The sequence below is a fragment of the Hippoglossus hippoglossus genome, chromosome 12 (assembly GCF_009819705.1).
Source record: "Hippoglossus hippoglossus isolate fHipHip1 chromosome 12, fHipHip1.pri, whole genome shotgun sequence".
In the NCBI taxonomy this organism is placed as follows: domain Eukaryota; kingdom Metazoa; phylum Chordata; class Actinopteri; order Pleuronectiformes; family Pleuronectidae; genus Hippoglossus; species Hippoglossus hippoglossus.
In genome coordinates, this window is record NC_047162.1 from 8,376,589 (window position 1) to 8,520,767 (window position 144,179).

The 144,179-nt window shown below is 42.3% G+C and overlaps 3 protein-coding genes across 14 annotated transcripts; 1 reads left to right on the plus strand and 2 right to left on the minus strand.

Annotated features, from left to right (window-relative positions):
* Window positions 1–3,141: 3,141 nt before the first annotated feature.
* Window positions 3,142–68,561, minus strand: arhgap24 (Rho GTPase activating protein 24). Of its 4 annotated transcripts, XM_034603202.1 has the most exons (10): window positions 68,109–68,561; window positions 58,574–58,783; window positions 43,037–43,124; window positions 14,249–14,371; window positions 9,464–9,671; window positions 7,775–7,907; window positions 6,659–6,732; window positions 6,459–6,580; window positions 5,181–6,366; window positions 3,142–4,549 (listed from the first exon to the last, which is right to left on the minus strand). In XM_034603202.1, exons 2-10 carry the CDS (start codon window positions 58,766–58,768, stop codon window positions 4,273–4,275), a joined length of 2,406 nt encoding a protein of 801 aa, XP_034459093.1. In that variant the 5' UTR covers window positions 58,769–58,783; window positions 68,109–68,561; the 3' UTR covers window positions 3,142–4,272. The 4 variants fall into 4 exon arrangements, with proteins under 4 accessions (XP_034459093.1, XP_034459096.1, XP_034459095.1 ...); XM_034603205.1 differs by lacking the exons at window positions 43,037–43,124; window positions 58,574–58,783; window positions 68,109–68,561 and adding an exon at window positions 31,338–31,749; XM_034603204.1 differs by lacking the exons at window positions 43,037–43,124; window positions 58,574–58,783; window positions 68,109–68,561 and adding an exon at window positions 23,364–23,583.
* Window positions 68,562–78,497: 9,936 nt separating this feature from the next.
* esm1 (endothelial cell-specific molecule 1) lies at window positions 78,498–80,285 on the minus strand. Its single transcript, XM_034603054.1, has 3 exons — window positions 79,761–80,285; window positions 79,184–79,327; window positions 78,498–79,018 (listed from the first exon to the last, which is right to left on the minus strand). The coding sequence occupies exons 1-3, from the start codon at window positions 80,182–80,184 to the stop codon at window positions 78,924–78,926; spliced, it is 663 nt and encodes a 220-aa protein (XP_034458945.1). The 5' UTR covers window positions 80,185–80,285; the 3' UTR covers window positions 78,498–78,923.
* Window positions 80,286–82,405: 2,120 nt separating this feature from the next.
* On the plus strand, window positions 82,406–122,746 carry LOC117771523 (probable E3 ubiquitin-protein ligase HERC1). 9 transcript variants are annotated; one of them, XM_034601980.1, is made up of 80 exons: window positions 82,406–82,520; window positions 85,872–86,874; window positions 87,602–87,697; window positions 87,805–87,987; window positions 88,401–88,613; window positions 88,746–88,844; window positions 88,935–89,031; window positions 89,130–89,273; window positions 89,439–89,566; window positions 90,526–90,670; window positions 91,164–91,335; window positions 91,528–91,662; window positions 91,841–92,006; window positions 92,238–92,363; window positions 92,755–92,979; window positions 93,133–93,285; window positions 93,454–93,613; window positions 93,893–94,096; window positions 94,215–94,433; window positions 94,838–95,011; window positions 95,272–95,386; window positions 95,592–95,709; window positions 95,910–96,111; window positions 96,286–96,580; window positions 96,691–96,739; window positions 96,817–96,862; window positions 97,279–97,532; window positions 97,713–97,910; window positions 98,092–98,212; window positions 98,346–98,586; window positions 98,701–98,867; window positions 99,028–99,180; window positions 99,273–99,370; window positions 99,576–99,668; window positions 100,342–100,509; window positions 100,611–100,850; window positions 100,945–101,028; window positions 101,319–101,544; window positions 101,678–101,972; window positions 102,323–103,101; window positions 103,816–104,029; window positions 104,644–104,813; window positions 105,526–105,609; window positions 106,388–106,574; window positions 106,666–106,817; window positions 106,909–107,108; window positions 107,372–107,631; window positions 108,159–108,211; window positions 108,297–108,494; window positions 109,304–109,469; window positions 109,565–109,808; window positions 110,436–110,664; window positions 110,779–111,056; window positions 111,685–111,812; window positions 111,975–112,102; window positions 112,266–112,493; window positions 112,811–112,938; window positions 113,120–113,319; window positions 113,558–113,672; window positions 113,815–113,943; window positions 114,028–114,126; window positions 114,586–114,759; window positions 114,892–115,176; window positions 115,253–115,318; window positions 115,909–116,034; window positions 116,137–116,275; window positions 116,469–116,650; window positions 116,767–116,922; window positions 117,043–117,165; window positions 117,412–117,514; window positions 117,951–118,120; window positions 118,221–118,359; window positions 118,459–118,628; window positions 118,822–118,991; window positions 119,414–119,579; window positions 119,668–119,744; window positions 119,849–120,101; window positions 120,269–120,421; window positions 121,826–122,131; window positions 122,211–122,396. In XM_034601980.1, exons 2-80 carry the CDS (start codon window positions 85,903–85,905, stop codon window positions 122,394–122,396), a joined length of 14,487 nt encoding a protein of 4,828 aa, XP_034457871.1. In that variant the 5' UTR covers window positions 82,406–82,520; window positions 85,872–85,902. The 9 variants fall into 9 exon arrangements, with proteins under 9 accessions (XP_034457871.1, XP_034457870.1, XP_034457877.1 ...); XM_034601979.1 differs by having other exon boundaries at window positions 82,413–82,559; window positions 122,211–122,746; XM_034601986.1 differs by lacking the exon at window positions 104,644–104,813 and adding an exon at window positions 104,152–104,198 and having other exon boundaries at window positions 82,413–82,559.
* Window positions 122,747–144,179: the final 21,433 nt, after the last annotated feature.

Sequence of the window (144,179 nt, forward strand, 5' to 3'; positions counted from 1 at the left end):
AGTCTAACTGTATCTCTGTGATCTCTGGCCGAGCTGCTGCGGCACAGTGCTTCTCTCAAACCCCCCCCCCCAAACAAAGCTGACAGACCCAACTTCAAACAGCTACTTTGTTAACACTCACTCTGCCAGTGGCTCGTGTACAGTGAACCACACACACGCACAGACTCACACGCACCTCCACAGAGCGACGAGTGTAACTGAGGCCGGGCGCCTCCAGGATGAAGCTACGGGCTGTAGCTTGGCTTTGTGGTCAGGGTCTCGGGCCAGGGCAATCACAAAGGGGTCTTTAGTGTTTGAGTCCGGCCCCCCCCCCCTGCCCCCACAGACACTATATACTTCACAGGGCATTTTAAACTGTCCCGACGACACTCTCCTCTTTAGTATCCGTACATGTTCTGGTCAAACAAAAAGTGAAACATATAATGATTTTTTTTCTTCTTTTTTTTTTTCTCTGAATGTGAACTTTCTTACTTTTTGTAAGACTTCCCCTCAGAGGATTCTGTGGTAATAAAAAAGGTGCTTTTGTGCCTGAAGCTGAAACGAGTCAGACACAGAAGCCGCCCGGGTTGTCGAGCACTGAATGTAGAGATGAATACGCTTCACGATGACGCACATCAATGTGTACGTGTGTGTGTGTGTGATTTTAAATTAACCAGCATTCAACTCAAACTGTCTGGATTTTACAGAGACTTTGTTTTCTTTCTAAAGTAAGATCATGACTTGTGTGTGATTGGCTTACAGAATGTTGATCGGTGCAGTCATGTGTTTGAAAAGTCCATGTATGTATTTAGGTTCAGTCACATTAACTTAGAATTAGACACGTGTCAGCTACAGTAGCTGCTCATCGATTTACGTCACAAGGGTCTCACGTGGATTCAGGATCCATTCATTTGTAACGTGGCGATGAGCCGACTCGTCATTCAGACACAATATTAGCGCTGGTGTGAAAAGTTAGGATGCATCGTGTACTCGGTACTCGTGATCCCCAGCTCATTGGATTCCACCTCTTATCTTTTCTTTCCAAGTCACATTGTAAATAACAACGATACAACAAGGCAATAAACACGTTATTGCACTCAAGACAGGGAGGCGAGCTACTGCGAAGGGTCGGGCGATGCAGAAAATGTTATAGTCTTAAATGTGGAACTCTACGACGACGAAACCCTGTATAGCTCATCTGAATCAGGTGATGCTGTTCTTTAAGGATTCCTTCTCTCTCGTTTCTTTTACGCCGTGCTGTTTTAATGAACCATTCTCTTGACATCGTCAGGTTATTGAAATCCAAGAAAAAAAAATTGTATCCGTTTCACGCTGATCTCAAAGCTTCAGGCTAAAGCGTTTCAAATAAAGTCAAAACAAACGCAGAAGAAAAAAAAAAATACTGAAAGCTGTACCTGTAAACACAACATTTTAAAGGAACTGTGTATGTAAAAATAGTATATGTATGTGATGGAAAATAAACAAAAACTTTGATCTTAGAGAACAGAGTACTGTGTTTCTTTTACCTGGGCTTATATTCATCCATTTATCCATCTACCCATCCACTCAGAGCCAGCCTACAGAGGAAGCTGGAGTACGCAGAGAAAACCCACACAGACATGGGGAGGAAATGTAAACTCCACTCAGAACAACCCCTGCAAAGCTGAGATTCAAACCACTCCATTCAGGCCTTCTTATCCATAGAAACCACTTGTCCAATGTGTCCCAGTGACAGATACACAGTCCCACCTGCACAGTCTCTACTCCTGTATCAGACATACAATCTAATATCTGGCATCTAACAATGAAACACATTCCTATGCCATGGACCAACAGTCCCCTGTCACACGTGTCCTTATAGACACCAGTCTTCTTATTATTATTTTAAGATCCATGAATGATTTCCTGTGAAAATGTTGAAAACGTCAAAGTCTCACATGTTAAAGAAAGCAAAGACAAAGGTCAATGAGCAGGAAATCAGATTATTTATTATTATTTATATTTTTTTTAGGTATTTCAAATGATTTCTTAGAAAATGTAGCATTATACCTTACAGTCCATATTGACTGTCTCATTTCTCCAGGTCCTTTGACTTCTGATGGGATTGTCCAGTCACAGAAGATGTTATGGGACCTCATAAATTTAGCATACGTTTTATCCAATAATATTTTTCTGAAAGATGTGTTAAAACAAAAGATAACTATCCCACCTAATCCTGTTTCATGTTTTCATTTTGTGATTTAATTCATAAATTGAGTAATTATTTTGGTTTTGGGTCATTGGTCAGAGAACTGGTCTTGGAACTTGTGATGAGCATTTTAATTTGGAATTGATTAATTGAAAAATAATAGTAAAATATTTATTGAGTGAGGTCGCAACTGTGTGAATGTGGGGCGAGCCAAATTCTTTCATTTCTGCCTGCATTAAATAAAAAAAAATTAAAAGACAGACATATTCAGTAACATGAAAATGCATCTTTATTCATATTAAACCATTTTTCAAAGTTCCTCTGTGTATCAAGTATCATGTCACGAAATCACCCCTCCGGCCCAGTCGTCCTCTCGCTCTCACCGCTCTTTTGTGTGGAATTCACAGAATGAGGTGACACTGTCGGCTTGGCTTAAGCCTATTATTTCCCAGTGAGGGCTGCAGAATGAGAAGAAGCACAGTCGACCCCCCCCCCCCCTCCCCTTCTCTCCCTCATTCAGTTGTTCAGGCACTTTTTCTTCTGTTACTGCTCTATGTGCACATTCCAGATGTCCTGCAATGACCAGCAGCAGGCGTGCGCACGCACACACACACACGCACATACAAACAACTCACAGAAGCCCAACCCTGGTCTGTACTGAGATGTGACCTGTTCTGCATCAGTCAAATCCACGTTTGGTTCGAAGCTGAATAAATGCACTCGCAGGGACTTCATGAAAGATGCAGTCACTTTGCAGACACTGACCCTCGTGCACAGTCATGCGAGAATTTCAAGCTGTAAATGTTGCCAGAGTTGACACACTTGATGCTGAAATCCCCTCCCCCCCCCCTTTTCACAGTCATGATACAAAAGCGCAACTGTGCTGTAGCTCCAGCTTGTTATTCTGAGCAGAGGTGAGGATGGGACGTGTCAGGTGAGAGAAATACTCACAAGTCTACAGGGGAGTATTTCTAACCGACTGTAAGCCGCTATCTGCAAGAGCATCCACATCGACACCATCTCTAACTTGGGAAAGCACATTTTGTCACCTGCATTTATGAATCCGCCCACAGGCATTTTTTATTTCAATCTGGGATTTACACCTATGACCCGTCGCGCAGGTCGTCACCGTGCAAATGTATTTTTTCTTACAAGCGACATCATTCTTCCAATCAGCATCAGTCCATTTAGAATACGTGCCACATCCGTCTGAATACGCGTAAAACCACAGTACAGACTAACAATTAGTGTCTACACTTATAAAATATTTACAGTACAGGCTCGTTTTTTTTTTTTGGTCATGGGGTAGAATAAAATACAACAGCACAGAAGCACAGGCACATGTACAGTATACTGTCCCATTGAAGTGATACAACATTCAGTACCAACTGGAGCGACACTCAACAAAACATGTAAGTGCAAGGAAAAAAATATAAAATATCACACATTGATAACTTTGCTTAAATATCAGATAAACATTTACGCAGTACTTTTCATTTCTCATTTACATACATATGCTGCTGTGGCTTGTCTGCATTGTTTCCCTCTATGTACACGAGCAGATACAGAATTACACGGAACAATAGGATGTTTCTTCTTTTTTTTTTTGGTTAGATTTAAAAAAAAAAAAAATGAATAAAGACAGGGAGGAGATTTGGCATCGTCGTCAGCTCCGTTTTTATTTCCACGTTTTCGCTGATCACAACCTTTTTAAATGTTTATTCTTCCCCTTCTATCCGGCTCTAGGAGCTAATATAAAACAATGGTAGCACTGTAAATCCTCAGGTTTACAGTCCCTTTATTCCACCACCAGGTCAGATGAGCAGGTACCGCGACAGTTTCTAAGAGGGTTGGCGAGTGTTTAAATTAATGTTGTATTTACAATGTCACTCTGACATCACTCCAGGTGACGTCTACATTTCTACAGGTGACCTGCATCAGCCGCACACCAGCTATTTCTTAAATTAAAACATGCCGTTGACGAAACTTCCCACTTTTCCTTCTACAACAAGCATCCAAATCCCGTTTGGAGCCTGGGTAATGTTCACATCACATTATTGAGTCTTACACAGTCTTATCAGCACCATGTTCCCCCCCGGCCTCCCTCACTGTATCCAGATGGCGTTGGCGCGATCTGGCCGGCGTGGGTCAGCGGGCGTGGCCGTGGCCGTGGCGTTGCCGGTCGCAGTGAGGTCGCTGAACGTGGAGAAGAACTGCTCCATCTCTTTCTGCAGCATCTGATTTCGCCGCTCGGCGTCGTCCTTGGCGCGCTCGGCGTTGCGCAGCTTGATCTCGGCCATGGTGTACTTCTTCCTCTCCTGGTCCAGCTCCTCGTGGAGGCTCACCATCTCCGTCTCCAGGTCCAGGTTGCGCTGCTCCAAGCTGCGGAGGAGGTGGAGGTACAGGATTAGGAAAACTGCAACTGAGAGTAGATTTTAATGACCAAACAAGGAGGAAGGCTGCAATTCCGTTTAACCTTCAATAAACTTAATAAATAACATGCCGCAGCTTAAGTAGATGTTTTGTAAAATTCACCCAAGGCTAAAACTGTTTATCAAACCACATCCAGATCTTTCACAGACATATCTGTATCAACGTTTATGTGAAAATTTATATTTTACAGAATAATGCAGAAAGGATGCATTCAAAACTACATTTTAAGTAAACTAATTTTAGGTTTAGTTTATTTTCAAATTCCAAAAATATGGTTGTAGTTTTCTCTTTATTCACAATAAAGTTTATGGTTAAACTTTAAAAAAAATCAAGCCTCATTTACATTTTTTTTTCACAAGAGTTCGATTACAACATCTTGGGAATCATTGCAAAATATAAAAATAAAATATGCATTTATATTGGCCTGTTTACATCTGTATCAGAAATCTTTTACTGTCCAATATTGGTATTGCCCCAAAAATCTATGTCAGTTGGGCTCTAATGCAAAGGGAACATGCAATAAAGTGTCTGGGATTGTGATTGTGGTGCCTTCATTTGTCCGCCCACAGATGGATCATACCTCTTTATCCTGGCCTCATACTCTGTCTTCTGTTTGTGCATCTCCTGTTTGAGACTGGCCACTAAGCTGTGCAGAGCGCTGTGGCTGCCGGCTCCGTTAGCAGCAGGGAAACCGTCACTGTTCTCACTGCTGCTGGTTCCTCGGCTGCTCCTCCCTGCTCCGTCCCCTCCTGCTTCCCTGTTGCTGCCTCGGCCCTCCCCCTCTCCTCCTCCTCCTCCTCCACCAGACTGAGGAGGTTCTGTATCCTGAGCTGGTCCATCCAGGTCCTCGTAGTGACCTCCATAGAAGTCCTGCTCAGGACAGGTGGTGGTGGAGGAACGACAGGAAGTGGAGTTGTCAGGAAGAGAGATTTCACAGGAGGACGTGGACCAGGTGGCGCTGTCCACGCTCTGCTTGTCCTCGCAGCTGCTGTTTAGACACGTGTTGGTGATCTGGTTCTGCAGCTGCAGGTTCTGGTGGTTTAACTGGACATTGTCGTACGTGGACAGACGATTCTGATTGGCGGTTTGTTCCCCGTTGGAGCCGTCGCGCGTTTTGTTGTTCACCCGTAACGTGACGCAGCCGTTTGGGGCCCAGAGGCTGTTGCGGCCGTGTAGGCCCCCTGTGACCACATCAGTGCCTGAAATGCCCATGCGCACAACTCCGTTCCCAACAGTGCTGCTCCCACCCGCCACGCCGCTGGTGCCCATTTTTGTGCCTGAGCCTTTGAGGGCCCCACTGCGCCGCATCGGTAAACTCCCTCCTCCACTCAGAGTCTGGCTCTTCTCTTGATTGGGGTCCGAGGAGGGCGAGGAGCTGAAGGAGCCGTTTGTGACAATCCCGCTGCCTTTACTGTACGCCGGGTTCTTTTTAATAGTCAGTGGGGGGCTGCGGGTGATGTCGAAGCGGCCAGTGACACCGTTGCGAGGGCTTGACGGCCGCGGGGAGCCACTCTTTTCTACGTGTTGGCGGTGCGAAGGAGACTCGGGGGCTTCCCAGACACAGTGGCGGACCACCTGCGTGTTGTTGTTCTCGGCGTTCTGAGACACTGTCGTGACGGCGGAGGTAGTTGTGGTGGCTTGTCGCCGCGGTAGCTCGACGTTGTTGTTGACGAGCTCGAGGGCCGTGGGGCTGTCCTCGCTGTGAGGGAATAGCACGTCCTGGCGGCCGATCAAAATGGCCATGAGCTGCTGGACCAGAACAGTACCTAAACATGGAACCACACATAGTTCTTCTTTAAAATCGTTTTTACATAAGATCAGAAAATGTTTCATATACACGACAGTCTGGAATACTCACCTTCCATAATGGCGACTGGATCCTCGATCTTTGGCCTCAAGATATTTGGCCCAAAGACTGTGGCCAAGTTCTGAACGCTCATTTTGTTCACTCCTGAATACGACTGCACTTCATCTAGAAACCTGTCGGACAGGAAAACATCTTCAATGTGACACCGAACAATAACGATCATTTCATCCACTGTAAGAAATAATCAATACCTGCAGATGTACTTGAGAAGGTTGAAGTTGACTTGAGGTAGACTTTCCACGAGGCGTCTCAAATCATTCATACCCTGCAGATGACAGACACTTTCTTGAGGTTACAGATCAATATTTCACATCAATTCATTGCACAAGTCATGGACAATTTACAGCTTATGAAATATAACAATCGCACCAAAAGGCCAAGGAGAAAGAAAAATGTCTTGAGGTGTATACAAGTTCAAGATCAATGAACAAAGGACAGAAAGAAATAGAAATAGAAGGATATTAACCAGTGTTTGCTGCAGTGAAAGCACATAAAACATGATGCAGGACCTTTTATTGACACGGATAAGTGAACCATGTTTTTCTCAGAGTTTCATCACACAGAACACAGCCGGTCGATCAAAAGATCCATTATCTGTCGTTTAAAAACAATGAGTCAGAGGCAGGTGGTGCACTGTTCTCCAGGGGGCGCTATATCAAAATGAATTAACTTTACCAGAAATCAAGCAAACATGTGTTAAAGTATTACAACAGTGTTCTTTCACTAATGACAAGGAATTCATTTATATTTGTTATTAAATTGTGAAGTAAATATGGTCATGATGTCCGGCTGATCAGATCCAAGATTCTCCTTTTTTCTAACCTCAGGATTTTCAGCAACCAAACAAAAATTTCTCCTTCAATTTGCAAGTTACACTCTCTGTGACTCCAGCCTCCAGCTACGCTCAAGCTCAACAGCTCAAGACTTCTATTCAGGCCCGACAGTAAAAATGTCCACTTGCAATTCTGCTCTGTGTTCCCTTTAAATTTTAAAGAGCTCAGACGTTTTTAAAGGTCAGACAGCTCCAATCCACACTTGAGACATTAAATAACACACAAACATACACACAAAGGCACAAACTCAGGTGACGATGGGGGAGAGACGTTTGAGACACAAACATCACATGACTGAGCAGCAACGGACGAGCTTTAAAGCCTCAAACCAGGACTCTGGAAGATTTCTGCGAGTTTTTTTTTTAGTGCTGACGTCCGTCGATATAAAAATCAAACTTCAACTTGGAGGAATAAAGTGTGTAAAAGTAAATTTCTTGGTCGATATAGGTATAAAATATATTTCTTCTTTCCTACCATTTCATCATCCTTTCCGAGGAGCTTGCCGGATGCCAGGAAGTCATCGTACTTCTGGAAGGGGACGACGGGCTCCGGCAGCTCCCTGAGATAGAGCTTCAGCAGGGAGGCGACAGTGTGCACATCTGTGTTACTGTAGACGGAGAGAGAAGTAAAGGAGGGGGCAGGGAGAGGTTATAATTCATTATGGCAGCATGGCGAGGAGGCGAACATGGATCACTGTGAAGCTTCCTGCAGGGAGAGTGCTGCAGGAAATGGACAGAATCAGAAGATGATGTAAATACCAGAACCAGGAAAGAGATAAACTAAGAACACGAGGGAGACAGGTAATGCACTTCTCTGTCATTCCCAGTGATGGATGGAGGACTGCGCTTTACAAAACAGCTCTCAGTGCTGCCTCCTGTAGGTGGCAGATTAGAATCCAAGTAATGGAGGGTTTGATCCGGTCAGTGCATTTAATTTAAAGCCCTTAAATCATGTTTTTACACAGCCCCTTAAGTAAAGGCTGAGGGTAAATGTCTTGAATAACTTGTGTGCACAAGATCATTTACTAATTTACTCATATGCATCTCACAACTCAAACAAAAAACATCAAGTTTTATTTTTACCTTGGAATGTCATCAAATGAAATTCTTGATGCTCTTAAAAGTTGTAAAAATCAATTCACCTCTTTGGTTTTCAAAGCATAATCCAATCATCCCTTTACTGTTTAGATATTACCTTGTTCCAATCAGGTAATTATTGTGTGCCAACAAGTTAACATTGTGTCCTCAAGTTATTATCTTGGTAAAACGGGTAAATCTGTTGATTGTATTGTGCAAAACTAGACACATGAGAATGATAATTTCAAAAAGCTTGAGAAAAAAATTTGTTCCAATTGAAGTACAATGAGGAACAGGAGGGAACACAAACACCCGATTAATTTCCCATGTTTTCAGCAAGCACAGCATCCTGGAACTAACAGAGCAAAATGCAACGGCATTATCATTATTACTTTGATAATTGTACAGAACCTGGTCTCTCTCTCTCTCTCTCTCTCTCTCTCTCTCTCTCTCCTCTCTCTCTCTCTCTCTCTCTCTCTCTCTCTCTCTCTCTCTCTCTCTCCTCTTTTCCACCCACCTCTCCTCTCTCCACCATTTCTCTCCTCTCACACTCTCACGCCCCCACACTCAGTTTGTTGTTTTGTGTTTGCTTGTTGTGGGAACTGTTTGGTGTCTCTATAATATTGTATGTTCTCTTCTATGAGAGATAATGTACGTTGTGATTTGGCGCTATACAGAATACAAATTATTGAAATATTTGATAAAACCTTTTCCTGCTATATCATGTATCATATCATATTAGCTGTGAAAAAGACATAAGATCCCTGGTCACAATGCTGTGCTGTACAGATGAGGAAAATGTGATAATAACTGTAATAGACAGTTAACCTCAGCACAGCTATTGGAGGTAAAGTGAGAATAAACAGTTGGAGTTGTTGGATATGTCAACACTCCGAGTGCAAGCGTCGGTTCTAAGAAGAGGGCTGTTAGATAATGGTGCCCATTCATCCACTTCTGTTTCTTTGAAAACGTCTTTAAACTTTTGCACCACTGACAGGAGCTCCCACAGTCAACATCTGAATATCAGCTACACATTAAAACCCACTGAGGAAGTCCGACCAGCCAGTAGGCTCACACGTCTCCTCACCAATCAAACGAGGGCTTCTCTCCACAGTCGAAGGCGTCCTGCAGCTCTTTGACCAGGTTGGCCTGTCCAGGCAGCCGGAACAGACCCTCCTCCTGAAGGCCCCACTGCCGGATGAAATCCACACACTGCTCCACCAGCATCGGGGCCAGCTTGTTCCCGAAGCGGCGCTCAAACCGCACCGTCTCCTCCAACTTCTGACCGAAGATCCCTGAAACACAGGAGGGAATATTAAATGACGGGACGAGATTGATACACAACAGAGGAACAACAACAAGCAAATTCCTTTATTTATTCATCACGGCCACGATTTGTTTAACACAAATTGTAAAGCAGCGATTTATAATGTGAGAATAAGGTGTTGACAACAGGGTCAACTTCTCACAGACGATAAGAACAGTGTCTCCATTGTTCAACAGGGTTTTTTTTAAACCACAGATATAAGTATAGAATGTGGTTCTCTCAGCTGCACAATCCTCAAATCACAAAAAATGAAGGTTTATCTTATAAAATATGAATACTGTTTAATATTCCGCACTCTTTAACTTTCACTCTCCAGCTTAAAGCAGTTCAAAGCGAGCAGTTAAATTGATTGAAAAACCTATTTACGATAAGGTCTGACAGACAGCCCAAGCCAGAAAATAAAAAAAATAATAGTACACCCACAAAGCTTTACTCCGATGATCAAAATCTCTAACTTCCTGCTGAGCACCTCTCGCCTTTTGTCTGAGGCAGTCGCCGTAGAAAAAAAGGAAAAAGCAGCAGCAGTCTCATGTGGACGCTACACAAGAGGGGATTAGGGCAGCCTTCCTGAGAGATTTGGATCTGCATACTTTTCCGGTCTCTAGATACAGACAGAGGCTACACACACACACACACACACACACACACACACACACGCACACACGCACACATGCACACACGTGGTACGACGAGGTACGGCACGGCGGCTGAATTCGACCGAGCTTACCCCAGGATCCTCGTGCGCTCGACACGGCGCGCAACAGCTTAACAACAACTGAACCCTCTGAAGTTAAAGTCGACATCAACAGCTTATCGACTGAGAATGCATCAACACGCCTTCACTTTGCGTGTGTCAGCTGTCGTCTCCACTCACCCTTCTTGAAACCGGCAAGCTTCCGGAAGAATCGCCGGTTGATAAACTTGTGATAAGATAACACATCAGAGGTGCAGAGTTTAAAGCGCTTGCACAGCATTCTCCAAGAAGCAGCCTCTGTGTTTGCAGTTGACGACAGAAAGAAGATGTAAAAGAGAGATGCATCGGTTTGACAGCAGGGTCAGTCAAAGCATCTTCATTTCCATCTCAGAGAAAAAAAAAACACTTGAGAACAAGTCGCTCAGAAGTTTAACAGCCGAGTCTTGTGTTGTCTTCTCTCTCCTCCGGATCAGTCACTTAGGGGGATTGTTTGTTCCCCCCCACTTCAGTTGAAGCAGCAATCCAAATAAGCCCAAACAGTCAACAGCCACATGAAGATATTTGAAGCTCTCAGATGGATCAGAGCAGAATACAGAGAATGATGAATATCCCCTCACATCGATGATGAAAACGGCAACATCAGAGAACAAGTGAGAAACAGAAGTGAGTGAGAAAGAGGACATCCCTCCAGACGCTCCCAGTCATGAGTCGAGGAATGTTTTCCCCGGTCACATGTGTGAACCAGCTTATGAACTGTGCATGTGTTTGTATGATGTGTTTTGCTGTTTCCTCACTGGACAAAAGAGGCTCGGACCACGACCGCAGGGGGATTGGGCAAAAAGAGAGGGAGCCTTCGCTCTGAAGGAGCTCAGCAGGAACACACAACACACACTCATGTCTACACTCAAACACACACACACACACACATATATGCAGAGGGAGAGATGTGCAGACACAACACAGGCTATTTTGTCTCCCTCTCCAGGATTACTGATTCCCTTCCTGGTTCTGGTTCTGTCATGTGCTTGGATGAATGTCCTTCAAATATGTGATATGATGCTGATGTTAATGGCGTCCTTACATTACAACGCTGAATATCTCATGTAGGAATAATGATTTCTGCACCAAAGAGAAAAACCTGCTTCTCAAATGCCCACAACACACTGCATCACTTTTGTATGGACTGGACAACTCTTAATATCGAGTTGTAAAAGCATTGGATCATGATGTATTTGACAAAATATGATGTTAGCAGATAGCAGATGTTTTTTGGGGTGAATTTAACAATTCCAGTGATCTCTGTCTGCATGTGACTCGCATACTTCAAGAATCACTGTTCATATTTCTTGGGTTTTTACTTGGAATGTGAATTGTTAAGGACCCAAAAGGTGCAGTGTCCAATTTGGTGCAATTTGGACCCACAATATGTTCAATATTAATACAATTTGAATAAACATGTGACCAGTGCTCTGTAGCAGCAGCTGCTGGGACTCATCAGCGGATGTTACGTTGTCGATCCCTACAACAGCACGTTCACTACAACGACAAATGATTCTCCAGTTCAGGGTTCTGTTGTTCTTCACTGAACTTTGAATAAACAGGTGAACAGCAGTTTGTGCAGCAGCTTCATTGTTCTGTAGTCTTTAATCGCGATGGCTCAATTACTCAGACAGAAAGCTGCAGCCAGCATCACCACAGGCCGAGCACACAGCAGGTTTACCGCACTAGTAACCACTAATTTTAAATTAACCAGGACAAAGCTTTATTCTTGTAAAGCCAACATGTATTTATGAAGTGTAATATTTGCAGGGAGATCATTTTATCATAACATATTCATTGGCGACCACAGGGAATTGAATGAATGACTCACTATCACTTCGACATCTTGATACAGACATAATTAGAAATGGGAATTTCTCAGTTCACTTCAACTTCACACATGTTTGACAAACCTTTAGACACTACAGAACCTTCCTACTTTTTAAGTCTCATCAGTTCTGGTGCAACAAGTCATAGCCGAGGTCATGTCTGGTTTGAACAGGTCCTGTCCATATATAGAAGGCGAGGAAACTGTCATATTTTACTGTCAAGTACTTCAAATTGGGGTGTTATACTTTTTAAAACCATATATAAACTGTACGTGAGGAGAAACATTTACTGAAAATGTAAACTGTCAAATGGTTTGTGTTACAGACTGAAACAGACACAACACATGTCAGAACTATGGAGTGTGTGCAGGAGGAGGTTGGGTTAAAAAGAAATTACTCCAAACCAATACAAGAATGTGTCTTTGGTTGCTTGAACTGATATTTATATATATAAATTACTTTCATGGCCACTGCCATCATTGAATTTCACTGCACCACAAACATGAAATCAACAAAACAGTCTGTAAATTCTCAACACAACTCACTCAGGTGTAACTGCAATACTCATCTCTATCTGTGCAATTGTGTTCACACTGTATATACAGTAAATATATCGCTTCTATCCTATCAGCTGTAAGATGCACGACCCAATAACTGCACCAAACTCAAAGGGAGCACCACATAGTTTGATTTCAAGTTTAAAATCACCTTCTTAACTTTCTACATCGTATTAATCCCTCGGCAACAACAAAGTTCAGAGATTCAATTTCAAACATCAGCTCTTTCCTCTAAACAAGCCGGTCATTACCATGAAACAGATCCCCCAGGATCCAGATGGAGAGGCCACAGCTGCACATGTCTCCCAGGTCTGACTTCCAGCTCTCTCTCTCTCGTCCTCAGCTCATACGAGTCGGGCCGGTGATTAATCCGGCATCATAGTAAATGTTCAGCGCCACATGACAGCAGGACCGTTAGCCGGCTCCAAGTGGTTCTGTGGGTCAGACGCAGGGGGCTTCGTTTTGGGAGCTCCCTCCCTGTCTGTCACTCTCCGAGCACAATCACACGTCGGGGCCACTGACCAGCCAATCAGGGCTCAGTTTGTCTCTGTTGCTACAGCAAAACGTGAAAGGCTGGAATATGAAGTGTGTGTGTGTGTGTGTGCACGCTCTTCATGTGAGGGAGACAGAGGAAGCGGTGGCTCGGCTCCAGCGTGGAGCCACCTTTCCCGTGGCATCTTTGACAAATGGCTCGTCCTTTTGAAGAGCAGTCAACTGCAATAGACGTCAAACTCCCGGCGCTGGAAACAAGAGGGGGCCGGCTTGGCCTCGTCCATTCACCGTGTCACCGGGAGCCGCCTGAACTGCCCGCCCGCGCACAAACGCCGCGCTTGTTGTGCCCTGCTCTCACACAATGTGGGCCAATATCTGCCAGCACAGTCAATAACAGGCCACAGCGGCACAGCGGGACACCCGGTAATCAGCACAGTGATGCCACCAAAGTCAGGGACAACTTCATGAGAAGAATTTCCACACGGTGCAACTGTAAATCCACATCATGGATTTGTTCTTTTAATTAGTATTCAGAAGCCAAAACAAAGATCCATCCAATTATCTATTTTGCTTATACTTTTGAGTATTTTTTGCTCTGAACCCATTGGCCAGCTCACTGCAAATCATTTTTCTTTTTGAAAGGGCCTTTATCCTTTCTAGAGCACCGCTGTTGTAAACTTTCAAAGTCATCCGCATGAACACAAAACCTGCTGTACAGATCTCATAAACAAGCTAGTAGTGCATACTTCCACCAAGGCTAATTCGCCATGTTAAAAACAGTGCAAAAAGTGGGTTATGCCCCAGCTCTCGACAAAATTTTGAAAAGAAGGATCTGTAGTTTTTGAGTAAACCTGCTGACACAGACAGACCAACCCCCCTAAGCTGAGGTCATTAACAAGTTCAACACTGGCTGTGTGTGTAATGTAATACCGACCTCCACCAAAAGGCGCCCAGATGACCCTTCGGATTGTCTTCACCCAATCCTCCATGTCATTCTGGGTGCTGGCCATAAGAAGGTAGGTCTCATGGTTGGCTGTCATCCGCTCTCTGTCTGCCCCTGTGCACAGGAAGGAGGGAGAAATAAGAGATGAATTAAACATCTGTACATTGCCAAGATCTCTCAAGTCAGAGAATCTCATGGGACCTGAGAGAAAAGTCGAAGATTCTTCGCTCATCTGATTTGTTTCATGCAGTTCAAACAGGATTTACAAGAAGTGAACAACTTTCAAAACATTTTGTGCAGGCGCGTTTTCCAGTGACGCTTGGAATAATTTGGGTCTGGTATGTTTTTCCACAAAATTTTACATTTATATGATATTTATCCATATGTGAAATATTGCTCCTTTCAAAAATGTAACAACAGGACGTTTCTTAATTCTATGGAAAGTCTTTTATCGGTGTATAAGTGCAAGTTGCATATTTGGACAATGGCTGGCTTGCAAAAATTATATGGTCACAAAAATCATGCTTGTATGTGCACGTCTGAATCTCAGGTGTGAATGTAAAAAACACCTTCTAGTATCGAACTGCACATTCATCATACTGCACAGTGGAAACCGAACATCAGGGTGGAGTATAAGACTATATATGTCTTTACGTGACGTGATTATTTTACTTGAACCGAACCCTAATACACCCACACACACACCATAATAAATCAAAAGAAAAGTCAATATGTATGCGTATGTCCATAAGTCTCTGCATCCTCATTAGACTCAGTTCTCGGAAGTCATGTGACACAGGACAGATTGACGGGCAGGGTTTGAATCCGGTTTCACATAAGGAATCCAATCCAGCTCTATTAAGACAAAACATATAAACACTGACTGGTGGCATTTCTGCACCTGGTCGAAGAGATGAGCTATTAACAGACTGATGGTGTGTCGCACAGCGGCTGAATTATTCATGACTTTGACCACCAGGGATCCCGAGCCATTGATTTGTATGGGGATGTGATCTGCACGACGCATTCAAAATATTATTTATAGGCTCAAATAGAAAATAACAGGCAGGTTCAGGGCTCAGGTCAATTGAGAAGGACGTGGAATTTACTCTCCTCCGTTTTCTATACAAACCAAAAGGACACTGGTTATTTTAATGTGAAGTTAAAGCTGCAAAAACAGGGATGACTCCACAAACTCTTACATGCACACAATCATCTTATTTCTTATTTTACAGCTAAGCTGCTGGGTTGTACTAATTGATATTTCTCAGTAATGTAACATTTTTAATTGTTTGTTCTCCTCCTCTGCCTCTTCAATCTGCCAGCAAATGATTACATTTTAAGGTCATTATTATTATTATTGAGTGCCACCGATTTGCATTTTCAACTATGTGCAATATAATTGAAATAACCTTTACATTTAATTATCATATATGTAAGCTAACACGAGGTCAATGGTACAATGAAAAGTGTTGGACCAGAGGAAAGGTCGGCTCAGCAGTAAAGGCAAAGTTAGAAAAAATACCCCAAAATTGGAATAAAATTAAATAGAGCTTAATATAAGAAAAAGCAGAAAAGCGTGAGTACTAGTAGATACGTTGTTGCAAATTTAATGACAAGCACAGTTTAGAATAAATATGAATAAGTTGTAAGATGACAGTTGTGTGTTTTGGGTGTGTGTGAGAGGTCGAGTGGTCAGTGTGACAGTGAGATTGATGTTTCCTGTCGGTCTTGATGAGATCTCATTAGCAGGCAGCAGACGTCAGAGTTTGTCCTGTGCGGCGCTCAGTATGTTAGTGTTTATCCACTGTGAGCTCCTTTAGCAAACACAGACGATGCAAACTCCGGCACAACAACGAACCTAAACACGACCACATGTTTCCATCTCACAGAGAAGACGTCGACTCAGTGAACAAGTTTCAGATGAGGAGTCTTTTCTAAGTGGAGATATGTCCACTTGTCTTAGTGGACTTTAATATTCTGATATCAACCGAAAACAGTCAGTCAAAAGACAGAGTCGTGTAAACAGCATTTTCTGATGACCTTAATCTGAATGAGATCACAAGCAACAATCAGATTGGGCCTTGTGGAGTAATCTGACTTTAGTCACACTGTGTAGACATGTTAACATCTTAATCACATAATTGGGCTATTGGACTTTTCATAGCATCAACATAAGACCAACTGCTTGACGACACATGCCCTGAGTTCGAGTGTTAACAAGTGGCATGTTTATATGAATCATAATCAGACTCTTTAACGTGTGAACAGGAATATGAATGGAATTTTCTTTTGGCAACTCATGTAAACATCATTTTTAAAATGTCTTTTGTAAGACAAATAAGGTCAATCCATACTTGGAATATTGCCGGCCATGTAAATTGTCATTGGCTGAGGATGATCATCAATACTGGTACCCTGCGCTAAATTCAAATATGTACTTTTAATGTACATTCTCACTGCTTGAATACATTTAAGTTTACTAAGGAAACAGCAGAACTCGAGATAAAATGATTAATCAGTTTGACAGATAATCAATTTCTGACAGTTCTCAAGCAGAAATGCCACATTTTCTCAGATTCTAGATTTTTAAATGTGACTGCTATAGTTAGTTTTACACTATTGTTGCAAATTGAATTTATTGTGTTTGGGCAAAACAGAACATTTATGGGTGCAGTAAAATTATAAAGAGTAATTTTTTGTAACTATGTTTAGATATTTCGTCAACTATGTAGATAATAAATTGAGACATTATCAGCAGATTATTTGATAATTAAAACAAGCTTTCAAGCTTTGAAATAAGACTAATATTGTATATTATACATTATAGTGTAGCCTCTCTCTCTCTCTCTCTCTCTCTCTCTCTCTCTCCACTTTTAAAACTAATCAACAGAAACTGGTGCATTATCAATATGTTGTCATTTGCTGTTCAGTTCAGTTCATAAATATTTGAAAGTGGAACATGTCACAGTTTAGTGTTGTACAGAGGTCTGACTGGTTTCATCACAGCAACCATTCATTCATGCATTATCCATTAAATCCTCCATGTTGTGCCTGGAGCAACAGTCACAGTGGTTTTTATTAATGCTTCTAATTCGAACACATTACAGAGTTTAAATGTTTTCACCAGCTGATGTGACTGTGACATCCTTCATTCTAACAACAGGCCGCCGCTCTCTGCTCCTGATCCAGTGATTAGCCAGTACCCGATGTGGACTCAGTAATCACCTCCTCACATGGAGATCATCCATTGACTTCACACGCATATCTTTTACACTGCAACGCAAACCTTTCTGTTACAACGCTGTGTCGTCTCTGCTCATATTTGCACGTGCGCCATGTGTCCAGTCACCACCACCACCACAACAACAACAACAACAACAACAACAACAACAACAAGAGGCAGATCCACAGACACCACGTCACTTGATCTCCTCCACAACCTGCAGCGACACGTTCCTGTCTCCAGGTCGATGGAAGCAAACAGCGGTGGAATGAAACGATGCACTAACCGGTGAACGCGTCGATCACTTGCGCTCGAACATGCGAGTGATTCTTCAGCCGGTGCGAAAACAACGTGGCTCCGAAACAGTCCAAACACACATGAGGGAGATTTAGCCACAAGTCCTCCCTGTGACTGACTCCACACATCGGCTGATTGAATAAAGGATTTAACTCTGAGAGGATATCGATGAGCCACTGAGTCCACTGAGAGAGAGAGAGAGAGAGAGAGAAAGAGAGAGAGAGAGACTGAGACCAGCAGGGCCGCTCAGAGCTTTTCCCGGGGCACGCCCCCCTCAAACAGAAAAGGGGTTAGGGTCAGGGAAGCCCCTCCCTCAGAGCAGCAGTAACACAAAGAGGAAGTTGTGACTTTAAAGACTGTGAAGATACTGGCTTCATTTGCCTAACTCTGACAGCTCCAGCCTGAGATGAGCTTCAGCTGAACTTTAGAAGTTGTTTTTTGCGGAGACTGTGGATTCCCCCCCCCCACTACTTGCGTTACAGTGGTGTCAGAAGGAGATCTTGCCGTGGTCAAGATGAACAACATGACAGCTCCCCTGAAGCGAAGACAAATCATCTTGATCGCCCCCTGGTGGCTGGCTGCACGATAGGTCATAAACCGTGCCTCCTCAATGTTGTTGGATGGGGATGGTTTCAGACTTAAAAGTCAAAGTACACATGAAATAGTTCCAAAAATGGTTTCTGTCATTTTATTTAGTTCTTATTGCACTGATGATGTAATTCAGGGTCAAGCATTTGTGTATCGGTATGTGCTCAATACTTTCACTGCTCTGCTTTTGGCTATCAGCCCCAAGTGATCCTACAGAAGGAAAAAAAACATAATGATGACAGGATCCTATTAATTAGGGAAGCCGTCTGTCTCTTTAGCCACATCTAGCCTATCAGGTTACCATGTCACAGCAGGTGCAGGCTATTTTTGCAGTGATTTATTAGGGTCTGTGTCACAAAAACACACTTTGTACTTTGTGCAAAATTTCCAACATGTTTTAAAAACCAGCTCAGGGAATAATCTGTTCCAAACAAGCAGCAACATAATAAGTAACAGACCCTGTTTTCCTCTGCCCCTGAGGTGGGTCAGGTGACCGGGTGTCAGGGCAAAAACTACTGTCAATATCTCGTGACAAGACAAAATAAGCACATTGATTCACTTGTGTAGAGAAAATGACATATTTGGAAATGCTCGTCCCGTTTCCCATGGGCTACCAAGACGTTTTTTCTAGGAAGCTTGATTACACTGTCAGAATGTCATATCACTCAATTTATGATCACCAGATTCTCTGTGTCGACCACTGAAGTGGATCTGTCAGTGGGATTCCACGGTGACACCAATTAGTCACACTGACCTAGTTGGCATGCAACAGTTTTTCAGGCACGGCCATCCCCACCCTCAGCATTGTTCGTGTCGATTGTTATGCAAATTAATTGTGACTCCCCGGTGTCCCTGTGAGTGCTCTTGCCCAAATTTTTAAATGAGTTAGCGTTTAACCCAGAGCCTCTGTTTTCATCACTTGCGTGGACAGGCACCATTTCCTCTCGGAAACAACGGTCGTGAATCTGTTAAACAAGCCTGCAACGGGATTATACAGCATACCACTGCCATTACAACACACTCCTGCTCCTCCTGCCATTTCCTGTTGATGCTCAGTTTTCTTCCACAGTGGCTGAGTTGGCCACTTGGTTTATAAAGACGGCGAGATGTCAAACACACTTAGCTCAAGGACAGCTTCCTGGACAAAACCTTCAAACCCCCAGTGAGACCTTAGAGAGAGCTGTTTCTTAGATTTCTCCATGACTGAGGAGAAATGCATTCTTGAAGCCTTCCCTCGCCTTTTTAAGTATTTTCGTAGTATAAATATTAATGTTATGGCTGCGGACAGAATGCCCTTGGCTGTCATGGAACAAAAACAGGCTCAGTGGTGGGACAGACATCTAGATCCATCCATAGGTGCTGCAGACGGCTACACACATAAATGAATAGTGTTCCATTTGCATTGTAATTCAAGGCGACATCCATACCACTACATTTGAGTTACAAATGTTTTGAAACTAAAATAATTTCTGTCCACATGAAACTGTATCAGGTTCAATCCCCGTCCGCACTAGCGCCCCTGCATATCAAGTGACCAATCATGTACAGTGGGCATGCTGGACAAAGGAAGAACTGCACTGCTCAAATAATAGCTTTTCTCCTACATTGGTAAGCAGTTGTATCATTGTAAAGACAACAGGGTCAGCAATGCTTGTTATTTATTATTCATGTTGTGTTCTACACTAGCAGCCAAGGTTACTGCCAGTTGTTAACCTATCGGAGGGAGGTCATGTGATAGGAGCCTGACGGATTTAAGATGTTTTTGTCTAACCCGATTGGAGCATCTTGGTCATCATTTCTAAACATTTACATTCCTACCCATCCAGACTCGAATGCAGCCCAGGTGTTCTCAACAAAAACAGGACAAGCAGTGTTTCCAAACAAAACTAAAGTTTTAGTGGATCTAAAATTCTGGACTGGTGTGTCCAGCGTTTTCAAGCGAAAGTGTAGTAGTATGGATGTAGCTTAATGCAATAAAAACTTTCTCATGCACAAGTGCCAACACCCAGCGTTTCAGCATTGTCCTCTGACTTCAGACACAAAGGTCAATCAGTGATTTCCCTGTTGGGGTTAAAACCACCATCAAGTAAATGGATTATCAGTTGAAACTAAAACCACATAAATATTAGCTTTTTAAACCCCCCCCGACAAGAGCTTTCACAGCCGTCAAGATTTAGAAAGAAAGATAAAACATTAAGCTCAAATATCATCTTGTCACCTGTGGGTCAATTCTCCTTGTCTGCCCATTAAATGAAATGACTGCAGGCTATCTTTTGACAGATTCTTTACTTGCTGTGGTTAAGCTGCCTTCCAGTATTATTCTCCGCCGCACAGTTCCCGGACTACTTATGCTGTGACTGGCACTGCACCTCAAAGGAGCCCCTCAATCATCGCCTCTTAAATGAGACCAATCCTAGCAGGGGGTTCAGTGGCAGAGACAGACGAGGAGCTTCACTCATTGCGCGACTGTACCTGAGGAGACAACCGTGGCAGCTGTTGCAATTCCCCCCCCCCCCCCCCCGATTCACCACGCTTGAGCACACGGCTCCGAAGTTTTACAAACTCAGTGCTGAACAATTGCCAGCTGCACGGAGGCATGTGGGCTGGTACTTCAGACGACAGCTTGTATTAGAGAAGGAGCGCGGAGCGGGATTCCTTATTCACAATCAGGTTCAGACTTCAAACAAAAAGAAAGTTCAGAAAAGAGAAAAAAATCGACACCGACTCTTTTACTTTTCAAATGTGAGGCTGTATGTCACTGACAATATTATCTACAAGCATGTATTAAAATGACAACGTGGTTTACACAAGCTTTTCTACTTACATACAGGAAATATTCTGCTCCAGCTGCATCATGTCCCAGAAATAACCACAAACAAGTGGTTAATACAGGTCAACAACGTAAATAAATGAACTTTATTCATGATATTTTACAGTATGAAGCATATAATTAACACACCACTTGCGTATGCTTGAAGAAAACTACCATATCACGGACAAACTCTCAGTGACAGCCCTCCCAATATTTATAGTTCCCCTCTGTGTGTCATAATTACCATACGAGTTGTGCAAACAGCTACCACTGTTCATTCCAGTTGTGACCATTGGCCTTAATAAGTGGCCGAACCCAGCTGCACACTAGTCTTTAACTAATGGCTGGAAACAGGTGGGAGACAACAAAGGATCCCACTGTGCTGTAATTGTTCAAATACCTGAAAGCCCTGATACACTCCGCTCTGAGCTGTGCCTCTGTAAGTACGTCCTGTAAAAACAACACTAAGTGCATACATGCACAGAGAGGTACTGGATGATTTGATTTAGTATTTAGTCGCCCTTTTTTGTGTAACAGTCTTAAATAATCTCAATAAAAGAAATATTTTTGGGACATTTTGGGAAATACTACCCCAATCTACGTCTGTCTAATAAATAAAAACAACAGCCAGGTGTATGTCCACATTAATACATTTTAAAATGACATGTTGAAGTCTAGACAAACTTTGTACCAGAAATAATCTCCGTCCAGCGAAACGCACCTAAACACGCATGTCACCTTGTTGCCAACACTATAATGACATAATTCACCTAAGCTTGTTAGGCATCACTCGCTCCTTTAAGGAGCTGGTAATAGCAGGGCCCACAGGGCTTAAAAGTGGAGGTGCTGATGCCACCATTTTGTCAGTTGTTGTGGGTTCAATTATTTGTTAATAAGCAGCCAAAGAAGTGTGCAGCCAAAATGAAAACACTGGCATCTTGTTCTTTTCAGCGACTACTACATTGGTGACCTCGAGTTCTTCTGGATGTTCCAGAGATGGAAATGATAATGTAAATACACAGGTCACTGGCCCAATGGTCGAGTTTTGATTGATAAGACCCATTAAGGAAGAGAATGTCGGTGACTGTGTCAGCAAATGTCTCCATTTCTGCCTGTCCGGGCTGAAACACCAACACAAAGCTTTGAAAAGAAAAGAGGGTCAACAGCCTTTAGAAAAGTCTGTATTTTAAGTGCTCAAAAGGGATGTGGACTTAAGATTTAACATTGAAAAAATCATGCTTATAAGTGTTGATGTAGCTTTAGCTTAGCACAAACACTTCACTTATGTTATCTGGATTTTTGTTCTTTAGGCCAGAGCCAGACTAGCCAGCTAAATGTTAAACTAAGCCATCAGTCTCCTGGCTGTAGCCTTATAATAAACAACAACAGGTATAAAAGTGATATTAATCTTCTTGTCTTGTAACTCTCAGCCAGAATGAACATATTTTCCCAAACTATGTTGTAAAGAATGTCCCGTTACAAGAACAATCTATGATATACAATGCCAATAAAAGACTGTACACAACAGAAGCTTGAAGAAATCGTCGTGCCTTTAAAATCAGTCTAGCAATGTGACAAAATATCATGTGTGGATTTAATTTGTGGAGGACTGAAAAAGTTCAGTTCTTCCAGACTTTGGTTGTGCAGCTTGCCAAGTGGAGGAAACAGCTGCTGCTGCCGACCCTGACAACAATGCAGACGCTGTGACTACCTTGGTTAGCTTTTAAATAACAACTCCATCGGTGTCAGTGCTCCCTCTTGTCTGCAAGAGTCTTCTTGTTTGCATGCAAGCAGGGGCAAGTTGAGATTCAATATTGTGCCTAATGATAGTCTTCTCAGAAGTCCTCACATCATAAATACCTCCAGAGGAACAGGAAGTCGCTCGCTGAGCAAGGCTACAGCGCAAAAGGGTTTCTTAGTTCATTCAGAATGAAGATGAGGATTAAAAGTTGAAGCAAAATGACCCATAATTCCTGCTTTTTTCATCTTTGCAAATGTTGCCCCCCCCCCACCCGCATACACAGTCATGTGTTGATTCATGAGTCATATAACTTCCAGATGATCTAACCCGTCTGCAAAGTGCAGCTGTTAAAACAGATGTCTGGAGAAATACATCTCTGTCGAGACACATTAGATATAAAGGTGTCAACCAGCAGTAGGAAAATAACAGTTATTATCTTTACCTTGATGTGATGATATTAAATCAGATAGTCCATACTGTGGTAAGCTATGAATGGATGGATGCGCCACCTCCATGCCTCCTCCACACTCCTGTCAGTGGCAGTCCAGAAAAAAGAGGCTTCCTGAGTAGGTTACAGAGTCCCGGGCTGCCTGGGTTAACTTGAGGACGGGAGTTCCTCAGTGGAGGAGCCGCTCTGCCACTTTTTTGGCCTTGCTCAGAATGAGTGAGTGAGCACAGCTGAGAGGGTGTGAAAGAGAAAGGGAAGGAGGGGAGGGAGGTGAGGTTTGAAGAGGGGGTTGGGGAGCACGCACACACACACACATACACATATTTCTCTCAAGCACTGTAGCGGGAAACAATGGGCAGATCTCTCTCAAGGCTTCGGTTTAAAAAGGCCACTGGTTTTGACACAGGGCACGACCCCATAAGCAAACATGGAATCCCCCATTCACACTGCAGTGCTTTTTTAACACCTGCAACAAAATAATGATGTAATGACCCTGGCCATTGTGACTTTAGCATGTGAACTCAAATAAGCCTTACCATAACAATACAGATGCATATAAACCAAACTTGTAGCCAATGCTGTATGTTTAACTCCCACCAAGGGAAATGCAACAGGGTAGGTTAGTCCAGAGCAGTGACTATTTTGTCAGAACTGCCTTAAATTCAGTGAACAACATGGATGTGGTCGGAAATCCTATAATGCCACTAGTTTTCTGCCAAAAGCTTTGAAATTTCAGAGGTTGGATTGAAGATTAGAGTGACTAAATGTGTGTGTTTGATGTCCCTGCGATGGTGGTAGATTTTAGTAATTTTCTATAATAAAAAGAATCAAAAGTTGGAATGATGTGGTTTGGTATCATGTGTTTAGTGTGGTCTGGTTTAGGGCCCCCCAGGTGACTTTTGCTGGAGCCTTCAAAGTCCCTTTCAAATGCTCCTGACTCCCACCCACCACCAACAACAACAGAACAAAACAAATAAATAAAAAACACAAGGCAGCTGCAGCTGTTTATAATCTATACAAAACCTTTAAAGGGGGCCTCTACCGATTTCACACTTAAAAGGCTGTAACTTTGAAACAAAGCTGTATAAAGCTTCAGAGGGAACTGCACCAAATCTGATAAATCAGGGTTTTCCTGATTACTTTCATCGAGATCCATGAATTATTAGTTTAGTGGTAATCCATTCAGTAGTTTTGGCAAAATCCTGCTTACAAACAAACGCAAATGAAAACATAACCACCACAACCTTCGTCTTCCTCCAAAACCCTCATTACAACTTGTACACTTGTCCTCCTTCACAAACTGCTGGTCCCTCTCTCTGCAGCTACTGTATATCTTCCCATGTATCTGTCACTGGAGTCCTGTTTCCTCACCCCGACCCCCAGTAAGGTATTGATGTTCTAAATGTCTTCCTGGTCCCTTCCTGTCAATAGACGCGATCTGAAGGCAGCCACCACAACATTAGCCTCCACCTGAGTCCCCAAAGACATAGTCTGGTAGAGAACACAGACTCCATAGAGCTCCTATGGCTATCCATTACCATCTGATGCTGCCTGAGTAACAAAGTGAATAGGAGTAGGGAGGTCAAAGGGGACAAGGATTGCTCGGCTCTTTTGTCCATCTACAGGTGCCCATAGGGAAGAAGGTAATCGTGGCACCAAAAAAATGGAGAATAATGGTCACATCAGCTCGTCTCTGGTGCTGAAAGGCAAACACGATACCTCCATGACTTGGGTTCTGCAGCTATGAGGTTAGCGACAACAATGCTAGATTTCAGCGTAGTGAGCCAATGGTAATAAATCCTTAAGTCGTTACCATAGACCGTATATAAAGATCTACGACATGACGGCGCTCCCAAAGTAAAGCCAAGGCTGTAATATAGGTCATAAACCCTGCCTCCACCAGTGAATGTGACGTGGACCAAATTAAAAAAAGTCAAACGAGGATATGTTTTCATCTTGGTTTGTTTGTTTGCTTGTTACCAAGATTATATGAACACTACTGGACAGATTACGTGAAACTTGACAGGATGCAGTATGGGTCAGGAAAGAACCCTATAAATCTTGGTGTGTATTTGGATCAGGTGGCAGTTGCAGACCTTAGCGGAGGAATCTACTCTACTGAGCGCCTCTAGTTTGATTCTATAAAAACGTGGTGAAACGTCGTGATTGACAGCTGAGGCCGACTTCGGCAGGACTTCGATACTGCAGCTCCATCCCCCAATCGCAGACTCAAATGCCATCATAGCCACAAGATAGCAGCGTTCATATTTTGGCTTCATTTCTGGATAGTGAGAAGAAGTGGAGATGCGCCATCCATTTTTTTACACAGTCTACGATTCTTTCAATATTTACAAAACGTCCCCTCAACAAAAAGTGATTCAGTCAAAACATATTCAGTCCTTTGCTCTCGCACAGGATGAAAGGGGGGAGGGTTTCATTTCACGGGTTGAGTATGACTGGGCAGAGTTGTCATGAGGACAGTCAGGGAAGGTCAGAGAGGGGCTGTCAAAGAGCCAAGTGTCTTCATTCTGATTTTAAGTGATGTCTCTATGTCCGGCCAAGGCTGCTGTAAATATATCATTATACAAGGGGAATTGATTTCAACTTTAGGAAAAGGAAACACGACTCAGACTTGACTTTACGTCCCAAGCGAGCGATGGAAAATAACCTGACATGATAATTAAGAGTAATAGAGGTGCAGTGGAGGGGAGCTGTGCAGCGTTCTATGGTTGGACGGATCCTTTCCAATGTTTTTTCTTTTGTTGCATGTTTTAGCTCTGCAGTCCAGGCATCGTCAAACAAGCCATTCTTCCTCTTCTAATGTAACTGCAGTGTAATGAAAGGATACATCATTTTAATTATGATGGATTAGGCTGTACACAGTTTCTTCAGGCTTAAGGAGGTGTTCATACTCCAGTGAAATGGAAACCAGTGGCTGCTCTTACACAGGAAATGTGAATTATACAACCTTCAATAAACATCTTTTGCTTTGGAAAATGTAAGGAACGTAAAGCAAATGTGATTTATAGGAAAAGTGCAAACACATTTCAAAAAACAAAAAAAAGGACCATCCTTTAACTAAAACCTGCACTGACAATTGTAAATATAAATCACGAATCACAGCCATTCTGTGATGACTTGCAGTATAACATGAGATTAATTCCGTACACGTATAAAGTATGCATGACAACACTTTGAGGTTTGTTCAAATACCGAAAACCTTACGAGTGGACCGTTGAAACGACCGACGGCTTCAGTGACTTTTGACGGGGGGGATTAATGTCCCATTAAAATGTTTGGAGTGTTGCGTGCAAGTGTTGAAGTGACAGCAGCTGCCAGCCCTCACCAAAACTCACCGCCGGGAGACTGGAACATTACTTCAGAGCGGACTGATACTTTCACAGGAAGTTTCTGAAAAGGTGCGATACGTTCAGATCCAAGAGGCTCTGCAGGAGAGATCTTTAAATTCAACCTGACTCACGTTTTAATGGCATCCACACATCATTGTCTGGTTATAATTGTGACCAGTTGGGTGGTTCTGTTTTCATCTTCATCAGTGTGCATACGTTCAGTGTGTCAGTGTGAAACATGCAGGCATCCCTACGGTTACGCAAGCATACCTCCCAATGACAGATCACCAATTTGACCAGTGTATCACACACTCACGGCCGTGTCACTGTAAATCTATATGGCCTGCATGCCATACATCCACACTTGGTGTGCACTCTGCAGCCCGAGACAAGATCTTGCATGATGTTTATCCAATGTTGAAATTGTGTTTCTTTTAGTATAGCAGATGTTGTTGGTGCTAGGCCACATATACACACAATGCAGATAATGATGCGACTGCAGGGAGGATAATGTCTCATTGAGAAAAGTGTGAGATTTAAGTAGACATTTGTGCAGTCATTTGTGCAAGTAATTTTCTGCAGTCTACCTCCTTGTTACCAAGCAGGTTATGCTTTCATTAGTTTATCTGTTAGCAGGATTACGCTAAAACTAGTCAACCGATTTATTTAAAAGTTGGTCAAAGGATACGGACCAAGAGAGAACCCATTAAATCTTGGTACTGAACCGGACAAAGGAGCAGATCCAGGAATTTTTGTGAGACTTTTGCATTTGTCAACATGTTCAGTGATTTCTCCCTTGGAGGAGCTATTACAACTGTTTTCAATACTTTTAATTTTTTTAAAGGAAAGATTAAACTTTTGCAACAGTTATGTAGGGAGGAAAAGACATAGACAGCCTGGTACTTGGAGAGTGGGGGCGAACCTCCCTTTATCCACACCAGAGAATGAAACAAAGAGAGGACTTGACAAAGTGCCTGTTGCTCTGCTCTCTAATACCTTCTAATATCACCTTTCAGCACTGATGAGGGCTTCAGGGCAGATGCACACCTGCACTCCCCAAAGCCAAAATTGGTAGCTTGTTTCAGTCCGGCCTTTGGGAAAAGCCCTTTGAACCTTTCACGAAGGGTTGTAGAAGCCTGACTTCTGCTTTATTGTGACTAATGGGAGCAGCGAAGGCGGAGGCAAGACTGAAATTCAAGTTGGAATTCAGGCAGTTAAGCTCTGAACATGCTTTTGGTTAAGAACTTCAGCCAGGGAGAGGAAATTAAATACAGACCGCAGGGTACTAAGAAAAATGCTTCTCGAGATTTTTACTCACCTGAAGTTATTTCATTATAAAATGAATTCACTCTGGTTACGTGTCATCAAAAGCATTAATCACCCCTTTTTTTTAATTTGCTAGATTGCTTCGGGAGATTGAAGGATCGAAGTGCCTGTCAGGGGTGAACATTCAATCATCACCCTGCACAAGGCTTTACCACCACTTCGCATTTCCACTTAGTGATTGATGAGGTGGAATATGAATAACACAGTTTTTCTGCTCTCACAGCAGAAGGATCGTGGGTTATTTCTGATGCCATTTATAATGCTTGCACACATATCTGCATGAAATCAGCCTAAGAGGGCAGCTATAAAGCCTCCTGTCTCTTCGTCGCCCAATTATTTGAACAGCTAACGGACAGGGACATAAGGCTTCGGCAAGATAAGCGTGTTTTTTAATTTTGACGGGCCTGTCCTGCTTTTACGCTTCCACGTCATTGTTTTCTCTGACAAATCTGGTCAAAGCACTGTGGGCCTGAGAGGGCTGCAGTGCACGGGGTGTAGGGTGGGGGGGGTGGGGGGTGGGGGGTGGGGGGGGGGGGGGGGGGGGGGGGGTGGGGTGGGTGGGGGGGGGGGGGGGGGGGGGGGGGGGGTTGTTGCAGGGAAGCTGGTTGAACGAAAAAAGATTGGTGGTGATCTGAGTGGAGAGACAGGACAGAGAAACGCTGACGATGAGTTTGGCTCTTTGTGTGTTCGAGAACGCAATGTTGGACTTTTGCTGATGCCGTTCGATCGGTTCTCTGGATACAAACCTGTGCGATGAAGCTAAAGTAACCCTGCAGACACTGGTCCTGCTATCCTGAGCTTCCACACGTGCATGTTGTCATTTTGAAAACAGTGTACTGTTGCCCTGCTAGATGGATTTACAGGAGATCTTTCTGTTTCATATATACAATGTTGATGCAAGTCCTTGTCATGTGGTCTTTAGTACTGCTGCAATCATGATTATTCCCATTATCAACTAAATAATTAACAAAGATTATTTTCTCAATCAATCAATGAATAATTTCACAACAAGACAGAAAATAATTGTCGATTACAGTTTCCCAGAGCAGGATCTTAAAGAGGACACCTTCAGATTGGTCCAACTAAAAGTCCAAGGTATTCAGTATACTATAATGTAAGTAATGTAACCTAACATAAGTCAATAAGAATGAGAATTATCAATGACAGTCTTTTATTAAGTTGACCAATTCAGTTGTCATTCAATTCTCAATTGGCTACTCAGTCACAACCCACTGTTCTCACAGGCAAGCAATAACAAAGATGTTGCACTGTTGACCTTTAACTCCAGTAAAAACATTTCTCAGTGTCAAAGTTGTTGCTTGTTCAGACGTATTTCCCATCATAGGCTTGTGCTGTTTTTTCTCCTCACGTCCAACATCACAGCCCAATCCTGCACCCAGTGAAAAGTGTCCACTCAGCTCAGACTGATGCAGTTCACTTTCCCACGCTGTTTAAATAAAAACTGCACCTGCCCCCATCTGAAAGCTGCCCTCATATTAGCAATCCGCTAAGGTTCAAGCGCTTTTAAAAGGAGTGGTAGATGTAAATCTGATTTGTTTAGCGTGTTACACACAAAACACACCCATGACAAATTTAGAGACCAGGAACAGTTATTTTGAACCACGAGTCTGCTGCTTAAACCATTAAACTGTGATTTGGACAAAAAATCATAAGCGCTTTATGTGCTTGGATTGTTAAAACAGAGCCCCAGAATACTGTATAATGTTGAGTCCTCTACCTTCTGTAGGTTCAGATTTTTGCATGAGAACATTTTAACCAGCATTGATGTACAGGTAGGCTTGGGGCTATGAATTCCGGAGTCTGTTCTCTTATCTGCCCGAAGCAGCCAAGCAATGTGAAACTTGATCCAGCTACGAGAAAGCTTTTACAGAGCACCATTTTTCTTTCTCTGGCACGACTGTTTTTAAAGCTACATATTTTGTACAACTACACCTTGGTGGCATTTAGACTACATGTACTTTAAAAACGGATTAAAACAGTTATTCTAATTATCAAATCCTAAACATATTATTACCCTGGTATTAGAATGATTCACAGAAGCAGAGACATTTAAGATTTTAATATGAAAATAGAATAATTTTGTTTTCATTTTTGCAGATGCTCTCTGGATGAGCGTGTCTTGTGGGACAGTACCAGTGTCTTTCATTTCAGTAAAGTTCACAATCTTATTGGACAAAGACATTTTCCCCAAGTATGAACAACTGGGAAAAAAATAACTTGGCGTTGGAATACTTGAAAAGTGTTTAGGCTGATTATGGTCATGTTGCAAGTTTGATACCTGAAATGAATTGGTCATTATGTTGCGTTGAAACTTTTTGACAAGTACTGGCACTGTGAGGCTGTACCGCACTGCAGTGCTTCAAGCTAACTGCTAACATTAGCATGCTAACATGCATAGGTTTAGCTGAAAATAATGTTTGCAAAATTTACTAGCTTAGTTTAGCATGGCAACATGCTAACATTAGCTAATCATCAGAGTACAGCTGAAGCTGATGATAATGTCATTCGTTTTGACTTGATAGGGCTCGATCACCAAAGCTATTAGACTATAATTCATCATGAGTGAATAACTTGTATGGAGATCGATCCCTTGAGCTCTTACTAAAACACACCTAAATCAGTAGACTCAGGACTAATCTTTTTGGGACATGTGTCTAAATAGAATTTTATGACAACCAATCATGTTGCTGAGATATTTCATCTGGGACCAAACTTGTGGATTGACCAACTTGCCATCCCAAGAGCAATGCAGCTAAAAGAGCAATCTGTAAGAGATTGTTCATCCTGTGAATACAACACATCAGAGTTACTTCTTTGGAGAATATAAATATAGGAATAGCTTCACGAAATAGTTTTGTCAGAAATAACAACTCAAGTATTCAGGAACACTGAACATGTGTTTAGCTATTGGAAGACTAACACTGCGGAAGCTGCAGTAATGTCCCCACAGGAAAATCAGGAATGCAACCATCATAAATTACTCATCTGAAATCACAGCTGCGATAACCATAAGCTGTTAACTGTAACGTGTGGAACGCCCGTCTGCTTCCATATTGAATGAGTGGCATACGGAGGACACCCTCACAGAGAACAGAGAGTAACTGCAATTTGTGGGTAGCTTTGTGCCTTCAGTTTAAAACAAACTCTAAGTCCTTCCACGCATTCCTTCAGTCGTAAATGAAACTGTCAAAAGTCCAATAATAGCATCATCATCTAATGAAACCACATGCAACCGTGTTAGTATCCGTTGCGGTTATGTAAAGACACAGACCTGGGTTGGAGTTGAGATCCATGGGGTGCAGAGGAAGACGTGCCCCCTTGTCTGCTGAATGGTGAGGGAGCAAAAGCCACACTGTCGCTGCTGACCGCCGGCCCCGAGTGCCACTTCTTCATCTGTTCTTGTTCTGTACCACAGACAAGTCTATCTCTTTCTGCTAAAACACACACCGCTGCACTCACTACTAACGTCCCAACTCTCCCCCTCCTTCCTTTGTTTCTCCTCCACCTCATATAACACTTTCGCTTAAAAACTTCATTTTTTTCCCTTGAGTCAAAGTCAGGTCAATGTGACACGCCAGTCAGCGGCACTTATAGGCGAGGTCAGGCTAAGGCTAGCCTGTCTGCCTGTCAGTAAACCTTTCCTCTACATGCACTTCTGTCAAAGGAGCTGGAAGAGCGGAGAACACGTATTTCTAAAGACACACGCACGAATGAAGAGCGCGGCCGAACTGAAACTGAGTAGGACTGCAAGCCGAAGGCAAGATGGTGTGTGTGTCTGTGTGTGTGTGTGTGTGTGGCTGAGGGAAGTAGTGTGAGGGGTGGGGTGGGAGACGGCATTGAAGCGGGGGGCGCGAAGGGGGAGGAGGGTGGTCTGGGGTATCGTAAATCAAGCACAGTGGGCACTCGGCCAAATGACTCATCCGCAGCGCTCTATAAATACAGCCGTGCAGGGTCGGAGAGGCTGCTGCTACCGTTGGCCAAGAAAGACACTGGGGTTTCTCCCTCATTGAGGAAGGTCTTCAATAACTCTCCTTATCGTTTTTTCAATCTCACTCCAGACTTATAGGCAAGCCACACATCATTGACTTCCATTAAAAAGGTCTGAAAGCCTGTTTGAACTTAACGTCAGAGGGTGATTCAATTTAAAACCAACACTACCTGTTGGATCTAATTCAGAGGGGGGAAAAGGCCTACTGGGGAGACATCCAAATATTTATCCAGAGACAAATCAGTTTACATAGCATTGGTCTGAACATTCAAGTCAAGTGTCCCTATGAGACGAACAAACTGTGGTCGTCCAACTTCGCTGGGGGCCAACATGTGCCCTCGCTGAGACCTGACCAACATGATACATGTTGGGGGGCAGGGGGTTAAAGTGGGAGGCTCATGGCTGAGACTGGTATGTGACATGTCACATACCGATCCCTTCAATAAGGCTGTTATGTATGCATCTGTGCTTCCTGTCCTGTCCCTCTTTACGTCCTGGGACTCAGCCTGTTCACAGGCCTCAGTGCATTTCCTCCACCGGATCTTTACTGCTGCACACAGGAATAATGACACATGGTTGCAAGAGAGGAAGAAGGCCTGGAATTGCCTCACTAGAGCACGGATGACAATGAGGCAGATATTTCAAACGTCATCGACCACATACAAAAGGTATGCAGCATATTGTTTGGGCATGCTTGAATCCCCAGCCTCCCGCTTTTTGTCACGTACCATCATGAATCTGGAATTGAATTGACACAACAGCAAAGTTATGGCCTGTTCGACTTCATTTTCAATAACCTACGTAACATTTGTTGTCCTTCGCAGCTCAGATACCATTTTCCACAACCAGCTGCTACTTTATCTTCTTTTTATTTTATGACAGCTTTGTTTTGGAGCTAATGGACGATACATCATTAAGTGACACACCTCTTCTCAACAACAGAAAAAGTGAGGCAGGCAACATTGCAAGTCCACTCATCCTACATGTAGTTCTGATGTTGCTGTTGCGGCTACCTTTTCCAATTTAGTACTTGATCAGTCATAGCTCTATGAAAAATGGGTTTTATCATCCATTGTGCAGTTTGAGTGATTATGTCGTCTCCCACAGGCTTTGGTCCCATCACTGAAATACACAGTACTGCCCATACACACAACTGCATTGTTGAGAAACATGAGAGAAATGCAAGAACTGTGACCGATCAAACTGATGTTGAACAAATACTTACGTCATATGAAGCAATCAATCATATTCATGTGCTTTTACAAAGTTGTAACCTCAAAACAAACATGGCTTAGCAGAAATACTAGATGCAACCGAAATAGCCTAAAGGTAACACAAATCTACCTACCAGCATGTCTTAAGCTGGCAAACTAACACATCATTTTCATGTTTGTTTCTCTCAGGGTTAAAGGAGAAATTTGATAGCACTCTAAAGTTAGCTGCCAGCTATTCTAGCCAGCCAGGCTAGCTTAGCAGAAATAAAGAGAAACAGTTTTGGTTTCACACAGGCTATGGGCCAGAATATTTCTTGTCTTGGACCATAGACTATATATAAAGATGGACGATGCGTCTCCACTTCCTCCCACAATCCAGAAATGAAGCCAAAATATCCCGGATACAGACGCTGCGATTTCGCATATTTGGGGCCAGATTCTGCTTAGTAGCAAAAGGGTAGAGTTGAGGGCTCATGGTCCTGCTTATAAACACCTTCAATAGTGAATCTCAGCTGTCAATCACGACATTTTTATAGCATCAAATAACTAAATAAAACAACACTCAACAGGTGGACATGCATCAGTGTGATGAGAACTACCTAAAATGCCAGAAACCATCTTTGAGATGTTTTATTAACATGTACTTTGACCTTAGTTTCGCCCCTGTTCCCTCGGCTAACATGGAGGAGGTTGGGTTTATAACCTGTACTATAGCCAGCCACCGGGGGGCGTTTCAAAACGCTTTGCCTTCACTTCTTGGCAGCCGTCATGTCATCCATCTTTATTTACAGTCTATGCTTCAAATGTACTGTATGAGTGTTTGCTATGACTCACGTGTTTTCATCGCACATTGTTAATAATAATCGTGACAACACTAAAAGGCCAACATTTTCCATTTACTGAACATTCAACCTGTGACTAAATGCTTTCCAGACCTTCTGCCATAATGAGCAGTCTGTGAAAACCCCACACAGAAGGGAGGCATCCTTCAGAGTTCAATGCTCCCTCTAACAAACCTCATCATTATGTGAACACTCTTCTCCGGGTGTATAGTGACCAGACGCCGTGCCTGTGCAAGATACCGTGGGGAGCCTGGTCGCTGAACTTTTCCTAATCCACGAAGCACATTTGGTCAGGATTAGCAATCTCATAGTGTTTCAACAGTCAGTGAGGGGGTAAAAAAGTAATGCCTCTGCTTGGAGAGGCAACAGGAGTCTGCATTGTTACTTTTAAATCTGTTTGACAGTCAGCCAGAGTTTTCTTCCCAGCACCTTGTCAGAGGCTTTCAGCGGATGGGAGTTTGAGATGTCTGCGATCTGTGTGAGTGCCAAAAAATTCTCTGCTGCCAAAACAATGGAGATGCTCCTTAAATGCTGTGTGACATTGAAGTGTGTTTTCAACCATGGCGCTGATTGAACAGATTTCACACAGATTTCATTCATGTCCACAGCCATGAAATTGTCTCAGCAACCTCTGCTAAGCAAAGTTTCTTAGGCTCCAAAATGCTCCTTATTTTCCCCTTGAATAAAAGGTGCGTTCCTCTGGGATTTATTTCTCAAACTGTTCCTCACATTTAACCACCATGTCCTACCTTCTCTTTCTGGGACACTGAATCGTTTTTCCAGAACTTTGTCGACAACATTTTTAATAGTGCCCCGCTTTTATTTTCTGCTCCCCACCCAAGCTTCTGCTTTGGCAACGAGGCAGCGGTGGACTTACTGGCCTGCAAATAACTTTAAGAGTTAGGAGAACAAACTGGATCCTGATCTATGACCTCCTATTTTAAACTGGCAGCTCATTGGCAGCAGGATTTGAAGCTATTGCCACCAACTAGCCTTTGAAAACAACTCTAAATGGTCAAATATTTATCTTCGTTGAGACACATAACTGATCACAGATCAGACAAGTGTTGACCTTAGTGACACCATATGATGATTGCCATTCTACAGCCATGCCAGCAGCTCTGTGATGCACTTACGCACAGAAGAGCTAACATGTGCTCTGACTGAAATCACTACATATGTTCTGCATTAACTGTCCCCCGTTTTATTTGGGTGTTCAAATTCTTTATAGTGCAATATAGTGATTTATATATATACTCAAAAAAAGTGTTGGACCAATCTCAGCTGTCAATCATGATGTTTCACCTCGTTTTCACATCATCCAATAACTAATTAAAACGAAACTTACTTGGACATACGTTGGACCTTTGACCTATGCTCCAGCCAGCCACCAGGGGGCGATCAAGACACTTTGGCTTCACTTATGGGCAGCAGTCATGTTGTCCATCTTTACATACAGTCTATGGAGTATCCATGTACACTCAATTCTGCAAACACGTGTTCATTATACAGGGACACGACAATGTTCTTATGCTAATGTCCCCCAGTTCATGAGAACTCTGTCATATCAGACGTTCTGACACTTCATCCTTTCAGAGGTTGCGTCTCAGCAGTGACCTTCACATGAACTGTCACTATCTCCAACACAAACATCCTCATCTGACGGAGAATGTTACGAATGAAGCCGGTGGGTGTTTCTAAAAAATGTTGCATTTGAGGAGGAAACTGTTCGGTGGAAGATAAAGATTAAAACTGACTGATGTAATCACCTAATTGATTGTGAAAAAATTCTGTTGCATCAGTATGGAATAGAAAGTGCCGTTGTCTTTTCTGAGGGACATAAATATCAGTCAGCAAGCTGTATTTTTTGTTCTGGGTTATATGAAATCCAATATACGATGCAGCCCAGAGATACTACATTTAAAAACCACTTCCTTCTGCCTTAATTGATATTCACTGTGTATGTGTCCATGTGGGATGGCCCTCTGCCACTTTGTAATAAATTCAGATATTAAGAGAACAACCACCAGAGATGTGAATCTGTAAACCTCCATATGATGAATGTCAACAGCAGGAGGCCACAACTCCTCCAGGAGGCCGTACACAGTTATAACACACACTCTGGGGTTATTGACTTTATATTCTCATGCACACTAAGTATGTGCATAAACATGTCCGCTAACAGGCACACAAACACTCCACACGTATGAAAATGTACACAGACGAGGAGGAAACGCCAGAGAAGTTCAGTTATTGACCTTTCTGAAAATGTCACGTCGCAAAGTGAGTTCTTGAGAGAAAAAAGGACGCGGAGACGTCTCACAGGCTCTGAGCAGACAGAGGAGCGGGCAGCGTACGACAACACTTCTTTATATGCAGAACAGAATCCTGTCACTCAAGCTTCTCTGGGCTTCATCGTTTCGCCAGAGCGACGGCCATAAAAATCAGTTTCACTCTAAATGCATGACCTCACGCCGACGCTCATACTGCTCCTGGATTTATGACGCGTAGGAAGTTGTGTGGGCACTTTACATGCAGCTGCTAATTAAATCAGTATATTAAAGATGGGGTTTGAACATGTAGAGGTGCTTGTTCATGTCATGTGTCAGATTCATTTAATGAAACAATGTGTATAGAATAGCATCTATTCTATATCTATATAGTCTACGCAGTGTGTGTGTGTGTGTGTGTGTATAAATATGTATTTATAGTATATTTGACAGTATTTTTATAGTATTGTTTTGTATTATTATATGTATTATTATATTATATATATTATATGTGACCTATTTATTTGATATTGATCATTTGTTTGATTATACACTTGATATGGCTGCACAATCATTAATCTTACACTATTTAAGCTTATCTTGTCATCCATTTTGTTTTTATATTGTCTCATGTTTCTTTCATATCCGTCCCTTGTACCTTTTATGTTCTACCTAAAGCATCTTGAATTGCCTTATTGACAGGTGCCTTACAAATAAACCTGTCTTGATTATATGACACGTTGAAAAGATCATAGACCGTAACACAGCCGAAACGTGCACATTTAGAAAGACAGTAAAGCAGATGTTTGTGCTTCTTCCCCGTTTGTCTTGTAAACGGTCAGGGCGCTGCCTCTCTTGTATATTTGAATTGGAATTGAAGATAAGAAAACACCATTGCAGACTCACATGTGCACAACAGAGCTGCAGATCGGCTGATGCATAAACACGAGATAATAAAAACCAACTGCTCGTCCAACCCTCTGATTAGATTATTTAAGTGAAAACATCATAAAGTTTAAACTGTACCAGGGGTCCCTTTACTTTTGCTTATAGTCACAAACATGCATACACATATATAGTCAGCACCAGGAGTTGTCCGTGAGTGATGTGACATTGGGGCCTATTTGAAAACCACCTCCACACATCCTGACACTGAAATGTCAGCACCGCAGATTAATACGCTCTCTATGACCCCACTGGGGCTTCCTTAACCTTAAAACCTTAGACGCTGATGCCTGTAGAGGGAAATACTCTCATTCTGCCATATTTACTACCAAGTGGAATAATCGTTATTAAAGGCCCGCCTGATTTGAGCCTTTTAAAATTTAAATAATTCATCCATCTATCAATCTTTCCATCATTAACTTAAGGCACTTATAGTCTACATGCCAGCTTTGTCAGCTTCCACGTAACATATGGCTTCCTGATGATGAATAGTTCAGTGGCCTGTGGTCTTAAACCTGCTCGTCTGTCTTCACCCTCCAATAGTCATCAGCAGTATAAGACATTCAGTCATTGCTGTTTAATAAGACGTGTGACTATATACTGCAGCTGTAGGTAGGATTAGCATGTTACCCTGATGAAGCACATTCCTACCTGGATCATACGATGACTGTTTATATTTGATTTTCTCATTAACCTGAATAAGAGCGACGAGAACATTTTCCCATCTGCTGTGTGGGTCTGATTGACTCCCACACCCACCTGCCTACTCATAATTACATAGTAATTACCATAAGTCAATCAAACTAGTCACATTGTGTGAATGAGACCTGCACCTTGGTGACATATGACACCAGTAACTCAATGCAGAGGTCACTACAGGGTCACCTGTCATGCATACATGTCAGAACGTGGCAGGAGCAAGATGGAGCATTAATCACAGATGAAATAAATAAAATAATGAAATCATGCGACACATTTGGAGTTACACTTACTTATAAATCAAATTTGTAATTCTTTTGTACCAAAACCAGAGCAAACATTAAGCAAAAAAATACTTAAAATACTGAATACAATTTCTGCACAATCATGTTGCTATGACTGATTATTGCTACTGTTTCACAGTCTAGTGGGAGAAAACAAAATCCCCAAAAGGCATTAGCTCAAAATGTTACAATCAGTAAAATCATGAAAATTCATTGAGATTTAATCATACAACAGTTGTCTTTTGCAACAATAAACAAAAAGGATTCTTCTTATTCTGCTTAGTTACAAATTCAACTTAAACCTACTACTACCAAATATGAGTCATAATAAGATTAGGATTTCTTTCGCCCAGTAATTCCTCATAAAACCACACGATGGCACTGTCAGCTTGATTTAGATAAACGCTCTGAGGCTTTGCCACATCTGAACCTCAGCACGGCACCAAGTCAAGTTACTTAAACATTTCAGATGCTTTGATGCAAATTTACGTGAGACAGGAGCCAAACAAACAGTTTGATACTTGTTTTCTCTTCACCATGTTCATGGACCCTTTGTTCCGTTAACAGCATTTAAGCTTAAAACCTTAATCCACCTGCTCGTAGCAACACGATCCCACGCCCCTCTCATGAATGAAGGGATGGTAGCCTCTGTGAACAAGCAGAGAAATATTCCCATAATTCAGCAGCAGTGTCCTGCTGTGGCCTGACCAGTAATCATACCAGGACTGAGCCTGAGGCAAAGAGAGAGAAAGAGAGACACACTGAACTCAAGGTCTTGTGTTTATTAGAGCTGGGAGTGAAGAGGAGCGCACAGTTTCACTGTCAAAAAACCCAGCAGGGAGTGTTTCCTGTGTTGATTCTTGTTTTATAGGAACGGGCTGATTAATAACAGTTGGCCCATGAGAATGACATTTAGCTACAGGTATTTACGGAGCTCTGACAGGTGAATAAATGAAGAGTCTGTGCAGTTTTGTGAAAATTCATAATTTGCCAAAGGCAGACTCTGCTTTCTCACTGCATTGAAGTCTGGAAATCCAGTTCCCAGGTGCTCAGAGCTCTGTTGTACCATGCAGCCGTGTTCACATCATACCTGGCATTCTTTGGAGGATTCAGCAGCATCAGACTAAACTGCACACTGATCCTGAGCGGAGATGTTCTGATATGTGTTCCAGATATATGGACTGAGAGAGATCTGGTTTTTAATCTGTCAATGCCACTTTCAATGATCAGTTAGGACATTTTGACGATTTTGAAACGTTTACGGGTTCGTCTATGACTGTCAGAACGTAATCCTCCGGTAATATCCCGGGCAGATTATCTTAAAAATAAACTTCCAATGCCCAAAACATGACATTTTTGACAGCTGTATTCATGCACTTTGTTTGTATTCCTTTCCCCCGCTTTAGCTCGGGCCCATGTGTGCTGGTACATGTTGTAACGTGTCAGTGTGATGGAAGACAACGTCACCGGTGCTTAAAGTCTTGGTTTGGGTGAGCAAAACAAAAGCCCCAGTATGTCTGTACCTGTGCATCTCCGTCAGATGGTTGGAAATGTGACATAACCGTGAATCCAGTCTAAATATTGTTGGCAATGTGGTGAGTCTGCCACAGAAACCCCCCTCCCTCTCTTTGTCTTTCTGCAGATTTAACACAAACGGTGCGTTCAAAGAAAAAACAAAACAAAGACGAGGGAGTAACAAAAGCACAGGAGGGTGCACAGAGCAGGTGAATAAAAGTTTTCCGAGGCGCACCATAACTTTAAGAATTTGTTTTTCCTAAAGCTTAAAATACAGAGTTAATCTGACAGCAGGTTCTGTCCACTGGTCTGAGAGCTGCAATCCAAACCCCCCGGCGGTCACCGTGAATTTAGACCCGTGTCGAGTTCAGATCTCATCGCCGCCCTTTACAAGACAACGGACATCTCTGTACAACCCTTGACTTCCACCCCATTTCCCTTGCAGTTCTCCAACCCCCCCCCATCACTTCCCGTCTGTCCGTCCGACAGAGACTGTGTGTCCATGTGTTGTGTTCAAGCTGCTGGGCCACATTTTTAGACCAGTGGAATATATGTGTTGTGTTTTCCTTTAATTTGCTCTCGCTGCTTCTTAGGCCTCTTTATATGCAGCCTCATAACAAGTCGCGTTCTTGTTTTCCATCAGTACGAGGGCGGAGTACATGATGCAGAACACTTTAGTGGAACTGGTCGGCCGCTGCTGAATGCTTCAACTCTCTTGAGGACTTCTAATATGTCTTAACAACCTTCAATGGGTCTTTTTGTTTCACATTTCAATCCACATGTTTTTATCCGTGTGAACGATTTTTTACAACATCTGAGACAAAAACCATAATGATCTCAGCTTTTGAGGAATAAAGTTTACGACACACTATGGTCATTGGAGTGAAGTACGAGCATGTGTGTTCGGAGAAATTATGGATGTGAATGGACATTGTATACCAACTTGACACCGCACTGTCCTCAGAGGAACATCTTGACAAAATGACCAGAAAATCACATCAGAGTGATAAGAACAACATAAAATGACAAAAACGACCTGTACTTTGACCCTTTAGTTTGGTTCATGCCCCAGCCACTAACATGGAGGACGTCCCAGCTGTTTGGTTGAGTTGAAGCCTGATACTCAAGTTTTGGACGCCATTGCCTCTTTGAAAAATGATTCATCATCGAAGAACAATGAATCCTGAGATAGTTTGGGGCCAGGATCCACCAGTTGGACTCGTCTTTTCTCTGGGATTGAATGAAGCATTTGTCGGCCACATTTGAAGGAGGCCTCTGAAATGGGACGGACTAGACCAAACCTAGATAGTCGCCCAAAGGTTCACAGGGGCAGAATCACGACAGTTACAGTATTGCTGCTATTGCAGGAGGGAAATTGAGGTATTTCACATTTCCTCTCATCTCTTTCCGAACTTTAACAGAAGCTAATACAGCCTGGTCCTACAGGGGGAAAAGGACAAATGGAAACGGTTTTGTCGTCGTAGAGACTGAAACGCACCAACAAGGAGCCTCATAAGTCAACAGAAAATAAATAACTGTTATATCACCTCATATATCCTCCAGGGGGAAGAAATAAGCTGTTGTACAGTGTGTAAACTACATAGTCATCACCTGCCTCTTTAAAAATAACATATAGGCTACCACATCCTAAAATAACAATATATTTCAGAGTCAAACCTGGACTGTAGCAGCTGCAAAGGGGGAAGTGAAAGTGAGACTGAAAGTGGGAGCAGTGAGGCTTGTGATTACATTTTGGTCCCACTATATATTTTAAGTCGTAGCACAAAATATGAATTTAAGGGGCACAAGAGATCCCATTCTCACCAGTAACAGTTGTATCAATCTTAAGGTGGTAGCCTGGCTCCTCCCACTGCCGTGTGTCAACAATCCTCTGATTGCAACATATGTGCTGGTCATGCATTTCTCTAAATAATGTTGGGTCAGTGGGATCATGTGTCACTGACGCTGCCTCCTCAACTTTATACAGCGGTTGAGTCAACAGAAAATAAAAATGCCATTCTTTGATTTAAGGAGCCATTGCCCTGTATTGTGGGTAATTTTGAGCCAAAACAGAGAAGTGAAATTGTCTATCAATAGACAAGAACAATTGCTTTTATCTTGGTGATAAACAGCTCAACAGCTCAACAGCTCAACAGCTCAACTAATGCAAATCATTACCAGAATGCCGAAGTGAACAACTTCGGCAACCATATGGTTTCAGTACGTGAGAAAAAAAGCAGTTATGACTTTGAACACGTCTCCAAATCCACAAATGCATAATCACTGAAATATGACAAACATCAGAAATAGTATTTCATATGGTTATTATTTTGTATGGCTTTGTATTTTTGTTCCTCTGTACTACGTGCTGAAACTTCAAAATGCATCCCACTACATCTAAGGCACAAACATATGGTAAAACTGTGCTTAATCTCATAGTTTTTCTCCAATGACACAGGCACATTCAACTATTCCTGTTCATCATGAACTCCCAGACAAACGCAAAGTCTTGTAAAATGTCCCAGCACGGAACTGTTGATGATATTATGAAAAGGATTATTGACCAGCAGTGTCATAATCCCAAAAATAAAAACAGCATCAGGAAGGATACCTGTCACATCTGGCCACCTGCCCTCATAATGTGTAAGATTTATGCAGTTTATTTTCCCTTTTACTGTAAAACGTTAAAAAGTACTTGCACTATAATCTGCCAGTTTGTGGACAGTGTTTTCCACTGGGAGCCACAAAAGGCGTGAGCAAATATCTCGATGGTTTCCTCTGGGAGGAACTTTAGTGGACACACACCAGGGAAGCAATGAAAACAAACAAGTATGAATGGTCATTGCACACATCCGTAGTATTCTGCAGGGTTTTAGATGGATCCGCTGGTGCCCTCGGCTACTGATAGAAACTTATTTCCCCAGTGCATGTATAACATATTCTCAGCATTGCTTCACCTGACAAAATACCCCCTCTATTTCTTTGTGTCATTCTTATCTCTGTCACTAAAAGTAAAATGTCACAAAAAGATATATCTGTTTAATGATCTTTTGGGGTCTTTTCAGTCCATAATGAGATTTTAAAACATCTTAAAAAAGGTGGCAAACAAACAGAAAGCAGCTTGAATAAAACTTATAGATGCCAAAACTGTTAAAGACTTTATTCAAATTTACTCGCTGTAAGAAAGAATATATAGATTTTATCTCCTCCTACCTGGAATGATCTCAAAAAGAAATTTCCCCCCTTCATCGCCACTGGTTGGATGCTCTGTGACTTTGTTTCCAGGTAAGAAAATGGCTCCCTGTGGGAAAAAAACAAAGAACAGACTGGTGAGAAGAGTGTGGGTAAAAATAGTCTTGGAAGGAAAGTTTATGACAAAGAGAAATCAAAAATACAATATTTTCACTTCATATGAATGTCGTACATTCTGTGGGTTCAAGTTTGTTTGACATCTGATAAAAAGGTTTGTCATTTCTAAAATGTGGATTTCCATGGTTTTAAACTAAAGCGGTACCAGATCTAAGACCACAGTCCACATCAGGTTTACACAAACCATATGTGTAATGTGCATATTATCATTATTCAATGGAGTTCACATTGGCTATGGGAGCTGACACTATACTTTGCAGACTGCACATACGCAGCGTTTCTCTTGAAGCGGCAGCCCTCCTGAGCTCAGCAGCTCTCAGCTGTCTGACATTATTGTTGGAGAAATATGCTCAGAACACTGACGTGTCTGTCGGAGGATTTTTTGCCGTGTCACATGTATCAGCATCTCTGCCGGGCCCGGGAGGTGGTTGCACAGGAACGTGTCTGGATGATGGAGCTGAGTTGTTATGAAATGTGACAAAGTGGCCGCATTATAGAGGATCACCATCTCCGCAGCTCAGCTCTGCCCATAATGATACATCATCTGTGTGACACTGAAGGCCAGAGACTCTCTCCTCCTCTAAATAGCGGGAGCATCAGCATCTTTTCCCAGATTCAACCTCGCGGCGACCTTTGCTGCCGAGACGCAGCGTCTGTCAGAAATGCTGCGGGGCAGATTTGGGAGTCAAAAAGTCACGGAGCACCAGCGTCGCAGCAACAGAGGCTGACTCACTCCATCTGACTGGAGGAGGGACACCATCACCAAAGATGATGCTGGATGTTAATATGTTTTTACTTTGCCTCTAATATTGGTGGACACGGGAGGTCAGGGTGTGTGTCTGCAGAAAGCTACGATTCACTGATAGCAATGGTAGCAGCTGCATTTACTGTGCAAGTACTGCGCTAGAAAATCGGTTTGTAACTACATTTACATATATGTCATGCTGATTATATCTGACCAATAAAACATGATTAGCTATGAAATGGTAAATTGACTATTTATTTGGGGCCTTTCCAGTCATATCCACCACTCAAGCGCTTTAAAGTACAATTAACACTCACACATATTCTTACGGTGCTTCAGTACATGGCACTTTTTTTATTATATCACACAACGTTGTCGGCACAATCTTCAGGGTAATTTGGGTTAGAGCATCGAACCACCGACTTTCTAGTTTAAGGACAGCCCTCTGTCTTCTGAGCCACAGCCATGTCCCGAAATATGCTGCAACTTTAACATATGTTTTATGCTAATTCAGCTAGAATAATACAGTAAAATAGTAATTTAACATTGATTATACTGTAGAGGCCATTTAGCTGCCTAATATTACTTTGGACATCAAGTACATTTAGATGATAATACTTGTACTTGTACTTGTGATAGAGTTAAAATAATAAAGAGAGAAACAGAGAAGGCCATTATCCACTTTTGACATTTCATATGCCAAACTTCAGATTGATTGATGATGCAGATAAGAAAAGCAGCAGCTGTGAGAGAGTACACATTGTAAACACCACACACACTTCACCAAGTACATTATGAAGTAGACTACTTGCTTGTACTAATTCTGAGGATAACAGCGGCTATGACCTGCGGAGTAATTACTGTGTAGGTTTCCCATTCTTCAAACATAATACCTCACCTTCTCCCAATTAGAGTGACTATAAAATAAGGATTGCACCATAACATTTACCGTTTATGCAATCAAACAAAGGCTTTTCACTTGATTAACAACTCTGACCTTAATACCACAACACAGCATCTGACAGTCATTAGGCTGGCCTCTATCTGGGTTACCGCTAATGAAGACAAGATGTGCGCCGGTGACAGCGTCGGCGCTAAGGACCCGCACACATGAACGGGATCTGAGGGGCAGTCGGCTTCCTTCCTGCTGAGAGACAGAGCCCTTTAATGAGCCATAACTGTGACAACCAGGAAGTGGAAACCCTACCTGAGGCCCGAGATGAAGTGCTTTAAAAGGGGGTTGTAAAGATGGGACGTGCTCCACAGTGAGCGAGGGGGGGGGGGGGAATGAGCTCGTTTGATGTGGTTGTCAGACAGAGAATCTGTTTGGCTTCAGCATCTCGGGATTAAAACCACCTTTAAGAACTTTTTTTTTTTTCCTTCAGAGGACACAGTGAACTTTTTGTCATGCACAGAGAAACAGGAGATGACTGAAGTGAATTGTGTCTGGATGAGATACTTATACGTGTGTGTGTGTGTCTCAAAAAAGGCCTGTGTAGTCCCTCCGCACTGTGAAACCACAACACCGTGGATATTCCTCTCCTCCATTCCCAAGCCACAGCCACACTTTCCATACCGACGTCCCCTGGTGGTCTGTTGTTTGCTGCTGCAGACGAACCCGACCACAGACGGAGTAATATTTACCCAGCAGAGAGTACGGCGGCCTGGCCCAACCCAACAGGGCAACAAAACCCAGCCTATTTCAGGGCGGTTCATGCATTTTTATATTGTTGTTAACTAGGATGAGGTCACTTTTGGAAACTGTGTAACGACACAAAAGCCAATTATCCTTTGTTCTACAAGAAAGTCTCACACACACACACACATATGGACACAAGAAGTCTGCGTGAGGAAAGTGACAGCATGAGGCTTGTAAGCAGCAGCACAGCTGGTCAGGGGGCCTGTGTCCAACAGTCCGCTCCAAATGAAATCCAATTTGTTGTTTTCTCAGACTACAAGCAAATACCACAACACTGACTGGGACTCCAGCTCTGTTGATTCAGTGGCCACTATACACGCTCGTCAAACCCTCCAGTAATTAAACCCAAATGTGACTTTTTTTGGGTCATAAACCATATTTTACCTCTATAAACATTCAACTTAGTAATTGGGTAAATGTCTATGCTACTATTTACCGTTCTGTTTTGGGTTTCATTAATAACCAAATAGGTAAAATAGGCTTTCTCATGATTGGAAGACGTGTGGGGCCAACTACACCGTGGCTATCCATTGTAGTTTTAATGAGTTCACACTATTAAAATGGTGTTCTCTCTCAACCATAAAGAACAAGGACTCAGGGGAAATAGCAGCATGGGGCCAGAAAGTTGCCGCAACTGATGTTCACTAAACAAGAAGGCTAGCTGTATCTTCTCCAGACTTAAGAAGGATCATCGTCATTCAAATAACATTCTTATATATCTGTCTCTGTAGAAACTACGTTTTCCATGAACTTCACCTGCACAGTAGATTTTTACAGAGGGTTAGGATAAGGCTAGTGTCTGGTGAAGCACCATAAAACATGCTCAGTCGGGATAAAGTTAGGTTCAAGTTCAGGTACAAACACATGTAAGACATCAGTGGAGAAACAGACTTTTATTTTCCACAATTCATTCATTCATTTCATATAGACATAGTCATGTGATCTATTATCTGTATAAAAATATTAGATATAGCTGCTTTAAGAAGCCTTTGGGATCGTTCCCGGGGACTGTTTCTCTTGCATGTTGCAACAGTTGTTCAACCAAAGTTAAAGAGTTGAGATATCATCAAGTCTGAGGTTCAAGTTAAGACGTAACCTTGGTTTGCTGAATAACGATCTGGTTTGAAGAATCGGTGAAGAAAACAGGGGCACATGTCAAGAAAATAAAATGCAGAGCAATATATTGTGGAGCAGAAATTGATTTCAGATTGGAAACATGAAAAGGTTCACACTCTGGTCGTTAAACCTGAAGTTAATGGTGTCATAGATCATGTAAGTGCTCATTAAACCTGGGCTTGTTGATCAGAAGCCTCTTTTCAATTCAATAATTACTGTTCAGCAACTTCAGTGACCTGCCAGACACAGGAAGTGGAACTCGGCAGGGGGGCCTGGAGATGTTAAGTATATTTATCTGTGCTATATTAAATGTGTGACTGCATTTGTGTGTTGATGTTCTCTATTTTTGTCTATACCTTCTATAAGACCTGTCTGTTCAAGCATCAAACTGATGGTTATTCTGCTCTGATCGCTCCACTGAGTCCATCAATCTAATAAATGTCATCATTATCCCACAGCTATTAAAGAAAAGGTAGCTCTGGTCCTTGACTCTGACGGGCTGAGCCACGTTCAACAGCCACACACCTGCAACTTTCAATAAAATATTAATGTGCCAGTCAACTGCAATAGACTGGAAATATGGAGGTCTTCCCCATTAATTTTTATTCACTTGGATTTGGCTGAGGGTGAATGAAGTGAGAAGTCGATTGATACTGAGACAATGAAATTAAGAAGAGGGGGAATTAAAAAGTTTGTGAAATCTCGAAATAAGTGCCAGGGCCATTAAATGGCAATTGTGAAATACTTGCTAAAAATAGTGAGTGGCAGACAGATATGACATGGAAGATGGTAACCCACGAAAAAGGGAAGAGTCAATTCCAGTTATAAATATCCAAAATAACTAAACACTTAAGCAATCATCAGTGTGGTAAAAACTAACTAAATGACAGAGACCAAATTTGAGAAAATGTGTAATCTGACCACGTTCAATCTGTTAATATGGAAGAAATGGGATTTTCCTATGTTGCAGCCAGCCACTTTTTTAAAAAATTGTTAAAGGTCTAGATGAATCACCACACAGCCTGGCTTAAACACAGGCAGACTTTAAAAAAAAACACACAATCTCTGGCACTAAATACAATCACAAACTGGTCCCTTCTAGCAAAAACTTCTAGCAACAAAATCTGGGACAAAAATGCTACAGCATGGAGGCAGACGACGAGGATGAGAACGGCTTCGAGTGTGTGTTTCTTTGACACGTTGAATCCATCAAGAACCACAAGAACCCCAAAAAAGTGAGAAAGCCGACAGTGATTTGGGTGCAAGCAGCTGGAAAACACACAATGTCCCTGTCACTGTAGGAATACCTGTCACTGCCGCCGCTGCCGCTGCCGCTGCTGCCTGCTGCAAAAATAAAAAGCTTTTATCTCCCTCCAACAAGCACTTGAGTTACATGTATAAAGTTTCATACTGTATCATCTGCCAAAACCAGCGGCAGTAAAGAAAAACACCGACGGCACATCAGCAGAGCCTTTTAGGAAAAACTTCAAAAAGCACAATGATGGATGAATGAATTATTTTCACTGTGGTCTGCTTCTCTTTTTACATGACTATAGATGCCAGAGCAATTACCCTGAAATCTAATAAATATCAAAGGATTGAGATTGACGGGCACTCGTGTCTTGGCATGTGGAGAAAGTAATACCTTAAGAGGGAAAATATTATATTTAAAGAATGTTAATGGCCGGGAGTTTCTACAACCTGCTCCTGACCTTGTGAGAAACGGCCACTCGCTGTCACAATTTGACTTGATTTGAGTCAAAATATCACAACATGCATGTGACAATCAACTTAATATGTTATATACAAGCAAGAGAAGCATCACAAGGTGCACAGAGTCAATAAATGTTTCTCCCCTTAAGTTAAGAAGAGACATTGACACATGCACACACACAAACACACACACACATCTATCTTAGTAAGGACACTCATTGGCATAATGCATTCCATAGCCCCTTACCCTAATAATCCAAACTAAATGTCTAATCCTAACCCAAAGCTTATCCTTACCCTTACCCTTAACCTAATTCTAACCCTAAAACCAAGTCCCCCAAACAGTCAATTAAAGGGGGGTCACAAAGTGAGGACCGGCCAAAAGGTCCTCAACCCTAAAACCCTAAAATGTCTTCACCTTAAAATGTTATGATTCACATTATGGGGATTTCCATTCATTGTGGACAGTCTAACCAAAACCAATTTACATCACTAACCTTAACCAGGAGCTCAGAAATGACATTTTGCCTCATTAGGATCAGGCTTTAGTCCCCATGAGGTCTACTGGTCAATGTTGAGCAGCAAGTGTTGGAAAAACAGTTAAGAAACGAACAGCTTACTGCATTGGGGGGGGGGGGGGGGGGCTGGCAGGTAAAAACAACACAGGTGATCCAAAAAGTGAAAGTCAGGTAAAACAGAACAGGAGCCACCAGAGGAGAGCTGAACTAAACAGAACCATGGGAGCACAGAGACTGAGTACACAGGTAGGGACGACTGGACACAGGAGCACAGGTGCAGCGAGACAATCAGACAAAGACAGGAAGTAAAGTAAGAGGTTTACACAAGGAAAGAAGTTTCAATGTAAAACAGGAAATAAAGCTCAAAGTTTATTCAGCTGAACTCTCGGTTCCTGTGTATCTTCACCTTGTAAAAGTAGAGCACCGCTGCAGGAGACTGCCTAACAGACAGGAGCTATATTATTATAATAATTATTATTATTATGACATGAACCATCTTTTATTCCTCGTGTTCTTAAACTGTTTATAAATTAATTTATTTTTTGGTATTATGTTCTCTGCCCTTGCTTATGATTCAAAAGATATGCATTACTTTATCTTCTTTATTATCATTGTTATTATTAAACAGTTGTTGAATACGTTTTTTTTGTTTTTTTTTTGTTCATGATGATGAGCTCTGTTAGTTTTAATGCTGTTCAGGATTCACAGCTAAAAACTCTCTATGCTGTTGTTTGACAGATTTTAATAAATGAAACCCATTAGAGATTAGAAATGCTGCTTTAATGGCAGCAAGTTTAATCCACTAAGAATGAAATGATCCACAGTCCACATTTGAATCAATGTAACTGTCACTATATGTATTTCTATTAAGCCGGAAAGAGAGAGATGAACAGATGAGCACAGTGAGACGTCTCTCAGCAGACAGTCTGGAGTCTTACATGATAAACATCCCGGAGGCTTAAAGATAACTGGCTGCCAAGAAAGAATGCACCCTACAATATAGCTCTGATGTACAGTGACGCTCCTGAACTCACGATAACATGACTTTTAGCTTGACTGTATCTTTAAACAAGGTTGGTAGGTTGTGTGGATGGAACCTGCTCCCAACATGACATAAAAGTGACGCTTTGAGCAACACGGGCGCCATAAAATAATGAAAGACATAAAGTGCAGTAAATTAAAGCCATAAAACATGAAACGTTGACGTCTCTGATGTGGTCAGAGGTGAAAGGCAGGTACCCAGAAACACACATGAACGTATGAACACACAGGCGTACATGTATGTTCAGTGCATTTCATGACTGGCTGCAACAGCGTGAGCAATTTTCTTTTAAAAATTGAGTTTTATCAAAAGAGAGGAAATAATGAACAAATGATGAAAACCAGAGGTCTTCCTCCGGGGAGCGCTGACACCCAGAATTCAGTGTGGCCATTAATTTTCAAGATAGCTTGTCACGGAGCAGAGTCTTGGTCAAGGGGAATATCTGTGTACTATTGATAGAGGAGCAGTTTTATTACGCTATTTTGCAAAGTACAGAGATTTACAGCTTTAATAAAAACTCATTCTCCACGCTGTGCGCTGTTTGTATCAACAGAGATGGCATAGTACCATGCACCAGTCCATATATCATTACCCTTTTACCCTTGAAATTAATATGGCCAGTTATTGTTCATTGGATATGCAATCCTTCTGCAACAGAGATACCCAAAAATTTCAGATACAGAATACGGGCTCTCTGATAGCGGTGCATTAGTGTGATAAAGTTGTGTTGCACTGAAAACACCGGAAATGTTTTTATTCCTCCACAGCAAGGTCACATGCAGAGTTCCCTTCAAAATATCTTTAGTTCTCTTGATGGCTCATGGTCTCTTTTTATACGTGTAAAATAAGTCTGTGTTTATATACATTGTGTCGCTCGTGATTATTGAAGACCTTACCTTAACCGCTCTGATCTATTAGTCACAGAATGAGATTATTTGTAGATCACAAAGGTTTAGAAATCTAGGTTTGGACATTAGACTTTGGGCGGAAACTTTTAAGTTGTGAGGTATCATGAAAAAATGTACACACACTCAACAAGGGTAAAGATCTTTGTGTATTTCTGAAACCTGATGCTCCTCTCAGACCTCCTTGTAGGGTTTATATGCCATACACTGATACTGGCGATGCACATTTTTGTGTGACATGCCACTTCTATCGCTGACGGGAGCAGAAGCACTTAGCTAGAATATAGGAACGTTAGGTGTTTCTGTCGGACCTTTGCTGCTTTTTAGCCATAATCTGGCACAAACCGGCTGAATGGGGTGGGAGTTCTCTAAATGAGACTACATGATTTGTAGCTCGGTAACTTATTCCAAAAAGAAAAAAGCAATAACAGTTTTTTTGGCCTGTTTGGCCACTTGAGAGCAGTGGAAACGAGCAGTTAACGAAACAAACTTCTGCATCCAGCTGACACAGAGCAACATTTACATTCATTTTTGGCGATCCTGGTGATTTCAAGTCCAACATCCACTCTCCTTTTAGCTCCAGAGACCTTTTTATCTCTCTTCCTGTGACCACTGCCTCCAGCCGACAAACACTGCTGACCATGCTAGTTTCTAACGGGCTGTCTGTAGTTTCGGTACGGACAGATTTGCATTGAGTTTTTTTAAGCTTGAAAATAGCTGGAGCACTGCAAACAGGAGAAGCAAAAACAGTAAAGGCTCATTTATGCTCAGAGAAAGATACGTAGGCTTTACAGAAACGGATGGAGTCTTCTGTCTTCTGTTTATTCAGCTGTATTTGTGCACGTCTTCTGAAATCTTACAGAAAAGGGACAAAACAGCCAAAATGGAGCCTCTGGAAACCAATGGGGGGGCAGTATTGTAGGGATCCATGGGAGGAAGTAGTCGGGAGGATTCTTGTTTGCCTGCACCTCTCGGTGTGGCGATTATTTACAATTTTTTTCGGCCACAGAGAATTTCCGGGTGTCATTAAAACATCCGCTTCTAACCCCTCCCGGTGCCCTTGTTACCATGGTAACCCCACAGCTCCTTACAGGAGTGAGTAATAGTGCAAACCCCATAGTGCAACTCAAATAACAGTGTAAACCCCATCGACAGTCTTTGGTGATTCTGTCTATCACATGTGTGCACTACTTACGTCCCCCCACCAGAATTCCCACACAAAGTCAATAGCTTGAAGCAGATGGCCAAAAGGACACGAGGAAAAACTTTCGACAATGGTTGAGCTTTTTGAGGAATTGTTTGAATTGTTTGAATTGTTGTCGTCAGAAACTCTCGACTCTAGCTGATTTGTTGCCTAACACCCATTGTCAACGTAAAGCTCATATGGAAGAATGTGGGTAATATCGTCTTTTCATACGTAAAAGGGAGATGAGCCTAATATAAACAGAAACAGAACAGTACCACTGGAAATCATGGGGGCCAGTGAAGTCAATAGTTCAAACGAAACTGTTGCTTTTGCCTCTGTCTTAAGAGGCACATTATCACAGTCCCCTCGACCGTCGCCATGTTTGTATTACTTAACAAACCATGCCAACGTACAAGATGCATGGAGTATGTGGGCAGCGGATGGTTGCGTAGTTTTAAACGGACGGATCTCTTTCATATATTATGGCAGCATGAATGAGCCTTAAAGGTGTCGATTGAAAAACTAAAACAATGAGCTAAAAGAGGCTGAAACGCTTCTAGAGCTGCAGGTTTGTCACTGGCAGCATCAACCTTTCACAAGTAACCGTGTAATCCATAGTCACTATATCTACTCGTCTGTGGGACAACACAGGAGCTAATACACATAGCCATTGAAAAGTGAAGTATTCTAAGTCAGACAGGGCCTCTGGGATTCCAGCTGAAACCTCCGCTGTGTGTGAAGAATTCCGATGCGATTCAGGTCCCCGTGCGGCTCCTGCACCGGCTGCTAACTCATTTCTGGTGAGGAAATTTGCTCTGTGTCTCGTATAAAAACCGCTGCACCTGCACATACCTGAATTCATAGCAGGGCCCGGTTACCACCTCAGGTATCATGAGCAGAGAGAAGAGTTCAGAAAACCGTTCTTGCAAGAACTTGTTGGGAGTCCAGTGAGAGTGAACTGGCTTTTCCCTCCATTGATTCAGAGCTTATCAAACATGCAGTAACCACACAGGGATCGAAGTGAAAGTCTCTGAGGTTAATGGGCGTACTATTGGAACACTGACAACCCACAAATGTCTCAATGATTAATTTGTTCCTGCTCTTATGTATTGAGCCTGCTGAGAAAAAAAAAGGTTATTTGCTTAAATATTATTCTTTAACCAGAGTAATAATGACATGATAGGAGAAGAAGGAGTAATGTGACATTTAATTTTGCACTTTAATGTGAAACTCAAGTTTGGTTCTGTATTCAGAATATGACAAATACATTTTTTATGATAATAAATAATAAATGATAGCAATATAATACCCTAACCCCTTACCTTTGTAATTAAAATCCATTAATTTAGAAATCAAATTTACAACAATACATAAAAGTATATTAAATAAATTAGATTAACCCCGAGATGACACCTTCTTTTTTGAAAGACTGTCATTACAGGATTTGGGGGCCCACACATGCAAAAAGCACAATATAGCCTTTCAGTAATCAATTGGGCTCTGAGAAATGACCAGAGGTCGTAGTAAACTCTTGATATACACTTAGCGTTTGGCTTATTCTCACATTATTGTCCACGTTCCTCTGACGTTCTAATACATTGCGAGTCGGATCTCACTGAAACCGTCACACCTCACACTAAGTTTACATTCTGCTGTGATCACTTGGTGCCTTAAAAGCCACAAGTGGAACCGGCGTCTGTTTCCCGTGAGCGAGCTGAGAGGTCAGAAGAACGGCACAATATTAATGTTTCATGAAAGCAGCACTAACACGACACAGTCTCTCTGTGTGAATAATTGAAGAACTGTGATGGCATTTTATTTACTCCTGTTAAATGCCAAGGTCAAGCTGTTCCCAGCCCAGGCAGAGGAAACAGAGAATCTTTAGAGCATTATTGCACTGCTGAATTATTGATTTAATGTGATTTCTCATTATAGCAGCCAACCACTTTTGCTTCAGATCATTTTGTCTGGCCCCCTCATACTATGAATATTAATTAACCGGCTTCGTACGTCTTAGCATTCTAATATCCTCTTCCATTCCTACATTATAATAAAATAGAAATGCTTCGATGTGTTCATTGACAATTCTCCCATTCACTTGCTTCCCTGGCATAGAGATCCAATGCTGAGTGGTTTAAATTACAATAATAATTCCAAGTCCCTCGCTGGACTGAATTCTGTCTTTGTTTATGACTCGGCCACATGAAATCTGAGTGCATGTTATGGTGTGTGTGTGTGTGTGTGTGTGTGTGTGTGTGTGTGTGTGTGTGTGTGTGTGTGTGTGTGTGTGTGTGTGTGTGTGTGTGTAGCACATGCATGCTTGCACACTCATACATCTCCACGGACGAGTGTGGGCAGGCAGATGGCATGTTGACGCTAAGCCCACACGTGCCAAACCCGACGCATGCTTTTCACTGACCCTTCACCCCCAGCTGACTGCCATTCTTCAGATTCCGCACGTTGCTCAGAGAGGTTTGGCCCCTCTGCACGGGACACAGCAGGGTCCCCTGTACTGACAATAATCATACGCCCCGCGGAATAATTCCATCAACCAACATCAGAAGTCCTCTGAGCAGCAGTATGTGAAAAAATCCCTCATATTATATCTGTTTAAATTATTTAATTCCTTGTTAAAGGGAATTTGCATGTTATAATCAGTTGTATCCAACTGTTTTCTGATCTGGTGTCTGCATTAACAGGAATTTATATAGCCGAGACAAAAACAATTCATATCAGCATTTAATGATCTGCCACTAAGGTTAAAGCAGCTCTAATCAATAGTATATAAATATGCACTGACAGGTGTGTTTACGTGCTCCTCTGAAAGTCACATTTCCCGAGTTGTGAAGTCGTTGTTCCGACTTTAGTGTGTTCATGTGCTTTGAGGTTGCAATGTGGAAGAAAGCTGGACTCTGTCAACACAATATTCTGTATTTATGTGTTAAGAGCTTGACACCTCTTTCTAATATCTGCATATCAATAATATAAAACATGTGCACGTCTAGGATGGCTAAAAAGTCCTGTGTTAGGAGCTTGTAGGAGATGAATGTGAAGTTTGCAAGTGACAGACGTGTACATTTACATTTAAAAGCAACTATTTAGAGTAAAATTATGTTGATAGGTTTATGAGTGATGACTTAAGCAACTCTGCAACTCATCAAACCTTTTGCAGAACTTCACTCGAGGTGGCGTTCACATGAATTTTCCAAATCTGGAGCTAATTTTTCTGATTATTCTGACACCACCTCAATGCCCCAGAACTATCAAACTGGGAAATATCTCTGACGCAGCCTTTGTATGTAAAAGTGTGACGTGTCTGAGTTCTGTTGGCGTCTGCGTTCCATGGGCAACGAAGAAGGCCAGATGCCCCTGCTCCCCTGGAGGAGGCAGCACTTAGGCTAATGTGACAGGAGATAAATGGAGACTTCATCGGACGTGAGAGAATTAATTAATCGCTGATCTAAATGTGGCTTCACACCTCTACATCATGTGGTCCATGACGACTCAGGACACGGACGTTTAACTCCAATGTACAGCACGCACACACACACGCACGCACGCACGCACGCACGCACGCACGCACGCACGCACGCACACACACACACACACACACACACACACAGACAAGATTTATTGTGTGAGTGTATATTATTGCCCTGATCTTGAACATCAGTGTTCAAGGCTCAGAACAATTTCCGACGAGGCTGCCTCTCCTCTCTGCCCTTCTTGCGTTCTCTCTCTCAGGGTGTTAGAAAACTCTGGACTATTGTTACCTTGTATATACTGCCGGGTACTGTATCTTGTTTGGGTGTTTTTGTGCTGCTCCACTTCGGAGGTCATGGAGATTTAAGGGCTTTCAATGCACTTCCCTGTGACTGACCTACTTTTATTGAATTCCCCACTCTCTGCAAAAGAAAGTTGCAGGTTAAGGTATCTGAAATTTATGTCTGCTTTATTTCCGAAGAAGGGTAAAAGAATGGAAAGTTGCACAGAAGAGTGGAGTGTTGCTCAGGTAGCTGAATTTATGCAGACATTGATACAGTACAGTATTTCTGGGCGTATAAATATAGATGAGAAGACATTTCAAAGTGAGACTAATTGTTTCTTGTCATGTGATGAAGAATTACTCCTCCGGTGTTTGCATCATTCCCTCAGGATGTTCACGGCACAGAGAAGTGAAACGTAACTTTAAATATGGAGCTGCCCAGAAATAGCAACGAGGAAAAAATCTCCTTTCTCTGAATCTGGCCAGCGGCCCAGCTTCAGGTCTGCTGCTTCAACCTTCAGAGACTGCTGCTGCTGATGTGGCCTGGGCTTGGCGGCAGCTGAGCATGCTGGGAAGACGGCCAGACAAAGAAAAAGTGTGGGTAGTAGATGAGCAGCATGAAGATTTCAATTGTGCTCCAGTATTTTCCCATGGAAAAAAGACAGGATATCGATGGGTTGGAATAGATATTAGAAAAGGAGGTTGTGGATATTTGGGGATTTTTTTTTTCTATGCAAAGAAAAAGAAAAACACCGCTTCTGGTCTGAAACTTCTACAAATGCAAAACATGGCATTTTATGTAACTGAGTTTTTCACCTTTGGAATTGTTTTTATAATTTTGGTGATTTTAAAACCAGCATCATGCTTTTCATCAAAGAACAGTCATATTATTGTGTGTAATATCTCTATCTGGTAGAAGCTATAGAGTGGTTAACGATCTTTTGAAGCACGAGAGCCTTTAAGCATTTTTCCCAAAATGTCAAACCCCTCCTTTAATATCCCCTGTCCTCTGTTTTTCAGCTGTCCTTGACTCCCTGACACTTAATCCGACAGCAAACTGATCCCTGAACAGCCCTTAAACAGAAATAGCATTAATCAATGAGACCAGATTCTATTGCAGTCATCCGTCCAACTTCACCAGAAGAGACAAGTTTGTTAAAAAACATACATCGGCTCATTGAACTCAACTTGTGGAATCAATCATGTGTCTTCCACATGTCTGTGATGGGAAATATGTGTGGCTGCTTCTTTGTTCCCTCCACACATGCTCAGTGAGAGACGCTGCCTGGTTACAGTAACGTTAGCGACGCGGTCTTATTGCCAGAATTACTCATCGTCTCCCTCTTATTTAACTGTAGCTTTTGTGCGTCGGCTTCAGGAGTTCACTTGGAAAACGGTCCAAACAGCGACTCATCGGATTCAGAGTCGGGTCTGTGTCGTTGCCTCTGCTCCGTGGAGCCGCCGTGTTCGTCCGACGTTTCAGGGGCATGATGGTAGCAAAATAACATAATGTGCACGAAATAACATAATAACAGAAAGTGGAGCGAAAGATGACAGACGACCCTTTTGTTTTGCAAAAGTATGATACAGCTGCAAAGTAATTTTATATTCACAGAGGTAGATAATGAAAGTGAACTATAAGTATTTTAGAATGCTCATTAGCCAGCCATGTAAAGATCTACAACACCTTTTGCAATGCTGACAAGTTTTATATTATTTTGTATAATTTGCCATTATCCCCATTGAAAGCTAATATTGATATGATTCTTTGGGCATCAAATAGTTGTCATGTCCAGAGCAAGGAGAGAATGTAGATGGGTTGGTTTCACTGATTGGCAATATTCAATATACTGTGTATATATATATATATATATATATATGTAACTAAAACTTAAACTTAACTTCACCACAAAAAAAAAACCACAACTCAAGCAGAGACATGAATCCAGAAACCAACGCAAGGAAGAAAACGAGGCTAAAGTCCATAAACACAAGACGTCCAACAAAAGATCCACAAAGAAATAAATCAAAAGATCTTTCAGAGTTCAGCCAAACGCAGGCTCCAGACAGCGGCAGGATCACAACAATTGTTATTTAAATGAAACCAAATAGAAAGTTTAAAGGAGACAGCTCTTAAAAAAGACTCGGAAAAAAGGTTGAGAAGAACTGGTTTACAGTCTGATAATGCATTTAGTTATATAAACTCAAGCTTTTATCGGATTTTGTGTCTTTATTTCAAAGCTCAGCCAGGAGCTACTTCTGCAAGATTAATATAGTCGAGTAAACTTTACAGTATTTATCTCCGTAACATAGTGGAGTAGAAGAGCAAAGTAGCATGAAGTGGAAAAACTTAAGTAAACTAGGTAAGTAACGCATGTCAAAATTGTGTTCACAGTTGAGTAAATGTTGAGTAAACGCCGAGTAGATTTCCCAGAGAGTACGTTTCCATCTGTTTGCTCACTTGAACAGCTCAGAAGAGATCAAATGGATTTTTTGGATTTAGCTGACAACTGTTGAAATCTGCTGTGAGTTTTCATTCCAAACTGAGCGATCAGCGCCAGTGATCGTGTGTGTGTGTGTGTGTGTGTGTGTGTGTGTGTGTGTGTGTGTGTGTGTGTGTGTGTGTGTGTGCGGTGCTATGATTTCAAGATTAGTCAGGATTAGACTTTTGGTGTGTGTCCACAGCCTTACCAGGACTTTGGTCTCCTCCTCGTCTTTGTAATAGTACAGCTGGTCCCCTCGCAGCACAAACCAGCGACTGTGCCAAGTCTTGACAAAGCCTCCTTGCTTCCTGAGCCACCCACACCTGATGACATGCGGCCGCCCCTGCCTCTGAACGTCGGCGCCGGCCGGACCTCCGCTGTGCTGGGGACACTGGTCGTCCATTGCAGCAGCTCTGACCTGCAGAGGGACACAAGAGTTTGAATCTCTTTACAGAAACATGAGGTAAACAAGCACATACAGCAACATAGAGGATGCAGAATTCATACTTCCCACAGTATGGGCATTTAGAATGGAAATCATTTAAAACTAGATTTACTGCCCAGTAGCTGCATGCCTTCGCCAACCAGTGCAGTTTCAGTCAGCATGAAAAAACTGTCCAGATTCATATGAGGTCACTGTGGCAACTGGTGAAAATGTGAAGACATCCCCTAAAGGCAGACTTGAGATGCAAGTTCGAGGGGCCAGAAACATGATTTCTGAGGTCACCATGGCCTTTGACCTTTGACCCCCCCCGAATCACATCAGTTGAATGAATGTCTGGACATGAATCCAGACATCCTTGAGTCCATCGTTTGTACCAAATTTGAAGTTCATAGGAAAGGGAGGGACGTACAACCTGAAGTCATAAAGCTCCGGCTTCGGGCTGTCCCCAGCGCAGAGGCATAATAAGACCAGGGAATATTAAGTCCCAACATTATTAAAGATTTTAACCAACAGAGGAATCAGCTTGACACCAACATGTAAAATTCTATCAGCTCATTTTTTAATGATTTTTGTTTTTTCATAACACTACAGTCTTTTGATTATTCTGATTGACTGGAACATCAGTTCTGACAACACACTTTGCTCTTGAGTGTTTCAATTGTCTTTCTTTTATTTCTAACAGAATTCAAGGTGAGTATAAGGGATGTGTTTGGGGTTATTGCTCTTTATTTAGTTTTTATGGTTTAGAAATGTCAACTCTTTAACACAACTTTCCATCCAGACTGCAGTTTGTCTTTCGTGGAGTATTATGAAATCCGGGTCAGACAGATTTGAGTGTTGCAAAGGAGACTTTGACAGTAGGGAAAATGTGGGAGGAGGAATTCATGAGCCAGATAACAAGACCACAGACTAAACCTCGAACGTCTTTTTCCCTTTTTTCTCTTGTGTTGCCCTCCCACATATGTTGCCTCCCCAAAACCCCACCCGCCTGCTTCTTCAAACGTACTGTACCATAACACACATCAACACATTCACCGCGACACTATGCGTGCAATAAACCACCACTGCACATATAGTTTAAACCGCTGCATCATCCATGGACAGACGCTTCTCCTCAGTGAGTGCTGCTGTTGGCTTTAAGCACGGCCTTGTTATCAGTGGCTCAGGCCGAGCTTGGCTTGGTGCACGTCCAAACACCCCCACAGGTCCAGATGAGGTGCAGATGAGGACCAGATGCAGTCCAGCGGTGTTGCAGGCGATGGCGCAGCAAGTGCAGCAGGGACTGTTATGGTGATTTCGAAACTCTGCCTGGTCTCATGCACACACACGCACACACACACACACACACACACACACACACAATCCAAGCAGTGTGTCCTGTATGCATGTGCATGCAGAAACATGCTCGATCCTCTGCATTCCTCTCAGAAAGAAGGGATTTTCTTGGCACTGTGATAGCCACAATCTCTCTACTTCATCTTTGCTTCACCTTCAAAACTAAAGAAAAGAAAGTGTGCAATGCTTATCGTCAACAGTGGAAACTTTTATCATTACTCTCATCATTATTCAGGAAAGTCTTTATATTGGCTCATATAACGCTCTTCAATACTCTTTTTAGCTTGAGCAAAGTTTATTTTCACATATGGACACACACACACACACACACACACACACACACACACACACACACACACACACACACACACACACACACACACACACACACACACACACACACACACACACAGAGAGAGAGTGTAATTCACAGTCTAGGGTTGGTGCACACATTGTTTTGATGGAGTCACCTACTTTGTTGCCAGTCTGGTGCCACAGCCCTTTTCCAATTGCATGCCTCCTGCACTGGGGACTATAGTTAACAGCAGTGCAGGGACCCGGCCTTGTGCTGCCACAAAGTGAAATAGTAAATAACTCTGGGGTTTCTTAATGGGAATTTCTCTGAGGTGGCTGCAGAGTAGAAACACTACTTAAACTTTACATCACACCGTGTTCTAGTCCAGAGGTGATAAATTGCTACACAGGGGCAGAAGGCATAATCATTACTAAGTTATAAATTACCAGACAAGCGGAATAAGATTTATTTTGAAAGGTTAGTGGTTCTCTGGCTCATTCAGTAACACTATGATGAATCGTGGGCATGGGAAAATTATTCATCTTCATTTTAGTGTTCCTGATGAAAAACAATATGTGGGTTCTAGCAAATAAATACAGTGAATCAGCATTAGGTTATGAGTTCTACTGCGAGTCTGCATGCAAGTAAGCATACTGAGACACAGATTTTAATTTAACTCACAACCTGTGTTTTGTAAGGTTTGTTACAACAGGCAGCATGATTTGTGCAGCTTCAACATGAACTGTATTCATGTGAGCAGTGACGGGACCAAATCAAACTGGTAAACATAAAACCCATTGTCCCATGAGCCTTTCCACTCTTACTGTCCAATCAGAGTGACCGGTGCATTGATCCCTACAATGCTAAATCCTACAGATATATATCATTCTTTGATTATTAATTATTCATCTTAATTTGAAAAATTGTATGATTTTTATATTTACCCAAACATATTTACAATATATAGATTACTTTTATGCTTATAGTCGAATGGAAAAACTAATATCTGTTTGTCAAACCATTTCCACTAGTCCAACGGATTCCAAGTTTCCAAGTAGGTTGGATATTGTTTAGTTTTCTAGACTCAGCTTCCTAAACCATTTAATCATTTCACACTACTGAAGTTCAGAGTTAACCCACATGGATTTTCAGCTGCAGTTGCATCAAAAGCTGCTGACTTTTGATTTCGTTGGATCATTTTCTCATTGACTCACTCCTCTGACTTTTTCAGTTTGGTAACTCTCCCAGGCTTCTTATGAGACTGGCACATAATAATAAATCTGAACAGTAGAGGGGCTACAGGGGCTAATGGGCACACCAGCAAAGCAACTGCATTTGTTCGGTTCCCTTAAGGTTAAAGCAACAACCTAACAAGGACTTAAAGGCGAAGATAGCTGACCTGTTTTCAAACCTAGTTGTCAAATTAGCCGTTGTTTTTGCAGACACTTCTCCCCGATGGTCCCAGATGTGGCTGTTTGCACATTTACGAAGCGACTGCAAAGACTCCAGACACATAACTACCCGACTGTTCTGTCCGTTCAGCACATTAAAAACCTGTGTTCCCAACACCTGCAGGTGCAACGCACACTGTGCAGGTGCTGTACGTGCATCTTGTTGCGTGGCAGCGTTGTCTCTCTCCCCTGAGCCTCAGTTTCCAAAATAAGCAGTGGAGCTGGATGCGTAATCGTAATGTAATTCAACAACCTTGACAAAAAGATTAGAAAAGCCGCACTGAAAACAAAGAAATAGGATATGTACTTTACTCAAGGCAGCCTGAAACATGAAAACTTTTATCTATGGTACTTGCAAGAAAATAAATGGGATAAAGACCTAAATTCAAACTTTCTGAAGGGCTAGTTTTGATCAATCTCTGGGTCGGTCGTGACATTGAGTCTGATCTCTGGTGGCAGTATGACGGAGTGGAGGATTTAATTTCCAGTTAATGCAGCAAATTAACACATTACCATCTGCTTACGTACGGTAACACTGATCTGTTTCAACTGTCGAGGAACACTGAAGTTTTCAAGGAAACCCCAGAATTTTTCTCACAGCACGTCTCAGAACTTTCACCATAGTGAGACATCTGTGGGAAGAGACACTCTGACCTTCACTCTAAACAACAACAGCTCAGTATACAGCACACAGACACACACACACACACACCCACACACACACACAAACACACAAACACACACACACACACACACACACACACACACACACACACACACACACACACACACGGTCTGCTCCCTCTAAAGGACAACACGAGTCAGCCCCCTAAGGTTTTGTGGCATGCACTATAATTTCTTAGACGGATGCAACATATCTGCGGCGGTGTGGCAGTCAAAAAAAAGAATGAGCTCAAACCCCACATGTAAAAGTGAAAAGAAGAGAGGAAGGCTACAAATATGTCATGCTGCAATTAGTCTTTGTCTCTTTTTGGACGCATAAGTATATGTGTTCTTTGTCTGCCTACATGCTCATGCAGATGCAATGTTTACCGTGACAGAACCATTTGATGTAAACTGGGCCCTGCATTTTGTGGGGTTCCATTGGGATGATGCACAATAATTCTCCATTATGTAGACTTAAATAAAGCGAGAGCAACTTTATTTAGCAACTGAATTCAGAGACGCCACATGGTGACAACATCCTGGGGACCATTATATCAACACACTGATGAAATAAGGACACCGAGAACTAGAACGGAGGCTTGCAGAGGTCTCTGAAATGTGATACTGAGGTCCCTCATGAGGACCCATCTCACAGCATCGAGGTTGTCTGTGCACACAAGGACTGTTTGCTCCCCATATGGGAAAGTAGTGAAGCTAACGGCACACAAAAGCATGACCTCTCTGAATTGAGCCAGTTTGGAGGGAAGGCGATGAGGCCTGCACTTCGCCGTCTGGCTCATCCTTTTTGGAGAGTAAAGTGGCGCCCGGGGAGACTTGAGGGGGTAAAAATACAACACTCACAAAAAATCATACGTTTGCGCTGCACAGAGAAGAGGAAATTCCCCAAGATTATACAGAGTGTTGCTTGTAACCTGCTGAAAATGTTGGTGTCGGGCAGCGACAGTGGCAGAAAATCCTCTGTGACCACAGGAAGTGGTCGGTCAAAACAGCTGCGAGGGAGCAGTTCAGCAAACTGAACTCCACAAACTTCGGTCGACTGCCTTTCCCATCCTGTGGTTGCTATGAAGGGTGACAGACCGATGGTAAACATAAACCTGTTAAGTGCATTTTTACCAACATCATGTGATGTGAGCTTACAGTTTTCAAACAAATGATAGTTTGCTAAGTTCCTTACATCAAGTTACTGTTGCTACACCTAATCAAAAGTTTTGTCTTGAAAGAAGTCCCCTCGTGGACTTTAAATGGCTTAAACATAATTCTACAACTTCCTGCCTCACATCCTGACTGGGACCCATGAATATACTAATGTGGCCCCACCCCTGCTCCCCGTCTCCCCACCCTCGCAGCGCACCTGCACTTCATGAAATCCAGCTCCTGAGCCCCACCCACAAGTTGACAGGATTGGTTTATTTTATTTGATGAAGTGTTAAAATACTGACTGCTTATCACATCATATCCAAGGCACAAGGGGGACATGTTAACATGATTTTCAGTGGAAGGGGACTGTAAAGAATAAGTATACGGCACAATGCACACCACCAAAACATGATGTCTGCCAAGTATATTTTTTAAGCTAGGATTGGAGAGATGTGTGGAGGGAATAGGTCAATGGTCAACTGTGTAGCTCTTTGGATGATTAACATTTTTCCAAAACATGTTGATGAAAACTCATAGCATCATCTTATTGTGTTCATATATCAGGTTACCACTGGTCAGAGTAATACATATAATCTTGCTTCCTCTTGCTTAAGGGGTTATAATGGCCTACTGGTTAATAGCAGACACAAATTCTTTATTCATGTCCTCTTGCATGTGGCAAACAGTGCTATCACCATCTGTCTGTCTTCAGTCCTCAGCTGCGGCTTTTCTCTACGCTGGCCCTAGTAATGATCCCCCCCATGCCAAGTTTTATTGGATGATCCAAAAGGTCTGTCTATCTATCTATCTATCTATCTATCTATCTATCTATCTATCTATCTATCTATCTATCTATCTATCTATCTATTTATCTATCTATCTATCTATCTATCTATCTATCTATCTATCTATCTATCTATCTATCTATCTATCTATCTATCTGTCTGTCTGTCTGTCTGTCTGTCTGTCTGTCTGTCTATCTATCCGTCTATCTGTCTATCTATCTGACTCACTTGCAAGTCAGCATGTTTGACAGCTAATTTAATCCACTTGAGAATGACTGAAACTCATTCTCTGTTTCAACCATCTCTCAAAGGCTAATTCATTCAAAGCCAATAGTTTACTATTTGGCATAGTCCATTTTCACTTTATATATAACCCATGATTCTCATTTGTATGTGTATATGCTCAAACCTACCCTAGCACCCAGCTCACAGCTAAAAACACAACAAAACATGCAACAGAGGAAACATGACCTCCACATTACCAGTCTGTGCTGTCAACCCTTTAAATATCCCTGTGCAACCTCTCCCCTCCGAGTCTGAACAGTGGGGCCTCCGTGACCCACATGTGTTAAAGACAAATATAACCCTCCGCTACCAAAGCTGCTACCTCGAGAGCCGCATGTTTCTGTTGAGAGTCCTGCTGAAAAAGTCAGAGAGGTGAGAGGAGGGCATGTTCCTCGCTGTGCTAATCGCTGGAGAGGATGTGAAAGAGGAAGGTTTTGAAAGTGGTCACAGATGGAGGTACTCACGCCTCGTGCACACACGCACACACACTTCTGTACTTCTATCGCTGGCATAACACATCCCCTAACCCTTACCCTACTCTTACCCTATAACCCTATCGTAGGTCTTTGCATTGTGGACAGCCTAAACCTTATCCCTAATTAACCACCCTTAACCATTCATGCCTAACCCTAACTTTAACCTAACCACAATTCACATCATATCCCTAACTTTAACTAGAACCTCAGAAAAGACGTTTTGTCTGATTAGGACCAGGCTGTGGTCCCCATGAGGTCAATTGGTCTTGACAAGGTCAGTGTTTGTACTGGAAAAGGTCCTTAAGAGGTAACAAAAACTAGTACATACACACACACATGTACACATGTACACACACACACACACACACACACACACACACACACACACACACACACACACACACACACACACACACACACACACACACACACACACACACAGCATCTAAGAAGCGAACCTTTATTGTGGGGTAGATCTATGATCAGTCACTATACCACAACCCACTGTGAGTCACAGCGGTGGATGGATGGCAGCAGGAAGAGAGGAGGGGAGGTGAGGGTGGACAGTGAAAAGTATCACAAACACAGAAGGATTAGTTCACGGCGATACATTTTCTTTTTTTGCTGAAAAGCCTAATAAACTCTCAGGCTTTCCTGCATGAATCAATGTGATGAGTCAGTGTCTTATTTCGTCTACGCACGGATTTAGACGCCATATGTGGCCCCCTCCGCGGTCTACAATCCAGCCCTTTGGTGTGATACACTTGTAACCCCTTCACCCGCTTTGCAACCCCTCCCTCTCTATTTTCCTCCATAGCATGTGTCACAGTATGTCTGCGAGCCGAGCCCCAGAGATGAGGGTGAAGACTTCACAACGGCCTCTGACTCATTCTAAGTGGCGACTGTTACAACTGAATGACGGATCCTGTTGATGTGGCTTTCGTTAACGCAGACACGTGAAGAGAGGAGGATATTTTCTTCACAAAATAAGACGCACAAGGTCACACAGTGAGAGGCTGAACTGAAAATCACACCTGTGATCATTTCCCCCCCCCCCCCCCGGGGATATATTGCTCGCAGTGGCAGTTTGTGGAAAGATGACTCTGCATTTCAACCTTCGTAAATGTCACCTCACTATAGATTTACTCAGTGATCTCAACCTGGATTAAGTACATTTAAAAGATGTTGAATGGGTACTTTGACATTTTTACCCCACTTTATTCACTTTTGGCACAAAGTTAGATGAGAAGATACTGTTCTCATGTCTGCCAGCAGCTGAGCTGAGCATAGTGAGTGGAAACAGAGGCAAATCAATGTATGTTTGGGGGGGTGAATGGCTGTTATCACCCATTTATTTCATTGATCCAGTTCATGGAGCCCAGTAGGTGCAGAGGGTCTCTCTATCTATCTGTCACACAGAATTGGGCTACTACACCCACTGGTAGGTTCGGGAATTGTATTTCTGTGAGCCAAACTTGTTGGAGCCCAATCTGCTGACATGACTGCCACCAACGAAAAAACAACTACAGAAAAAGACCATGGTGCTTACAGTGCTCTTTGGCAAGGCCGCAAGGTCTTTTGTAAGCTACTTTGTGAACAACTCGGAAAGTTGCATGATGCATGGAAATGTAACTATGGTTATATTAAATGTTTACCTGTTTGCTAGCCAGGACTGTAAGTAACGTAGCTAACTGGGTTTTTTAATAAGGTAACTATAAAGGCTCATTTATGCACAATGTTAGATATGATTTGATATCTTTCTTTCATTTCATGCCTATTTGTGTGTGTTTTAGATGGCACATGCACAGGTCTCACCATCTGTATGTCCTGCACCAGAATTAGAAAGTCCTTGGAAAAAACGCTGGCCCAGCAGAGCTACTGGATTTTTAACTGTGTCACCTGAAAAGTCCAGAAAAACGGATGAGGCATTGCTACAGTTGCCCCACAGTGAATCAGTGTTTCAGTTACACACCAACAATGTTGCTAACTGGCTTTGGATAAAGATTATAGAGTCCCAGCTCCTATATAAATGTGTGCGTGCTTATATCCCCCTGATGGTGCCCAATCTCTTCTCAAATGTCAATATGACACTTTGTGCTGGTGACACGGCTGGATGAGCTCTGTCACTGGTTCAACACTGGGAAAATCGATGAACCATTAACCTATAGCCACCACATCCTTTAGTTACAGAAGTCACTAACAGCACTGATTGTATCTCAGCATTGTTCAGTGAGTAAAATTCACTTGCTGACCGCCTCCGCATGTGTTATGGGGTAAAATGAAATACATGTAAAATAAAAAATAGCCTTTAACAGATCTTGGAGCGGCCACCGAAGCACAAAATGTGAAAGGTATTGCTATTCTATAGAGACAATGTGATGTTACTACTGCAATTTATACAAAGTTCCACTCCTGGGATACTTCCCTAAAGTGTAAATTTCATAATTGTAAGTGTGACGTTATCCTTCCACTATATTTGACGACAGCATCTTCACATTCCTTCTTCTCTTTTGTATAATACTACATTAATACACCTCTCCCTTTTGTTGATGTGCTCTGCTACATGCGGCATCTATCACACTTCTGTCGGTCCTGTGTGAGGGATCCCTCACTTGTGGCTCTCTCTGAGGTTTCAAAATTGTTTTCCCTGTGATTTGTGAATATGGGCTATAAAAATAAAATTTGATTGATTGATTGATTCCTCAAACTGTGTCTTGATCTTGAATCGAGCTCAAGATCAATGCGGGCCCTTCCCCAAAACAATCATACAGCACTCAGGTAAAACAACACACCAGAGGCAAAACCGCACAATGCAACAGTACATCGTCAAACAGCAAACTCACTCACCTTTCAAGCAGCCTCGTTGAATCCCTCAGCAGTGATGTGTGTGGTGATGCTCGACCAGTTTATCCAATCCAGTGACAGGTAATCAATCAAAACCAGCAGAAATCCTTGGGCTGAGACAGGTTGAGGTTGTACTTCAGCTCCTCTCCTGCTGCTGCTGCTGCTGCGGCTGCTGCTGCTGACTCTCAGTGACGAGCAGAGTGGATCTGAGTGAGCTGAAAACTTTTTCCCCTGACTGCTCACACCATCTGTGTGCAGAGAAAGGAGTCCCCGCTGTGGAGCGTATGGTTGTCGTGGTCAGCCCAGTCACACATGGGGCACCATTATACAGTGGGAGTCCACCCAAACACGCACATGTGCACACACACTCTCCCAATGCTGAAGCCTATGCAGCACTTACTCCTCCAGTCATCGTCGCTGGTGAGACGCTCACACTCAGTGAGTAGAGTGTGAGTGTGTGTGTGTGTGTGTGTGTAAGTTGGTTACAGAGAAGAGAAGGAGGAGGAGGAGGGATAGGAGAGGGAGGAGGAAAGTGTGTATGTGCTCATGTGTGTGTGTTTGTGAGAGAGAGAGAGAGAGAGAGAGAGAGAGAGCATGTTTGAGGAAGTATTAAGATGAGAGCTCTAGCTGAGCAGTGCTCCAGTGGTGCAGCAAACTTTCTCTTGTGTTTCCGGTTCTAACACAAGGACCTGGAACTTTTTTTTTTTTATTCACACTGTGTTCCACTCTTCTGAAAGGTTTTAGAAGCCAAGAAGAAAAACAGTGAAACGGTGCTGTGGTACATAATGTGGAAATCCTGAATCTTTCCATACAGGATCTGTGAGTAATCCAGCATGCAAACACAGGAGGCTGCGTGCCCCAGTTTTAAGGCGTCCTCAACGTGACATGTACAAATGAGTGTGTGCATGCAGCCTGACAAACATTTATTCAGTGACTCTATCCTCACTTTGGTGCAAACCCAGCTGTATACACACTGGTGGAAAGTGCATCTTGTTTACTTGGGAGTGGTCTAACATTTCCATAGTCTCACACTGGCTCCTTAAGAAGATGTTTCATGTTTTTGTTTCATACAATTCCTGATGAAAAATGATACGACGGTGGTTGAATCATGACTAAAGCCTTTATACTGTAGCTGTAGGTGTCAGGCATGTACAGAACATTCCTGAGCTCAGTCATGCAAACATTAAGCTCCTTACGTTCTTCTCACAACCTGCTTAATTGCCAGACTCAGGCTACTGATTTATGACCAGGAAAATAACTTGAGAAGAAAGAGATTCCTAAGCATGATTGTCATTTGGGTTCTAAAAACCAAATATCGGTAGTTATATGCGATAAAATGTTCACTGGAGAGAAGTGTATATATATATATATAAGTAAAGACTAGAAGAAGTACAGTGAGTTTATTTATTAATGTTCGTAGTGTTCCATGTAACAGTGATCTGCATCTAAATCTGCCTCATTAAATACAGCAAACATAGTTCAAGCTTGGCTAAAACAAAAAGTGTATGAAGAATCAGATTGACCATGATAAATAATATCACTGACACAAGATAGATACAAAAGCTTCTGCAGAACTCAGATGTGTCCCCAGCCACCTCCTCGGAGCCGGGAAAATCAGCTGTGCACTAATGAGTTGAATTCCAATCTACCAGGGAGGCGGCGGTTGGGTCAACAATAATTACTTCCTCAGAATCAAATCAACAGGGTGAAAATTAGTTAGTTACCCACTCAGATTTCAGTGAATGGGGCTGAATCTGAACCGTGCGTTGTGTGTTGTGGTGCCACTGTGGAGCAGATTGAGCGAGGTGGCGGAGGACATGTCCTGGTGCTGAATGTGGAGGAGGTGATGTCAACAAATAAGACGCTGGCTGGGTTATTGAGATGTTAGATGGTTGCGTATATAGGGCCAGTCCGAGCATATTATGTATTGATCTGTGTGATCGGTATCGGCATCGGAGGCTGGAGTCGAAGACAAACACTCTCATTACAGACTATCTATTAGCAAACGATCAATTGACGAGTCGGTGGTCGTACATGAATCAGTCCAAATCACCCGAATGCCATTTTTATGAATGCAGAGACCACAATCACATGTGGCCAGAAAACCTGTCGCCATTATTTTCCTCCCACATTTTATTCTCTTGTGCAGGACTGCAGGACACAAGTCATCGGGATCTTTGCTTTTTTGAAGAAATTGTACTTTCTTGATTCTTGTTGTTCTGGGTTTGTACCCCCATGGTTGAATGCACTTATTGTAAGTCGCTTTGGATAAAAGCATCAGCTAAATGAAATGTAATGTAATGTCATGTAATCTTACATGAGCATTACACTGATGGCCCCTTTTTTGTCATCTAGACCAATGGTTTCTAACCTTTTTGACCATTGACCCCTCCAAAAACCACTGCTCACTTGCAACAAAGCCTTAGTGTAGATGTGTGTTGTGAGCATTTCAACCAGAGTAATTTCCCCTTCTCATACTATTACATGTGCCTCCTCTTCAGCCATCATTAGACCCTAAATTGAACGTATTGAAAAGCTACTGGCTATTTGTAAATTGGTTGTTCATTTGTTCCTACCATAGACCTTAAATAAAGATTGACGACGCGTCTCCACTTCCTCCCACTATCCTGACGTAACCTACGTTTGACCAATCATGAGTCGGTCTAACCTGTCAATCATGATGTTTCACCCCTGTTTTAGAGCATTAAATAACAAATGAAAGCCAAACTTGGACATAGGTCAGTGTGATAAGAACTGACAGAAACCATCTCTGAGAAAAATGTATTTGATGTGTACTTTGACCTTTAAGTTTGGGTTATGTCCTGTCCATTAACTTAGAGTAGGCTGGATTTAAGACCTATGAGCTACTGCATCCAGCCAACAGGTGACCATCAAGACGCCTTGGCTTCACCTTTCGGGGCCGTCATGTCGTCCATCTTTATTTACAGTCTATGGTTCCTGCAGCACAGCCAAAAACGTGATCCATTCAGAACACTGACCTTAGTACATCTACTGTTACAATGTGTGCTCATGCAACCATGAGGTCTACTTGGTGGCAAAAAAGTAGAATTTGTTTCCACCAATAAGATATGATCCCCAAACAGAAAGGGAGATGTTTCATGAAGGGGCCACTTCAGATGAACAGTGTTAGCTAAGAGCCATCTGTCCGCAGCCGTCCTTCAGCATGTTTTTATTATATCTGTAGGACATGGAATGCTGAACATGAAACACCGTGACCTTGTGACGTAAGAAGTGGCCATCTGTAAACAAACTGGAGCTGCATCTACTCCCATGAGACACTGCAGGGGGGGGGGGGGGGGGGGGGGGGGGGGGGTCTGTCTGATAGGAGATAGCTCATGTGATTAGTATGGATGATTCTTCACAGAGGAAGCCTCTGGGAATTGAAATATTCTCAATGGGTCTGCTGTTCTCATGGCCTTTGAGTCAGAGGATTTGGACAGTTGGGGACTTCGGGACAGATCATGAAATCCTCTGGAATCCCTTATAGAAAAAAAAATCCTCTCCCAGTGGACTGAGATGACGCTACGCCTCAGGCACTTTGACTAAATGAGTTTGGGGCTTGTGTCACTGCTGTTACTGCTCTGTACTTTTGATTATAGGTGAATGTTTGATAGTTGTAGTTTGCTGCATAGCATTAGGAGCGACACTGTGAATAACGGCAGTAGCAATACTGTAAGAAGCAGAGAAGTGCAATAGACTTCCCCTTTAGTGTTTTATTGAAGACTTTCAGAAGAGTAAAAGGAAAGTGTAAACTTTGTGTAAACGGATGTGAAGCGAGGGAGAGCAGTCCCATCATACAAGAGAAAAAAGAACTGAAGAGGCCATTTAGATGCAAAAGGACACTAATTGTGCTTTCTTATTAAAAGTGGTCGGGAAGAGGCGTTAAAATTCCATTGTATGCACAAACAGTAGACAGACAAAGTTAGTTAGCAACTCGCTGGTGAAGAGGCATTTAGCAGCAAATTCATGTAGCCGTCAAATATTTCTGGCTCTTCTTTTGATGGATACAGGATAACGGAGCTAAAAAAAACGGTGAATGCCGAGCTTAAATTCATCAAGCAAACACAAAGTTGACTTAAAATGAATCCGAGAACCCCAGAGATCCGACGGACAATAACCGGAAGGGCTGCATGTGCGAAGGCAAATGTCAGAGTGAGAGCCTCAAGATGTTCCGCAGACTTTTTCCTGCCAGTCCGCTACCTAAAAGTCTGCAGAAACTCTGGATGAGCTGATGTGAGAACACAACAGGAGATCCTCCGCGGGATTCACTTCCAGCGAGTCGGGGAGACGACGCTTCTAACACGCGACTGAAGATGAAAACAATACAAATGAAACAAATATCTCTGGATGAAAAAGTGATGTCATACACGTAGGAGACACTGACAATGATGTCAATAGAGCTTTAGTGCTTTTGAGCTTTGGTGATGTGCTGTACATAAAACCATGTGATCTCCGCAGCAGAATTAAAGCGTTACATCCTGACTCTACCTGCTGCAATATCCCTCATTTGAACAATCCAGAGATTTCTGTGTTGTTGTGAATGCGTCTGAGTGGAGAATCTCCTGCTGCACTGCGCATGTGTGAAAGGAAACCTCTGGAGAATGTCCGGACCGAATCTGCCGGACATTCTCCAGAGTTCACGTCTGAAATGGGCTCTACTGTTGATTTGTATCTGTTGGATGAGTCTATAGGCAAGAAATCCATTCAATCCACTTGAATGTCTGTGTTTACATGTTTCTGCTGCCCCCATATGGCCAGTATAATATCCAAAAAGGGGATTGTGGTATAAAACACCATCAAAACTGGGGGCACCCTGGTGGCGTGCAGGTCATGAACCACAATTTCTACCATTCTTGACTCTCCAACGAAACCATAACATGCAAAACCATTGCAGAGGCAGTTGATGTAGAGTCTGTGAGACATAACACTGTGTCGGTCAGGGTCAGGTTCACCCGACCGGGACCTAGACAGAAACATACTGCAGGAAGGTTGCATTTCCTTCTTTTAACTTGCTGAAAGTTGCTTTGAAAGGTCAACACAAACTGACATCCCTCAGACATTTTTCCTTCCTCTTGTCTGTTTCAATCTGTAGGAATCTAATTAACCTCCACAAGCTGGAAACATTTCTTAACATATATATTGTAACATTCATCATTCTTTATTTTAACTCTTTAACTGTTTATTTTGCTCTTATTTATTAATATTCCATCAAGTTGATCTTATCTTTAGAGACAACAGTGAGAGCTTTCATCCACACCAGCAGTCATTTCTCGTTGTTTTCCTTGATGCAACATTGCACCCTGGTGGTGACCTTTGAAACTTTTAAGACTAGGAAATCTATCAAGCGTGTTTACACCTATTTATCTTCATCTTTATAAATGTGCACACACCATCTCATCGATGTATTATTTAGGGGAACATCACACTCAAGGACTGTGACTAACAAACGCACACAGCCCACACACACTCCCTCAGGGTCTGCAACTAAAAAAATCATTCTTACACCATTTTATCCCTATTTTTAAATATGCTTATTCTATCTTCTGTACATAGTTGCTTGCTGCTGCTGCTATTGTTGTTGTTCATGCTATATTTCTATATCTTTTTCACACGTATATAATTTCTTACAATGACAATTAAGATCTTTGAATCTTGAATCAACTTGTATTGCAGCGCACTGTGACAGAAGGCCGTCATTAATGTTGGTTGAATGCTCTAAGATTCTTATCAGATTTACTACAAATAGACTTAAACCCAAATGAAAAGAATCAAAGTGAAATCTCATATTGGAGTTTTCTGTCAGAGCTGCAGGACAAACTGAAATTGAAAATAAATACAAACATGATACAATACCACCAATGAGCCACCAGAGGTCTATGTGATATACCAAAGTAAGGCACTCAGAAAAACTCCATGGCCCCACTGTGTATTATTTATGAGTGCTCTTTCTTAGACGTTGTGTTTCATCATCATGTGATCAACACATACCGATCCCTTTCATAGGAGCACCTGCATATTCAGGAAATCATGCAATTCGCCAATCAGGTGTCAGCAGTGAATTGTATGCAGTCATGCAGATTACGATGTTTGGTTCACATTTAAAATCAGAATAGGGGAAATGTGAAATGTGATCTCAGTGACGCAGTATGAGGGAATCCAGAGTTCTGCTGAGGCGCGCTGGTGGTAGGGTCAGCGAAAGCAGCACGGATTCAACCTGCCTTTTGTCAACAGTCCAGGTTGGTGGTGGTGATGACAGTGTGATGGTGCAGGGAAGGATTTAAGCGCCACAGCCACATCTGATCATTGTTGGTGACAACGTGCAACTGGTTTAATGAACACGACAATGAATTCAGTGAATTTCAACTGCCTCCACAGTCACCAGATCTGAATTCAACAGGACACACGTGGTAGGAGAGGAGATTGGAGGCGTGAATGAGAAACTGCAGAAATCAACTTCTGCAATCATGGCACACGGACAAGAATCTCACATTTAGTTCAAGTTTTATTCATCCATTCACATACACATTCAGCGCTTCTATGCTTTAGGTTATTCTATGCACACACTTCAACCACGGCTACAGGAGGTGGGGATCGGACCGAACTGAGGTTGTGAGGAAGTCCTCCGGTAGTATTAGTATATTGTTCTGAGTTCAAGTGAGTCTGTGAGTGTGTGAGTCTTTAACACTCCAACCAATCATGACCATCATGTAATCCACCAATCATGTAACAGGAAACCACACTTTAGAAACCTCGTAGTAGTTACATGAATAGAAGCCTGTGGGGTCGTCCATTGTTACCTCCGCTTATGAGGTTATGTTTTCGTCGCCTTTGTTTGTTTGTTTTTGTGTTAGTTAGCAGCATGACACAGAAACTACTGGACGGATATGGGTCAGAGGAAAATTCATTCAACTGTGGTGCGGATCCGAGTTAGGAGGTGGATCTTGGAATTCATTTTTTTACATTGTGGGATGGGGCTTTTCCGTTGTTGTTTTTTTTGGACAATTTCACCTTTTTTTCCGGGAATAACTAATTAATCTTGATGAAAAAATCAGGCTGGTATTTATAAGTGTGTAATGTGGTGTGGCTTGATTGAATTTAAGGGGACTTTTGGGCCTTGACGGATGTATGAGCTCAACTTCTTCTCAAATCCTTTTGTTGTGTCACATTGTCAAGAAAAAGACAATCCCTCCTGGGGGGTCAGGTCGCTGAGGTCAAGGCTGCGGCTGCTTGTTTCACTCGTGCCAGTTTACTGCAAAAATCTCTCTGAGAATCATAACAAAGACAAAGTAGGGACGAAGACACCGCTGAGTTAATTAATCAGACTGGATTCTGCCTCTTGCTACTTTTCACAAGCCTATCTGCTATCACTGTAATCAATCAGCTCACTTAATTTCCCCCGTCCCCAGTGTTTATGTGTCGCCTCGTGATTCCACAGATAAACAACCTGTTGAGGCGGGTTTCCAAACTGTAAATACCAGAACATCTATTTGCAGTAAATCAGTGTTATTTACTACTCCGTTCACACACCTTTGTTTCTGCAGAGGCGGCAGTGACGTGCTCGGGGAGTCAGATAAAGGGTATTTCTCACCAACGCTTTCCTGTTGTTGTCCAGGGTCCTTTGTTTGGTTGCGAGGCCTCGGCCTGTCGGTTCTCAGGGGAATGAGAGGAACATTGGAGCACTCGGAACACTCCTGGCCTCGTACACAGACTGCTCCCATACCTGTCCTGCTCTGTGTGCGTGCGTCCGTGCAGAGGGTCACTTTGTCCTTGGATTGAGGAGATATACATACGTCACATATACCTGCAGTGAATTCATGTCCTACAGGGAACTTTACCCTTCACCAGTTAGGGATCACACAAAAAACTGTGAAGACCACAAAATACATTTTGCTATACATTCATTTTCGTTATTGCTTTTTTGATTATTTTTTTGAATTCAGGATTGTTGAATTCAGAATTATTCCAACAAAATGACAAAATAAGAAAAGAGCTTGACCTTGATCCTGCAGAAATGTGTTGTCTTTCTTGTCACGTTTATATTTGGAATTCTTTGATTCCCACTTTTTAAAATGAGAAAAGGACCTGAAACTATAATGTAGACAATATCTATAGAATAGCTTTTTGTCAGATTATTCAGTACGTTTAATATGACCGTATTTAAAATTTTAGCTCAGTGACAGTGTTTTCGTGTGAACGACTGTTTTGGTGTTTCATTTAATTAACAATCAAACACATTGGACAGGAAGTTTCCTCTTCTAACTCCCGACGGGAGGATAAAGATCCTTGCGGTTGTGTCACTCTACAAATTCCAAGGTTTCGGAGTGTCACTTGAGAAAAAAAAAACCTTGCTTTGAAAATTCCTGTGCAGGACAGACACAACAACAACAGGAAGAAGGGCCATTTTCACAGGTGTCAGGAAGCACAGGAAATAAACAAGCTGGATACTGGAAAACATTTTCTGTACCAGTAAGAGTCAGAGGTGAGGCTCATAAGAGTTATTTTTAACTGGGGCAGGATTATTGTGGAATTGTTGTCCAAGATGTGTGATAGATATATTCTTTCATCTCCATTAGATGTTCTGTGCTTTAATACTGCCTGCTGACCTATTGTATTGGAATAGAGAGAAAATCCATCTGCCTTTAATCATTAGTTACTTTCTATGTTTTATTATAAATGATACATGGTCTTATTTAAGCCCCTGATTTATATATTTAGTGTGATACATTCTTATTTGCCATTGAACGCACGTAAATTCAAATGAAACCTTTTTCTATGATTCAAAGACAAATTGTTTGAGGAATTCTGTAAAACGTCTGGGTAGCCTGTAGTTTTTATAGACTTTTTTATTTAATAGCATCTCCCAGTACGAAGATGTGTTGTCTGGTCTCTCAGGAAAATGATTCACGTCAATCCTGCTGTATGAGCTGAACTTAAAAAGCTAAAAGACATCCTTGAATTTATTTTTACTTCCAGGAAGGAAATACTATTATGTGCATTCCTCAAGAAAGACCCTGAGCATTGTGTTAAAATTTTATCATTTCTATTTATTACTTTTTCCCATGTTGCCTAAGTTCCTCATCTATTTCAATACAGTTTAATAGTCAAAACTAAGTTTATAAAATAGCTGCAAAGTCATAATGTCTTTTGTAAAACCTGTACACCCACTCTTTACCCTTCAGTTCTTAATCTATTTAGTGGTAAAAGTATTTTCCTTTTTTATTTTTTGACTGATGTGTTTTCTGCATGGGAACATAAAATACTTTTTCCATTTGAGGAGGCTGAGAAAGTTCTGCGTTCCACAACTTAAGAGTCAAGGATGCCTGACAAGGACTATCTGGGAAACAAGAATTCCTTTTGCTTAAAAAACCCAAGCTTCTATCCAGACGTCGTGGCATTTTTTTTACCATTTTTCATCCTATCTTAATAAATAAATGTCATCCTAAGAAAATAAATGGCTGATAAAATTCGTACCACAATCTCTGGTTCTACTCGGTTTCTAAATGGGTCGGATGTCTCTGCATCTCTACATGCAGAGTGAAATTGTCTAGAAATGCTGCATAAAGTGCAAACACGGGTTCTAAATTTTGCATGTCCTTTCCATTCTTTTGGAAAACACTCCAGTCACGTTGATGTGCAAGTGAGAGCTTTTATTCCAACATAGCTAAAAGGCAGCGCCACCTCCACTTTCTAAATTCCCTCCCCTGTTAGGAATTCATTTGCTCTACTAATATTTGTCGGTCAGCTCAAAATTTATCCTGAGCGTCTGTAAAATATTCAAATCAAACATAACAAACAAAAAAATCCTCTGTGGTTTGGCTTTATCAGGTAACCCTTCACCTAAATAATAAAATCCCCGAGTGCACCGAGTGGTGATCTTGTATCTTGGCATCGTGCTATTGTTTACAGTAATATGACAGTAACCTGAAGTGTGCAGCCAAGGCAACACTTGAGATGGTCAATATTTAACTTATCCCAGAATTGAACTCTGCTGAGAAAACTGAAAGTTCTATTTTTGAGGTTCATAACTCCCAAACGGTCCAAAGTCCAAAGGTTCAACGATGCACCGAAATAAACGGAAGAAATTTAAACTTTTGCTTAAAAATGTCTGTTTGCTTAATGTACTTCGAAAACTATATACTAATCATTTGATCATCATGATTGCGTATAATGTGCTTTTTATTTTACTGCACTTTTATTTGTTTAGATACGCAAAGATGTTTGAGTCATGGTGTCATTATATTAATAATTTATATTAGTTATTTAGGTGACATTAACTGTTGCTAGTGTCATAAAACCAAATGATGCAGTAACTGCATATGATGCTAATGACATAAATAGATGCAACTTTGCATAGAAAATCAAAGGACAACAGTGAGTTATAACTTTGGTTTAATTGTAAGAGCATTCTTTACAACGGCTGGCATATTATATATGTAGTTCCCACGTCCTTTTATTCATATATACAATTGAAATTAAGTGTCATTGTGGAAAACGTTAAAATATTTCTATAACCAGTTTGAAAATGAATATGATAGGAGAGGGAGCTGGATAACTACAGTTTCAGTTCATTTCTAGCAGATGAATAGCAATAAGAGAAGAAAAGAGACAGAGGCTTCGAAGGTAATAACATATGCTGCATATTTCATTAGAAAAAAAGGTGACGTGAACCAAACAACACTTCCAAATGCTGTAAAAAAATTCTGTTTATCATTGAACATATAATAAAATATATCTTTCAGATCATTTATAAGTTAATGCTACATTTACACTGAACAGATTCAGTCTTGTCGGCACTCGTCAGCGAGGGTTTTGCCTCTTCGGGGCAGCGGACCTGTCCGTGTGTTGCTCTCTGCTCTGGGCAGCGCCGACCTCTCCTGAGCCCACCTCTGCCCCTGACAACACAAGAAAGAAGAATATTTACATCAGTGCCCTCTCACATTACATTATTCAACCCTTTTGGTGACCCATGCAACACACCCAGCCTTGACTAATAACACAAACTTTTGGAAAGTCAGTGTGAGTTATCTTTATTTAAAGAAGACTTGCTAGTTTCTTACCTGTGTCTGGCTCCGTCTTGAGCTTGCTGGCGATTTTGGCGAAGAATTTGAGGGTGAGACAAGCTCCTGTCTCCCTGTCACAAATGCCTCCCTTGCAGTTGCATGTCTTGCGGCACTCGATCCCATAGGTTCCATAGAGACAGTCTGTCAAAGCCAAGAGATATCACATTACTGATCATTTTGGAACAAAGGGAGAAAATTAGTGTACCTGAATGTCTCAGATACAGGCCCCACTTCTTAGTTAGTTTGTGACTCGTACTCACAGTCAGTGATGAACTGATCAGGGATCAGCAGGAACATTGATATGTCAGTGATTTAATATACAGACTCAGATGATAGAGAGATAATCACCAAGTCAAATAAGCACATATGTGGAGCTGCTGGAGACTGCACCTGTGCCTCCTTGTCCATCGGTTTTATGACAAAGCTGCTATTTACTGTGACAATAAAACAGCCCACAGCCTTTAAGACTGAAAGCATGGTGGGATTCTGGTGCAGCAGAGCATCCCTCCATTCCGAGTGCATCATGCAGAAACAGCAGAAACATGTAACAGGCTGTTGTTTAATGTGATTGTACCTTTGCAGATCCCATATTCGTCTCCATAATCGTCCTCATCCTTGTAGAACTCGCAGAATAATCCCGGTCCGCACTTCACCCCGTGCATCCCCGACACGGTGCGGTAGCAGTGCTCCCCTCTGCCGGCCGTACAGACCTGGCAGCAGCCGCAGTCGTCCAGGACGGTCCGTGCGCACCGCTGCGTGCCGCCGCACCGCTCCGCGCTGCATCTGTCCGGGCAGTTCACCGCGTACTTGACGCCGGCGCCCCACGTCGCCCCAGCGTCGCGCACGAGGAGTGAGGAGAGCACCGCGATGAGGAGCAGGGACATCACTGGATGCAGGAGGAGGGAGAGAGGAGCTTGTGTCAGGCTGCGGGCTGGAGAGGAGCCGGAGAGGAGAGGATTCGCCTCTGGCTGACTGGAGTGGAGTGACCCGCGGTTCATCAGGTTGCGCGGTTATCAGCGACGAACAACTTTGTTGTTTTGCACATGGGTCGTCCTCGTCAGTTTCCTCATTCCGGTGTTGTCGTCCCCTCTCTGCCACTCAGCCCCCTTTTAGAGATCCGGCTTGGAAGTGGGATTGACTGTGCAGCGCCATCCAGGACCTGGAATCCTGTGTGACCTGATGTCATAAGTTATCTTTGGTTTGTTTTTGGAGGGAGTGACGGAGGAGCCCCCCACGCAAGACCCCCCACACGTTTGTGGGACGTGAGCCAGGTTCAGGCCAAACATGTTTCCAGTCACAACATCCTCTGATAGGAAATCATACTGACAATATTTCCCCTGAAGAAGGTTTAGGTTTATCAGTTATGAAATGTGGGGAATTTCATCTTAAAATAGAACGCTATATTTAATCAAAAGCTTCCATTCAAATCAACTGGTTAATAAGTAAAAAGGGGAATTATGGATAAGTCTACAAGAAGGCACTAAAAAAACGAACAAAAATAGGAACTGATTCGAAATATAACATGACGTAGATTCAATACCGGTTTAAACCAAATGTTTTAAAGTTTGCAGCCTGACTTTAGTTGTTGATAATGTTTTTTACAATGTTGTAACGTAACATCATTAGTGCATCATAAGATAACACAAACACCAAAATTACAAATGTGAAGGGATAGTCCAGCAATTTCTTATTGCAGGTAAATAAAAGGAAGGCCACAGAGGCTACAACATCCCGCTATTTATTGTGGGTCAAGGTCAAGGTCCAAAAACAATGGATCTTCTGATGCAACATCATTAAGGTTATTTTCAAAACTTCTTCCACAGCTTCAAGCGATATTATGCATCAGCTTTCATATATAGGCTGAGCAGATCACAAGTAAAGTCTGCTGAACAGACTCCTTGTTTGCTCGACTGATTTTCATCATTTACTTGCTTATTGCTATGATAATGGTTTGAGGGGGTGGGAGCTCAAATTTAGGTTTGGGCCGCAGAAGTATTTTGTCTGGCCTGTCTGGATTCATGCACAGGCTGCAAGAAACCAACACACACACACGCACACACACACACACACACACACACACACACACACACACACACACACACACAGACAGGTTTAGGCTGCTTCCCTTATTAGGACTTCTCATTCACTTCCATTCATTGTGGAGACAAAACCTTATCCATAACCTTAACTTGACCACACTTTTGCATTATTCGGACCAGACTTTGGTCCCCATGAGATCTACTGGTCCTGTCAAGGTCAGTGGTTATGCTGCAGGTCCTACAGGTCCTGAAGAACTAACACACACACACACATACACACAGTGTAAGGAAGGGAGAAGTAAAATAAAATAAAAGAGAAACTAATATAACAAGGTACGATATTAATGATGATGATGATTATAATGATGATGATGTTGATGAGGAGGATGATGATGGTGATGAGGAGAAGGATTGATGATGATGATGATGATGATGATGATGATGATGATGATGATGATGATCATTATAATCATGATGATGATAAGGAGGAAGATGATAATGATGATGATGATGAGGAGGAGGATGATGATGATCATATGATGATTATCATAATAATAAAGAGGATGATGATAATGTAATTATAATAATGATGATGAGGAGGATGAGAATTAAAATGATGATGATGATTATTCTAATGATAAGGAGGAGGATGATAATGATGATGATTATAAAAATGATGAGGAGGAGGAGGATAATTATAATGATGATAATGAGGACGAGGATGATAATGATGATAATAATCATGATTATAATAATGAGGCTGAGAAGGATGATCATAATGGTGATGAGGAGGAGGAGGATTTATCATAATGATGATTATAATAATGAAGATGAGGATGAGGTGGATGATCATAATGATGAGGAGGAGGGCGATTATAATGATGATTATGATAACGATTATGAGGATAAGGAGGAGGATGATAATGATGATAAACATGATTATAACAATGATGAGGAGGAGGAGGAGGATGATGATGATCATAATGATGATTATATTAATGAGGATGACGAGGATGATGATAATGATAAGGAGGATGATGATGATGGTCATAATGAGGATGAGGATGAGGAGGATGAGCATAATGATGATGATGATGAGGAGGAGGATGTTTATAATGATGATAACACTGAAGACGCCTGTTCTCACTCCATGACACGGGGGGGCGGCAGAGTAGTCCTCCAGCAGTGGTCTCCCTCAGTGGTCCAGACTCGAGCTGGCGAAGAAGAGGAGGAAAGAGGAGAAGAAGGTTGAGGTGATATTTGCGTCCGAGGGAGACCTCACCGGGACGGGACAGGTAGCGCTGACCTCTTATCGGCGGATGTTTACTGTCACGGTAACTCACGTGTGTGTGTGTGTGCTGTTGTGTTTTCATCGTGTGTCGGTGGGGGTTGACACGTTAGCACGATGCTAACGAGCCCCGGCAGCGGTGAGCCGGGAGCTGTCAGCGGGCAGACGGAGGGGCTTGGTCGGGGGGTTTTGACAGCAGGACGAGCTGCGGCACTGCAGCCAGCGTTAGCTCAGCTGTCACCGCCGCAGATGCTCGGTAACGTTACCGGTGTTTGGGAACAACACGCCGGGGACAGGCTGCGTTTTAACACTCGCGTATTTCGTCGCGGCGCGTGTCGGTGATAACGAATATGACGAATATGATACAATAACACTGAGCTAACACACCGCCAGCGTTAATGCTGACAGACGCCTCGGAGTGAGAAGGAGCAAAGATAGCAACGCAGTGTGTTATGAATAAATCAAACTATGCTGTCAGTTGAAATCCAGTCTACATTTCCCATAATGCAGCGTTTCACTATTGCTGTTCCACTCCCAATCGTGAAGCTGCTGTCAGACATTAGGTTGAATTAATATGATTGCATCTTTATCCAAAGCTCACATCATCATCAATGTTTTTCCTCCCCGCATCCACTGTGTAAATACTTATTGTGTTGAGGGTTGTCCTGGCAACAGCAGCACAAACTTCCTCCAGCTCGGTTCCTGGGTGACTTTCAAATCCTTCCTGACTAGAGAGAGTCTAGATGTCAGAAGGGGTCTTTTCCCATCAGGGCCCAACATGGATGTGGTCAGGAGACACACAGGTGGTGAAGCCTCCTTTATCTTGGCTTCTCTCAGTGTGAAAGAGGACGGATTTAAAAGATGGATGTGGAGGGTAGTTCCTTGTAGATTGATGCCTTTTCTCCTGCAGACAAAATGCAATCTTGATCATGCTGTATCTACTTAATTTCATTAATTCATCATCAGCTGAGATATGGGTTAGAATGTGTTATTTTTCGCACGTTATATAAGAACTCTTTGGGGTTGAGATGGTTAGTTGGAAAATAAGTAATTTCAAGATGTCATTTAGGATATTTTTCACTGTTATATTTTGAAATGTTTTATTGGGTAAGTAATTAAGAGCTTTATAGAAAATCTAGAACGTGTATACCTCCACCGAAGCCAAACAATCGTACACATCTGTCAGGTTCTTATAATAGAAACAAAGCTAAAAGGAAAAAAATAAACAGTTGGATAATCTGCACTAAATTCTACAAACTCATAGATCTGAACACCATAAATGTGGCTGTTTTCGTAAAGATTAATACATTTTCCCGCAAAAATGTAGAGGGTTCTTCCCTGACACGTGACCCATCCCTCCACCAAGTTTGGTCCAAATTGGTTCAGTACTTTTAGAGTAATCCTGCTGACAAATACATAAACAAACAAATTAAAAATACTGAATGGAGAAGTGTTAATAATTTACAGAGCAGTTGATGGTTCGAACCAAGACATTAAGACATGAGAGCCTTTCTCAATAGATTAGCTCATCTTTCTCTTCAGCATCATAGATAGGAAGCACAGTTCCGGCTGTTTGTTTGGACGGTGACACATTTTCGGTAAAAGAAGACATGTTGACATAGCTTTGTATAATATGTGACCCAGTTTCTCAGACACTCCTTACTAAAATCACTCACTTCTACTTTTCCGCTGGTCATACATGGAGCTGCCTGCAGTGAATGTTAAATATTGAATGAATGTCCTGGTATATGTTCATGTGTACTTGTAGATTTGTGCTGCAGATGGAAATGAGCTGAATCCAGCATAGATCATCTCTTCTCCTTTTTATATTAATGTTTTTGTGCATTGTCCTTTTTTAATAAATGAAAAAATAAATAAGAAATGTCAGCCACTAATATTGGTTTCTGACATATGCAAGGTATTGCTTTTATCATTAGCCTCTGCTCCTACATATGAGCCCAATCTGTGTTCATTTTATTTTTATTTTATTTTTGCCACAACATCGTATAAAGAGATTGCGTAATCAGTGATTGTTGTGCCAGTGGTTGCTTGCTTGAGGTTGCCTAACCGAAGGGCCCATTACTATATCAATGCTCGCTGTTATTTTTGGCCAGTGTGGAAACCATATAGCCCCACAGGCCTCAGGCAAGGCAGGAGAGCTGAGGCTCTGTGACCGTGGACCATGGTCCAAGTGTCAGGCTCACATATTTAGCAGGCCGTAACTAGCATTCTATCACTCACACGGGTTCGTGTTTTTCTATCAGTTTTAATTATAGCAGGAGTCTCAGCCGTGAGCTAAGAGTGTGGGGATATCTAGTTTAGTTTACTCTTTGCTTGACAGGGATGGCAATTCATGAGAGAAATGCATTTGTATTAAAAGCATAGATTTCCATCAAGTCTGAAAAATTTATATTATTCTCAAACTCTTTTTCTCTCATCGAGTGGTTGTAAAATAAACTTTTTTATATAGTTAAGGATTGGTCGGGTGAATGTACTCTAATGTCATGGGAAAGTGTTCCCATGAAATTACCCACTAAGCTGTGAATGTTGACCTCGATGTTGTGACAGTCAGGGGGATTTTTTTTAACCTCCACGTAGTGATTACATGGTTTTCATGGGCTACATGTGATCAACTTAGATGGACGCTGGGAAAACGTAAACCTGTATTTATTTCCAGTTATTGGCAACATCAGATTTGCGTTTAATTATTTATTATTATAAAGCCGACAAAAATGCACACAGGCGGGCGGACCGGGTGGTCAGGTGGAGCCGCGTTGATCTTAATGTCAGAGCATCAGGTGATCAACATTGACACGATGACTATGGCAACTGCATTCTGACTGAGACGCACAGTATGAATGAATTAACAAGGGAGGGATTAGATTATTATCAATCATGTCCCTCATCTCTCAAAGCAGGTTTCATTCTTTGTCATAGTATTTAACTAATACTTTAAAATGAAGATAGACAGAACACGTGTCTTTATAGGGATTCTTGTTAGTGCCTGTGAGACAAAAGGTTTCTCATTAGTGTGTTAGACGTAATCATAGGGTGAGGCGACCTATTTCCGAGATACCCACAGAGACTATGGCAAAAGCCTGGATGTACTGTATGTTGGAACAGAGCCAACACTAGGGAGAAATCTGACACCTTCACAGTGAATTTACTTGGCAGGAAAATGCATTAGACGATTGGCTTTCAGCAGAAAATGTTGGATGTAAATCAATGATGGTGAGAAATGTGACATTTCACCGTATTAATTAAACGTGAGGAAGTGATGTCTGATTTCTTTATTTTGTCAGAATTCAGGCATCATCCGCTAATCTGATCTAATCCCATCTCCCTCTCTTTTATTCAGGTGTACATTACAGAATAGATAATGCACAGACATGGTGCCTTGTCAGACCCATGTGTTGCTAAAGTGGCAGGAGCACTTCAACAGCTCCTGGGCAGCAGAAGACGGCGTCCAGACCGCCAGGAGGCACCGAGCTGCTGCGCTCTACAGTAAGCTCCTCCACAACAAGGAAGTGGTGACTCTGGCCCAGCCTGTCCAAGAGCTCGTTGGCCCGCGCCTGCCTGACTTCGAATGCGAGTCCAATGCCTCGGCGGAGAAGGAAGAGTACCTGTCATCTCTGCTTCACAGCCAGCGATGGCTGGCTCACCGCATGCTGACGCAAACCTCCTACACCTTGGGCCTCCACCACAGGCTGGTTGTTCTTCAGAGGATCTACTACGCACTTCACAGCAAATACCATGACAAATTCCGTGTGCAGCTGCCCTCGCAGTCCACCGACAGCGGGGCTGAATGTGGGCAGCTTGAGCTGGCCTCAGAGCCTTGCCTGCCAGGGGCAGCATCCAAAATTAAGTCAGGTACAGATGTTCTGATAGAGATGGGTGTGAGGACAGGTTTGAGTCTGCTCTTCTCACTACTGCAGCAGAACTGGAGATACGCAGCCTCTGTGCACCCCGAGTCGGTGCTTTGTAATGATGTGCTCGCCACAGCCTCCTCTGTGCTTGCTTCGCTGCCACCGCTCTCTCTGGCCAATGAGAATAAGATCCCATCAGTGGGGCTGGACTGTCTGGCACAGGTGGCTGACTTCCTCAAGAAGACATCAGTGAGCAGTGGGACTGGCGGGGCAGACCCCACCGGTCGGAGGCTAGCGCTGGAGCTGCTGCTCGGCCTGGCCATGCAAAGAGGCTCTCTGAAGTTTCTGCTGGAGTGGGTGGAGGTAGCTCTGGCTGCTTCCATGTCCTCATGCACCTCCACACTGTCTTCCTCCTCCTCGCTGAGCTCACAGCAGCCAGCGGGTGTCGGCTTTGATGTCATCCATCAAACCCTTTTCCAAATGAGGCAATATTCGGTATGTCACACATTATTCCAATTGTGTGTTGTGTTTTTTATTTTTAAATTTTTTTTAATATTCCATTTTTTTAACTCTTATTCCATCTACTCTGTCCAGTCATTAGTTTTTAGTTCAACATTTCCATACCATAACACTGTGACACAAAATGTCATCTCTATTTTAAGTCAGATTTGAGTTGTGCATTAATGTGCAGATAAGGATTAAGTGTGAGTCGGTCTTCCTGTCCCCTCTTGATATGCATATTGAGTCATCCTGTAGCAGGCTAATCAGCTTTGCAATATTTCTATATAAATGACAGCCAGGGTTGGGTATTGCCAAAGGCCTGAATAATAACTGCTCATGATTAAGGTTTTAAGACTTTGCATGTATATCTCACATATAAGCTGAAATATAGAGCTGAGAGAATAAACACACCACAATTTAATTTCAGTTTATGGTGAGAGAAAAAAGGGGAAAACACCCTGAGGCTTTCTCTATTAACTAGCATCTCCACTAAGAGCTGGTTTATTGCCACTTTATCAATCTTGGCATCACCCCTCCACCTGGTCATGTAGTGACATGTCAGTTTATGGGATGAGGCTTTTCTTGTTCTGGTACATACTTCTGGTTTAGAAATGTAATAAAATTGATCAAATGTATATGCGAACCACTGTTGTATTCCCACAAACTGAGTTATACTGTATTCAAAATACTATGTTGAAGGCTAAACTAATTCTTTTTCCAGGGTGTCCGTGGAGAATGTGCCAATGCTCAGGTGCTGATGAAGGACGCAGATGGACTTTGTCGGCTCTCCCAGGCGGCTCTCTGCCTCTTTGAGGAGGTAACATGGATTCAGTGACAAACTATAGACACTGTTAAGAACTGTCACTGATGCTGATACTTCTCAGTAACTGATTTAAATAACACCACCGTCCTTCCCTCTGGCAGATTTGCAACCTGGCGTCCTACTGCCTGTGCTCCTGCAGCACTGATGCAGCTTCTCCTGGTACAGAGAGCGATATGGTCATGGTGTACGTGTGGGGCAGCAACAGCAGCCATCAGCTGGCAGAGGGAACTCTGGAGAAGATCCTCCTGCCAAAACTGACGCAGGGCTTCAGTGACGCCCAAATGGTATGGTTGGACAGCACTAACACTAACCACAAGTGTCAAGTTATTCACATGTTACAGGTTTATTTGTTGTTATACCTCCTTCATTATCACCATTAATATTAAGCCAATATATAATTACATAACTAACATGCTTTTGAATAACCAATATATTAAAAGCAGTATTTATATACCAGTGTTTCCCACAGAATTGATTCAGTCTGTGGCGGTAGCGCGGGTGCACCTGCATGCCCGCACAGTTACACTTGATATTTCTGTTATTTTTTGTGTCATTTCCATGCAGTCATTTTATTATCTGAAGGCGTCTGCATTCTACAATTATACAGTAAATCGTATGTGCCACATATGCCAGAATCAGAATCACTGCATATGGTTCTGCCACATTAATTCAGATTCTTTGTTGTTCTTACTTTTAGATTGAGGCGGGTCAGTACTGTACGTTCTCAGTATCTGCAGATGGTTCTGTGAAAGCATGTGGAAAAGGCAGCTATGGCCGTCTGGGTCTGGGGGACTCGAATAATCAGTCCATGCCCAAGAAACTTGTCCTGGAGCCACATAGGAACATGAAGAAAGTGTCGTCCTCCAAGGGCTCTGATGGTCACACTTTGGCCATCACTGTAGAAGGAGAGGTAAGAAACTGAAATAACTTCTGATTGCTTGTAAACATTGCAAAGGTTTGCATGTCGGTAATTTAACTTACAGGTACAATTTTGCAATTTCTTCATTAAGAATCTGAACATTTTGAAAAACGTTTCTTCCAGGTGTTCAGCTGGGGAGATGGAGAGTATGGGAAACTGGGCCATGGCAACAGTGCTACACAGAAATACCCCAAAATCATACAAGGACCACTGTTTGGCAAAGTAAGCAAGCACGTGAGGTTTTAGGAAATGGAATCTTATTCTGTATTCATATGTTGTTTTTTAAAATGTTTAAATTGATGTCTCTACCAGGTCGTAGTTTGTGTGTCTGCTGGCTACAGACACAGTGCTGCTGTGACTAATGATGGAGAGCTCTATACGTGGGGAGAAGGGGACTTTGGCAGACTTGGTACGCACCTCATTTCTCAAGTTGCTTATTGCATTTTGGCTCAATACCGTCAAAGTGAAATCGATCCTTAATGCCGCACTTACCCCCTCCCTGACCAGGTCACAGTGACAGCCAGAGTCGGAACATGCCCACGCTGGTGAAGGACATCAGCGGCGTAGGTCAGGTGGCCTGTGGCAGCTCCCACACCATCGCCGTGGCGCAGGATGGACACACTGTGTGGTCGTTCGGTGGAGGAGACAACGGTATGCTTACAAAATATACAAAAGAGCTGAATCGGGGAATGGGATGCTTTTTGTGCCCCTCCTGAAAACAGACAGTACCATAGCAGAAACATTTGTCTCATAACAGAAATGTCTTGAGCTTTTGTGAACCAATACTCATTCTAAAGCTATTCCTCATACTTCCAGGTAAACTAGGTCATGGAGACACCAATCGTGTGTATCGCCCCAAGGTCATAGAGGCCCTGCACGGATTCATCATCAGGAAAGTCTGTGCTGGCAGCCAATCGTCTCTGGCTCTTACTTCTGCTGGACAGGTCTGGTATTCTGGGTCATAGATGATTTTTTTACTGTGCTACATGACAGCTGTTTCCAATTTAATTCCCAAAATACCTATTACTTACCTTACTTGTATAAAACTAATCCTCTTACAAAAAGCAGACCTACATCTCTTAAGGGAATAAAAAAAAAAACGCTTGCTGACTTCAATGCTGCTTTCCCCCTAACTTTATAATATTGTATTTTAAAATTAAATGTAGATAGCCTGTAATATATTTGAGGACTAATGTCGTCTGTATGAATATGAGAATGAAAGAACAAGGAAATGTTTTGGACAATCTGAAGTGGTAAATAGCTGTTAATATTGAGGTGATATAATAAATAGTCATTGTTGATTTTCAATCATGAATACTGACATCTGTAAATACACTTAAATATATTTCCCATATTATAACACTCATTCTTGCCAGAAGTGCCTTTTGAGTACTTCAAGCTTTATGTACTCATTTCTAGTTTTTAAACCTTTTCATTTTCAAACTGCTGAAAATGTTCTTTGAAAGATAAACATGTTTTAATCCTGAATTACTTATCATATAATTTTCTCTTTGTTTGGACTCTTTCACTCACTGGATTTGCATGACATGCTCAACGTTGATCTCGGTTGTGAATTATAATGATTTTTATTTGTTTTACAAAGTGCTTTTTATTTCAGAAACCTATATTGAAATGCTGCATTGCACTCGTCCTGATGTTTTCTGTGTAAAGAGTTTTCTTTGTACTATTGATGCATTTCTTTTGAATAATTTCTTTCTACATTCCCTTTGAAGGCAAGCTTTTATGTTGAAGGAACATGCTAACACATTGATATTAGTCACTCTCTTCATTCTTCAACAGCCCTTAATATTTTAAGTCCAAATAATGCATTTTGGTCAGGTGTTGGTTATTACTAGATATCAATAATGCATTTTCTTTGTTTTAAATTCATGTTCCTCCTCAGGTGTTTGCATGGGGCTGTGGCTCGTGTTTAGGGTGTGGCTCCTCTGAGACGACCTCTCTGAGGCCCAGGTTCATAGAGGATCTGAGCATCACCAAGATCATTGATATCTCATGTGGAGACAGCCACTGTCTGGCCCTGTCTCATGGTAAGATACAGGCTGCACACAGACTCCTGCTTTCAGAAAAGCTGAAACTTTGCAGAATATCCAACAAAATTCTCAGTGACACATTCCACCCGCTTCATACCTTTTTGAGACGAAGAACCCAGAACCCCCTGTGCACGGAAATGCTGTTTTAAATCATCTTTTAAACCCACTGCCATTGTGTAGCTCAGATAAAGGAGGAACTTGAGGACTCATTGAGCTGAGCAGGCAAACAGGAATATATATTATGTGTTAAATATTTAGTTTTTAGTTGCCACAGGTCAACTGTTCCTTAATTTCAATTTTTTTCTCCTGTTACTATACGGTAATATGTGTTTTTCTGAAATTTTATTTTAGCTAGCATATAGGGTCTTCCTTCTTTTGTGTGTCATACACCACTAAAAGAAAAATGCTTTGAGCCTTTAATCTTAATTTTGTGGATGTTAAAAGTGCAGATCTGCTCCAATTGCCAGATGTGCTGTTCTTCTTCCATCAGAGAATGAAGTGTATGCCTGGGGGAACAACACCATGGGCCAGTGTGGGCAAGGCCACACTTCTACGCCTATCACCAAACCTAAGAAAGTACTTGGTCTGGAGGGCGTGTCCATCCAGCAAATCACTGCAGGCACTTCTCACAGCTTGGCCTGGACCGCAGTTCCAACTGACAGGTCAAATCTCAACTCGATATATATTCTGCTCCTCTGCAAAGAATACCCAATCTGTGGCATCTCTGTGCTCTAATGCTCCCAATGAGGGTTCAATGTTTTACTGCCGAACTTTAAACTTGTCTCACACCCTTTTCAAATTTAAGGTTCACATTTGTGCTGGCACGGCTTTTTTTAACTTTTTCCTTTTTCCAGGCAACTGGTGGCATGGCACAGGCCCTTTTGTGTCGACCTGGAAGAGAGTACATTCGCCTACTTACGCAACTTCCTAGAAAGTTACTGTGATGGCATCGGGGACGACACCCCCCCTGCTCCATTCTTATCTAAAAGGTATGAAACAACATTACAATTACAGTCGGCTATGATAATCTCGCCAGTTACCTCAAGGTGGTATTTAATTTTTTCTGTATAAATCTTTGTTCAGTGAAGAATCAGACTCAAAAAATCCCCATCACCAGGACATGTGTACTCCACTGAAGCCACACTGCTCTCTGTATCTCTTCCTCAGGGACCACCATCAGTTTCTTTTGCTGTGCATGAAGCTGCTGTCCATCCACTTGTCTTTGGCCCATGCTGGGGGCACTGGTGCCATGGTTCTGGGGGCTCAGAGCCGACCTCTCAGAAACCTGCTCTTCAGGCTCATAGACACCAATATGCCAGACTCCATACAACAGGTAAGCAAAAATGCTGTGATTTTAATTATATATTTATGGCCACATATGACAGAAGGAATGGGAGGAATTGTATGTATCAAATGTTGGAGTAAAAACCAGGATAGTTACTAAGCATTGGGTCAAACTTAAAGTGTGAGTCAAGGTGTCAGATCCTATTTATCCTTATTTATTGTATGCAGTAAATACTCATGTGTATTTTCATATTGTGCTGATATTCCTTTCCATCCTCAGGCAGTTTTGAACACGTTGTCTATTGGTGCTTCTCTGCTGTTGCCTCCGCTGAGGGAAAGAACAGAACTGCTGCTCTCCCTCCTTCCTCAGGGCCCTCAGAGCTTGAATGTCCTCTCCAAAGGCCAGGTAAGTCAAGGTCTTTTGTGCTATTTTAACAACTGTTACAACCGAATCTGATTTATATGCATTTTGTCACAGATGTGTTCTATATAGAAGATGTTATTATAAATGCAGGACACAATACAACTATTTAAACTGCCTTAAAAGAGGATGTGTACTCTGCTGTGGCTGCTTGGCTTCCCTAATTTTTATCCTGACACACAGAGTTGGCAAACAGTGTGTTAGTCAAACTCACTCCAACAACTTGGAGCGTTGCTAGGCAATATGTGGAGACTTGCTTGAATGTTGTGAAATTGTGATGCTGTAAAAACATTATTCCTTCTCTGCAGAAATGTTTTCGGTAGCCTCAGACTTTAAATGATCAAATATTATACAGTTCTCTCCTCTTCTTTTACAGCGTCTTCAGTTAGACATGGTCCTCAGCAGCCTTCAGGACCAGAGCCATGTAGCGTCTCTACTAGGTTACAGCAATTTTGGGGAGGTGACAGCCCTGGGACCCCCTCTGACACCTGCTGTGTCAGTCCGGCCGCCTTCTTCATCCAGCTCCTCTGAGTCCGATGACCCTCTGCACTTAGCAGAGGTGCTCCTCAGAACCCTGCTCCTCAGCATAGGCTTCTACACGGTATGCAACAGAGAACATCATGTGTTGAAGTGTTTCACCAGCCTCTCTGCTGTTCCTTTAACTCCTGTACATTCTGGTGCACATCTAAAAATAGAGTGTTCTTCCTATTCACTCACCCACATGTATTTTCTTTTCTTGTGTGTGCTCATACAGGAGCGGGCATTTGGGGAATTGGAGAAAAACAGTGACAAGCAGCTTTCGAGTGATAGCCAGGGACAAACTGATCCTCCCTGTCACTTCCACCAGCTTCTGTCTGGACTGCACAAACACCTGCTCGCCCATTGCTACATCCATACCAGCCTTGAGGTGCACTACAGTAACAGCTATACAAAATACAAAAATGTAACATTAGATTATTATTATTACAAAAATAACAGACAGGAACTGTGCCCATTATTTTAGTTAGATACAGTACACAATATATATTTTTCTGACACATCTTGTATTTTTCACACTAATATTTTGTCATTTTAGGTCCACACTGATTCTGCTGTTCTGCAGGACGACAGCAGTGTAACGCTGCTTCGTGAGCATCTTTACCTGCTGCTTCCCTGTGCTGCTGAGACCCTCAAGAGATCCACCAAACTGTTAAAGGAGAGTTCCCTGGATAAACACATCATCAAGAAGCTAAACAGTAAGACTAATGGCTGTCAACACATGTATGTCATTATAATGTTGTAACTCTACATATTTACTGTAGTTATTTCAACATTCATACAGCTTTTTGGTTGAGCAACACTGACATCTCAGTTGATCTTAGGAAAAGCACATATGCACATTCAACAAATGGATTTCAAAATCTATACTTAAACCTTCTATGTTGCTTCTATATCTATCTGTTATCAGTCTGTGTTTTGGGGTTATTTTTATCAGTGACTCTTATCCCTCTTTCTCGTCTCATCCTGTGTCCCAGCGGTGTTGTACAACTCAGTGGCTGGCAACATTCTGTGCCAGGTAATGTACTCCTTGCTGCTGCTCCCGCTGAGCACAGTTCAACCCCTCCTCAGCCATTTACTGGCCTTGCTGGAGCAGCTCAATGATTTCAATAGGTTGCTGCCAGAGACAGAGCTGCTGGAAGAACAAGAACTGGGGATAGAACCTCAGAAGACCTGTTTGGGTCAGTGGATTTTGACTTACCTGATTAATTAAAAAAATAGATGGCACATTTTTACATTTAAGACTCTTCCTGGAAAAATATAGATGAGTTTAACAATGACGTCGGCTCTTCTCTACAGATAAAAGTGAAGGAAACCAATGCCTGGGACAACAGCAACAGGAGGAGTGCAAGTGGGCATGGCTGTTGGACCTGGAACGGTCTGTATCGCTGGCAGTCGGCCGTTGCCTTGGTGGTATGCTGCAGGGCCCGCCGTCCTCGCTCGAGGAGAAAACGTCAGAGTTCTGGCTATCAAATATCCTGCTCAGGAACGGCCTTGAGATGGACTACGAACAGCTGGGTAGTAAAACAAACTCCTTGCCCTCCCTGCGTTCACGTGTGCTAATGTTTTGACAAATCGAGACCAACTGATTGCAGTCTCATTCCCAATGTGTGACCTCATTCTGTTAAAACACTTAATAAAAACTATAAAAACACATTGTTAGCTGTTAGTTTCAGTACAATATTTGTTTTAAAATAAAAAAGGCAGTAGGAGACTAGTAATGTTTAAGGACTGTTAAAAAAGTTTTTTGTTTTTGTTTTACTAGTATCTTACTATACATGGTACACATCTTAGACTAGGAGGCCACAGAGACACCCTGTTATTTAAAGATATAATTGTATTTTGCTAAGGAGGAAATAAACTGTTATATCCTAAATGCTTTGCTTCGTCTGTAATCCTATATCTGACGTGTTGCCCTGTAGACTCTAACATGGCGTGGCTGACTGAGGTGGTGCTCCTTGGCAGCAGCGATGCCCGGCTTGCTGAGCTGAGTCTGAATGAGGAGACCAGGACTTTGCTGGAGCTGGCTCTGGGATCCTCCAGAGGAGCTGCATGTGGAATGTGGAGGAAGATGGAGGAGTATGCTCAAAGCAAAGGTATTTCACTTGCACGTTTTCTGTTTGTGTGCATGCACGCATGCGTCTGTTTTGAATGTTTACAATGTAAATATCCAGGTGATAATGGTCTAACTGAACTGAGCTTGAAAGAGAATTTATGAATATTGCCCCACTTGCTGTCATAATTTGCTTTACATGATACATCATTGTTTTGTTTTTTAATTTGGTCTTTTGGTTGCGATTTTCTTCCGGCTTTTGACTTCCCTGTAATGAAGCTGTATTGTTTGTTGTGAGAGCAGAGTGGGAGAGCGGAGGCTCTTCAGGCGACTGTTTGCTGATGAAGGTCTGTCGCTGCAGTCTGGCTGCTCTGCTGAAACACACAGGTCTGCAGAATGAGGCCTGCTTGCAGGACAGGTTAGTAACACAAATATTACAGTTAATGAAATACCTTCTAATTTATTTTGATACTCTAAAAGAAACTCAACAGTACTTATTGTTGAGGACAGTTTGTCATTTTTAAAGAACATAATGCTGTGACTGAATGTTACTGTAACGTCTCCATTGCAAAACGGCACAATGCTAATTATCCCCTCCATTTACCCCCTTTATCTCGAGACAGATACGAGCCCTGCGAGATGCTTTTAGACGTCTATGAAACAGTTTATAAAATCAGAAGCACTCTGCTGGCACATAAAAACTCTCTAAGGACGTCACAGGTGCAGGCTGCTGCCAAACAGGTACCATTATTAAAATGTCTCCACTTAATGTCACAATGAAATATATGTAGTGCAGTAATTTAACAAGCATAGGGCAAATTACAGTGAATTACAAACTTATAAATATGCATGGCTGTGTAAATATAATAATCACAAGAGAAAAACACTGGTGTATATACAGCATATTTAATGCCTATGCGTTTGCCCCTCTTGAATTGCAGACTGCTCAATCGCCCCAAAGTCCTGATGCAGACAGGCAAGAGGCAGTGCCATCAGTGGAGCAAGTGGGAAAGGATCATGTGCAGCCGTCAGTAGGTCACTGTAGCCAGGAGGTGCAGGTGACGTCAACTCCCACAGCCAACCACAACCAGGAGGAGGTTGCAGAGGAGGATGCATTTGGAAATAGCCGTATGTACCTGTCAGGTTAGAAATGCATATCTCTATTTCTGCCCTACCTCAGAAATGTTCAGTATACTTTTTTCTTTGTATTTTAAAGTTTGTAGGCAGACCCAATCAGAACTTTTGGTTTACCACGAGCACCGAAGTCATCATCACAACACGTGCTGTGTCTCAAGTGTCTTTTTAATGTCTCCGCAGAAGTCCTAGAATCATTCATGGCCACCCGGGAGGCCATGCAAGTACAGCAGAATGTGACGGTGTACGAGTCCTTCGGCACCTCCACCCTCCCCAGCAGCATGGAAAGCCCCGTCAGTCCGGACAGGGGGCCGGATCCCAAAATGCAGTGGGAGAACCAGGGGGATTCTGAGGAGAGCTTGTCTTTCCAAGCCGCCTGCCATCTGGTGGTGTCCCGCTGTCTTTTCCTCCTGCTGGGGGTGCGGCCTGCTTGGGTGGAACCTGGCGAACGGGAGAACAGTTCGGCTACTGGAGCGAGGTAGAGTTTGTGCCAAGCAATGTGTGTTTGTTTATTGGTTTTGTTTTAGAGCAGTTTTTTTTTGTTGTGAGCTGTTCTTCAACTAAGTGTTCGCACCTTCCCACTTTCAGGAAATCATCAACAGAATCCTTTTCAATGACTGGTGATGGCAGAAAACAGGTTAGTCTTGTTCAGTAAGAAAATGTGGACCTACACCCCCCATATCAATGCTAATATGCTTTCTTTGTCACTTTTAGTCTGACCAATCCAAAATCTCCTCGGGATCATCCAAGAATAAAATGGGTAAGTGTAACAGGTACAATAGACAATGAATGGCTTTATTTTGAAATGTCATACCCTTCAGTCCTGTATGATGTGATTATTTTCTTATATGAATATATCAGTACCACTCTCATGTCTGTCTGCTGAACATAAGACTGCAGCCAGTACTATTTGCTTAGCTTGGCATCAATATTGTATTTTCCAAACCGTCGAATGAATTTCACTAGTTCTGTGCAATAACGTTTCATCATTGTTTGTTAGTAAGAAACATTTTTGGATCGGACTGTTTCATTGGAAATTTCCTGCTCTGAGCAGAACTTGCACACATTTGTTTTTCTTTCATTAGTGAGAGAAATCACTCCCATTTTTTTTTTCTTTCATACCAAAGTTAACACTGAATGATTAACACTCTATTCCCTTTGCTCTGTCTGCTTCAGGATTACCTCTGTGTTCTCTGGACATCATGAAAGACGCCTGGGATCGCCTGCGACAGTGCATCAGTCCGACCGCCACCATGTCCAACTATGGCAACAACGCTTTGCCGATTCTTAACCAGGTGTTCCACTTTGCCTGTGGAAGCCTGATCCACTTTTCATCCTCCTCGCCAACACTGCCGGGTGGACAGACGTGTAGTCAGGCAGATCCAAAGGCCATTTCGTCTGCTATACTGCAGCAGCAACAGAGGGCTGAGGTGAATAGATTTTTATTTAATGTGAAATTACAAACAAAACTTCAAGATTGTTACCGAGAAATTATACCTCTACACCTCCAGCTAATTGTTTACCTATTGTTTTCTTTATTTTAACAAAATGAAATGTAATCGGCCACATAAGGGCCTAACTAACTACCAGCATGTTTTTGTTATGATCAGATGCGCCTGGAGGCTTTGTGTCAGATGTCGTCCTTCCTGTCCAAGATGGAGGAAAAGAGCAGTGGCTGCACAGTCGCCCTTCAGTTTCCTGCATTGCTGCAGTCCGTGCAGCTTCAGTTCCTCTCTGGATGCTTTGCTTTGGGGACGCAAATCATTGGCTCTCCCTCAGGAGCTTATTATGAGACGCAGCATTACATGGTACATGAAGATTTCGTGCACTCTCACGTTGCTTGATTAGTAAAGATGGAAAGAAAGAAGGAATGAATGTTTAATCCAGTTAGATGGAGAGAGGGGAAACATTGTCATTATATTGAATATATACATCTATTATTTTATTACTGTGTTGTATTAATTACCCATACCTCTTATCTCAATCCAGTCTGGTACAAGTTCAGCTTGTATTGATACGCAAAGAGAGCTGCAGTCTGCAGCCCACACCTTCTTCCAGCAGGTGGTGCGTGTCCTCAGACAGAGAGTCCTGTTTGAAAGAGAACACACAGGTTTGTTTGCTCTATTGTTTTGCATCAGTTTAACATGTTTATGTTTCATTTAAACACCATTGAACCACTCCCCCTGGCTATTATTTGCTGCAGTTTACATTTGTCTTTGCCATATCGTCTCTGCTGTACTCAGGTTCCTCTCAGCACCTTCTCCTGGCCACAATGTTTGCACTGAATTTCTGCTACCAGCCAGTGGACCTGGTGCTGGTCATCAAATGTGGCATCCTGGATGTCCTGTCTGTGCTGACCAACAACAGCTGTGCTCTGATGAACCAGAGCTGGTTTGCAGCCTCTGCATCTGGATCCATGTTAATGAACGGGTCTGTCAGACTAGCTTGTACGCGCCTGCTTCAGATACTGACTGTAGCTGCGAGGTGAGAGAACGTGGAAGCTTTGATTGGCTGTAAAGAAGTGTGCATGACTTCTTCTACTATTTAATTCACTGAATAATGTGTTTAGATCTGCCTACTAAGTTGTCCCGTTTTCAGCTCCTGTGAGGATTCACTGCCTCTCGACGTGTCCCAAGCTCTAATGGAAGTGATGTGTGAGCAGCTCCAAAATGTCCTGCACGCTTTCCACCAACAGCAGACCGCGGAGAGAGGAGCAGCTGAGAGAACAGATCCCGACTCCAGTAGCAAGACTGCAAATCTAGTTGGTGTGGCAAATTTAGCTATATTGATGTCTTGTCAATGCAATGTAATGAAAGAGCACAGTTATATTTATCGTTTTTAAAAGACAGATGTGGCATTTGTGAAGCCATGAAATAGCCTCTGTGTGTTTTTGAGCACAGTCCTCCTGTTGGTTTATTGTTTCAGGAAAGGAAAGCAGCAAAGTGGTTGAATCTCAGCTTGCAGATTTCTTGGTGTTTCTGAGGCGTGTGCTGTCACTACGAGTAATGAAAAGACTTTCTACTTTTGTCAAATGGGTCGATCCACTCATGGCCATTATTTCGCACAAGTGCCCTTTAGGTAAGCCTCTTCAGAATTATAATTTATAACAGTGTTGATATTGTTTACAGTGCAGAGCGGTTTACATATGTCCCTTGTAATTCTCTTTTCAGGATCTCCCTGCTTCCAGAACCTTCGCACTAAGCTCCTGGCTTTTCACGTTTTAGAAAGACTGTTACCTGCTTGTTCTGAGCCAGTTCAAATTCAACAGGTACAATGCAGCGTGCAGTGATTTCAAAAAATCTACTGAGTTAAAGTTCATGGAAAGAAATCAGTCAGTTATAGTAACTGAAGAAGACAATGATGTATTCATGATTAAATTACTGGCTCCCTGATGTGTTTGTTAACTTGAACCTATACATTAAAGTGGATAAATTGTTGATTAAATTCTCCTATATTTCTGTGTCTTCTTGTAGATTGTTAAACAGCTCTTTCAGCTCTTGTCTGTTTGTATGTGGGAGGAACCACTCACCGAGAAGAACCACGAGGACAAGGAAAAAGACACGGGGGTAATAAACTTTAATAATACTATGTCATATACTGTATAGCATATTGTAGTCTGTTTACCTTGTTAGATGAAAAGTTGTACAAAATGTTTCTGCAACTCTTTTCACTCAAGTAATGTCTTTTGCTCATTCATTATTAATTGAAGTTACTGAAACCAATTTCTGCAACATAATTACCATAATTTCTGAATGCATGGTGTAAATGAGCATTACATTGTACATTGATGTTTTCAGAAGTCCTTCAAAAATGTTTACCAAATAATTGGTCTGTTACCTTAATAGAAATATCATAAAGGAAAGTGCTTAGTCTTTACTACGAGTGAATTAATGAATGTGAGAGGAATGCAGTCCTGGCAGTAATGAAACTGAAAGCAGCAGGGACACTTGATAGAACAGATGGGCATGTTATCCATGGTGGGGGCAGGAGGCAAAGTCGTGAAAAAAGGGAAGACGGGAAAATAAAGCCAAATAATAACTAATAAGTATCACGTTACAAAGAAAATTACAAGAATAAAAATCCTCGGGTATAAATTGTGTCCTTCAAATGACCGTAATTGATTTAGAGTTGAAATCTTGTATCCACTCTTTTGCACATTGCAACATGTCATTTACTTATCAGTTGGTGGACAATGCTGAGTGCTAGTGTGCTAAGTGTTATCCCAAACATGTTTTGCAGAACCATGGCAGCTACGATGAATGTATTCCCATTGGAGATTTTTCCTTTGACCCACACAAGCTGGTCTGTTGTTCTTTGGAGAGTGGGAACATCCTCTCCCATGGCTCAGGAGGGAAGGGTTACGGCCTGGCAACCACTGCCATCACCTCTGGCTGTTTCATATGGAAAGTAAGGACTGGAATCAGCTTTTTCCTTCTTTAATGACGAGATTTGACCACTTAAATGTGCAATGACCAATAACCTGACGTGAACCCAACTTCTCTTCTCAGTTCCACATTACCAAAGAGAACAGAGGCAATGAGGGCACATGTGTGGGCGTGTCACGCTGGCCAGTCAGAGATCACAACCACCACACCACCACTGATATGTGGCTGTATCGGGCTTACAGTGGCAACCTGTACCACGGTGGGGAACTAGTCCGCACACTTCCCTCTTTTACCCAGGGAGACACCATAACCTGCATCCTGGACATGGAGGCTCACACCATTTCTTTTGCTAAGAATGACAAGGTCTGATCAAATACTCAGTTGTCATGTTGAAGCTTTGTGCTAAATGACTGTTCCATTTTCTTCTACAATCTTTTGCGTTTGTTTTTTCTGCTAGGAGCCAAAGTTGGCCTTTGAAAGTGTGGTCGCCTCTGAACTGTACCCATGTGTGTTGTTCTACAGCAGCAATCCTGGAGAGAAGGTATTTGATATACTGGACAGACAGTAGGCACAAGGGGCACCTGTGTTTTTGGGCCCAAACGTTTTTATTATTGATAACCACCATCCTTTGCCACTGTTAGAATATAAATATCTTTGGATTACGTTATTATTAGGACCCAGGTAGAGAACAGTCAGCTGTCAATACAATGAGTGACATTACCAATACTAATATTAAGTAATTTGTAAATGGTGAGATAATGGGTTTGCATGGCTTTTCCAAGTTACAATATTTTGTACTGCAACAAAACTTTACCTCTGTATTTCTCTCAGGTGGCGCTGCGTGACCTGCAGATGAGAGGCATGCCCAGTAACCTACTTCCCGGGGATCCCCTCTGCAGCCCTCGGACGATGGTGCTGCTGGAGTCAACAGTGCATCTCCTCCGTCGGCTCCATCAGTGCGACGCGTGGGCCTTGCACATCAACCACTACATCCACACCCACCTGGAGCTCATTGGTTTTCTGCTGAAAGAGGAGGACTTAGGAAGCTACACTCAGGGTCAGACACAAGTTAACATTTGTTTAATTCAGTCTGCTGTTTTGTTCTTGAAGTAGGTTAAGGGTTAAACTGTTAATGATGAACATCCCTACGATTGTGTGGTTGATTGTCTCCCTCTTACATTCTCCCGCAGGCTTCAGCTCCACACGCTTTGAGAAAGAAGAGACCGAAAGAGACAAAGGCCTGGCTGGTGACGACACAAGGGAACTGCTAGCACATGGCCGGTCGCTGTCAGAGGCCAAACTGGCTGCTCTTTGCACTGAAGTGTGGCCGGTACTGGCTGTGATCGGAGGAGTGGACAGCGGTCTGCGGGCTGGAGGTCTGTGCTTGCACAAGGCCAGCGGACGCAGGGCTATTCTGCTCGGTGTCCTGAAAGAAGGAAGCTCCCTGGTCAAGCTCCAGTGGGAGGAGGCAGAACTCTCCGTCAGGTATTATAAAAATAAATTCATTCATACTCCACTTACTTATGATGAAGTTTCACTGCATGTTTCTCAAATGTAGATTCTCATTATCCTCCATTAAACAATTATTATATTTTTCTTGTCTTGGTCCACTCAGCATCTTTATTACATGTATAATTCTTTTCTGTTAGTGTTTATTTTTCCTCCTCTGTAATTTGTCTAACATTCTACTTTATTTTCACCATTTACCCCTCTGATCTTACTTTCTTCTTGCCCCTTCTTCTTCATTCTTAAATCCATTAATCCCTGTTGAATCCGTCCTGGTGTCAATCCATGCTCTATCTGTGGGTTCTTCCCCATCCTTCGCAATAACTAAGCTCCATGAATTCTTGGTCACCCAGCGACACCCCGGCCATCTCACTGGAGTCCTGCGATGTTTCTTGCTGCGACGTCACCCGCCTCGGAGGTCTCAAACCAACAGTGTTGTTGGATCTGATTTATTTGATGGGGCTGCTGGAGGAGCAGGGGTGGCTGGGAGCTTATCCCCCCGCCAAAAGGAAATACTCAGAGGAGAACACGGAGACACAGAGCTGTCTGGATGAAAACGTGTCAGATGAAATCAGATGGCTGACAGAGGACGACAGGAAAAGGTGTAAGGATCAGAAGGTTGAGACGGAACCCTGCATTTCACCGCCCTCAAACAAAGATGCCTCAAAGATTGCTGACCATCAGGAGTCAACATCTCAACCCCTACCTCACCAAACGTCTCAAACCTCTAAAGTGGATGCCTTTGCACTTGAACTGAGAGCGGTTAGAGTCTCATATCTTCTCATTGGAGCTCTGAAATCTCTTACTGTCATTTTTAGCTGTGAGAAGCTATCAGATATGCTTATAGTGCCAAAGCATGACCCCTCCAACACCTCAGTGAGTCCCCTCTCCAGCCTGAACCCTGACCAGGCTAAGGGCAGCTGCAAACAATGGGATGAGAGCGCTGAGCTGAGATCAGTGCTGCAGTATGTGGTGCAGAGCATGGTGAAGTGGGCGGTCAGGCCCTGTCCCATCAAACAGAGCGTGTCTCTGTCCGACCTGGAAAGGGCTCAGGTCATGATCTACAAGGGAGCCCTGAACAGACTGCAGGAGGACAAAGAACGCAAAGGTATCTGCATTTATAGATTAGATCTGCTATTCATTTTTGTCAGGTTACTGTGGTGGGGAGCTGGAGATGAGACATTTGGACTGAAGTCACAAAAATTACGATTAGGGACTTAAGTTGTACATGTTAAGTCAGATGTTTTGAATTTGAATAGTCAAGGAACAATTATGTAAAAAACAAGATGGTGACGTAGAGTTCTTGCTCAGCCACACACCATGAATAATTGATTATTTTGTGTTTGCATTGGAAGGATTAAGTTGATGATAGGAACTAAAATAACAATTTATTTCAACTGATTACTTTCTGGAATATTCGTTTGGTCAACAAAACCAATGGAAATAATGAGAAAATGGCCAGTAGATAATGAGTGAATTTTTCTGTGAACTATCCCTTTAATACAAGGAAATGAACCCTGCAGGAGCTATCAAATTATCTAATTAATTTTCTCTCCATAAACTAATTGCAACTCTACTTGATATTAAAAAAACACTATTAAAACATTTTTGAATGGAATGTGAATCAAATTACTTGCTACATACTTGACACACTTAAATCTTGCATTGTACTTATGAAGACTTTGGACCTGACTCAGACTTGTGCTCAATGATTTGCACTGACAGACTTAAAAACAGCTTTGTTGTAACATATTCAAGGTAAAAAAAATTAAATAACTAATTGGTCTATGATTTAACCTTCATCACTCTGTTTTTCTTGCAGAATCCGGCCACCACTTGTCCTCTCAGCCCATCTCCAAGTCCTCCAGCTCTGTGTCCTTGTACAGCGCAGGTTCGGAGGGCACCGCCATCTTCGGCCAATCAAACCGAGCGTCTGCCTCGTCCTCCAACACAGACTTGGCATCATCTCTGCCAACAAACCTGCAGGCGGATGGCCTTGATAATTTCAACCCTTTCCTCCCCATCAGCCTCCTCCAGTGAGTAGAAAAATAAAAAAATATTAATTTGATGTATGCAATACTAAATACTTGGTACAGCACATTAATAGACACAGACACATTAACTGGAGTCATCATTCTCATGTGACTGATTGCTACAGACCTGTATCTTTTGGCAGCGGCAGCTTGTCTGAAGTCCAGGGAATGGGTGAGTTAGGATCTGTATGACGAGAAGAGAGTGAGGATCCTGCTTGCACTGTCCTCAGTCTCAGCTGCAGCTCTGCCTGCTTGTTTTTCTCCTAACCCAGCCAGTGGACCTGAGTGTCAGTGTCACTCCTGCATTCCAGAAGTGAATAAACGGCTTCAGGGTTGTGTAATAAAATGAAAAATAGAATCAGAGTCATCCAGGGAGGAGACTTTGGACAAGAGCTCCTAGCCAAAGTGCTCCCACAATACAAAACACATATTGTAAAACCTTCCGAGTTAGCAGGCTTTAGCAAAACCTTGAAATACAATAACACATGCTTGAATAACTGTCTTTTAAGCTTCTTAAATCAGGTTAATTAAACCTCACCTTGTGGTTTTCAGATTGTTAATGTAATACCTCCTGCACTGTGTTATTACTGTACATACTGTATGTTCGCTCCCTCTAGGCACATGGTACTAACTCGGTTCCCCACGCTTACCGGCCTGGTTAGTGCTCCCCCCGTTCTGCACCCTTGCTTCAGCCTGGCCAGCTCTGCTTCTTGTGACGCCTTCACAGAGCAGCAGACTAGCTTCATGGAACCAGGTCCCTGCAGCACACAGGCCAGGAGCAGCCTGGGTAAGAACAGACGCAGAGACGTTAATGTGGGAGGAGCTGTACGAAGTCAAAGTAAAGTAAAGTAGTACATAGACAACAATAAACATTTCCCCATGCTGGCTCCATATGCAAACATGCTATTAATGCAATTGAAAAATGAATACACTTAAGCTAGACTTCGGTGTTTTAATATCAGGAGTAACAGTAAAACAATGGTAACTCACTGGAAACTCTGTCTCTTGCATGAACTTATATGTCCAGCTACTTGTCACAACTTAATCTGCTGCTCAAAACAGCATGTGCTTTGCTCTGCCAACTAGACATTTATTATTATTACAACTATGGATTGCATGCATGACACAATTATGTGCACTTACATGCTTGAATGGCACCGTTTTCTCATTGTCACTTATGTTGGTGTTATTTTTGAACATTTCTGGGAAGTTCATTAAACTACATTAGGATACATTATGATTAGCAAGCTAATTGATTGGTAGGTGCAATTATTAATTTAACAGAACTAAATTGAAAAGGTTTACTGTAGTTAGGATATGAGCGTTTTTTCTTTGCCAGTAGACTAATAAAACAGAATAAATAGAGGAAAATAAATGAAATAAAAAGCAATTTAGTTCCCTGCTAAAGTCCACAGCAGTTTCATGTATTTCAATTTTTTTTAAATGTAGCCGTGTGCTTGCTTTTGTTTTCTGTTTTTCCTTTTCTCCTCAACCACCAGAACGGACACAAATGTTTGTCACCAGTCGGTTGCTAGAAATGGGATTCTCTATGAGACATATCTACTGGGCCATGGAGGCAGCAGGTACTGCTTTGTGGAGTGTGTCTGATGCCATAAAACGTTTTTGCTTCATGTGCTTTCTAATTTTAAAACATCTGTCTTTCACTGTGTGCTACAGCCGTGTAATAAGAAGATTTTTGTACGTGTGTGGAGAAAAATGCATTTTCTTTGATAGGACATATCAAACTTTTAGGATGAATATAATGCTGTTACTCATGGTGGACATTAACTAAGATTTCAGTACATGTTAGTTTCTGATTTTAATGCATAAATATAAAGCATCAAAATCATATTTACTATACATTTTAAAACATATTAATAAAGGGGATTCCATAAGTAAATTTTATCCTGCTTTTCTTCCTTTAAAAAAAATCTACTGGAGCAAAGTCATTTGTTGGATGGTCATCAAATTTTCATCAGGAAACTAAATTGAGGTTCCTTTAACACAACTTTTTGCAATTTTACTACATGGTAAAAGTGAACCTATTGCATTTTTTTTTGTTTACGAATGGCACAGATCACATACGTATTATGAGCATGTAAGTGAATGAATATTTTCACATTTACACTCAACTCCACTTTAGCATCACTGAATTTCCACCACTCACATATCACAAATTTCACATCACCCCTCGTCACACACTGTATCATCGGAGCAGATGTGCCAGTCTGACCTTTAATATTACACTGTAGCGTGATCATCTGGTGGTGATGTCCGACATGAAGTAACGACGCAGCACTCCATGATCCGTCCTTTCTTTTTGAACTCTGACAGTTCAACTTCCCTGTGGTCCCCCCCCAGATGTAGCTGGTGACTTGGACTCACAAACCATCGAGGTGTTGGCCAGCTGGATGCTCGAGCACCCCCTGACTGAGGAGCAGCTGGCGGCCGAGTCACCGAGACCCGAGGGAGCTCCTGAGACCCCGTCCTCGGATGGGCCAGAGACGGTGCAGTGTCCCGAGCGCCCCACCAGTCAGTCCACTGAAAGGTCACAGATTTCAGAATGACATTTTGACGTTTTAATTAATTGTAAGAATACGATCAGTTTGCTCATGGGCTGCTTGTTGTTCGGTTTATAGCCTGTTGCCAGGGCTGGACTGGATAGAGAGGGAGAGCTTCTTGGACGTCCACCTGACCAGGAACAGACCTCCTCCAGCCCGGCGGCGTCGCTCAGGCTCAACCCAGAGGACGTCGTTTCGAAGGGCGGGTCAGAAAAACTACTTAGTAAATTGTAAAAAGGACAAAACATATTCCTGCTTCTATTACCTGATTGAATTATAGTCATCATTTACTGAAACAAACAAACAAACACATCTTTTCAGACTTGCCATCACCCAACACCCTCCCGCAGCTGTACCAACAACACACAGCGGTGGGCGAATGGCCGGAGCAGGTGGAGTTTCATCCGTACTCTGCTGAGGACGAGACAGAGTTGGGCTACATGGACGACCCATACCATGAGGAAACTTATGAGGATCTGCTCACCTTCAGTTTGGAGAGAGACACACTCCAGATAGTAGAGGTGACAAAATTAAATTATTATATATTATATATATATATATTATTATAGATTAACTTGTAACTAACATCACATTAGAAATTATATTTCATTTCATTTCCAGCACTCAGTAGTATATAGTATTCATCCCTACAAACTGCACTGGACTTAACAGCTACTTTTAGACTTAATATGTTTTTCTAGTATGTCTAGTCCTTACATTATTCGTTTCTTGCACATATACCAGAAAAATGATCATCCCCCTCACCGTATAACCCTCATTTTAGGCCGGAGAAGAACACAGCCAGATGGTGAAGTGCGAGTTGTGCAACACCCTCACGCTGCAGTTCAACAATCACATAAAGCGGCGCCACCCGGGTTGTGGGCAGAGTGCTGCACGAAAGGGCTACGACAGCACCGGGGCCTACGTGGACGTCTGGTTCAAAGGGGAGTGCGGCTCAAACTTTCCATTCTACCTCCTGTGCAGCTCCTGCAGGGAAAAGTATCTGGCTGCAAACCTGAGCGACACAGCTTCTAAATATGAAAGGTGAAGCAGATATATGTGAAATTATGTTTTGCGGGAAATGGATGCATGTACTACATATTGCATAGAAACCTGTCATGGTGCCTCAAGCCTGTTTTCTTAATCTCACAAAAATTGTAAAATATCTTGAGATTTTATTGCTGATGAATGTTAGTTTTCACAGCATATTATTACCTCCACCATGTAGGTTATGTTTTTGTTTGTTTATTATATAGCATAATTATGCAGAAACTACTTTACCCATTTCCATGAAATTTTGGGAGGGTTGGTGCAGATCAGGGGGTGGATCCAGGGATTGTCTTTCACTGTCTTAAACATAGTGAGATAGAGCGTTTTTCCACATTTTCATAGATTTTTTGAGAATAATTCATGAATCTTGATGAAAAAAAACAGACTGATATTTATGAGTATGTAATTTGGTGCTAATTTAAATGTGGTCTCATAGGCCTAATATTGGGCCTTGGTGGAGGTATGCGCTCTGCTTAGTGCCATTTTACTTTGTCATTGTTTTGTCCTCCTTTTGCTTTTAGGATTAAAGGTCTGACATCTGATCTGATTGGCCAGCTAGACAGCACCTCAGATGGTAAGAGATTTCGTTTTCACTTGAAAATAGGATAAGTCATTAAATACATTTGTTTATTATATGAATTGCACTTCTGTTTGCTCAGATGATTGGGAAATGAGCCACCAAGACGAGTGTGACACAGAGAAGCTGACAGGACTGGAGGACTTTGGCCTCCTGCTGAGACCCCTGGGGCTGACTGAGAAGAAGCTGGTGCCAGATGCCATAACCTTCACTGAACCAGATCCACTCGGAGCTCGGGTTTACAGCACTGCTGACCCAGCAAGAGCAGGAGCTCCCAAAGGTATGGAGGACAGAGTCCTGCACAGGTCCAGCTTTGCAACGCTCCATTCCATACCCAAACCTTTACCCGCTATTCTCTCCACGTCAAATCCGGATCTGCCCACACCCGTTGACATATGATTCTCGACCCATCACCTATGATTAAACACACATGCTACATACACAGTCACATCAAATGGGTAACGTATTCACAGCCGGCTATTATGGCACGTTAATTAAATGTTTAGTTGTGCCTGTAAACCTGAATTTATATAAATGTATTTTTTTTTACCCTTTATTCAACTTTAATTTATATCCACTTGACCCAGTGCAGATGCAAAGGAGCTGACACATCCTATGTAAATGACAGGGAAGGAGCCTTATTTGATTTTCTAGTTATTTTTTCTGCAGATATATTATGACTCGACAGAGTGACACCAAACCAACCACCCATGACTATGATAAAAAATTCCTGCTCATCTCTGAATATTACATTTCTGATCACAAACAGAACATGAGGTCACATTGACTCAGTCCCTCTGGTTCCTGATGCAGTTGATTTGTCTTTCACTTCATCTCTAATGAACCATTTTACCCACTTGTTGTAACACACACCCACATTCCCTCTGTGCTTGTTGGCAGCATCCATCCACAGTCAAATTAACTGCAGCATAGTGACTCATCAATCATTTATCATAGCAGGCACACATACTCCCATTTGTCCCAGTGATGAAGTATTGTGTTTTCATACTGTCAGTGAGCTTTATATATCAGGGATTTGTCCTGTAATTAATTAGCTGTGGTTTGATGTGTGTTTGTTTTCCTCACCAGGGAATGCCCTTGTTGAGCAGAAGACCTCTCTGAGCCTGGGACAGCAGGCGGTGTCACTGAGGGACTCTCATGATCGCCTGAAAGCTCTTAGAAGAGTCACCTCCACAGCCCAGATTCTGCTCGCTTACAGCATGGTGATGAGAGCTCTGTCTCAGACCGCCTCTAGGTACAGTGTGTTTGAACAGAATGTGGCCCTGTTGATATATATTTCACCACGTGATCAGTGGGGTTTCAAGAGTCCTCTTTTATCTCCCTCTCCAGTGCCTCAGTGTGCAGCCAGTCCAATGGATTAGAGTCCTTGGGTCTGGCAGATATTCGCATCCTGGTGCGTTTGATGACTCTGGCAGCGGGGGGCAGGGCTCACACCTCTGTGGACAGACAGTCAGGTGTGAAGGGATCAGAACGCAACAACTCCACCTGCCTCAGCTTCCTAACCTCAGCCATCGGCAGCGTGGTGTCCCATAGCTCTACTGCTTACAGACAGCTAGTGGAGATATGCACTCAGGTCAGTTCTGTTAATAAATACTGTGTATGACGTACCTGGATATTGTGGGTGGGATTCCTTTTATTCCTTTGTAATTTCAAAAAATATTTGTTTGTATATTTTTGTTTTTTTGATTGAAAGAAAAAAATTATCGAAAACAAATAATATAATTATCAGGGCTTGGCAGTATGATAGTTTTCATCAATATTATATTGATATATTAATAATAATGACTTATTATGGAGTTTGTAATAATATATCAGCTCTAAATCACAGTGTCTCATTTGCTTTTGATATCAATAAGTGCATAGAAAAGATGTATAGAACTATAAAAATACAATAAATAATAATTATGATTTAAAAAAAGGGGCAATTTATCAGATGAAATTAAAACAACAAAGTATCCGATATTATAAATGATTAAATTACTATATACTGGATTTATCCTTCTATCAAGGAATAGTTTAATTGTGAATATATACAAATGCAAGTAAATTAATACTCAAATGTGAATGTACGTAATTTTACTTATACTTAACTAATATTGCTGCTAGTTTATGTTCTTTATTCATTAATGAGTTCATTTATTTGAATTTCCCTCCGGGGGGATTAATACATTTGTCTGAATATGAATATGCCTGTCTGTAGAACCTAATGGCCGCGGCTACAGGCGTGAACATCGGGGCCATTGGTGATCCACAGCAGAGAGGTTGTCCGAACTCCAGTCTAACAGCTGCAGCACAGGGAGCCCAGATGCAGAAAGACTGCAGCGACCAGACACCCCCAACCTTCCTGGTCACACAGAGCCTGGTGTCCCTGCTGACTGAGAAGGGCGTTCACTGCTACGGCCCAGACAGGACTGAACACGAGACCAATGGTGAGAGGGTGTCTTTTATTAAGTAGCTGTGTTGTTATGTTTAATTTATTAGTGTTTGAAATATTGTGAGGTTGTTATTCATTGTCCTCCTCTGCTTGTGCCTGTTTAACCTAGATGCAGGGAACCACGGGGTGTCTTCTTCGTCCTTGCTTCCTTCCCCTTTGCCCCATGTTAGTGCCAGAGTGGGCCCTCTGGAGCTGGCAAATGCGTTGGCAGCATGTGTCCTGTCTGCCAGGCTCACCAGCAAACACCGCCAGTGGGCAACGCAGCAGCTGGTGCAGTTGTTGGCCTCCACAGGAAGGGACATTCCTAATCGTCCCCAAACATACAGCGACCTGGCAGGTGACTTGCGCAAATGTCCCCTCAAGAGGCTGGAAGGACATTACAACAAGGTGAGGGACTTTGTGTTGGTCCGTTCTGTACAATTTATATCAACAATCCTCATTAAAACAGAGCTTTAAAATAACAGCTTTATGCTTCTGTTGACTTCCGGCCAGGACTTTCAATGACACAGACGTTTTGGGATTGTCTGTTCGTCTTAGTCTCGTAAACACGATATCTCAGGAACGACTTGAGGGAATTTTTTTCAAATTGACAAAAGTTGTGTTCAAGGGTGAACTGATTATATTTTAGCGGTCAAAGGTCAAGATCACTGTGACCTAACAAAACAAAAGTTCCTCTAGGTCTTCACAACATACATGAGTTTGAAAAGACATGGATGTAAACTTGACTTGTTGGTTGAGGCATACAACTGGAAGGGGATCATTTTAGTTTTATAGAGCAGTCTCTCCTCCTTTAGGATAACCGGATGAGACTTTTTGTTATTATTTTTTTTTTTTCATTGAAGAAGCATGTAAGAATTTTTTAGCCAGGGCCTTACATTTTCTATTGAAGTAATGTGTTTGATAAAGTCTACAAAACAACAGAGAGGGATGATTTTAGTGGTACAGGCCGAACATTCCTACTCTAATCAAGTGAAATGTAGTAAAAGTATCTCTGCATTATCTCCATTTGTTTCAGGTGGCCAGCTGCTCCTGGAGCAGTGAGCAGAATTTGCTGGCCACATGCTCCCAAGACAAGGTGGTGCAGCTGTGGAGCATCAGCCACAACACAGCAGAGTTACAGACCACCTTCTCCTGTATCACCAGGTTAGATCTGCCCGATCCCTTATTGTTTATCTATTCCTCCAACTGCCCAAGCCCTTTTATTTGTAGGCAAAATATTTAAATAAGAAAGTCTAATATTCTTACACAGAAAGACATACATTTTAGACTCTATTAAATTGTATTATTATTATTGTCTTTCTGCAGTAAGACAGACAGATCAAACAGTGAGACGCCTGGTAGATGCCATCACATGTCTCCTGTCTACTGGAGCACAGAAGGAAACTTCTTGGCTTCACTTGAAAACAAACAGATCAACATCATGACCATCAAGGGTGGGTTTAACATATCAATGAAATCTAAGATAAATCATGTTTCAAAACACTTAAAAACAACTGTTTTGAATAACTATTTCTCAGAAATTACTTTTCCACATGCACCTACATAATATTTAAAACCGTACTTGCTGCAACCTGAATATTTCCTTTCACTGTGCAGGCTCTCACTGTCACGTGGAGGCTCAAGTGTCCCGGGTCACGGCCCTTTGCTGGGCTCAGACCTACAGCCTGTGGGTTCTTGAGCAGCCGGTGGGTGGTAAGAATAGACCTGCTGAAAGCCTGTTGGTGGGTCGGCTGGACGGGTCCCTCTGCTGGCTCCAGATCACGATGCAGGAAATGGAGCTGCAAGTGAAGAGCACTGAACTCAGCCACTGCCACAGGAAGGAGGGTGAGGAAGCTGCTATAAACACTGTTATTACACACTATTACATACTTATTCAAATAAAATAAGGTGTTTTTCATGAAAATACTCGCATCACATGCACTTAATGTAAATATAAAGGGAAACATTACATTATGCGAGATTCAGAAAAGATTTAAAATTGATTTTGAACATATTCTAAATGTTAAACAGTATTCTCCGCTAATTACATTTTTTTTTTAGTGTGGTATCAATTTCCTCGTCTTGGCAAGAAAGTGTGTTTCTACACAATATATATCCATTAGTGTAAAAGATTCCTCTTCTGTGCTCCTCCTTCCTTGTAGCTCCTCAATGTGTGGCCTGGCACAGTGAGGACAAGCCATTTGCAGTGGGATATCCCAATGGAAAGATCCTTCTGGCCACGACTGAGACCTTTGTGAATGAGCAGCCAGTAGTTCTGTCTGTCTTCCAGGTTTGTCTCCAAGATTAATACTATACCAATTTGTACTCTGCAATGCTTAAGAGTGCTACAAGAGAGACAAACAACTGCATGTACTTCACCGCAAATGCATCTGTCACTCTGTTGTCTAAATAGTATTATGTCCCATGCTATTTGTTCTTACTGATCCTCTCCACCCCCCTTCACTCTGCAGGACAGTGTGACTTCTCTCAAATGGGACCCCACCGGTCACTTGCTGCTCTGTTTGGGAAGGTCGGAGGTGACAAAGATACTGGGAAACTCTGGTGGAACCTGGGTGACCCTGCACTCCCTCATTCACAGCAGCACCGTTAACATCGCCGAGTGGTGCCCACTCGCTGGCAGAGCACCTGAACCCAGGCTCATGATGGCTGCGTGAGTTTAAATAACACATTCTTCATTTGGTCTCGGATTATTCTGCCGTATTTTTTAGTCAATCACCAAAAAATCCCAAACAAAAACAACCCCACTTCCAAAAAACTGTTTTAGAGAAAGATGTGCAAAACATTTGTGAAAACCTGACAATATCTAATAATAGTTGCATGAAGGATTGTTCATTTTATTATATGTGATTATTGTCGTCAATTCTGTTTTTATCTCCATCCTTCTACAGAGGTTGTCAGAATGGATCTGTGTATGTCTGGACACTGCCACAGGGGGGCACTGGTGTGTCTTTGTACAACCTACTGAACAACCCTCAAGTCAAAGAAAAAGACAATGATGTCAAGGTTAGTTTTCAGAGCTCCTTTTACTGACCTAGTTCTACTAATATTATGAAATTATATGAAAATACCATGTTATTCATAGTTTTATCTCGATTTTATAGTTTTAGCTCATGAAATCACCTGTTTCTGTTCCTTTTTTCTGCAGGACAGTGCAAAGTCTGTGTTTGTACTTCATGGCCACATCACAGCAGTGAAGTCCCTCTCATTTTGCTCCAGTGGACTGACTCTGGTTTCTGGCGGGATCGGGGGACTGCTCAACATCTGGTCCTTACAGGTCAGAAAACAGTATTTTCTGCCTCTGCCAATTTCTTAGCTGAAGTTTTATTTCAGAATTTGACTTCCTCTGTGTGTCTTTCAGGATGGTTCAGTTTTACAAACTGTAACAGGATTGGGTTCAGTTGTGAGTACGACCTGGATACCAAGCTTGGGTATCGCTGCCTGCTTTGGGAGATCAAAGGTAATTTGGATCACTCCAAACCTACAGGAATAGTTCAACATACTTGTTTTACAGACATTTACATAAGAGGTTTGATTCTATTCTCATCAGTCCATTTATGTGATTTACAGCTAAAAGTGGGTCATTTATGCTTAAGTCAGTCAGCTATAGAGATTAAGATACTTAGTATTTGGATAGATCAAGGTTAACTCTTTCCCCCTGTTTCTGTCTAAATGCTAAGCTAACCATCTTCTGGCTCTGACTTCATATTTAGTACGAGAGTAGTATTGTAGTATCATTCAATCTTGACAAAGCAAATAAGTTTATTTTCCTCAATGCTGAACTATTAGCCAAAGGTAGCCAGTCTCAGTTTTCTTCATACTACTCGATACTGAAGTTTTGTTTTTATGAATCTGACTTTTATGTATTAGTCCATTATCTATTAAAAAAGTGGCTTTCTCTTTCCTGTTTCATTCGCAGGATGTTTTGTTGATCTGCTGCACCCCCGACTGGATGAGTCAGAATCACGTGCTACCTTCCTGCCGTATGGTTCTCAGAAGCCAGAACATCCTGGGTCTAAATCGGGCGCCTTGTTTGGCTGTGTTTCTGGAGAGGCTGCCGTTGCTGTTACAGGAGCAGTACAACCATGAGCGGGTCATTAATTAAACTTCATTTTCTGGGCTTGTTAATATCCCTATCAGCAAAACAAACAAATGTCACTACTGTATGTTTGTGTCCATGTGAGCTTCAGCTGGGACTTATTTCCTTTTCCTTCCATCACCACAGACCCACGTGGCAGCAGGTGACCAGCTCGTCCACAGTGCCTTCCTTCAGAGCCTGGCCTCCCTGACTGTCGGCTTGTCCTTGGAGAAACACCTGTGCCGCTTCCCACGCCCTCCACACCACAGCGGCACTGACGCCAACTCCTGCCCCTCAGAGTGGAGCTGGCTCGCCACCTACGCCACCACCATCCGCAGCGCTGAGGCTATCGCTAGCGGTACTGCTTTCCCAGAATCCTTCATTGTGTCAGAGTTTCAGGAGGAGGAAGACAGTGAAATTATCACCGCACTGGTGAGTAGAGACAAACCTCTTTGTGCTGTTGTTTTCCCAGTGTAGAAACCTATTGAGACTCTTGTCTGTCTTTTAGGACAACAGCAAGTGGAGCTTCAGGATGGATGAGCAGCTGATGTCTTGGGCGACCACCAGACCAGAGGTAACAGCTTAGTCATGTGTATAGAAGGAATATGTGACAACTCTTCATTAAAATGTCTAAAAACAACTAGACCTACGTTATATATTTTGTTGACTTATGTACTTACATAACCCAAAATGATTCCATGTTCAAACCAGAGAAAAGGTTTTATACAAGGTAACAGGGCATTTTATTTTTTACACCTAAACCTTTTATAGTGTCATATCCACTTTACCCGTCTCTGCTATAACTTCCAGTGCAAGTTCCTTTCACTTGACTTGGTTTGCATTGGTCCCTCATAGTGGATCGCAATAATTCTCTTCCATTTGCTGCGTAATGTGAATAAAACTTTAATACATGACCTCATCCGTGAACATCATTTTTCGTCTGCGTCACTTCAGGTAGATTTTTATTGACAATGATGGTGAAGACAACAACTCCCATAGTCCCCTGCTGCGACGTTTTATACCCTCTTGCAATCAAGAAATAGACCTCTTTCAGCAACAGAGAAAACATACATATAGCTCTTTTAAATAGTTGCACAATGAACTAGTATTTTCTTTTAGGTACAGTCGTATTTTAATTTCCATTTTACCTGCTGTGTTTCTTAGGACTGGCAACAAGGAGGAAAGACTGAGGTCTACCTGTGGGGGAACGGACGTTACGGACAGTTGGCAGGGATGGGAAACAACCTCATGATGCCAACTCTTGCACCGACTCTGGCACAGACACAACAGGTAACAACTTTTTCTCTCAGGACACAGACTCTGTCCTTCATCGCTGTGGTTTAATAATAACGTTTCTTTCTCCTTTTGTGTCTGCCTTTCACTGTCATCCAGGTTGTGTGTGGACAGAACTGTACCTTCCTTTTACAGTCCAATGGGACTGTGTTAGCTGTCGGAGAAGGACAATATGGCAGACTGGGCCAGGGGAATTCTGATGATCTCTATGTCCCCACTATTATATTTGCTTTTCAAGGTACACTATTCATCAAGAGCCAAAGAACCCAAGTCTGAGCTGGTCTGCTTTTAGATGTTCATATTCCCTCAGACAGCATTTTATTCACAAGAGAAAGGACAAAAAAATATTTGAATTGCAGTTACATTTGGTAGCTTCCATTCATTATCATCTTCTTAAGTTGATCTTTACTGACTTATTGATTTGTGACCAGGGTATGTGGTGACTCAGCTGGCGACGTCTTGTGGGTCCGATGGCCACTCCATGGCCCTGACCGAGACCGGGGAGGTGTTCAGTTGGGGAGACGGAGATTTCGGCAAACTGGGTCACGGCAACAGCGAAAGGCAGAGGAGACCCAAACAGATAGAGGCCTTACAGGGAGAAGAGGTCGTACAGGTAGAGCCATTGGATACTTTTGTCTTTTTTATACTGTAGAGGTAGAAGCATCATGGGGGTCAGTGTAAGAATCAATAATTTAAGAATTTTGATATTGTTTTTCTTTCTCTCCTTAGCTTGCTTGCGGGTTCCGGCACTCTGCTGTGGTAACAGCAGATGGGAAGCTGTTCACCTTTGGCAGCGGTGAATCTGGCCGTCTGGGTCAGAGGTCAACATCCAACAAGATGCTGCCCGAACGAGTGGCAGCGCTAGAGGGATATCATGTGGGGCAGGTAAATAATAGACGCATGATTTTTTATTATTAAAAGTGTGATTTTTTGATATTGTTGTTTCCAGAGTGAAAAAAAGGTCATGCTGTCATCAAACAAATTAAACTTGTTGATGTTTCTCAGGTGTCATGTGGACTCAACCACACTCTGGTGCTGTCCCTCGATGGTATGGTTGTGTGGGCATTTGGAGATGGAGATTACGGCAAATTAGGTACCGGTTCTTCTACAGCGAAGTACTACCCACAGGTAAGTTAATGGTGTATAAGACTCAAACACAGGATCCTCAAACAACAAAAAACATTGTTCATGTAACCTGGTTATTTCCCTGGAGATAGTTGTGAGAATTACATGACACATACTTATCTTCTTTCATATCCATTGCTTTAACAGTTAATTTATTTTAATCCAATGCTTTTCTTCATGCATTTACAGGTGATAGGAGCTATAGTGCATTGTCGATGAAATACTGTGTCTGGTTGTTCCTATTTTCAGAAAGTGGAGCAGCTGTGCAACAAGGGAATTAAGAAGGTCATTTGTGGAACTCAGTTTTCTGTGGCGTTGGCCTGTGACGGACATGTTTACACCTTTGGACAAGGTACATCTCCGTGTGGAACTGGAATTTAAGAATTTTTGAGAGTTTTCATCAGTAAAAAGGGGAAAAATAAAGCGTTTACTTAAATATCTACAATGTAATATAATTGTTGAAAAACTGAACTTTTTAAATTGCAAATTATTTGATTAGAAACTATTGAATTCTTTATTTACTTCAAAAATGACCTTAGCCAGCACTTTTCAATTTTGAGTATTTTAGTAATTAAAAACGTATTTAATTCTTGGGTCTTTGGGTTGTGGCTAATATGTCATAGCATGCAACATTTTATGAAGTATACTTAACTAGTATGTAATTTGTTGACATGCAGGTAATGTTGTAACTTCAACAACTTGAAATCTGTACGCAGAAAAAGTATAAAACCTTTTTAGTGTATTTTTAAAATAATGCGTTCCTTGTCTTCCTCCTGTTTGTTCTTCAGAGCGTCTGATCGGACTGCCGGACTCCATGCTGAAGAACAAATCCTGCCCTCAGGTGGTGCCGTCACTGGAGGGGCTCTTCATAGAAGACATTGCTGTGGGATGTGAGCACGTCCTCGCTCTGTCCTCCACTGGAGACGTCTACGCCTGGGGCTGCAACAGTGAGGGACAGGTAACCGACACAATCAGAAATAAATGTATACACTTTGATTTCATTGCACATCACAAGCTCTCTAAAGACTGCACTGTTGTCTTTCATGTTTGCCTTCCAGCTTGGTCTTGGACACGCCAACCAAGTGAAAGAGCCCACACTCATAACAGCCCTGCAGGGGAAGAACATCAAACAGGTCTCTGCTGGCCGCTGCCACAGCTCAGCATGGACCACCCCCTCTACCTCGACGATAAACTCAGGTACACAGACCTGCATTATCTGTAAACAAGTATTGAATTAATGAGCCCTGAGAGAGGATGCACATGGAACTTCTTTTTTTTTTTTTACTTCATCTCCAGGTGGCTCTGGAAATTTCCAGCTTGGCCTTCCCCAGTCAGTCCCTCCTCAGTACAACACCCTGAAAGACTGCAGCCCTGATGTCCTTAGCATGCGTCTCAGGGTCCTCTACCACTTTTCTGATCTTATGTACAAGTCCTGGAGGCTGCTCAACCTGGACTCCAAAAATCGAGTAATAATTTATCCTATTTTCTGCCTTTTAATACATTAAAAGAACAAATGTAAAGGAAAAAAAATCATCAAATTCTTACTGGTAGTAAAATACCTCTTGCTTGTTAATCTTATTTCCTCCACACTGTCATTCTGTCAGTGTGGCGCCTCATTCACCTCGTCTTATTTTATCACCTGTCCTTGCCTCTCTTCAGGTGTCCACTTCACGCTACAGTTCAGGGACGACAGCCATCATCCGGGGCGAGCTCCGAGGTCTCCTGTCCCCCAAGGTCAACACTCTGCCTCTCGTGCGCTGCATCGGCAAAACAATGACCCAGGGCAAAACGTATGGGCCACAGATCACTGTGAAACGGATTTCCACAAGGTAAAGGTGACCATTATATTCAGCCAGTTGACCCCGGAAGACACACATCTGTCTGTACGGTGGAAAAACAGCTGATGGAAAGGAAGGAGGGGGCCATAACAACTTGCTGTAGCTGTTATTAAGCCCCTTTTCCACTGGTCATAAAACCCACTAACACCCACTTACATCTGACTTTTGTCTGAAAATGTAATGCATACAATCAGAAACCATGACAACCAGGTGAACGCACTAATTTGAAATTTCAAAACCAGCTAATTTCGGTGTAAAAGAGGTATTACTGAAAAGGTATCACTGACATTTATCTGCCTCATTTGATGTTTTCCTCGCAAGTTATCCTTAAAGCGCCCTTTGAAGGCAGCCATGTTGTTACATCTGTTAGTAATTGAAGATTGATGTCCCTTCTCTTACGCTCGACTCCACAGAGGTCGCTCCAGTAAGCCCATCTTCGTGCAGATCGCTAAACAAGTCGTGGGCTTAAACCCTCTGGAGCTTCGGCTGCCGTCACGAGCCTGGAAGGTCAAGCTGGTTGGAGAGGGAGCCGATGATGCGGGAGGAGTGTTTGACGACACCATCACTGAGATGTGCCAGGTAGGATGGAAACACACAGAGAGAGCATACTGTAATGCAGTGTGAATATTCTAGTTTATGTAAAAAGTGTTGACTATGTTTTCACCAGGAGTTGCAGGCGGGTGTGGTGGATCTCCTGATTCATACTCCCAACAGCTTTGCAGATGTGGGCAGTAACACTGACAGGTGCTTATAGTGTTTCTTCATTGGATAAAGCAGAACTACATCCTTAAAGTACAACAGACCATCAAACTTTAAAACATGATCTTGACCTGTGTGTGTCCTTCCAGGTTCCTGTTGAATCCGGCAGCACTATCAGAGGAAAACATGGTCCAGTTCCGCTTCCTGGGAATCCTCATGGCCGTGGCCATTCGCACCAAGAAGCCTCTGGACTTGCATCTGGCTCCATTGGTGTGGAAACAGCTCTGCTCAATGCCACTGGGAGGGCCTGACCTTGAGGAGGTCGACCTGCTCACCTACCGCACCCTCCAAGGCATCCTTCATCTAGAAAACAGTGGAATCACGGAGGATAATTTCCATGTGGTGAGATGTTAAGCTATTTGACTTATTGAGTTTATTACTATTCCTGTATATCTTCAACTTTCCAAGCCTACGGACATTTAAGTGACATTTTAATCTCTTCTTCCTCAACCCCCTCTCTTTATCTGTTTGTATCCTTCCTTCCGCCCGGCATCGCCTGCTGTCTGAAGATGATCCCACTGGACTCGTTCATGGCCCACAGTGCTGATGGAAGGCTGGTACCTGTGGTTCCTGGGGGTCAAAACATATCCCTCACCTTTGCCAACAAGACTGAATATGTGGAGAGAGCTCTGGACTACAGACTGCATGAGATGGATTCACAGGTTTGAAGGGCTGGGGTGTCGAAGAATCACTTGGGTGTATTTAGCAGAGCTGGTAAAAGGATCAGCCTATAATCTGCATGAAATCTTCTACATATTTACACATTAGGGAATACTGATATCTGTAAGATACACAAAAGTAATTAACTAAGTCTACAGCATGTGTCAGTAGCTCTCCCTTCAACCCCCCATGGCTTTGACTCTCAAGGTCAAAAGCAGCAGTCAAAACAACTGACCAGCAGCAAACCAGTGAGCCAGCCTATTGATGGACAGTATGTTTCCATGCATATGCACCTGCAGTTTGTTTATACTGATGAAACTAATGAGGGTGAGACGTCTGAATTCAGTGTAACTGGGACATTCACCTGTTTACTCAAAATGCAGAAAACTAAATTATAATCATCCTGTTTTTACTGGGATGAAGAGCTTGATATCAGTTAATTGACAAATACACCAGTCAGTCAAGAATTTTGATAATCAATTCATTGTTTAAGTCATTTTTAAATAAAAAATCTTAATATTTATTACTAAAATATGAACCGACAAAGACAGTGTGAAATATGAATATCTTAGTTTATCTTTGATTGCAGATTGGGTTCTGAGGAAATATGTTGGTTATTTTTTATATTTTTGTATATCTTTTATATACATTTATTATTTCATTTCATACATATTTTTTGATAAATTAAAATGCTTTTTCAGTTTTTCTTTCCTCTAGCATGTTCTGCAAAGTTAAAAAGCCCAAAAGACCACAGTAAAGGGAGCTCGCCAACAGAAAACACTGATCCTGGAGCTCATGAAACACCTCGTCAGGAGTCCAGCCGATACTTCACATGACAGCACAGTGCCTCACGTTTGCATATGTCTGGCCTAGCAGCTAGTCTGCCTCTAACACCTCTAACAAAGCCAGGTATAGTAAGAGTGGAGGCCGACTTTTCCTACATGAGCTGGAAGTGGTTGACCAGTCACACGTAAAAGAGACAGGAGCTAAAACCAAGTGTTTCAGACAGAGGCGGAAAAGAGGAGCTGCAGTAATGGACAGTAAGAGAAAAGTGAAACGGGATTTGTTTTCGGAGCATTAGAGCCTTTTCAATAACCCAAATTAAAATCATCAAACTAAATATGAACATTTGTCTCCTGTAACTTAACTGAGGAAAGTTGTCTTAAATATCTTAAACCCTCAGCAAATAAACAGAGTGAGAGTGTGTGTTTTAAAACAATAATAATAATAGCCCTAAATTCACCAAACAGGAAATGTCCACACAGGCAGTATAATAGTACAGACAGTACATTCACTGCCACCAGTTTCCATTAGCGCTCACCACACAGTTGCTCCTGTTTGTTGTCCGTGTTGTTGCTGCTTTCATCTCGGTGGATGAAGAATCAAAGCCGCTCTGTCGTGTGCAGGTGGCCGCTGTCAGAGAGGGCATGTCCACCATCATCCCCGTGCCCCTCCTCTCCCTGCTCACGGCGCTGCAGCTGGAACAGCTGGTCTGCGGCCTGCCCGAGGTCTCCGTTGAGATGCTGAAGAAGCTGGTGCGCTACCGTGACATCACCGACAGCCACGAGCTCGTTGGCTGGTTCTGGAAGAGCTTGGAGGAGTTCACCAACGAGGAGAGGGTGCTGTTCCTCCGCTTCGTCTCTGGCAGGTCCAGGTTGCCGTCCAACCCGGCCGATATCGCCCAGAAGTTCCAGATCATCAAGGTTGACAGGGTAAGGTCACTGCTAAAGAAAGTAACAAGCCTGTTTATCAGAATAAATACTAAAATAAATTCCTCCTTATCTCCTCCAGCCCGTCAACGGCCTCCCTACGGCTCAGACCTGCTTCTTCCTGCTCCGCCTGCCCCCGTACACGAGTCAGGCCATTCTCGCCGAGCGTCTGCGTTACTCCATCCACAACTGCCCCTCCATCGACATGGACAACTACATGCTGACCCACAACACGGACCCAGTGGACAGCTCCGACACCGAGGACTGAGGCAGAAAGCTGCGGCTCACATGGCGATGAATGTATCTTCTCCGATGCCATGCACATTATGCACTGAACACAGAGTTTTATTGGCCAAACCTGTACGGTAGTGTACTGTTTATATGTCCGTTGGTTTCAAGATGTGTGTAGTTCTGATTTTACGACTGTGAAAGGTGTAATTATCACGGGGCTTACTCTGAATCAAAACTACAGGGATCCGGAGTAAGATTTCAAAAATATAGGCGACTAAGCCACAATAAAGGAGTTAATGTGCCTGTTTGTTTGAAAATATGTAATAATTTAATGAGCTGCCAAACATAGACAGTGTTATTGTAAAATAAAGAGTGTTTAAATAAGGATGTTGTTGTACTGTGGTCGAAATTTCGGCATCCAAATGAGTAGTTACTGCCTCCAACAAGAAAGTCATGTGTTCCCCCCTTTCTGTTTGTAAGCAAGGTTACCAGAAGGATGCAGTATATTGCTCCAGTGTTTCTCCAGCTTTAAAGCCTATGATATGAAATAGTTGGGACCAAATAATCCAGTCAAATTTAATATTAGAGGAACGATCTCTATTGGTATTTTTACTGATTTGCTCAGTCAAGAAGGAATCTGCCTTCCCTGGAGAGCGCCTGGCAACAGGATCCGACTGATGCTACTAAATCCCGATTGGTGCATGGAAGAACATGGCACCAGAGCCCCAACCAGTTTCAAACCAGTGATAAGAGCACAGATGAATGAACACAAATAGATTAATATATCATGTGGAAGAAATAATTTGTAGTAAGACGCTGATTGAGAATAAAAAGGTTTTCTGGGCCTTTTGGGCTTTTTTATGACATTTCAATGTATGGCTACGCTCCACACACACAAATCAACAGCTGTCCTTGTTACAAAGCAAGGATCCTAATGCAGCTCCCCCGAGTCCAGTGTTGTCCTGAGTCAGCAGCGCTGTTGAGTCTGCAATTTGTCTGCCGGTGAGAGGTGCGTCTGCTGTGACCTTATTACCCATCTGTTTCCCCCGTGAGCGGTGGCGTCGACCAATAAGGGCTCGATTCGACCTGCAGTCAGCAGCCCTGCAGCTGAGAGAGGGAGGCTTCTTCATGTAGAGGCCTCGCCAGGTATATAAATACAACATCCATCCATCAGTTTGACAAGAGCACACAATCATAGAGGAGGCAAAGATTGACCAAAAAAAAAATCCTGTCCTGGGGGGGTCCTGTCAGTTGCCTTTTATTTTTAATTAAATAGACACTTATTAACAATATTAACAATAAATAGGACAATTTGTATTGAATGCATATATTCAATAATGTGTGGCTTTGCTCAGAGCTGTAGGGCTAACAGTAAATGGGAATAATTTAAATGGGCATTTTATTGAATCGGGGATTGTGCACGGATGTTAAATTGTGGCCCCTTTATAGCCCCTGGTCGAGAGAAATCCCAGATACGCCACTGTGTGGATGAAATGAGTTTGAAAGATAGCACAGACGCATAATAAGGTTTTAACAATAGGAATAAATTGCAGCTTATTTTGAAACAGAACTCCTCCCTGCACCTGAATCAGCAAATCTTCTGTCTGTAGTTTCCAATTCATCTCACAGGATTTTCTCTCATTCAGAAAATAAATCACTTCAACACTCTTAAAGTCTTAAATTTGATATCTTATTGTGGGTAAAGGTCCTGCAGATGTAAAACCTTTGTGACATCGTGATTGTGACTGTTACCATAAGACCAGCTTTAGTTTTCTTTGTCCAATCGTGAGCAGACCTCCTTATGAATATGTAATACTTCCTATTCCCTCAGGAGGGCAGCATGGTCAATGGGCATCGATGGTCCACTGCACACAAGTTCAAGAGAGCATCAACACACACACACACACACACACACACACACACAGATCCTGTATAGTTGACAATGCATTTCCCTGTCAGATAATCTCTGTCGCCCTGTTTCTCCAGTTCAGCTCATTTGATCTGTACAAATAGACGACAACACACTGTTTGTCAAACAGTGTGTGTGTGGTCACATTACTCCAATAACACACCTTTAACACTGACGCATGAATCTCTGTGTCCAGTCGATGCCAAAATAAGTGCAGCTGGTCTCAGTTTGCACCATGAAATCATTTGTGCTGCTCGCGTGTCACCGCTCTAACTAGGCCACCTATGTTTGTTTCAGCCAAGGTGCAATTCAGAAAAAAAACAACCTCTTTGCTCCATTTTAAAAGGGACACGTGGGTTTCTCTTCATTTCAACAACTTTTTCACCCATTGCAAATCTCAGAAATGAAACTGGGAGGCCGAGCGTGCAGGACTTCTGGCCAATCGGTGACCTGCATCATGTCGAGCGCTCTCTGAGAAATGACATGTTTGTTATTAAGTGAGCCACATGAATTAAAGCCGCCCTGCGGAGACATCATTATTTAACACATTGCATGGGAGCTGAACTGCTGCGGTAGCTGTGCAGCATGCGTCCGTTCACAGTGAATATGAGCTCTGCCCAGACATACTTTCATACGCACAATGAATCTAATTACTGAGCATGCAATTCAGGAATCTCTGTTAATCCACTCTGCATCTACCACAGTGTCATCGTCAGGCATTTCTTCTTATAACACATTTTCAACATCTGAAATTCAGCTTTACATAAAAAATAAGTGAAGAATATAGAAAATAGAATGGTACCCAGTCCTATTATAAAAATTCAAATTTGCTAGATCAAGTGTTTTATTTGGATCTGCACCAAATTGCACTCACTCATATATCATTCACCTAAACATACCTGATTGTTTTCATCAAGATCCATGAATTTGTCCTCTGAAAATCAAGGAAGTTGGTTCTTCCCTGACCCACAATGCATCCTTCCACCAAGTGTCCTGGTAATCTGTCTCGTAGTTTCTTCTTAATTCTGCTAAATAACAAGCAGACGCACATGAAAACATAACCTCCTACGCAGAGGAATGAAATCCTTCAAATCAATAATACATCAAATTTAAGGTTAAACTATAAAAAATTCAATGACATTCAAATGCATGTCAGGAAAGAGTTAAAAGGTGACTGTGATTTTGGGAACCTGAGCCTGGAACCCTGAGTGTGAACATCACCTGTAGTGGGACCGCAGAAAGACCAGAACTGAACTAAAAGGTTCAGTATCATGGCTTCATCTTTCTTGAGGCCAAAACTTGAGATTTTATTCTTATTCGTAAAAAATATTTTTCATGCCGCCAGAGAATGAGGCAGGTCTCTCCATGCTGAATTTTTAATTAGTCAAAGGAGGGTGTGACCTACATTGTCTCACCTTGGCAAAACAGGGAATGGTCACCTGATCCCCCCCCCCCCCCCCCTCCAAAATCAGAGAGGCTCATTTCGTCTCAACGGTGAGTGGACGAGGGCTGCTGTGAAAACAAGGGCACTTGGGCGCGGGTCAGTGAACCGCTGAGGCAGCGTGCTGATGAGATGTGTGCCTGGGTGGCACCGTCTCCTCTCCTGTTACAGGGCAGGCCGAGTGTGACCCATGTACCTCGCGGACATTTAAGACTCTGCTACGGTTTCAGGCAGTGATGTGATATGGACGTGCTCGCCTGCCTGCCAGTGGAGATTCGCTGGCCGCTGAGAGACGTGTGCCGGATTAAACGACGTGGCGAAAGGCTCTCGGTCTGATTTACAGTCTGCTAAAAGTCAGGTGAAATGAGATGGTTGCACATATTGGAGAATGCATCATTTCTTGTTGAGCATTGAGTGAGAAGATCAATATCACTCACACATCTGTTAAATATGGAGCTACTGTCGGGGGGTGTATTTCCATCACTGAGGCCGTTACACATCACAAATGATCCAACACATTACAGACACATATGAACCGAACACTGAAGTGATATAATTCACTTCTTTTGTGAAGCAGTGCGATTCATCATGATTTAATTCAACGGAACACAATGAAAAACAAAACAATTTAAAGCTTTGCAGAAAGATCGATTTTTTACCTTTTCATACGTGTCTCCAGTCCTGATCAAAATCAACTCAAACAAAGTATTTATATATATCATCACTGCGGTTGTAGGCCTCCACCAATAGAAACATGTTTTGTGAAGCCACTGTGACCTTTGACCTCTGAAATCTGCTCAGATAATCTATGGTGCTAAGTAATTGTTTCTACCAAATTTGAAATTCCCCTGAGGTGAACCTGAGACGTTGTGTTCACAAGAACAAAACGTGTTTTTGTCGGCAAAGTAATTCAGTTTTTTTTATTTTATATTATTCCTTAACTTCAGTTTGAGTTACAGCACTAGAGAAACAAATGAAAACGACATGTATGATATAGCTTCTTATTTAGCTTAGAGATATAAGTGTGGCATCGATGTAAATCACAGCAAGAAAGTCAACATCAACGTTCAATTTTCCTCTTGCAACTCCACTTGTTAAAAAGGCATTTGGTGGTGAAGACATTCTTATCAAGCACAAACTGCATTAAAGCGACATTATTGACATTTAACTATTTATCAGACCCTCACATGGGGCCTTTCTTAATTTATTGCTTTATAATTCCCATTTTTTTTCAACTCATGTTTTGTCATTTTCTCTCGTTTCATAAGTTTATCAATTCGTCATCACTCAATTCTGTTTCCTTTTTTACCATTTCAGTATTTGATGTGACTCAGCAGGTGACGCAGAAGCTGTCACCACCTTGCTCTGTGTGCGTGGGTCCTGTTCAATGGCCCGTGGAGTGAAAAGCAGTGTATCATGGGACTTAAGGAGGATTTAAGTGGCACAAGGTGTGAACCTGGTGATGCTGCCCTGATGAATAATGCAACAGAGTCTGAAGGGGCAGCACAGTCTCCTTATGCTGGTCCTTTCTAGAATGAATCACAAGACGACACTTGTAGATGCATCTGTATAATTTATTTAATTTAGATTTTTTTTAAGGTTTAAATTGTTGCTATTATATACGTTTTGTTGTTGCGATGACAATGTGTTTTTTGTCAACTATAGGATGGATTGCTGTGAAATGTTGACATTCATGGTCCCCAGAGGATACTCACCTATCACCTATAACTTTGAATCTAGCACCACCAGCAGATCTAAGTTTTCCTTGGACATGGTTTCCAGATGATACATCCTACTGACTGATTGTTAACCCACTAACTTCACGTCTATCGCCACAAGCAAGTGGACATTTTTGTGACTTTTGAAATTCGGTACAGACATTCATGTTCCCCACAGGATGAATCATAATCCTTTCATTTTGCTGCATCACCTCGACAAATTACTATGTTACAAATACCTGTGAACCTAATTATCACATGTTAGCACATTGTGACAACTCACATGGACATTATGGACTATACTTAACTTAATTTCCAATTTTATTTTGTTAAGTCTTCTCCTCAAGCTTTTCAGTATGCCCTACTTCCTGTTATTGCTCCGTTTCCTGCCAGTTTTCTCTGTTCACCTGTTTTCAATCATCCTATCAGTCGTCCTTGTATTAATACCACCTGTGTTTCACTTCCTGTTTGCCTTTGTTCTAGGCTACACTAGCTGTTAAGCCATGTTTGTATTTTCTCTGTTTTTCCTTGTGTTTGACCTCTGCCTGTTTTGTTTTGCTCGGAAGTGCCTGATCCTCTGAGTTTAGACGCTCTGTGAGTTTTTATTCTTCTCCTTATTTTTTGCAAGTAAACTTTGTAGCTTTTGAATTTCCTTCCATTGTTTTGTGTGATCCATATAAATAAATAATTGTGTTTTGGCCCATGAAGACTTTCTCTTTCGTGCGCCTGGTAGGCCGCGTCCTTGGAAGCCCCTGATGTGAGACACAGGTTTTGCCTGCAGTAAGAACAAGCTCTGCTTTGTGACGTTATTGAAGTCTGCCACTCGTCAGTGCTGAGGAAACTTCACAAAGCACTGAACTACAGCCAGGTGCATCACTTTTTAGGGTCCCCTGGAAACCTTTCCATTTTCGCAATTTGCATCGCGATTCTGTGTCGTGACTTTGGCAGCGCATGTGTCGTCAAATTGATGATGTTGTTTTCTGTATTTGCATGCGTTTTTTTCAATTTGCATGTGTTTTCTTAACCTGCAGTGCGTTGAGCTCTCTCGTCCACTTTAAGATGTGGATCTCTGGTACATGACAGAAGCAGAGGAATCATCAGTGGGGAGGAGACTAACAGAGTATTGTGAGGTGAGTACTGTAATTATATTGTCATGTCATGCACACTGTGTTGCATGAAACATGTGTTTGGTGTACAGTACACAGTGTTTATATTTTCCCGCTCTATGCAATTTATTCTACTTCAGTGTAATTTTCCCACCTGGTTCCGTCCCCAATCTCTCTACTCCACCACTTTGGCTCTCAAAACACAGACGGAGTAATAACAGGGGATGTCAAATCAGATTCAGAATCAACTTCAGTCTTTGAACTGGTACAGAAAACCTGAATTTTATCCACAAAGGATTTTCCCTGATTTAAAGGGGAGGGTTCATGCACTGTGAAAAAGGCAACAAACAGGACCTAATGTCTAAGACAGAAGTGGGCAGCATCTTTACAGCGTCTTTGGCTAAGGGCAGCAATGGAATGTTACAAAGTACAATTTTACACTTTTCATGTATCTGTACATTATTTTAGTCGACATCAGCAAATATCTGTACTTTCTATTTAACTACATTTTAACATTGTTACATGTTCACATTGTTTTTTTTCTTTTAATTATTAAATGTAACCCGTGATGGGAATTGATCCAATCAGAGTGGTCAAGTAACATTGGACCCTGCCTCCTCTACCCCTGAAATATATTCAGAAGAGTGACGCAAGTACTTTAACTTTTAATATGTTAAGTATATTTAAAAGCAAGAAGTTACTTTTTGTCAGATAGAAAAGTTATGTGGTCAATTTTTGTATATTTGTATGTACTTTAAATTGAGCGACACTTGCCAGCTAGTTCAGGCAGCCAGCTCGAGCTGCCCTGCTCCAATCATGCGACATACCTTAACCTTCACAATCTTCTATAGTACACACCCACCCTATTAGTCTATTTAAGCAGAGAACATTTCCCATCCCTTTGCTTGCCCCCGCTGCTTCAGCCCCTCCACAACCCCAGCATCCACCTGTAAGCTCAGACTTTGGGGTTATAAGTATTTATCACTCCCATCACGTCTATGTAATTATATCTGGGGGAGTGATGAAGTCGGAGCCCAGACCCCAAAAGCTTACATGTTCTACTGTTGCAATGAACATTTGAAGGTGAGTTGTCTGTCTGAACTTCAGTAAAGTGTTTGAGCAGCTTAGTCTTTCTAACCATTTTCTAATATCTGTTATTAAAATTCAAACTAAATACGCACTGACGCTCATTGTGTCCTCTTTTGCTCAAAATCCCCGTTATGGTTCGTCATCCCTGGCGATGGCAGCTGGAGCTACAGTTGTCTAATATCTCTGGCTTACAAACGTCGTGCAGCGGCGTGTCCATCCACCCGTTGGCTCGCGTACAGTTCATCACCAATGGCTGGGGCTTTACCTCCCGAGGCCGGCAGCCAAAGCTGGCCGGCCGCTCCCAGAGGTTTGAAGCCAGCGGCAAACAACGGAGAGCTTTCATTTTCAATGAGCTGTTATGCAACAACATCTGGGAAAGGGCCCTTGCAGGACGAGCCTCTGCTGTGATTACATCAACGCACCAGCAATCCCCTCCTCTCTCCAACCCTCTCTCTGGAATCCTATTTGTTGATTTGGAGCCAGGAACAAGAATTTCTTTCACCCACCACCCTCCCTTTTTTTTTTTTTTTTATTTGCTAATGATGTTGAAATCGGGAATCATTTTTTATTCTCGGTAATCACGACCATCTGGTGTTTGCCATCTGGCCGTGTTCTCTGATGGGCTTGACCATGATCATAAGTAAAAAAAAAAAATAGACATATAACTGTGCGAGCTGGGTTAAGCCCAGCTATTTTTGCGGGATTAGCGATGTTCAAATATTTCCAAGCACAGGAGGTGAAATATGAATGAAAACCTTTTGCAGTTTTGGCTGTAAAACAGGTAAAAGCCGAATTAATGAGACATTGCTTTTATGCTTCTCAGATAATTATCTGCTGTTGAATTTGAGACAACTCTGAGATAAATAGTCTGGGATGACACAAGCGTATACGTCTCTACCATAAGCACAAGATAGAAATATGAGTGTGCGTGCTGTAGGTGGGGGCAGAGAGATGATGACACAGGAGAAAATGAAGGTTGGTTAGGGACCTAGTTAAGCTTCCTCTGAGCTTAAAATGCCAAACGACGTAGGCCTTTGTCACGCAGCACAAACTCTGCACCTGGGATAATGCACATGTTGCACAGACTCGCAAACACTGTTACACACTAACATGTATGCGTTGACTCACACTTCCACACGCAGCTGTCAAGCAGCGCGCTCCAGCTGCCAAACTGTGTCTGCAGCGTAATCACAAAGACCAAAATAGCCGCGTCTCACCTTTTCTTGTGATTTATATTCTTGTGTAGTCTACCTCCATTCATTTCTCCCTCAGGTTAATAACCTCAAAGGCTTTTCTCTCTGTGAGAACACTATACAATCAATGGTTTTTACATGCTGAGACCAATAATCATAAATTAATGAGAAAATAGCTCTTTGAACATACCACCGACACTGAAAGTATGACGGGCGAAAACATGCAATAGAAATGAACATAAAGTGTGAAGAAGAAAAGAAAATTGGAGAATGAACACAGATCAAAACAAGATAAAAAAAGATTCACAGATTATGTATTTCCACTTTGCATGAAATGAATATTGAACCCTCTGACTGGGAGGAGGCAGCAGAGTGCTGCAATGCAGTCTGTGCGTGTGCAGACAGAGTGACAAAACATCAGAGGACATAAATTGCATAGATATACATGCATGTGAAACACAGCCTCCTCTGGGGAACGAGAATGTGCTGTACTGAAAGAAAACAGTTTACTCTAATGTCAGTTCATTCCAGATAACAACTCACTGTAACCAAATTATACTTCAGTGTTAGAAGCCTGTCTGCTGGACTGAAAACGCATTGTTGTGAAAATCTGTCGGGCTAATGGTTTAATGAAAAGCTGAATAAAAGAGACTTGTCTGATGCACACGGAAGCATCTCGAGCAGATGAATGGGTCTCTGGTAAACACTGGTGCAGAGCGCACAAGTGGCTGCTGCATTGGGGGCATTAGTCTGAAGAGCAGGGGAGAGCGGGGATGGTCGAGGGGGCTTGAGATGTAGATTCACTTGAGAGCGCTGTTAATGCAATACTGTACATGTGTATGTGCATAGACAGGCATGTAAGACTGTATGGAGAGCAATTGGGTACAGACTTTTCAATACCAGCATTGGAAATGCCTCAGATACTATATCAGGGAGTACGCAGATGTACGTACAAATCTGATATCACGTCTTTAAAGTACTGTATATTAGTTTCAGCAAGATAAAGCTTCTTTCTTTCTTTTTCCAGAAATCACTTATTTTTCGCTGCTCCAAAAACAGCAGCTGCACTTACTGCCACAGGCAAGTGCTGTTTTCAGAGCAGTGAAGAAGAAGGGATTTGCAGTAGTTCAGCGTTAGCCAGACATTTGTCAATATTTCACGCTGGAAAGTCCCACAAGTAAAACGGGGACATACACCGAATGCAAGACTTCAGTTTTGAGGGGTGGCACTAGTGTTGCCAATCACAAAATCTTCAACCTCATGAAGTGTTTAAAAGAAGAATCACACGAAAAAGCTCCAGGGCGAAGGCAAAAGAGTTCTTTGTTCTTTTCTGATTGTCAAATAAACTAAGTTCTATGGCATTCATTCACCTGAGACAGGCCACACAGCAATGATAGTAATTATCACCTCCAAACAGGATTAGTATGTGGAGGCAGGGAGAATTGTTGCAGAAGAAGAAACCCCAGAGCAGAGGTTTCATGTGCCCAAAGAGGCAGCATAGTGCAAGGTGAAATCTGAAGGTGAAATCTGAGTCTCAGAATAAAAGTCCATGCTCTTTAATATATAAAGATAGAAAACAAACTCAGAAGTATACCTTACCTTTTTATATAAGTTTAAGGAAAAAATAGTATCGTAACATCTATAGAAGTAATAAGTCAGTTCTTTTAAAATCCAGCTCACGCTGTAGGGGACAGTGCCGTGTCTGTAGCATGGAGGGTTGATGATACTGTATATGGGGCCAGACACAAACTTTATTCTTCGAATTACATCATTTTCTGAGAGCATCCAGTCGGGGGATGAATCGCCATTTGAACTTTAAGTGATCTTAAATCATGACTACAGATCGAATCCTCCGCTATATGTTAGACATCCGTAAGAATTCAATTTGCAAACCTGACCTACATAAAAGTCCTTATATGCTGACTTCAAAGCCTTGAAGATTATATTTTAAGCAGCGCCTGTGATTTATCTTCGGCTTCTTGGTTAACTGCAATATTAATCATGCAGCCAACTGTGCCTGGTGTATTATCTAAAAAACCTGCAAATACAACAAAGTCTCCTCGTGCCTGTGACGTTCACGTTGAGCAAGATAAAGAAAAGGATTCTCACGTTGCAGGAGTGGGGATTTTATTTTCCGTTTACAGTCTGTTATTGGAATTGTTCAAGGTCAATTGCATATTAGTATTTGGTCCATGTGGTTGTGTAACACCAACACCAGACTGAATTTGACTAGATTAGTCTGAATATAAATGATTAATATGATTTGTTTGCTAAGGAGGATGATCCCAGAGATTAATCAGGTGGTTTGTGTCCTTTCTTTGCACTTGAGCTGTCTGTGATCAACTCTTACCCTGCAGTGCCGGTGTGAGTGATGTGGGTACGGTTCTAGCATTACACTCAAAGTGTCGGGTGCCCTGTGTGCGCTTGTAAACGCACCCCAGTTAGAAGACAGAGAGAAGTGGCGCTGAGAAACGTGAGAGCCTCCGCCCACATTTCCTGAACGATTCTTAATTCGAGCTAAACCGGCACACAATGACACCTACGCAGATAATTACCCCTAATGGAAATAATGCTTTAAACATGTAATGCATAATGTAAATGTGCTGTTTTACACTTGTGTTGTCACTGAAATGTTGCACGGGACATATACTGCATCCAAAACATACAGTAGCATATGTGCAACTGCAACATGTGCACACACTGTGTGTGTGTGTGGGGGGGGGTAATCAGGAAACACTTGTGTCCATTGGCAACAGCAAAGTCTCCCTCATTTATCATTGAAGTGGATTTACTGTCCAGCTCTGTCATGTCTGGGTAACAAGGTTCAGAACAACATGATTCATTCAAATGGTCAACATATACATTTATGACACAAATCATGTGGACATTTAAAATTACTCTTTTCCTATAATTTAGATGCTGAATACTATTGAGAACTGGCAAATGAAAATGTACCATATGGAAGTTTATGAAAATTCCTGATTACAAGCATGGACTTAACACTCTGGGGTCCCTGGGGATATTTTTTCTCCCAAGACAGTCTCAGCTTTCTGTGCTGGGGCTCAAAACCTGGAGGATAGTGAAGAGAAACCAGTTGGCCCAGAGAAACCAGTTGGCCCTAAAGCTGAGAAATTGAATTTATATTTAGAAATTCTTCAAATTTCTTCAAAAGACACTTTTACTCATGTGGGTGTTGTGGTTTTGATGCTTGGAATGGATTTACCAAAGTCCTATAGGTTAACAAAAGTAGTGTAATAGATATGTGCTGTAACTAGCACATAAATGTGGAATTACACAATAACATGATATATACACATTAGCCGGAAATTGAAATTCTTCAAAACTAGCAGTAATCACAGGAATAAAAAACAAGTATCAAGTGTACATCGGTCTTGGAAAAAAATCCCTGAATCATCACGAAGCCTTTTTAGAGAATAAAATAAATAAAAGCAAAAGAATTGCATAATGAGATGAAACAAGGGGAATGGTACACGGCTGACCTCCAGGGCTAAGTATGCTGGCAGAGAGAAGGGAGGGGGGGGTGGACTGGAAGCTGTACCAGCTGTTCAGCACATGTTACACCGGCTACATTATTAGTATGATGGTGATGATGGAGTCAGAACATATACGGAGACTTGCTTTTTGTTGTGTTTTGGCTATGGATGAAGGAAAGACTGCAGAAACAAAGATCGACAGCAGCACGCGAAGAAGAAATGCAGAGCTTCTCAGAAAACCCCTGTGTGCATGCATGTGTTTATTCATGCATCATGTATGTAGCAACGTGTGCACGCTTGTATGTTTCAAGCAGATATGCCCGGCTGCCACACAGTCTTCAATTAAGGCGATGTCGGGGCTTATCAATCATGATGGCGCTCGTTCCCCTGCGCGTGTGGTGGGCGGCCCGGTCGCATGCCCTGCACAGCTGCTGTTTTACTCTTGCTGCTGTGGCGAGGGCAGGACGTTACGTCGGGTTGACGGTGCGTTTTTATCATCGCAGCATTTTGCCCTGGGATCAAAACGTACATTTCTAAAAGAACATTTCTGTGGACACAGGGGCGCAGGCATAGGATAAACAGCAGGACACACACGACAGCTGTGTCATTCTTGATTAGTGGGGGACGTCGCCGCGACCTTTCCGTGAACCACAAGGGCGGGGAGGAGTGAGAACCTTCTGCCCCGACGCCCACAGAGGTGAAAAGTTGAGAGCAATCCATCAGGGGCTGTTATGTTCTGGCTCCGAAAAACTCATTTTCTTGAAAGCTTCTTCATGGCTACAACATCGGTCAGTGGCGGGACGCTGTCAGCTTCCCGACTCCCGAAATACGGCGACAGTTTGTACCCGCTTAGCTGGAGCCTCTCGATATTGATAGCTTTCTGTCAGAGGGGTTACGGCCGCAGAGCCAAAGTATTTTTTTCTTTTTTCCACGTGATGCATGACTGTGTGATGTAAGTAGGTGGACGGACTCTGAGTCATCCAAAGTCTGTGTCGGCCAAGCAGATTTATTGCCGGCTTGTAAGCGGGAGCGATGAAAGATGGGGTGGGGGGGGGGAAGGAACATCCACTGTTTTCCACAAACCAAATGTGTGTGTGTGCGTATGAGTGAATTGAATTTTATTAATCTTGATGCTTTTCATTCATGCATTGTTTTCCAGAACCTACAGACTTGTCCGTGTCACATGCAGAGAGGAGCAGATACTTTCAGATCCTCATTAGTTAGTTTGAGCCTGAACTCTAAAGTCAGGCAGATTGATGATCAGCAGGACTGTCGCTTTATTTCCAGCGGAAAAGATTAAAGCAATTTCCATAATCCATCAAATGCTGTAAACATGGACTGACGGCTTTGTTGTCGCGCCAGAGAAAAGTTTGCTGCAACTTACAGAGTCAGACACTTTCTGAGCCGTGCACCAAAACCAAGCACACACATGGAAAATAAGGAGATTTTTAAACCTTAAGTCCCATAGGTGGAAGTTTGTGCTCTTTTTTTTTTTCATTGTTTTCATGGTTCAAAGAGATTCAAGGGTTTCAAAGGAATTTCATTAGTCATTATTGTTTCCAGAATCTCTTCGAGTGTCACTACCTTCAGAACTTTTATTAAAAAACGTGAATTATCTTCACCAAGGATGGTCCCGTTTTCACCCCTGTCTGTTTGTGTGATTGTCAGCAAAAAACACACAATGAATTTCCTTCGGTGGAACAATGGGACGGGGGCCAAGACAGAATCCATCAAATTTTAGTGCCCATCAGGCTGAAAAAAGGCAGATCTATGAGTTATGTATCACTTTCTTTAATAAGGGCATTTTCTGACATGTTCACCACTTTCCCAGGGAATAATTAAAGGACCTTGATTTAAAAATGTGGCATATTAAGTGGACTGATTTCTATATTTACTGTCAGGCCTTGTGCTCTGAGTGCAATACTAGTTTACAAATGCATCTGCTAAGTGTTGATGATGTAAGATAAGATGATAGGAAAACAGTTGATTAACCCCACACCAGTGAAATTCCCTGGTTACAGCAGCAGATAGTCAGAATGAGGCAGATAATAGAATAGAAGTTAAAAAAAAATAAAGCAAATGTACAATAAATACCTTTCAGTAACAAAATATTGTTTGTAGAGACAAGTACTTGACTCAAGTGCAGTGGCACAGGATGATCGCACAAGGGTATATACTGTAGGAAGATATTGAAACAGATATATATATATATATATATATATATATATATATATATTGTATACTTAGTAAAAAGGCAAGTATGGTATACAAAATGAATCCACTGTAGTGTGCTTAACAGCAGTATATGCAATAATATAAGTAAGGGTGGTGCTTTGCAGGTAAATACTTACATGATGGAGTCTGGAACATATGATATTTAGAGTTGAGTCACTAGTTTTTATTGGTGTAAATATGATTATTGAATATGTTCACAGTAGTTTAGTTTATTGGGGTTAATACAGGGGGTTTGTTGTCACTGTGACATAAGAGAATAGAAATAATCTGCTTTCTACACACAGAAAAAAAATGGGATTGGGCAGAAGATTGGGAGGTTTCGTATCTCGCTAACTCCGTCCTCATTGCTTCGAATGGAGCAGAGAAACCACTGAACACAACCACTTACAGTGCAGAGTGGGCACAGCATTGGATTCCACTTTCTCGCTCTCTGTCAAATTTGAACAAAATATTTACGGACGACTCAGCCCTGCTTTTCTCTGCCAAGTCCTGAGAAACAATATCTGAACCTTTGGCATCGCTGGGTATTTTTTACTATCTTCACCAGCCACTTGTTTACTTTGGCTCTCTGCCATCTTGTCCTGTCCAGGTACTGTATAATCAGCGGAGAGTTTCTGCCCACATGTTTTATGAATATTGTTTCGCTTTGCCAGAAACCAATATTTATCCTGTGACCTCTCGGTCAGATGATGGCAACAACGCTGATATTTTCCAGAGCGCTGCATTAGATCAGATACAGTTCATGTTTGCTGCAGTGATGGATCTTTCACATTAATCCACATCAATGACACAGAAGCAGATAATCACTGATAATATGATCAAGTTTGATAAATATAACCCACTTCAACACTTCAGGGACAAACCAGACAAACTCAGCAGGTTGTGATGAACAAATAAAGCAAGTAAACGATACATTTACATAAATAAACAATAAGTTAATAATATGATATTGAACTACGGTTCAATCTGAGCTCAGAGGTCATTTCCATAATTAATTTCCATTTAAGTGATTCCATCTCATTCCTGTGGGAAGGGTTTTAGAGTTGTGCAATGTGACAGTAAAGTCAATGATACAGTGATCCAGGGACTTTTTAGCCTGGTTCTTTATGGGTTGTGTTTAAAATACAATTCTTTTTTTCCTGCTAAGCTATAAGCTATACTAATATCTTTCTATTAAACATCAAACTCAATATTGATCTTCTCATCTGCTCTCTCACAGCAATGAATCAAGCCCAAGTGGCGTCAGCCTTGATTTGTGAACTGCCGTCTTGACTTTGCGAAACCAGAAGTGATATTTGGAGACGAGCCTGACTGAGATCTGAAGAACGCTGCACGCCCACCTACACCTGTGGTCACAAGCAGAACCACAGTTATTGCTTTGGTAGTTCCAGGCCAAGTCTAGATGACTTACTTTGTTTTGCATCATATTTAATCTATTCCACCCTCTGAGCTCCACCATCCAAGCAAGGGACACAGGAATGTGGTATCTTGGAAAATACCAGAGCTTGGACCCGGTAACAGATATCACACGTCACGACCTAGCAGCAGAATTGAATGGTAGCTGTGAAAGGCAACATGTATTAGCCCAGATAAATTCACCCAGAGAAAATGGGCAGTAAAATGCAGTCAAAGGAAGATTAGCTCAGTTAGTCTTTCCCCCTGTTAAACTCTTAATATTTAAGGAGGATGAGACAAGCAGGATAATAAAAAAGACTAACAACTGTTCCCTCATCCTCTGGGGAAATAAGAGTTGACGGAGATGAGGCGCGAGAGGAGCTCTGACACCTCGAGCTAACACTTGAAGTTAACGGAGTCATGCTGAAGTGTTGCTGGTTAAATGTTGGGTCTACTGATGTCAGGCCTGATGAGCTAAGTGTGCCATTAGTGATAGATTCATTAGCCTGGGATCGAACTGGGGCACCTTGCCATTGTGGACCTGTTAATTATTCATAAGGAAGAGATCAAAGGACTTAGACCTGGTTTTAAAGCTTTGTCCTGGGCCTCTGCTGACCCTAATGAATGCTGAAAGATAGAGATGCAATGTAAACCACAGTCCCTGTATGTCACCATAACAATAACCTATCCCCTTACATATTCATGTTGTCAAGCTAGGGTTATTAGCATCAATGCATCTGTATTTACTTAAAACTATAAACCTACCCTGCCCACTACAACCTGTGCTTTACTGGAGCCTACGCATCTTGCTCAAGGGCACTTTGGTAACAAGGAGGTGCAGTTTAATTTCAACTCATCTGATTAATTAACTAGCAAATAAATCACATGCTTAATCAGGAGTGACACCACACACTTAAAAAACCTGATTCCCAGTGGTCAATGACACATGACGAGATTGTGTCAGTGAGGAGCAGCTTCTTATCTCACTTTCAGTCAGAGAGTGTCATGAATATTGCATCAGTTTGGGCTTCTGTCGCAATCGAAGCCAATGCAGTGCGTCAGTGACGGATACTGTGTCATGTAAAAACGCAGATTAACGATGTTTCGGGTGAAGAATGTTATCAGGACAATTGCCATTGCAAAGTAAAATGCTATGTATTCTATATGAACAGCTGGAAACTCATATGTTGCATTACAGCCCCTACAAGGAGTTTTTAACTGGTTATTCAACTGCCTTATTTTAATATTGCTGCCTCTTTATGACCTACAACCAAAAGTGAGATAATATGGGAGAAAATCAGCTTTTTCTATTGTCAATGTCCATCGCCGGGACAGGATCACACACAAGGTCAGAGGTTTTACTGCAGTCAGGCTGGAGAAGCCGATGTTTAGGAGGAGGGAGAGGAAACGGATAAGGGGGAAGTGAGCCAGGCTACACACTAGGCTAAAGGCTGGGCTAAGAGCTAGGTTAAAGGCTAACCCATACAGACCAGCACTCCAGACTCTGTTCCTCGCCAACTCCACGTCTCTTACAAACTAGATGGATGAGATCAGAATGAGCGCTACGATACATTACCTCATCGCTAGGCATCCTTCAATCAGCTGTGTGTGAAGGTGTGGTTTGATATTCCAGTCGACTTTAACCCCCTGTACATGGAGGGTGACCTGGTACTGACCCAGGTGGGATGTTCCATTTGCCCACAATAAGAGGAGGATGGCCTATGGATTTCTTGTATCTGTATAAATGTATTTAATACTCAATGGTTATGTTAAATACGCTCTTATATTGTTAGAGGGTTGTCTTTACTGACAAATGGGTTTGACATTAGCATTTAGTTGTGATGGTTAAGGTTAAGATAAGGGTTGGGTTTAAGCATTTAGTTGTGATGGTTATGGTTAAGGTAAGGGACTAGGGAGTGTATTGCACCTGTGGGTGTCCTCACTAAGATAGAAGTACAAGAATGTTTGTGTGGTTGATTAAACTGTTTATTCAAGAGTCTGTTAACCAGAGGTTGTTATAAGTAATGTTAACATCTTGTTCCTACACTGCCGTGTATCAGAGAGCCTGGAACAACATGTGCATAAAGGAAGGGCCACATAATAGAGCTGTTAAGCTGAAGCCAATCCTGAGACAGATCGCCCACATGAGACTGTAAAATCATTAGCTCCGAAAGTAACTTCTCTGAAACGACACCACGTCTCCACTGTGTTTCTGTCAGGAGTTGGAGGTTGCACGCATGGCTAACAGGGCTTTTCTCACCGCGGATGTTTTGACATGGCAGAGCAGGAAAAGCATAGGTGTGATTACTAATCACAGCAACCGACTGAAGTGTCCCAGGAAGCCCTGCCAATCAGCCAGCATGCAGAGCAGCAGGACCCTGGGACCGGCTCAGACACTGGAACTAATGTTATTAGCTGCAAATGTGTCAGACGATGCAAAATGGCCACTGCAGGAACGGTCTATGACCTGATCTTATTCAGCCTCTGTGCTACAGCATTAAATCTCTCTGTGCTTGTTTTAGAGATGCACGTTTGACCATTATATATGACATTGTACTGCAAAGTAAAACTACTCCCCAAACTGTGACTGTGTAGTGCAGTGCATTGTAGAAAATATAATGAGGCAAGGCAGACAGGATTTCTCAGTGTGCTAAAGTGTTGTACATGGAGCTTTAGTAAGATGGATACTTGAATTTAAGGGGCAGCGTGTCTCCCCTTCTCAAAACTATATGAGCTCTAACACAATGCAATGTGTATAATCCAAGTGTTTAGTTGGCTTACCACCTGCAGTATTAACAGTGCTACCTTAAAGGAAATAGTACGTTATTATTTTGTTAAGTTACATTTAAGATGAACAATCCACTGTTCTATTTCCCCACTGTGGGAAACCCTGTCTTGGATGTAGGTGCTCTGTTCTGTCCCAGCTAAAAGGAGAATGGCACTTAGTAGAGATCGTAACTCCACCATGGCCCAACAGTCCCCTTATGAAACCACATTTAAATTCACTAGATAAATAAATATCAGTCCACTAAACATTCCAGATTTGTTTTTTCATCATAATCCATGAATTACTCTCGAAGAAACTGTTGAAAAATGCCCTATCTTGAAATGTTAAAGAAAGTGTTTTTAGTAGTTGGGATTTCCAGTTGTAAATTCCTTCTATTATATAATTCATATAATGAAAACCAGGGTTATTCTTAAATAATCATGCAACACGTCATCATGTATTTCACAATGCGACAGGATGAGGCTCAACAAAAATCTAATTTGATCCTTATCAACGATGAAACTATCAATTAATTCAACAGGACCTCTGTGTTCCAGGCGACACTGTGGCTGCTTATACACACACTGGCGTCTTCATGAGGATTTGTCAACCCTAAACATAATCATACGATTGGTGGAGCTTGTTGGGGACAGCTTGGGATTAAGCTCTGCCCGAGGGGCTGAATTCAAGACAAGAAAGTTCAGAGATTAAGAGACGCGGTCGATGTGAAATGACCCTGACTGCTCCTTGACCACCTCTAAGCTCACAACCTCTTCACCTTCATCACAGCTGATCTGCTCTGTAACAGATGCAGTTAACTGGCGCTGAGACAAACGCACACAGCACTTATTGATCATTGAAATTCTACTCACACCGGCACATTCACCAAGCTGCAATGTTTTTCAACGCTTCCCCTTTGTTTATCCTTTTTGTAAAATTTTTGTGAAAAGTATAATCAAGCCTGAACACTGTCATTCTGCCAAGGTGAGAGCACTGTATGTGGTAAACGGGCAGAGCTGCAGGGAACCTTGTTCTCTTGGCTGATTTCACCTTGCTGTGCTGCTGCTGAGGCAGCAAGACTGAAACACCAGGAAGCCTCACGGCCATGACAGACAGTAAAAAAGAGCTGAGAGGTGCACGGGTCGGGGTTTAGGGAGGACAGCCGAAGAGGTAACAGGAGGATAAAAAGGGAAGGGCTGGCGTCACTTTTAAAAAATATGGGTTGGGGGGAGTATAGTCAGCGAGGAGGCTCAGTGTTTGCACCGAAAAACGAGGGATAAGGCAGAAGACGGATGAGGGGAGCGGCGACGTCACGGGTTACGTATTTGCGGCGAGTCCTGCAGAGTAACCCTTCACTTCATTTCCCCAGCCTTGGACCAGGAACACATCGTATCCTCTTACCCTAAAACGTTCTGAATTCATCTAAAGTAATTCCCTCCTCTTGTTCCCTGCCCCAAATGCAGACAGACGCACACATATGCCCTTGTGCGCACACATACACACATATGGACACACACTTGTCTGTCTGCAGCTGGCTGTGGCCTGCGCTGTCTGGGAGCTAGAGTACTTCAGATCACCATGGATTAATACGGGATTTTCCCAACAGCCTCTAAAATCTCTGGCTTTCAAAGTTTAGGAGATTTGACTTTTTGGAGCCATAATTAACATTTGGATTCCTCTCATACTCAGCCAGCCATGACGTAGCCATTGTTCCACTCAGGGGTTTCAACCCGCTCGTGGCATGGCAGACGTGTATAACCGGCATTTCTGAAATGAACCATGGATTATTCATTTACCCTAAAAAAGTAGAAAAGTCACTCTATAATCATGAGGAAATACTAAAAGTGCAGACTGCAGGTCCATCCACTGTCAGGTAGAATCTTGCCTTGGAGAGAAAAGACAAACTGAGACCCAGAGCTGAAATCTTCACCCACACTAACTCAGCTGTTTATTCAAGATTCAAGAGCTATATTCTAACTATATACAGGAGCATATTTAAAAATGTCATTAAATAAGATTTTTTTTCATTCCCTAAGGATGGACAGTTTGTAGGTTGTGTGTGGTCTGTGCACTCTGCGGTCTCTGAAGGTGTGTGTGACAGTCTTTTGTATGCTGGAGGTAATGATGCAGCCAGAGAGGCAGTGCTAAGATGTGAGAGTTCCCAGAATCATGTTCTCATATTAATAATTCATTCATATTTTGAAAGTAAAAGACTTAATGGGTTAGTTCACCAAAAAATGTAAATCCACCCATTATCTACCCACCACTATGCCGATGGAGCCGTGTTCGCACGTGGATCACAGCGGACATTTAAGCTAAAAACATGGTGTAAATGATGCCAGGAATATGAATGTCGGGGCTTACGGACACTCAGATGACACCACAGGAGCAGTTTAGAGGCATTTTGTGTTTTATTTTTCTGTGTTCACCATTTACATCCTGGTTGCAGCTTTCTTTCTGAAAGTGTGAAAGAAACCCGAACTGGGGAATCAGTTGTCGTTGCTGGTGTCGTGATAAACGACATCACTTATGTTAATGAGTCCCTTCCTCTGCTGCTACAGAGCGCTGGTCTCCTGTTCATTCAACGTTTATCAATAACAAATGTATCACATGTCCAAATTACACCAGAATCTACACTGCCGATGAGATGAACGGTTCTCGAGACACACAAATTACAATCGGACAGGCAGAGATTTCTGGAACTAGTAGATAGACAGTGAGAATAGGAAAAGTCGTTTTTCTTTCCTGATTGCTGCACAAAATTGCTTCCAAAGATTCAGAGAGGTAAGAAACACCGTTCGCCTCTGACTGAGCCAGAAGCAGAGAGGTGTGATGGGCAATCACGGATGCATTAGCGGAGGCACTTTGAAAACACATGGGTGGGTTCGAGTCGAGGAACAGCGTAAAGACGGAAAATGCTGTGTTCCTTATATCTTTGATGTGTAAGTCAAATCACAGCTCTCATTTCTTCACCTGCTCTTATTTCAGCTCAGCCGGTATCAACTCTGCTCCGGCAAATCATGTGTCCTATAGGTTGTCAAACATCTGGTCCTCGTGGAGCAGGAAAGATGATGGGATGACAGCGAAAGCAAACGTCGCAGGAACGGACAGTTGGACAAATCAACAGTGCTGAACACACAGAGGAATAACTTGTGACAGCCACGAGAAGATCTCCATCAGATTCTTGTTTGGTTTTCATTACGACCAGTTTCTGAAAGAATGGAAGACAGGGATAAAAAAACGACGTTGCAACTTTCTTAAATTAGATGGGAAACCTGATTTAATTTCTCCATAGGGTCACTCAAGTACTGTGGTTGAATCTGCAAGAAGATCTACACACACACACACACACGCACGTGCATACTGATCAACACTTTGCTCAGCAAGGCTGGGACGGGACACTCCTCCATGGCTGTTCTGAAAGACGCCACCCATCAAGGGATCAACGGACGTCAGTAAATCCATTACTAAAA

Coding starts and splice junctions, on each gene's coding strand:
- arhgap24 (XM_034603202.1), bottom strand. CDS start 58,768: ATGGACGACCAGTGTCCCCAGCACAGCGGAGGTCCGGCCGGCGCCGAC. Junction 43,125..58,573: donor AGGAGGAGACCAAAGTCCTG/GTAAGGCTGTGG, acceptor TTTTTCCCACAG/GGAGCCATTTTCTTACCTGG. Junction 9,672..14,248: donor CTGGGCGCCTTTTGGTGGAG/GTCGGTATTACA, acceptor CCTGTGTTTCAG/GGATCTTCGGTCAGAAGTTG.
- esm1 (XM_034603054.1), bottom strand. CDS start 80,184: ATGAACCGCGGGTCACTCCACTCCAGTCAGCCAGAGGCGAATCCTCTC. Junction 79,328..79,760: donor CGAATATGGGATCTGCAAAG/GTACAATCACAT, acceptor TGGCTTTGACAG/ACTGTCTCTATGGAACCTAT. Junction 79,019..79,183: donor CAAGACGGAGCCAGACACAG/GTAAGAAACTAG, acceptor TTGTGTTGTCAG/GGGCAGAGGTGGGCTCAGGA.
- LOC117771523 (XM_034601980.1), top strand. CDS start 85,903: ATGGTGCCTTGTCAGACCCATGTGTTGCTAAAGTGGCAGGAGCACTTC. Junction 109,809..110,435: donor TAGTGGAGATATGCACTCAG/GTCAGTTCTGTT, acceptor GCCTGTCTGTAG/AACCTAATGGCCGCGGCTAC. Junction 118,629..118,821: donor ACCTGGACTCCAAAAATCGA/GTAATAATTTAT, acceptor GCCTCTCTTCAG/GTGTCCACTTCACGCTACAG.